This window comes from Bufo bufo, chromosome 10 (assembly GCF_905171765.1).
Source record: "Bufo bufo chromosome 10, aBufBuf1.1, whole genome shotgun sequence".
NCBI classification, from domain to species: Eukaryota; Metazoa; Chordata; class Amphibia; order Anura; family Bufonidae; genus Bufo; species Bufo bufo.
Window position 1 is genome coordinate 59,480,127 of NC_053398.1, and position 144,179 is coordinate 59,624,305.

A 144,179-nucleotide genomic window follows, 5' to 3' on the forward strand; every position below is an offset into this window, starting at 1 on the left:
TCTCCAAGATTATAGATTTTGGTTATTGGTCACGAAAAGGCATCTATATGGTGTCTCACCTTTTTCATTTGGGTCGCTTTAAGACACTTCAGGAATTTGGTTTTAATGATAGTTCTTCACTAGAGGTATTTTTGTATGCACGTTTGAAACATGTATTTGAGGCCGCTAAGAATAGGGGTCGTATTTTTCCACGAGAGAATATATTTTTTGACTATTGTGACGCCCAGAAGTATGAGAAAGTGAAAATATCTGGATTATATGCTAAATTCCGAATGGCACTGGTATCGGTAACACCCTTTTAAAAGCCCAGGTAAATGGGAGCAAGAGCTGAATTGCTCCCCTTTACAGTGGCCCACTATTTATAGGAACGTGAGAAGGGCGTCGGTTTCCAGCGCGCATAGATTAATTCAATTTAAGATTCTTCATAGACTGTATTACACGCCTATGGTCCAAGGGAAATTTCCACACAATAGGGACCGGGACTGTTGCTGCCCTAAATGTGGATATGTTAATGCGAACTATGTCCACATGTTATGGAGCTGTACTAAATTAAGAAAATATTGGGATGAGGTTTTTTCCGCCCTACAAAAGGAATCCACAATGAACTATAACCCGGGGATCTTGATAGTGATTTTTGGAGACTATGGTTTAGAAACGGAAGTCTCTCCCCGGGTTAGACAGATTTGGATGAAAGGTTTGATGGTAGCGAAAGCTATACTGGTCAAGTACTGGGGCTCTGTCTCCCGGCCATCTTTAAGGGAGTGGGATCTATATTTTCAACAAATAAAAATTTATGAGGATATCGGAAAGAATCGGAGAGTTGCATGCAGAGCCACGTAGATATATTTTGACATTACTCATTGTTTGTTGTATTCGAATTAATTGAGGGGAACGACAGCCAATGGGTGGGTGGGGGGGGGGGGGCGGTATAAGGATGTCTTGGATTGTTACACTATATAGCTATGTATTTATATTGAAGTGGCTTATATTGGTTTATGTATTAATATTATTATTGTTACATTATATTCATTGTTGTATTGGTAATAATTTTATGACTTTCTATAATTAAAATAAAGTTTAATTTAAAAAAAATAAATAAAAAAAATGACCTGCTGAGATCATTTCAGTAATCGTCTTGTTAACTCAGGTGAGAATGTTGACGAGCACAAGGCTGGAGATCATTATATCAGGCTGATTGGGTTAAAATGGCAGACTTGACATGTTAAAAGGAGGGTGATGCTTGAAATCATTGTTCTTCCATTGTTAACCATGGTGACCTGCAAATAAACGCATTGCGTTGCATAAAAATGGCTTCACAGGCAAGGATATTGTGGCTACTAAGATTGCACCTCAATCAACAATTTATAGGATCATCAAGAACTTCAAGGAAAGAGGTTCAATTCTTGTTAAGAAGGCTTCAGGGCATCCAAGAAAGTCCAGCAAGCGCCAGGATCGTCTCCTAAAGAGGATTCAGCTGCGGGATCGGAGTGCCATCAGTGCAGAGCTTGCTCAGGAATGGCAGCAGGCAGGTGTGAGCGCATCTGGACGCACAGTGAGGCGAAGACTTTTAGAAGATGGCCTGGTGTCAAGAAGGCCAGCAAAGAAGCCACTTCTCTCCAAAAAAAACATCAGGGACAGATTGATCTTCTGCAGAAAGTATGGTGAATGGACTGCTGAGGACTGGGGCAAAGTCATATTCTCCGATGAAGCCTCTTTCCGATTGTTTGGGGCATCTGGAAAAAGGCTTGTCCGGAGAAGAAAAGGTGAGCGCTACCATCAGTCCTGTGTCATGCCAACAGTAAAGCATCCTGAGACCATTCATGTGTGGGGTTGCTTCTCATCCAAGGGAGTGGGTTCACTCACAATTTTGCCCAAAAACACAGCCATGAATAAAGAATGGTACCAAAACACCCTCCAACAGCAACTTCTTCCAACAATCCAACAACAGTGTGGTGAAGAACAATGCATTTTCCAGCACGATGGAGCACCGTGCCATAAGGCAAAAGTGATAACTAAGTGGCTCGGGGACCAGAATGTTGACATTTTGGGTCCATGGCCTGGAAACTCCCCAGATCTTAATCCCATTGAGAACTTGTGGTCAATCCTCAAGAGGCGGGTGGACAAACAAAAACCCACTAATTCTGACAAACTCCAAGAAGTGATTATGAAAGAATGGGTTGCTATCAGTCAGGAATTGGCCCAGAAGTTGATTGAGAGCATGCCCAGTCGAATTGCAGAGGTCCTAAAAAAGAAGGGCCAACACTGCAAATACTGACTCTTTGCATAAATGTCATGTAATTGTCAATAAAAGCCTTTGAAACGTATGAAGTGCGTGTAATTATATTTCACTACATCACAGAAACAACTGAAAGAAAGATCTAAAAGCAGTTTAGCAGCAAACTTTGTGAAAACTAATATTTGTGTCATTCTCAAAACTTTTGGCCACGACTGTATATACAGTACAGACCAAAAGTTTGGACACACCTTCTCATTCAAAGAGTTTTCTTTATTTTCATGACTATGAAGGCATCAAAACTATGAATTAACACATGTGGAATTATATACATAAGAAACAAGTGTGAAACAACTGAAAATATGTCATTTTCTAGGTTCTTCAAAGTAGCCACCTTTTGCTTTGATTACTGCTTTGCCCATCTTGGCATTCTCTTGATGAGCTTCAAGAGGTAGTCCCCTGAAATGGTCTTCCAACAGTCTTGAAGGAGTTCCCAGAGATGCTTAGCACCTGTTGGCCCTTTTGCCTTCACTCTGCGGTCCAGCTCACCCCAAACCATCTCGATTGGGTTCAGGTCCGGTGACTGTGGAGGCCAGGTCATCTGGCGCAGCACCCCATCACTCTCCTTCATGGTCAAATAGCCCTTACTTTCAAAGTTTTCCCAATTTTTCGGCTGACTGACTGACCTTCATTTCTTAAAGTAATGATGGCCACTCGTTTTTCTTTACTTAGCTGCTTTTTTTTTTTGCCATAATACAAATTCTAACAGTCTATTCAGTAGGACTATCAGCTGTGTATCCACCTGACTTCTCCTCAACGCAACTGATGGTCCCAACCCCATTTATAAGGCAAGAAATCCCACTTATTAAACCTGACAGGGCACACCTGTGAAGTGAAAACCATTTCAGGGGACTACCTCTTGAAGCTCATCAAGAGAATGCCAAGAGTGTGCAAAGCAGTAATCAAAGCAAAAGATGGCTACTTTGAAGAACCTAGAATATGACATATTTTCAGTTGTTTCACACTTTTTTGTTATGTATATAATTCCACATGTGTTAATTCATAGTTTTGATGCCTTCAGTGTGAATCTACAATTTTCATAGTCATGAAAATAAAGAAAACTCTTTGAATGAGAAGGTGTGTCCAAACTTTTGGTCTGTACTGTATATAAACTGCAAAAAAAGGATATGTCACCCATATTGTCAACCGGGTGTGTGATGCCTGGAAGAGGGGGTGAATCCTCTCGCCTGTTTCATCGGAGCTCTTGGGCGATGGAGGCCTTCTTCGTCCCTTCTTCTCATTTGCGGAGTCGAGATCTGGCCCCACTTGGTGACGTTGGGAAGATCCGGTGGTGGGGAAGCAGATTCCTCGGGCAGCCATTCCGGGATGGAAATGTGGGCTAAGTCCAATTTATTGGAAAGCTAGATCCTCTGGTGAACGCACCGTTAGCTGTTTACCGTTGTGATTTATTGATAGTCCAAAAGGGTACAGCCACCTATACTTGATATTTTTCTCTCTTAGAGATCTTGTCTGGGGGATAAGTTGCCTCCGTTTCTCAAGAGTAAGCCTGCAGAGGTCTTGAAAAATTTAAATTGTTCCCCCCTCGTATTCAATTTTTTGGGCAAATCTTGCCTTTTTAAGGATATCTTCTTTTATAGAAAAACGTAAAATGTAGCAGAGAATGTCTCTTGGGGAGTCTGCAGAGACCGATTTCGGCCGATATACCCTATGCGACCTCTCCAGGCCCAGGTCAAATTTATCCTCCTTTCCTAAAAGTTCCAAAAAAATTGAAGTAAGGGCTTTTGGGACATCCTTATCTTCCACCGATTCGGGCATGCCCTTAATACGCAAATTATTTAGCCTAGATCGATTCTCCAGGTTGTCCATATGATTTGAAGATTTGAAGATTGTATATTTCTGTTTGCTGGGCGACTATTTTTTCCTCCATATAAGCGGCATGCGTAACAATCTGTGTGTTATTATCCTAAATGGAGTCGATTCTGTCATTCAAGTGTTTGAGATCTGACTTGATCTCAGATAGATCAATTTTTAATGGTGTGAACCAGTCCTTGAATAGACCTTTAATGTTATCTATAGTGGGTAAACTTAACTTAAAATGTTGTCTGAGGTCATCTTGTTCCTGTAAGGATTCTTCCTCTGAATCTGAAGCATATCTTGCTTCATTTTGATATTTGTCAGGTACCTTAGATGTCCTTTCCTGGACAAATTCCTGGGCGTCAGGGCTGAGCTTTTGGGTCCTAGAGGCACTTGGAGTTCTTTTAGGAGTCCTGGAGGTTTTCCCACCATCTAATAGATTCCTTGGTTTACCCATTATTTTGGAAGCAATATTACTCAGTATGCAGAGGAATTAATAGAAGTTATGTCAGTAGAGATGGATCTTCAGGGTATTAGTATTGCACTTAGTATACTGCCAAATCAGATCTTATAAGAATATGCTTAATGTTGTGGCGTCGCTGATCTAGTAGGTTTCTTAAAGCAGACAGGTTTACATGGTAATCAAATGAGCTTGTTGTATTCTGGGCATCACCATGGGAACGCCTCTATGTTAGAATATACCATCGGATTTGAGTTACATCGTGAAACTCAGATCCGACAGTATATTCTAACACAGAGGCGTTCCCATAGTGATGGGGACGCTTCTAGTTAGAATATACTACGAACTGTGTACATGACTGCCCCCTGCTGCCTGGCAGCACCCGATCTTTTACAGGGGGCTGTGATCAGCACAATTAACCCTTCAGTCAATGGGGGACGGATCCGTTTGCAATTGCACCATATTGTGTCAACGTCAAACGGATCCGTCCACATTGACTTGCATTGTAAGTCAGGACGGATCCATTTGCCTCCGCACAGCCAGGTGGACACCAAAACGACTTTTTTTTCATGTCCGTGGATCCTCCAAAAATCAAGGAAGACCCACGGACGAAAAAACGGTCACCTGAAGGGGTTAATTGTGCGTATCATAGCCCCCTGTAAGAGATCAGGAGCTGCCAGGCAGCAGGGGGCAGACCCCCCTCCCTCCCCAGTTTGAATATCATTGGTGGCCAGTGTGTGCCCCCCCCCCGGCCCCCCCTCCCTCTATTGTAATATCATTGGTGGCCAGTGTGGTGCGGCCTCCCCCGGCCCCCCCTCCCTCCCTCTATTGTAATATCATTGGTGGCCAGTGTGCGGCCTCCGTCGGCCCTCCCTCTATTGTAATATCATTGGTGGCCAGTGTGCGGCCTCCATCGCCCCCCCCTCCCTCCCTCTATTGTAATATCATTGGTGGCCAGTGTGCGGCCTCCGTCGGCCCCCCTCCCTCCCTTTATTGTAATATCATTGGTGGCTAGTGTGCGGCCTCCCCCGGCCCCCCACTCCCTCTATTGTAATATCATTGGTGGCCAGTGTGCGGCCTCCCCCCATCCTGCCCGATCATTGGTGGCAGTGGAGAGTTCCGATCGGAATCCCAGTTTAATCGCTGGGGCTCCGATCGGTAACCATGGCAACCAGGACGCTACTGCAGGCCTGGTTGCCATGGTTACTTAGCAATATTACAATATTAGAAGCATCATACTTACCTGCTGTGCTGTCTGTGACCGGCCGGGAGCTCCTCCTACTGGTAAGTGACAGGTCTGTGCGGCACATTGCTTAATGATCTGTCACTTACCAGTAGGAGGAGCTCCCGGCCGGTCACAGACAGCGCAGAAGGTAAGTATGATGCTTCTAATATTGTAATATTGCTAAGTAGCCATGGCAACCAGGCCTGCAGTAGCGTCCTGGTCCCCATGGTTACCGATCGGAGCCCCAGCGATTAAACTGGGACTCCGATCGGAACTCTCCGCTGCCACCAATGATCGGGGGGGGGGGAGGCCGCACACTGGCCACCAATGATATTAATACAATAGAGGGGGGGCCGCACACTGTCCACCAATGATAATACAATAGAGGGAGGGGGCCGGGGGGGGCTCACACTGGCCACCAATCATATTACAATAGAGGGGGGGCCGACGGAGGCCGCACACTGGCCACCAATGATATTACAATAGAGGGAGGGGGGGGCCAGGGGAGGCCGCACACTGGCCACCAATGATATTCAAACTGGGTAGGGAGGGGGGTCTGCCCCCTGCTGCCTGGCAGCCCCTGATCTCTTATAGGGGGCTATGATATGCACAATTAACCCCTCAGGTGCAGCACCTGAGGGGTTAATTGTGCGGATCACAGCCCCCTGTAAGAGATCGGGTGCTGCCAGGCAGCAGGGGGCAGTCATGTACACAGTTCATAGTATATTCTAACTAGAAGCGTCCCCATCACTATGGGAACGCCTCTGTGTTAGAATATACTGTCGGATATGAGTTTTCACGAAGTGAAAACTCATCTCTGAAAAGCTTTTATGCAGACAGATATTCGGATCCGTCTGTATGAAAGTAATTTACGCCACGGATCACGGACGCGGATGCCAATCTTGTGTGCATCCGTGTTCTTTCACGGACCCATTGACTTGAATGGGTCCGTGAACCGTTGTCCGTCAAAAAAATAGGACAGGTCTTATTTTTTTGACAGGCAGGAAACACGGATCACGGATGCGGCTGCAAAACGGTGCATTTTCCGATTTTTCCACGGACCCATTGAAAGTCAATGGGTCAGCGAAAAAAAACGGAAAACGGCACAACTGCCACGGATGCACACAACGGTCGTGTGCATGAGGCCTAAGGAGGAGGAAAGCTTGTAAGCTTGATTTTGCAAAAAAGGATACATCTCCTTTAATTGTGCGCAAGTTATGTTGGTGCAGAGCGCTTCACTGATTAACCCTTCAGCCGTTTGCTTTAACTCCGGACCGCGGTCTGGGTACCGGGCTAGGCCTCCGCACCCACCGCGATCTTCAGAGCCGATTTTTATGGCACTTGAATAGTATTGAGTGTCCTGTCAGTGTAGCGCAGCGGCTCCTTTACTCTTCCGGCCGGCGGCTTTAATTTTAACAGGGCTTCACAGCAGTAGTAGGCAATGTTAAATAAACGCCTGTGTGTCAGCGCTATGTTATCTCTTCTGCTGCGCTTTACAGGTTCCAATCGCCAGCTGAAGTAGCGCTTTGGGGACTTTCGCTACAGAAACTTTCGTAACAGTAAATTTTCGATCAGAGCGCCTTTCTCTGGGCCGGCGGATTGATCTATTCGAAAGTTTGGCAATCGGATCCCGCCTTCACAATGATAATGGTGTTCGGTGGAGCAAATAATAGTCTGACTAAGATCTATTATTTAGCTGCCGTTTTTATAAGTGTCGGCCCATGGCACTTACCGCTCCCTTGTTATCCAGGGAATTGGTTCCAGGAGTTATATAATAGTCGCGCTCTCCTCAAATCAGCCGCAACTCACGGCCGGAACTTCTTTCGCCGGTCTCTGTTGAAGTCAAACTCCGGGGATATAAGCGCTGATATACCGCAGCTTTCTTTTTCTAGTAGCGTCCTTGCTCAGTGTAGGCAAAGTAGGCAAAGTAGATCGCTGATGCTCTCGGCGGCGAAAATTACAGATAGCCGAGAGGCACGGCACCTGATATCGGGTTGAGCGATTAAATAAAGTCCGGCGCTTACCAGGGTGTTGTAGGCCGCAACTTCCCGTAGTCTCAACTTTTCAAAGGAGTAGTATCCTGATGTTCCAGGCAGTGTCCTGATTCTATATATAAGGTTTTCCGGACAAACACATCCAATCTCGCTGAGTTATAACAGCTTAAAGTCGTTTCTTCTCCAGAGCTCTTTCAAGCTGCGTCTGTCCAGCTCTGCAGCTAGCTCCGCCCCCTCCACCACAATGGATTTGAAATGAAACTAACAAGATGTGCTTTAACTGCAGACTGTCAGCTTTAATTTGAGGGTATTTACATCTAAATCAGGTGAACGCTGTAGGAATTACAACAGTTTGCATATGTGCCTCCCACTTGTTAAGGGACCAAAAGTAATGGGACATAATAATAATAATCATAAATCAAACTTTCACTTTTTAATACTTGCAAATCCTTTGCAGTCAATTACAGCCTGAAGTCTGAAAAGCATAGACATCACCAGATGCTGGGTTTCATCTCTGGTGATGCTCTGCCAGGCCTCTACTGCATTTGTCTTCAGTTCCTGCATGTTCTTGGGGCATTTTCCCTTCAGTTTTGTCTTCAGCAAGTGAAATGCATGCTCAATCGGATTCAGGTCCGGTGATTGACTTGGCCATTGCATAACATTCCAATTCTTTCCCTTAAAAAACTCTTTGGTTGCTTTTGCAGTATGCTTTGGGTCATTGTCTATCTTCACTGTGAAGCGCCGTCCAATGAGTTCTGAAGCATTTGGCTGAATATGAGCAGATAATATTGCCCGAAACTCTTCAGAATTCATCCAGCTGCTTTTGTCAGCAGTCACATCATCAATAAATACAAGAGAACCAGTTCCATTGGCAGCCATACATGCCCACGCCATAACACTACCACCACCATGCTTGACTGATGAGGTGGTATGCTTAGGATCATGAGCAGTTCCTTTCCTTCTCCATACTCTTCTCTTCCCATCACTCTGGTACAAGTTGATCTTGGTCTCATCTGTCCATAGGATGTTGTTCCAGAACTGTGAAGGCTTTTTTAGATGTCGTTTGGCAAACTCTAATCTGGCCTTCCTGTTTTTGAGGCTCACTAATGGTTTACATCTTGTGGTGAACCCTCTGTATTCACTCTGGTGAAGTCTTCTCTTGATTGTTGATTTTGACACACATACACCTACCTCCTGGAAAGTGTTCTTGATCTAGCCAACTGTTGTGAAGGGTGTTTTCTTCACCAGGGAAAGAATTCTTCGGTCATCCACCATAGTTGTTTTCCGTGGTCTTCCAGGTCTTTTGGTGTTTCTGAGCTCACCGGTGCGTTCCTTCTTTTTAAGAATGTTCCAAACAATTGTTTTGGCCACGCCTAATGTTTTTGCTATCTCTCTGATGGGTTTGTTTTGTTTTTTTCAGCCTAATGATGGCTTGCTTCACTGATAGTGACAGCTCTTTGGATCTCATCTTGAGAGTTGACAGCAACAGATTCCAAATGCAAATAGCACACTTGAAATGAGCTCTGGACCTTTTATCTGCTCATTGTAATTGGAATAATGAGGGAATAACACACACCTGGCCATGGAACAGCTGAGAAGCCAATTGTCCCATTACTTTTGGTCCCGTAACAAGTGGGAGGCACATATGAAAACTGTTGTAATTCCTACACCGTTCGCCTGATTTGGATGCAAATACCCTCAAATTAAAGCTGACAGTCTGCAGTTAAAGCACATCTTGTTCGTTTCATTTCAAATCCATTATGGTGGTGTATAGAGCCAAAAATGTTAGAATTGTGTCGATGTCCCAATATTTATGTACCTGACTGTATGAGCCAATTGCTTGAGTTACAATTTCAAGTATATTATACATTTTTTTTTGTTTACATACAGAGTTGATGAAGTTGGAAAAAAAACATGGGTCCATCATGTGTAACCTAAAGTCCTACAGTGTTGAAGGCAAAAAGTTATATGAGACGGATGCCAGTTTGTATGGCAGTCAGAATAAATCCCTGAATCAGCATCCCATCTTCAGAAATCTAGTATCCATCCATGAAATTCATTTCATCTCCAATTCACCAAAATTTTCCAAAAATTTGATTGGGGTACAAATTAATTCTACCAAAATCAAATATGCTCCAATTGCCCTGAAAATTGGTATCTAAGGCTACTTTCACACTAGCGTTCAGGTGTCCGCTCGTGCGCACCGTTTGAAGGGGCTCACGAGCGGCCCCGAACGCATCCGTCTGGCCCCAATGCATTCTCAGTGGAGGCGGATCCACTGAGAATGCATCCGCCTGCCAGCGTTCAGCCTCCGCTCCGCTCAGTGAGCGGACACCTGAACGCTGCTTGCAGCGTTCGGGTGTCTGCCTGGCCGTGCGGAGGCGAGCGGATCCGTCCAGACTTATAATGGAAGTCAATGGGGACGGATCCGCTTGAAGATGACACAATATGGCTCAATCTTCAAGCGGATCCGTTCCCTATTGACTTTCAATGTAAAGTCTGAACGGATCCGCTCAGACAACTTTCACACTTAGAAAATTTTCTAAGTTTTAATGCAGACGCATCCGTTCTGAACGGATGCGAACGTCTGCATTATCGGAGCGGATCCGTCTGATGAAACATCAGACGGATCCGCTCCGAACGCTAGTGTGAAAGTAGCCTAACACTGTAAGATCTTTTAGGACCCAGGGTTTTTAAAAAAAAAAACAGGGGAAAAATAGAAGACAAGAGAGAGGACTATTAGATATAAAAGGCATTATTTAAGAATTCTTTTGGTCAGACATATTGTATTTCAATCTTATTTCTACTTCAAAGTTCTGCATTGAGTTAGGCCTCATGCACACGACCATTGTGTGTTTTGCAGTCTGTAAATCGCGGATCCGCAAAACACGGATGGCGCCCGTGCGCGTTCCGCAATTTGCGGAACGGCACGGACAGCCTTCAATATAAATGACTATTCTTGTCCGCATAGCGCAGAGAAGAATAGGACATGTTATATTTTTTTAGCGGGGCCACGGAACAGAGCAACGGATGCTGTCCGTATCCGTTGCTCTGTTCCGTGCTGTCCGCATCTTTTGCGGCCCCATTGAAGTGAATGGGTCCGCATCCGAGCCACCAAAACGGCGGCTCGGATGCGGACCCAAACAACGGCCGTGTGCATAAAGCCTTAATGTGAAGAAATAGCTTGGTCATTAGTGACTAATTCAGATGTGCTGTGTTCTTGGGGTGAAGTGTAATGTGAAGTCATTATAAGATGTCTTCAAATGGGATTAGATATGTGGTGTTAGTAGACATAAAGGGTTGTAAAACTCTTGGTGGAGTCTTAAACCTGTATTAGGCCTCTTTCACACGACCGTATGGCTTTTTCAGCATTTTGCGGTCCGTTTTAAATGGATCGTTCAGTTTTTTGTTTCTGTTGTGTTTTGGTTCCGTTTTTCCGTTCTGTTTTTCCGTATGGGATATACAGTATATAGTAATTACATAGAAAAAATTGGGCTGGGCATACATTTTTTAATAAATGGTTCTGCAAAAACAGAACGGATACGGAAGACATACGAATGCATTTCGACCGTTCACACGACCGTTGTGTGCACCCGTGGCCGTTGTGCCGTTTTCCGTTTTTTTTCGCGGACCCCATGACTTTCAATGGGTCCGTGGAAAAAACGGAAAATGCACCGTTTTGCAGCCGCATCCGAGATCCGTGTTTCCTGGCCGTGAAAAAAATATGACCTATCCTATTTTTTTGACGGCCAACGGTTCACGGACCCATTCAAGTCAATGGGTCCGTGAAAGAACACGGATGCACACAAGATTGGCATCCGTGTCCGTGATCCATGGCCGTAGGTTACTTTTTATACAGACGGATCCGAAGACGGAACACCCATGGGTGTTAGAAGTCATAACATCAGGGTACAAGATCGACTTTATTTCCCTACCTCAGGAGAGGTTTATCCTGACGAGGGTTTTGACTCCCACCAGGCAGTTAATCCTGGAGGAATCAGTACAGCAGTACGTAAATAAAGGCGGCACTGGAGGAAGTTCCTCCACGCGAGCAAGGTCGGGGAGTCTATTCTCCCATATTTCTGGTCCCAAAGCCATCAGAGGATTGGCGTATGATCATCGACCTACGCTATTTAAACAATTTTATCAGAAAGAAGCGTTTCCGGATGGAAACCATTCGCTCAGTTCTAAACATCCTGACCCCAGGAGACATGATGGTGACGATAGATCTGAAGGATGCTTACCTTCATTTTCCCATCTATCCAGCGCGCAAAAAATACCTCAGAGTTGCGGTGACCATAGGCAGTGCAGTGAAGCACTACCAATTTGCGGTGTCGCCCTTCGGCATCTCCTCTGCCCCGCACACCTTTACAAAGGTGGCGGCTCCTGTTGTCGCGCATTTAAGGCTTCTAGGGTTAGAAGTCATCCCCTATTTAGACGACTGGCTGCTAAAAGCCGCCTCCGCAGACATCTTGCAGACTCACCTCCAGCAAGCTCTCCCCACTCTGCAGATTCTAGGTTGGCTTATAAACTGGGACAAGTCACAATTGATCCCATCCACCAAGAGAACATTCCTAGGGTTTGTGATCGACTCACAGCAGATGATCCTCTCCCTGTCGCCACAGAGGAAAGACAGAGTAACAAAAGCAGCAGAGTTTCTACTTCCACCCAGACGGGTGTCTATCAGGGTTCTCATGAGGATGTTAGGCCACATGTCAGCATCTGCAGAGGCAGTTCCATGGGCCCTATGGCATCTACGCCCACTTCAGGAAGAAGTGTTAACCGTATGGAGTCGCGAGCCAAAGGACTTGGATCGAATGCACTCCCTGTCTGCAAAAGCCTGTTCTTCACTCAGGTGGTGGAGGAACCTAACAGATGGGAGGTCCTTAATCCAACCGCGTTGGATTACGTTGACCACAGACGCCTCCCTTCAAGGTTGGGGAGACCATCTGGAGGACTATTCAGTACAAGGTACCTGGAGTCCTCAGGAGAGACTTCTCTCTTCCAATTTAAGGGAGTTGAGAGCGGTCAGACTAGCCCTCAATCATTTTGCTCCTCTCATTCGCAGTCAGGCGGTGAGAGTCCGAACAGCAACACAACAGTAGTGGCTTATCTAAACAGACAGGGAGGAACGAGATCCCAGACTCTCCTGAGGGAGGTGGGACAAATTCTCGCTTGGGCAGAGACCAACCTATCCCATAGTGTATCAGGACACAGGTCCCTGTCTAGATCTGAGGAGGCTCAGTCTGACAGCCTGGAGATTGACAGGTCCCTTCTAGACGCTAGAGCAGGGCTGGCCAACCTGTGGCTCTCCAGCTGTTGTAAAACTACAATTCCCACCATGCCCTGCTGTAGGCTGATAGTTGTAGGCTCTATGGGCATGCTGGGAGTTGTAGTTTTGCAACAGCTGGAGAGCCGCAGGTTGGCCTGCCCTGCGCTAGAGGGTTATCTGAGGAGGTCTTGAGAACAATCTCGCACTCCCGGGCGGAGTCCACAAACAAGAAATACTCCAGGATATACAAAATTTTCATTCTATGGTGTACTGAGAGAGAGGTAGTTCCCTCAGATCCTCCTCTCTCGGCGATCCTACAGTTTCTTCAAGATGGTCTAGACAAGGGTCTAAGCCCATCTACGCTCAGAGCTCACGTCTCTGCTTTGTCGGCATGTATTGGTAATAATAATACAATCTACACAACACCTAACCCAAACCCGGACTTCTGTGAAGAAGTCCGGGTTCGGGTACCAAACATGGCGATTTTTCTGACGTGCGTGCAAAACGCATTAAAACGCTTTGCACTTGCGGGGAAAAATCGCGCATTTTCCCGCGACGCACCCGCATCTTATCCGGGCCAAAAACATGACGCCCGTGTGAAAGGAGCCTAAGACTATCTGATGCTAGCAGAAGTAAGATATGTTAATTTGCATATATTTTCCCCAGAAATGCAGAGCAACGTTGGCTGGACTACAATATTTTTCATTCATACTAGGTGGTCCCCCTAATGAGAAAGAGCACCCCCAAGACCACTCAGCTGTTTTCCCTTGAGACACTCAGTTTTCTAATCGAGGACCTGGCTTGCAGGTCTCATTCAGAGAAGTATAAATTCAGTACTATTTTAGGCCTCATGCACACAAACGTATTTTCTTTCTGTGTCTGTTCCATTTTTTTTGCAGACCGTATACGGAACCATTAATTTCAATAGGTCCGCAAAAAAAAAGGTTCTCTATGTGCATTCTGTGTCCGTATTTCCATTCCACAAAAAAAATTGAACATTTCCTATTATTGTCCGCATTACGGACAAGGATAGAACTGTTCTATTAGGTGCCAGCTGTCCCCTTTCCGCAAAATACGGAATGCACACAGACATCATCAAAATACATACGGTCGTGTGCATGAGGCTTTAGAAGGAGAACTGACTTGCACATCTCTTTTCTAGGGGAGTATTACATGTGGGTCTACTCATGGCCGGTGCAAGGATTTTTGCCAACACAAGTGAAGCTACATTTTGGCGCCCCCCCTCACAGCTCACCTGGCCCTGGTCCCGTCTGCAGCAGCTGGCTTCTCCTCTGTGTGGTCCTGGTATCTTCTCTCTGCTTCAGACAACCGCTGGTTTGAGGACCGTATTTTTCGCCCTCTAAGACGCATCTAGGTTTTAGAGGAGGATAATAAGAAAAATATATTTTCCATTACACCTCAGGTCAGACCAGTAATCAGACCCCCAATGTTAATCAGACCTCAACTCACAGCCCCAATCAGACCCCCAATGTTAATCAGACCTCAGATCAGACCCCCATGTCAGACATGAGCCCCCATCCATCAGCCCCCCATGTCTGTCATCAGCCCCCATGTCACATTTCTGCCCCTCCATGTCAAATCACCCCCCTATGTCAGATCAGCCCTCCATGTCACATTTCTCCCCCTCCATGTCACATTTTTCCGCCCTCCCCCAGGGTGCGCCCTAAGGCAGCCGCTTGGTCTGCCTTATGTTGGCACCGGCCTTGGGTCTACTCCCTCCCTCTCTCTCTCTCTGTCTGAAATTCACCTGACATGAATCATAAGAATCTCAGGTTTGCTAGAATGTGAATTTCAAACTTGTGACATTATTGCTTTTAAAAAAAGGCTTTTCTTGACCTTGATATAAAAAGGTTATATAGCACGCTGTCTGTATTGTCCTTTCATATATTTGCAGATAAGCCTGACAAAATGCAGGACTTTACTTATCGTCTGAAATAACAGCTCTTTGACGGAAATGGCTCAAACAGATGCCAAATGTGCATACATAGGCGTGCGCAGCCTATTGCATTAGGGTGTGCACCCTAAAGCACAAACACACACGCCGCGCGCGCGCGCGCGTGTGTGTGTATATATATATATTATATCCACAGATCCTCCATAACAGTGTGTCAATTTTTATTGTACTAACCTAATACTTAAAAGACACGCTTTCAAGAGTTTTCCTTTCTTCCTCGGTACGCTTGAGTATTAAGGGTGGGTTCACATCTGCGTTATGTCATTCCGTTATAGGTTCAGTTTCAAACGGAATATAACGGAATGGCCAGATGGAATGCAAAACGGAAACCTTTTTTCCTTTTTGCTCTGTCCTAATAGAAGTTTATGAGAAAGCAGAACCGATCCGTCTGGGTCCTGTCGACAGGATTTTCTTTTCCGTCTTGCATAACAGGAACCAGATGGATCCGTTTTGATTCCTATAGACTTCTATGAAGACGGAGAGCAAACAGAAAGCCTCCTGCAGAGTCTGCACTGTACGAGAGAGATAGCAGTGGCTGTGAAGGGGAAAGTTCCAGAGCCTTTCTGCTGCCTGACCAACCGTATCCTTCCACAGCGCCAGCCTGCAGGACATGAGAGAGGCCTGGGGTCCACATTACAGCACCACTACATTTACATGTATTTATTATCAAAAAGCATCATACATAACAAAAATAAAAAATTTAACTGAATTACATTTATAATAAAAAATTTACTTACAAAAGAAGCTATTTGGTCGTCTGCTCTGCCGTCCTCTGCTTGCTTCCACAGATTCTTTGCCCTCCTTTCTGTTTCTCCTCAGTGCGCAGGCATACTGTTATGGTGGATCTGTGGATGACACACTGTTATGGGGGACCTGTGGATGACACACTGTTATGGTGGATCTGTGGATGACACACTGTTATGGTGGATCTGTGGATAACACTGTTATGGGGGACCTGTGGATGACACACTGTTATGGTGGATCTGTGGATAACACTGTTATGGGGGACCTGTGGATGACACACTGTTATGGTGGATCTGTGGATAACACTGTTATGGGGGACCTGTGGATGACACACTGTTATGGGCATCTGTGGATGACACACTGTTATGGGCATCTGTGGATGACACACTGTTATGGGGGACCTGTGGATGACACACTGTTATGGGGGACCTCTGGATGACACACTGTTATGGGCATCTGTGGATGACACACTGTTATGGGGGATCTGTGGATGACACTGTTATGGGCATCTGTGGATGACACACTATTATGGGGGATCTGTGGATGACACTGTTATGGGCATCTGTGGATGACACTGTTATGGGAATCAGTGGATGACACTGTTATGGGGGCATCTGTGGATGACGCACTGTTATTAACAGTGCGTCATCCACAGATTCCCCCCATAACAGTATCATCCACAGATTCCCCCCATAACAGTGTCATCCACAGATTCCCCCCATAACAGTGTCATCCACATATCCCCCATAAAAGGTGACATATTTCACACAGATGCCCCATAACAGTATCATCCACAGATCCCCCCCCCCATAACAGTGTGTCATCCACAGATCCCCCATAACAGTGTCATATTCCACAGATGCCCCCATAACAGTGTCATCCACAGATCTCCCCTTAACAGTCTATTAATGTGTGGAATCTGACACAGATGCGGGAGGATCTGTGGATGACACTGTTATGGGGGGCCAGGGGGGGATCTGTGGATGACTGCAGTCTTGTGCTATATATGTGTGATCATCCACAGATCCCCCGCCCCCCATAACAGTGTCCCTGACAGTGACTGACCCCCAACAGGGGGTGGAGGCCGGCAACTATTGTAAGACCCCACCGCGTTCCTTATGTAAAGTAAACTAACTTACTGGGACAGGACTCCAGCTAGGATTCACAGTGCACAATCACCATTCACTGGGCTCCCTGGGCATGGGCACTGGGCGGGCAGGCAAGCTCTTCAAACATTCAAACTAGCCGGCCGGCCGGGGGCAGCGTAATGTGACGTCACTCACCCCGTCACGCCGCACGCGCCTGCTCCTCCCACTTTATTAATGAAGCAGGCGGAGCAGGCGCGTGACGTCGGAGTGAGTGACATTACGCGGCCGACCGCCGGGAGCCGGAGCACAGGAGCAGTGAGCAGTCCTATACAGTATTGAGTCATCAGTCGAGCAGTTTGAGCAGATGTATGTCATTGAAGCTGTGCGGGGCTGGCAGCCGGGGCTCAAGCGGCAGGCGGCAGTGCAGGAGGCGGAGCACAGGGGTGTGATTAGGGTGTGCCCAGGCACACCCGGCACACCCCGTGCGCATGCCTATGTGTGCATAACTGATGCACATAAAACCTTTTTTTTTTTTTTTACAAGATCTGTTTTCTTTCTTTATTTTTCTGTTCTTCTGATGGATCAGAAAAATGGAAAAATAATGGTGATGTGAACTCTCCCTTAGACTGCCACAGCTTCTAACAGTAGATCTGAGATCTGGCTGGTGGTAGTTGAAGGATGGAATAGTGCGTCCATCTCAGGGATGTCACTGAAGTGGACAAAAAAAATCGGCACAGGAACAAACAGCAGGGGGTGCTATATAGACAGTTTTTAATAACTCAGTGGATATACAATTTTTTAATTACATGCAGTTAAAAAAATATTGAGATCCAGGTGCTGGTTTAAAAAATGTAGACTATTTTTTGCAAGACAATCCCTTTAAGATTCTGTAACTTAAGTTCCTGTTTAACTGTATGTGTCTTACTCCGAGAATCAGTAATTCCATATATAAAAGAGAAGTTCTGGTTAGAGAGGAAACTGAAGGAGGAAGAAGAGGAGGGCATTGTAGAAACACAGTATATTACTACATAAAGACACAATGAGGTGACAGAGTGGGAAGACAGTGTAGACGGTATAGGGCTCCTAAGTATATATAAGAATAGACAGACGTGGAGGATGGCTGCAGGTAATGCTGCATGTTGTACAAAGACTAGGTAAAAAGGGTAAACTTAAACACAAAGAATAGACAGTAATTTATGGTAAGTAGAGAGTAAAGTTGGGGGCATGGTGCAGGAACAGAGAACATAAGACAATACAACACCTGGGGTAAAAAAAATCCATTACTTTGGCAAGAATAAAATAGGGCGAGCGTGCAGGAGTAATGGCTACCAGCAGGAGGAGGAGAGAGCAATAAAGTGAACTTAAGAGGAAACACTGTAAATCTAGAGTGACAGGAAGGAGGACATCTCACAAAAGGGAGGGGACAACGTGCAAGGGGTAGCGGTAAAGTAGTGAGTACATGAACTCTGTACTACAGCACCCTGCGAAACAAAAGGAGCAAGAAAATCTCCGAGAAATATAACCAGAAGACAAGCGATAAGGTAAGTCAACTTCCATTGTATTGAGAAGGTGAAAAGGTGGCTGTGAAGTGTCTACAGATACCAGAAATTCACATCAAACCTCCTATCAAAGCAGATCAGATAACTATCTCCATTTTTACTTAATACTTTAAGTAGAACTAGTAGAGATCTCCACCCATATGGTTTGAAATGTATTTGCCTAAATCAATGTTTTTTCACTTGAATGATCATCCAAGGTTACATTTGTATAGTTACTGTAGAGTGTAGACATCTACCCCACTTTGCCTTTGCATCAGTTTTGTTCTCCCACAAGGTCACTCCTGAATCCCTACTTTCATAGGGCTCGTTCACACAAACGTTTTTTGCGTTCCGTATACGGGTCGTATACGAACCATTAATTTTAATGGTTCCACAAAAAAACTGAATGTACTCCGTATGCATTCCGTTTCCGTTTTTTTCCGTTCCGTTCAAAGATAGGCTACTTTCACACTGACGTTTTGGCTTTCCGTTTGTGAGATCTGTTCAGGGCTCTCACAAGCGGTCCAAAATGGATCAGTTTTGCCCTAATGCATTCTGAATGAAAAAGGATCCGCTCAGAAAGCATCAGTTTGCATCAGTTCAGTCTCCATTCCGCTTTGGAGGCAGACACCAAAATCTCCTTGCAGCGTTTTGCTGTCCGTCTGACGAAACTGAGCCAAACAGATCCGTCCTGGCACACAATGTAAGTCAATAGGGACGGATCCGTTTTCTATGGCACAATAAAAAACTGATCCGTCCTCCATTGACTTTCAATGGTGTCAAGACGAATCCGTCTTGGCTATGTTAAACATAATACAAACTGATCCGTTCTGAACGGATGCAGACAGTTGTATTTTCTGAAAGGATCCGTCTGTGCAGATCCATGACGGATCCGCACCAAACGCAAGTGTGAAAGTAGCCTTAGAACAGGGGTGGCCAACCTTACAGACACACCTAGGTTTTAACAAAGAAAAATAATAGAAAAAAAGTATTTTTCATCTATCTGAGGTCTGATAAAAAGATTTTTTTCTTATTTTTGATAAGCAGAGAAAAAAAGAAAAAATATATTTTTCATCAGACCTCAGATCAGACTCCTAAATCAGATCCCCAATCCTCATCTGACCTAAAATAAGATCCCCAAACCTCATCAGACCTCCAAATCAGACCCCCAAAATAAGACCCCCAATGCTTGGATCAGACAACACAAATCAGACTCCCAGTGTCAGACCCTCAATGCTCAGATCCCCCCCCCCCATGCTCAGATCACCCACCCCCCCAAGACCCCCATGCGCAGATCTGACTCCTATTGCTCAGATCAGGACCCCCCCATGCTCAGATCAGAACCTCCCATGCTTAGATCAAACCCCCATGCTCAGTTCTATCATTTAAAAAAATCTCTTCCCTCTCCTGATCAGGCACAGGGCTCCTGCTCGGGCACCTGCTACTCTGCAGGTCTGACACGCTCTCCACTGTGACCTGATGAGCACAACGTCAGGTCATAGTGCATGTCTCCACGTACTACGTTCTCACACCGTGCGCATCAGAACGTAGTGGAGAGTGAGCTGGAGCTGCAAAGTAGCAACAGGTCCGGATCAGGAAAAGAGCTCTGAGCATGTGGTGGAGCTGGAGCCGGCCTGACTGCTTCCCGGCTCCACAGCTAGAGCCGCACTTGAAGAAGCAAAGAGCAACATGAAGCTCAAGAGCCACGGGTTGGCCACCTCTGGCATAGAACATGTCCTATTATTGCCCACAAATCATGTTCCGTGGCTCCATTCAAGTCAATGGGTCCGCAAAAAAACGGAACACATACGGAATGTACTCTGTATGTCTTCCTTATCCGTTCCGTTTTTGTGGAACCATCTATTGAAAATTTTATGCCTAGCCCAATTTTTTACTGTATACTGTATATGCCATATGGAAAAACGGAATGGAACCAGAAACACTACTGAAACAAAAAACGGATCCGTTAAAAACGGCCCACAAAACAGTCATTTTACAAAATACAAAAATATATGATCACCTATTAATCCAGTTTCCAGTGTTGAGATGTGGTGGCTACCCTTAGGCCTCTTGCACATCGTATTTTCATTCAGTTTTTTTTGCAGACCGCAAAATACATACGGTTGTGTGCAAGAGGCCTTAGGCTGAGTTCACACTTCAGTTATTTGGTCAGTTATTTCCATCAGTTAGGTCTCTTGCACACAAACGTTTCGTTTTTCCGTTTCCGTTCCTTTTTTTTATATTCCGTTTGGGGTCCGTATGCGCAACCATTCACTTCAATGGGTATGCGAAAACAACAGAAGGTACTCCGTATGCATTCTGTTTCCGTATTTCCGTTCCGTTAAAATATAGAACATGTCCTATTATTGCCCGCAAATCACGTTCTGTGGCTCTATTCAAGTCAATGGTTCCTCAAAAAAAATAGAATGCATACAGAATGCATCCGTATGTCTTCCGTATCCGTTCTGTTTTTGCGGATGCATCTATTGAAAATGTTATGCCCAGCCCAATTTTTTATGTACTTACTGTTTAGACATTATTGTATGCTTCCGTTTCCATTTGCAATCGATCCGCAAAAAACGGATCACAAACGGAAACTAAACAGCAAAACGGAACGGAAGCAGAAACACTACTGAAACCAAAAAACGGAAAAACTGATCCGTTTAAAATGGACCGCAAAATACAGAAAAAGCCATACGGTCGTGTGCAATAGGCCTAATTGTGAGCCTAAACCAGGTGCAGGTCAAAAACAGAACAGGTGTAAATCTTTCAATTACACCTTTTCTCTGTGTAGCCTTCACTCCTGGTATTGGTGCAAAATAACTGATGGAAATAACTGACCAAATAACTGAAGTGTGAACTCAGCCAGAGACATAAGAGAGAAGAGCTGGCTGGGTGTAGAGGAGAAAATGGAAAAATGGAGACTGCATCTAACGGTTGAAGTGATGAGGTTGTTTAATCATTAATAGTGATTCTATAAACCCAAATACATGCGACGTTTCTGCTGACACTCAGCCTTCTTCAAGCAGGGTGTAGAGATTCAGCTGTGTCATCTAGTGTTATAGGTGGCTCCTCTTACCAATGCCTTGCAAGCACAATTCTTGCAAATTTTTATATTAATGTTTTATGATTTTTTTTTTTCAAAACTGCTTCTATGGAACAAACAAAATCATTTTTAAATGTGGTTTTCAATGCTGCTGAACTAATGGGGGAAATGCATAAAATAACGCACCAAAAATAGGAATATTCTGAGGTTTATAAAGACTACAGGAAACTAATAAAGTTGTGTATTTTCAAAATGCTCTATGTTGATGAGATTTTAGTAAATCCCATTCACACCAATGGAACATCTGGATGCTGCAGTTTTCAAACTGAACTAAACTCCATGGAACATACACACTGTCCTATTACAGCTCCATACATATTTTTAGGTTATTTGTCGCCGTAGTGCAGCACATATAGAAATCTATGTGCCCATACTCTACCTTCGTATGTATCTAGTTTTATATGGAACCGCTCAGACTGCATGTACTGTCATATTTCATGTTCTTGGCCCTACGAATGAGGCCAAAGGGTGAACCGATTAAAGTACCAAGCCAATTATTTATTTATATATTACTAGCTGATGACCCAGCGTTGCTCAGGTATTTATTTATTGCAATTTTATATTAAATAACAGTGACTTTCACAATGGCCGCCCTTTTAATGGTGACCGCCCCTTTAACAGTGACTTTCACAGTGGCCGCCCCTTTAACGATGACCACCCCTATAACAGTGACTTTCATAGTGGCCGCCCCTTTAACGGTGAATGCCCCTTTAACAGTGACTTTCACAGTGCCACGCCTTTAATGGTGACTTCCCCTTTAACAGTGACTTTCACAATGGCTGCCATTTCAACAGTGACTTTCACAGTGGCCGCCCCTTTAACGGTGACCACCCCTTTAACAGTGACTTTGGTGACCGTCCCTTTAACAGTGACTTTCACAATGGCCGCCCCTTTAACGGTGACCGCCCCTTTAACAGTGACTTTCACAGTGGCTCCCCTTTAACGGTGACCCCCTGTTTAACAGTGACTTTCATAGTGGCCGCCTCTTTAACGGTGCCCGCCCCTTTAGCAGTGACTTTGGTGACCACCCCTTTAACAGTGACTTTGGTGACCGCCCCTTTAACAGTGACTTTGGTGACCGCCCCTTTAACAGTGACTTTCACAGTGGCAGCCCCTTTAACGGTGACTGCCCCTTTAACAGTGACTTTTAACGGTGGCTGCCCCTTTAACGGTGACTGCCCCTTTAACAGTGACTTTAACGGTGACTGCCCGTTTAACAGTGACTTTCACAGTGGCCGCCCCTTTAACGGTGAATGCCCCTTTAACAGTGACTTTCACGGTGGCTGCCCTTTTAACAGTGACTTTCACAGTGGCCGCCCTTTTAACGGTGAATGCCCCTTTAACAGTGACTTTCACAGTGACCGCCCCTTTAACAGTGACCTCCACAGTGCCCGCCCCTTTAACAGTGAACTCCACAGTGCCTGTCCGTTTAATAGCGGCCCATGCCCCCCATGTAGCAGTATAGTTGTGCCGTCATATGACTGAATATTTTAGGACCTGCGAACTGCTAAAACCTGTGATCAGTTGTTATGGCAACCTGGAGTAGGACCTGCGAGCTTCTATTGGCTGATAAGGGACATGTGACCGTGTGTATGGCAGTTAGGATTTAAGTGAAAGGCTGGCAAGCTTGTATTGGCTAATGCAGGTCATTTTTTGGGAATATCTCGGGAACGGTATGTCCTAGAGAGCTGAGACCCCCGCAACATTTCTTTCCAGGTAGCAAGGAATGTGTATACCAAGTTTTGTGGAAATGGATAATTGCATTTTTGAGTTTTCGCGGAACATAAACACATAGATACATGCATACATATATACGTCCTTTTTTATATACCGTATATAGATTTAGGTATTTTAAAAGCTGCATTTAAAATGACCATTTTATTAGATTTTACAGTAATGGAATATATAAATTCCCACCTCCCCTTCACATAATGTGTATATATAAGGCGCCACACAGTGCCGGATCCGTGGGACCTCAATGGACACCACTGGCTTCCAACGTCACATCAGTAATTGGATGCAGTGCTATTTCTCCCATCAAACCTGTCAAAATTTGCAAAGGATGTAACCTTTAGTATTTCTTCTTAGTGGATCCACTGCATTGCAAGTCGGATTAGCGCCCTCCTTCTGTTCATTGTACACTGCAGGTACAGTACTGGAGGCTTCAGTCTACCGCACGGATTACCAAGAGACCACTTGTTTTACCCTAATATGCCGAGGCTAATTTTGGCACAGTTGTCTGCAATGTACGGTATATCATGCTCATGTCAGCAAATACAGAATTTCCTGTGAAAGGTGTGGCCATGTGCATGCTTATCACTAGAGATGAGCAAATTTCATATTTTGACATTTGTTCACGCTTTGTTTGGTGGTAAAAGCAGAATTGCGTTATGGATTCCGTTACCACGGACCATAATGCAATTCTATGACGGAATGCATAACGGGATGTCTTTAGAGGCATTCCGTTATTCATTCCATCATAATAGAAGTCTATGGGCTGCCAAACGGATCCGTCCCAATTCTGTTATGCTGAGGAGTCCTCTCCTGCATAACGTAAACCGGACGGATCCGTTTTGCAGCCCACAGACTTCTATTATGACGGAATGAATAACGGAATGCCTCTAAAGACATCCCGTTATGCATTCCGTCATAGAATTGCATTATGGTCCGTGGTAACGGAATCCATAACGCAATTCTGCTTTTACCACCAAACAAAGCGTGAACAGATTTCTAAACATGAAATTCGCTCATCTCTACTTATAACAATATAGTGAAAATTAAAAGAAGTTACCATGTGAGGCTAATGGGCCACTTGTGAAGAATTGTCTGAGGATTGCCAGAAATATAGAGAATACTAAATAGATCATGTTTGAAAAAAACAAACAAAAAACTTTCATTTCTTGTGATCAAAGACACTTCCTGTTCCTGCTCACCGAGGTGCAAGAATTCGGGTCACACCGTCAGCTTTCTGCATGCAGTACTGAAAGCCAAGACCAGGAGTGCATTGAAAACAGAAGAGAAGTTGTATCGGTGCCGTATACGTCCTTTTCTTTTATCAGCCACTTCTGATTTTGGCTTCCAAAACTGCATGTGGAAACCTGACGGCGTGGCCGTACCCTCATGACATTACACTGGTCATAGAGTGCCAAGGTGACTCCTAATACTCTGCATGTATCATTTACATTACCCGGGGGCCCTTCTCCTTATAACACACAGCAGCTGCTGCAGAACCTCTCATTTCTGCACAAGCTGGGCTGCATAATAGCAATGACTCCCATATGACTGCACAGTGACCCTTTTCACATTTTAAGGCCTCATGCACACGGCCGTTGTTGGAGTCCGCATCCGAGCCACCGTTTTTTGGCGGCTCGGATGCGGACCCATTCACTTGGGCCGCAAAAGATGAGGACAGCACTCCGTGTGCTGTCCGCATCCGTGGCTCCGTTCCGCTGCCCCGCTAAATAAATATAACATGTCCTATTCTTGTCCGCACTTTGCGGACAAGAATAGGCATTTATATTGACGGCAGCCCATTCCGTTCCGCAAATTGCGGAAGGCACATGGGCGGCTTCCGTTTTTTGCGGATCCGCGGTTTGCGGACCGCAAAAAAACGGCACGGTCGTGTGCATGAGACCTAACTCTCATATTTCCCATACCATGGACAGCGGACCGTTCTCTATTTTTGTCTTATGTCCTAAAATAATTTGGGGTGTTTAGGTTGGGGGTAGGGCTATGGATGAGTTTAACAGGACCCTGCATAGTTCTCTGGATAACGGATAAATGTGCACTGTATTAGGACATAGCTGATCTTGGTCTGATAACAGCTGGGGTGCTAACTGTGATCCCCCTAAGTACCATTTAAAGAAGTTCTCTAGGACTAGAAAAAGATGGCCGCTTTCTTCCATAAACAACTCCACATCTGTCCACAGGTTGGGTGTGGTATTACAGCTCAACCCTAATCACTTCAATGGAGCCGAGCTGCAATACCAGACACAACTATGGCCAGGGGAGGTGCTGTTTTTGAAAAAAAGCAGCCATGTTTTTCTAATCCTGGAGAACCCAAAGTTGCTTATCATTGTGTGACGGTATCGTCCGTGTCACTGTCTAGTATTCCTTTCTCGCCTTGAAATAGCACAGCCAAATAATCCACAGAGCAATAAATCGCTATTATCGCTAGTATCGCTGGTATCGCCAAATAAGTCTATACATGAGCCAAAGCTAAATGCTAGAAATACTTTACTGGGAGGCAACACAGGCATTCAAACATACAATTTCTTATATCCCCTGCTCCCATGCAAGGGAGACACCCACACAAATATACATTAACCAATAACACAAAGGTTACAACCCACATAACATCCTCCCCTCTGCCTGTGGTATAATTATGACACAATGTCCTCTGTCCTGGAGACAACCGAGGTGTAATTCCATTATCTCTCAGGACAAAGGGAAATCGCCAATACACACGGGGAGACAATAAGACAGACATCACTTACTCAAAATATACAATGTCCCACCCTTTACAATACACATACACATTTAACACATCCCAAAATGGCACGAATTAGACCAGGAATTCAAAAGTTAGTACAAGTCTCTTTGGCCTGGCTGTACTCATGGCTTTTCTGTCCAAAACCGGTTCTACACAGTCTTTTGTCCTGGAGACAATTGAGAAGTGATCCACTTATCTCCCAAGGATAGAGGCAAGACTCCATTAGCCACATGGTAGCTAAAGACAGCAAAATACATGAACCCACATAACTATGCAGCTATTGCACAAAACTGGTGCATTCAACATGGGACCGTAATCACATGGTAAGAGGCTGGCAAGTAGTCCTCTCCAAGCACTCGTGGCAACCTCAAAAGAGGGGAGTTTGTCACATATCTTCCCTTTGGGGTTAAGACTAAACAGGTATCTGACCTCCTGTCGGTCAGTACCTGGATTAGTCGAAGAGCCCACCCACAAAGAAACATTAGCAGAGTTGCCCACCCACAGTAAATAGTTAACAGGGTGGCTCACCCACAAGGGACAGTACTGGTCTGTAGGTCCCAGGTTGTGGTGAAACAGTTCAGCATCCTCAGTCTCCCTGGTGCAGCTAGGCAAACCGCTGGGGCTACTCGGGGAACAGCGGCCAGCGGCGTTCTGCACTGGTGCCAGCACTTCTGCTGGGGCGAGGGGGGTGCAAGCCAGTCCTGTAACAAGCGGGTCGGTGGAGCAGAGGCTAGCGGCGCTCTGCCCTGATGCCAGCTCTTCTGCTGGGGTGAGGGGGGTGCAAGCCAGTCCTGTAACAAAGGGGTCGGTGGAGCAGAGGCTAGCGGTGCTCTGCCCTGATGCCAGCTCTTCTGCTGGGGTGAGGGGGGTGCAAGCCAGTCCTGTAACAAGGGGGTCGGTGGAGCAGAGGCTAGCGTCGCTCTGCCCTGATGCCAGCTCTTCTGCTGGGGTGAGGGGGGTGCAAGCCAGCCCTGTAACAAGGGGGTCGGTGGAGCAGTGGCTAGCGGCGCTCTGCCCGGATGCCAGCTCTTCCGCTGGGAAGGCATCAGTGGGTATCGCAGGCTCATCCCCTGCCCCCAGAACTCGGTTGGAGGGATCAGTGGGTATCGCAGACTCATCCCCTGCCCCCAGAACTCAGTTAGGAAGTAGCTGGGAAGGGGAGGGCTCGCTTACCTCCTCCTCCTGGTATCCCTGCGAAGATGGCTGGGGATCTGGACCGACCGTCCAGCATCCCTGTAGGACTGGCACAGAGCCCACGGTCTCATCTGCGCCCGTGTTGAAGGGTTTGTGTTCCCCTTTTCCCGGTATCTCCGGCTGCTGTTGGAAGGTGAGGCCAGTTCCCTCTCCTCCCCAGGACTCTGGTTGCTGTAGGGCAGAGGGACCCAGCATCTCCTCCCCCTGGAACTCAGGTTGCCGCTGGGGAGAGAGACCAGTTGTCTCCTCTCCCTGTGATATGCACTGCCGCTGGAGATCTGGGCAGGCGGCCCAGCATCCCTGTAGGGCCAGTAGAGAGACCTCGGTCCCATCTCCACCTGCCATCTGTGGGTCCTCCCAGGACAAGTCTATGAGGTTGCTCACCTCTGAGGTCGGTTGGGCAAAAGAGGGTATAATTTCCAGGCAATCCTCTGGGCTGAGGGATGGTGGTTGAGCTAGGTTGAACAGTTGACGGTAGCTCTGCTCCAGCTCCCACTCCATGGTGACTAGATGAATCAGGTCTGGCCCAAGGTCGTCCGCTCGGGGAAGGTCCAGCTCGGTTTCCCTGATGTCGTGGATGTCCCAGAACCGACATTCTGTGGGGCATCCAAAGTCATCGCCCTCATCAAAGGCTTCCCACAGTAAGCCTGGACCATTATAATCCTCTCCCTCCGGCAGATAGTGGTTAGTCATCCATGGGTTGCGCTGGGTGGCATACCACTTTAGTGCCCGGTACGCTTTGTCCAGCCACAACTCCCTCCAAATCAGGGTCCACAGTTCCGTCCGCCAAGGGTTGTTTTCCTAGGAAGGGTGACCGCAGGGCCACGAGTACCTGGAACCTCTGTTCCTCACCGGGAAGGCTCTCTCTCCGCTGCCGCTGTACCTCCTCTAAGGCGTCATACCACAGCCCCTTTCGAGTGGCATCTCTGTAGTCCAGTATGCCCTCCTCTGATACAGGCCCATCCTGTTGGGCCAAGTACTGCTGCAACCTCCAGCGAAACTCCTCTTCCATGTTGCTGTGGATAGGAACGCTGCGCGGTAGCTAGCTCTGTCCCTTGAGCTCCTTCAAAGCCAGGGTCGCTGCACGAGTGCCAGCGTTGCCCTCCATGCACCATACACTAGTGCCTTCCTTGAATCCTCTGTGCAGGGGAAAAGATTCAACATGGGACCGTAATCACATGGTAACGTGGCAACCTCAAAAGAGGGGAGTTTGTCACACATTGCTATACAGAGAAGACTGTCATCTTTATACTCCTGCCAAACTACGTTCAACCCTATGCATTCCATACTAAGTGTAAGTGCCGTGTCCAAACCACTAGGTCATACTTATATAGAAGTGGCTACCTGAAATAAAATTGCTTTAATGCTTCTCGACCCCCCCCCCCCCCCCAGAAATGGACTTATTCTTGTCCATTGACTCGTATTGCGGCTCAGCACTGAGCCCTTAAAGGGAATCCATCACCATTTTATGGTGTCCTAAATAAGGGCAATATTAACTAGTGACAGATCCCCTTAGCAAAATGCTTGGTCACTTTCTTTAATTGACCTGGCCGTTTTCTAAAATATTGCTTTAAACAGCTCGAGCGCATGCAGAATGAGTCCTCATATTCATGAGCTCCTGGCTCTCCCCGCTCACCTGCTGCTGATGCATATGGGGGAAAAAACTGTGAGTCAGAGGCAGGTGGGCGGGGAGAGCCATGAGCTCATGAATATGGGGACTCCTTGGCATGCGCTGGAGATGTTAGAACCTAGCAGCCAGGGGCGTAACTACCATAGTGGCAGACCATGCGACTGTTATAGGGCCCAGGGCAAGAGGGGGCCCATTTGGGATCATCCCCTCTTCTACTGGGAATGAAAACTTGGTCAGGAGCAGCTTTTAGCAAATCAGGCAGTGGAAAAAATGGCCCAAGGGTCATTGAAAGGGGTTTAGGTGGAAACCCTTCTGTCCTGTGTGGGGGCCTGGTTTGATCCTTGCTATGAGGCCCTTACTTCTCTATGTGCGCCACTGCTAGCAGCATAAAACTGCTGGCAGATTTCTGCGCACGCCTTGTCATAAATTAGGCGCGCCCTCCTGCGGTCTATATGCCTAACCAGAAATCTATGACCGCTCAGAGCTGCCGTAGATTTCTAGCTTCATTTACGTCAGAAAACTGGAGTAAATGATGAAAAATGTGTTGCTGTGGCTGGCATCTGCGACTTTTTAACGCCACTTTTCAGGCATAAAGGTAATGATAAATCTCCCCCAATAAGCCTTCCATAGAGTTCAATGAGGTCTCTCCTGTACCTCAGTATGGCTCATAATGGCAAGAAAATGCAGAGCTCCATTAGATGCTGCATGCATGGAGGTATTCTCTCCTAGCAGCACTGTTTCTAGTGGAGAATTTATATATATAGTATATACTGCACCCACAGAGGCTGTACGGCTCTGTACTAAGGAGCTGACCTAGATGACAGCGGGAACATGCGTTTTTTATGCGATCCATTTTTTGCGGTTCCATGTTTTACGGACTGCAAAATATATACAGTCTTGTGCATGAGCCCTAACTAAGGAGCTTACAGGCTCAGTGTACTGCCCTAGATGCTCCGTGCATATGGTGGTTGGGGAGGCAGAGCCATGGATTTCCTTCATCAAAGGAATCATCGATCACTAGTCATTTTAGGACAGACAAAATGGAAATAGTGTACAGTGCAGTTTAATGAAAGATCAGTTTCTATCATCATGTACGGTGGCTTGCAGAGATACATGCACAGCCAACTGCAGAACCAACCCCATTCAGATATATAAAATGGTCTTTTATTAGTAGCAGAATTTCTGGGGTGAATCTGCCACTCTAATCAGTCCAAAATTTGTTCCCAACTCCAATGGGTCCGTGATCCACAAGATGCAGCCTAAGATAGGAAATGTCCTAGGTTTGTGGCACTGTGGCATGGACCAGGAAGCACACGGAACCCTTCCATGTTCTTCCGGGTCCGTGTCTTGTGCCGCAAAAGATAGGACATATCCTATCTTTGGCCACATCTTGTGGATCGTGGACCTATGGGAAGTCCATGAGTCCACACTGCGATGCCGGGTGCACATAGCCAGTGCCCGTGTTTTGCAGATCTGCGGTTTGCAGTCTATGAAATGGACACGACCATCACGTGGTCGTGTGAATTCGGGCTTAATATATTTTTACAAACTTATTAGATATCTCTTCAGTCGTCTTTTTTCTAAAGTGAATAACCCTAATGTTGATAATCTTTCAGGGTACTGTAGTCCCCCCATTCCAGTTATTACTTTAGTTGCCCTCCGAACCCTCTCCAACTCTGCTATGTCTGTCTTGCTCACAGGAGCCCAAAACTGTACGCAGTACTCCATGTGTGGTCTGAAGACTGAGACTGGATATGCACATTGCAATGATGATGAGCCTGAAACAGTTAAAAGCATTTTCACTGCTAATGGCTGCACAGTTATCAGCAAAATGGGCATTTACACTGAAACAGCTTTTAGCTGCAGCTCACACAAACCGCGTTTCAGCTGCATCATGGGCGCACCTCTCCTACGGTGTGTTCACAATGCATGAAACCGGCCTGTAAATGCAGCCTTTATAGGTTGGAGACTTTATAGCAATAGACTGATATTTCATCAGTTGCTAGTTACATTATTTCACATTCCCTACATCACTGATGTTCAATAAAAACGTCATAAGAAAACTTGTGAAACTTGGTCTCACTTCTGTACCTGTGTTAAAGTTCAATAGGTCAAAACTTATGTTCCCTAATAGGAAAATTGCCCATTAGGCATCATGCACACGACTGTGGTGTGTTTTGCGTATCCGCAAAACACGGATGGCGTCCGTGCGCGTTCCGCAATTTGCGGAACGGCACGGACAGCCTTCAATATAAATGCCTATTCTTGTCTGCAAAGCGGACAAGAATAGGACATATTATATTATTTTAGCGGAGCCACGGAATGGAGCAACGGATGCTGACAGCACACGGAGGGCTGTACACATCTTTTGCGGCCCCATTGAAGTGAATGGGTCCGCATCCGAGCCGCCAAAACGGCGGCTCGGATGCGGACCCAAACAACGGCCGTGTGCATGAGGCCTTAGTAGAATAAAGAGAAAATGTCTTGTCTTTTCTCCTGAGGACTATGCTCCCGGGTACTGGGATTATTCCTTTACAACTTTGGGTCTTTAGGGTTTTCAAGCTACATGTTTTGGTGATTGTTGCCAAAAAGTGGAATATCAGTGGCATTTTTCCTACAGTATTTTACATTTCTTCTATAAAATTAATCTTTTTTAAAACGATGAGTAACTTTGTAAATTCATCACATTACTAGTTGCAGGTTACAATATGTATTAGAGCGGCATTCATAATGATATAGGTGGCACACATATTATGGAATCCTAGGCATTCTGTCCACTACTGTTTCATCCCTCCGTACGGCAATGTATTCTCCACTGGAAGTAATGCTTCAAGAACATGCCACAACTATTGTTCCTTTGAATCAATGAAAAAATCCTCTTGCACATATGCGGCCACCTATCCATCCATAGATTCTCTGCCTTAATGTGTTGACTTATCTGTCCCACCAGGTAGATCAGGTGGCCCCCCAGCTCTCTATAAGGGTTCACCTCCTTGAGGTGGCATCAGCATCTATCAGTCATTTAATACATATCCGGTGGATAATCCATAAATGTCCATGGTGGGAGTACTTCTTTAATTTGAGAGGATATCCTGACCTAAGGCACATCCTCATAGGATTTAAGTGAACATAAGAGGCTGTGTAGAGAATAATAATACCTTAAAACCAATTATTTATACGTATTTTTTTACTTGCAGGGCAGGTGGACTGAAAATGGCTGGAATTCAGACGGCCAGTGGAGAATATATAGATTCCTCCTGGGAGCTGAAAGTCTATGTGGAGGACCTAGGAGAAGAAGCAGAGCCCATAACACTCCGAGTGACTGGGGACCAACACATTGGGGGAGTCATGCTACAACTTGTGGAGAAAATTGGTAAATTAACATCTGACAATTCTCTATACCACTGTCATTTAAACATCTTGCAGGTCCACGTTTGTGGTATCTGCTGAGTGTTCCTCTACTGTAATCTTCTTATTCCAGGCTTCTCTGTGGTTCTTACTTCCTCCCATCCCTGTCAAGGCCTAACACTGTAGAAACAAAAATAACTACATGAGGGGAAAGAGGAAGATGGGTTTTGCAAGTAGACACTGAAGGATTGGTAGCTAAAACTCCATGACTGGACAGAATGACTCAATAGAGAGAATGAGAAGCTATTCTAAAAAAAAGGATTCATCGGACTTGTGACCAGCTCTCAGGGAGATCAAATACACCTCTGTAGGAACTCCTACCTTACAAAACCATGTATTCAGAATTCTAAGCTTTTAGGGGTAACACCTTTCCCTGTGGTATCATCTGTGTGTTCTGGCCTTGTGGGTCTTACTGTCAGTCCTGCCCTTGTCTATAATTATTAAAGATGATCTATCACTCTTCTGACTTGTCTACTTTAGTATAGACTTGTACCCCCCATAAAATAACAGTTCTCGAGCATCTTTTCTTACAACTCTGTGTTGTGTTGTTCCTCTGTTATTCACCCGGAAAATGTAAGAATACATTGACAACTAGGTATTACCTTTCCTGCAATGAGTGCTCGCAGTGTCAGACTGTGTAAATGCACATCCCATTAGCACGAGAATGGGAAGGCACAATCATCAGTTTATTCAAAGAAGGATTAAAAAAGGACAGATATAATGCACAGAAATATTCCTCACAATTGTTGATTTATGAAGAGCGGGAGTATATACTAATACAGGAGAACTGACTCGTCCTCTTAAATTACTAATATTATAAGTTTTTTTTTTTCTTGTTCCTTTCTTGAATGTAGATATTGCCAAAGACTGGTCTGATCATGGCTTATGGTGGAAGCAGAAGCGTCAGTGGTTGGTTAGAACTAACTGGGCTTTGGACAAATATGGTATCCTGGCAGATGCCCTTCTTTATTTTATGCCCCAGCACAAGCCAGTCATCTTATCTTTGCCCAACCAGCGTTCACTTAGGATCCGTGTTTCCTTCTCCAGCACCACATTTAATGCATGTGCTGAAGTCTGTAAGATACTCGGTAAGTGTCTGTCATATTCAGTGTGTCACACGTTGCATAAAGGGGTTTGCATCTCATACATTGATGGTATATCACTGGGATATTGCCGTCAATGTCACATAGGTGCAGGCCCCACCTTACTTCTATCTCCTCGCTCTAGCGATCGGCGAGCCTCTTGGCACTCAGATCCCCCTAATGAACAAAACCTTTTTTTTAATTAAAAGTTTCATGAAAACTCAACGAGCCTTTAATTTCCCTCTACCAGGTATCAGACATCCAGAAGAACTTTCTTTTTTGAAAGCACCCGAAGAACGAGAAAAGAAGAAAAAAAAAGCCAAGGATCCAGTGACACAAGAGATCTTTGACATTACCTCCTTCCAGCCCACAGCTGGTAATGAACCTCATATATGGGCTAATCTGTAGACTTGTGATTTCCAACCTTACTGTAGAGGAACCCCTGAAAAATGTTAGTGCTCCAGGGGGTCACATTCTTAAGTCGGCAAATGATTAAACAGCATGGGGACAAGCAATGGCCTAATGATTGCTCCTCCCTATACTATAGAGGAGATTGCTGCATGTAATAGCTGCGGTCTCCTCCGCTAGTGAGCAGGTAATTGCCAGGAAGGAATGTTTTCCTCTCGACAATCGCCTGCAGAATGACATTACTTGTCACATTGTTGTGTCCCAAGGAGTTTTAGGTTGTGCCAATAATTTCTTGAAATATATTCCATTCACCAATCTGATACAACTGAAAATGCACTGATACAACAGCTCAATCATTTTATAGTATTCCATAGGACACGCCAGCTGTTGTGAAACTACAACTCCTAGCATGCAGACCTGCTGAGCTGTTGCTCCTGTTTTCTCTTTCTTTTCATTGTTCCTGTAGTCCTCCTAATTTTACATCTTAATTTTCATGCTTGCAGCTAGAGAAGGACAGGTACAGTTTGGGGGAATTCCACCCCACTTTATTGGTAGTCCCGAGGGACAGGAGTGTTACAGAGCGTTATCTGTTTGCCAAACTGGATTGACTCCTGAAGATATACAAAAAAGATACAAGGCTACATCAGTGACTGATAAAACAGCAGTGCATGCCAGGTACGTACTGCAACTATATATTTAAGTATCAAAACAAGCTAATCAGTGCAAAACTATACTGGACCTACTGCACCTTCTCTAGAAGCCTCATAATCATGTAGAAAGGAGACTATATGTGGTAAAAAGGATGTGATCCACAGAAGAGGTCTAAGGCCACTTTCACACCATCAGGTTCCAGGGTTTCAATCCATGATTGTGAGCCACAAGCGGGTCCAGGTCAAAAACACAGAATGTCTACAAATGTTTCTTTTATACCTTATCTCTTTGGAGTATCCATTCCTGATTTGGCTCACAATTACTGATGGAAATCACTGACAAAACACTGAACAAATCACTGACGTGTGAAAGAGGCTTAATTAAGAGGTCTCATCATTCCCTTTCTTAAATTTCCTTAGTGGAGCGCCAGTTTGCTTGGCTGTTTCTGTAAGCCCGTCCACCTAGGGCTAGCACTTAATTCCATTTTGCCGAGGAAACGGCGAGTTGGGACAAAACCTTTCAAGAATCTTTTCAGCTTTATAGAAACTATGGTTCATTCCTGATAATTGTCCCGGTCAGTTGGTTTTTGTAAAGGGGCCTTATAAATGCTCTGTGAGCTAAACAGCTTGAACTTCTGAGTGATACATTGTAGTAAACTAGCAATTAGATCTGTGCAACAACTGTGATGTACTTAGATCACAGAGCATTGCCTAGACCAGGGATGCCTAGCCTGCCGCCTTCCGGCAACTCCCACACTGCCCTGCTGTAGACCGATAGCTGTAGGCTCTCTGGGCATGTAGTTTTGCAATAGCTGGAGGGCCTCAGGTTGGGCATCGCTGGCCTAGACTGATGACTGATCTCTCCTTTCCACAGTTAGAAGAAGGGCCAGTTTATATTTTAAAAAAAAGCCCAGAGAACCCCTTTAGAAACCTGTTAGTCATGGTCTTGTTATCCTTCTACACTAACCTATATATACTATAGATGTATTCACATTATTGTCTTCTAGGTGGCTTGATTCCTCCAAGTCTCTCATGCAGCAAGGAGTCCAGGAAGGGGACAGACTATGGCTTCAATTTAAATATTACACTTTCCATGACTTAGATCCAAAGGTGAGAGACACTATACCATATCCTGAAAGAATGTTTTCTAGAAGAATAGAGATCTACGTAGAAAGGGAACAATACAGTGACTAATTCAGTAACATGCCTCCCTCAGATGGATGCTGTACGGATTAACTTGCTGTTTGAGCAAGCGCGCTGGGCAGTTCTTTTAGAGGAAACAGAGTGCACAGAAGAAGAGATGATGACATTTGCTGCTCTACAGGTATCAGATATTTCATCAGTTTTTCAATATATGTGATCAGATGACACAGAAAAACAAGATCCACATCAATTATTTAGGGCACACTAGACTAGAAATATTATCTCCTTGAGACAATTGGAGTTTGCTCAACTGATGTCAAGCTGGCAAAACGGAGGGCTCCTAGCATATTTCTAAAGCGCTTTATGTGGTGATAGAGGGATCCAGATATAACAATTATTGTTAGGTGTAGGCAACCCCTCCCTTTACCTTCCTGTAGTGGGTCTTCACCTCTTCCATGTCTGCCTAGGCCGGAGATTGTAGCAATAAAAATCAGTAAGATGGAAAAACTTCACAGAAACCAGAGCCCTATCATAAAATGTGAAGATGTCACACACCAGCGTTATACAGACCAGAACCGTTAAAGGGGTCAAGAAAAGGCTAATGTCCTTTCCACTGAGGTCACACATGAAACCCCTATCTTGCCATACACATCAAAGGAATAGGTGGACAAATCCATATTTGAGCCACGTGCTACTAAAAGAAGACCGGTGCGGGGCCCAAAGATTCAGAGGCGACACAGACAGCGGTTCTTTTACAACACTTGCGTTTACTAAACAGCTATAGCGAACGAGTAACTGAGTATACATAAACAGAATAGTAACAGAGCATAAACACACAGTAAGGATAATACTGCCTAACACTAACCCAGTACATAATTTCCCCCAATGTCCATAAAGCAGCCTGGCTAAATGTTCCTGAGCAAGCTTTAACGTTGGGGTGCACTCTAAGTATTGCGCAATACTATTTGTAATCCACAGAAGGTTAAGTCTGTATCCTGCAGCTTTCATATATATCCAAAAGTGTCACTAGAACAATGCGATGTGATGGGACGCGGCAAAGTCACACTTACAGTTCCTTGGATACTTAAGCGGACTCTTGGCGTTCTTTCCCTGGTCCACTGTTCCACTCCCAAACTGGACCGCACAGTGGTGTGATTACCGGAGTTAACGCTGCAAATATGCCCTTGAGGCTGATGCCAGACTCCACTGTAAGCCGTAAATCCTTTTCCAGGCTCCACAGAGGTTCTCTCCTGACGTCCTCAGCATTCACCAGGCAGCCTCCGTCTGGTCAATTCCTGCTCTAATCTGGAACTCCTCCCCTACCCAGGGAGACTGTGATGCAGCAAGTGATATCCTAATGTCAACCTGAAACCTGCATTTACAGTACGCTATCACCCTCCTGAGGGTCCTAGCCTACCCCTAAATTAGCATAATTTGAATGGTAAAACATATATAAACTTCTCTATATTGAACAACTGTATTGAAAACTATGTATGTACAGTACAGACCAAAAGTTTGGACACGCCTTCTCATTCAAAGAGTTTTCTTTGTTTTCATGACTATGAAAATTGTAGATTCACACTGAAGGCATCAAAACTATGAATTAACACATGTGGAATTATATACATAACAAACAAGTGTGAAACAACTGAAAATATGTCATATTCTAGGTTCTTCAAAGTAGCCACCTTTTGCTTTGATTACTGCTTTGCACACTCTTGGCATTCTCTTGATGAGCTTCAAGAGGTAGTCCCCTGAAATGGTTTTCACTTCACAGGTGTGCCCTGTCAGGTTTAATAAGTGGGATTTCTTGCCTTATAAATGGGGTTGGGACCATCAGTGGCGTTGAGGAGAAGTCAGGTGGATACACAGCTGATAGTCCTACTGAATAGACTGTTAGAATTTGTATTATGTCAAGAAAAAAGCAGCTAAGTAAAGAAAAACGAGTGGCCATCATTACTTTAAGAAATGAAGGTCAGTCAGTCAGCCGAAAAATTGGGAAAACTTTGAAAGTAAGGGCTATTTGACCATGAAGGCGAGTGATGGGGTGCTGCGCCAGATGACCTGGCCTCCACAGTCACCGGACCTGAACCCAATCGAGATGGTTTGGGGTGAGCTGGACCGCAGAGTGAAGGCAAAAGGGTCAACAAGTGCTAAGCATCTCTGGGAACTCCTTCAAGACTGTTGGAAGACCATTTCAGGGGACTACCTCTTGAAGCTCATCAAGAGAATGCCAAGAGTGTGCAAAGCAGTAATCAAAGCAAAAGATGGCTACTTTGAAGAACTTAGAATATGACATATTTTCAGTTGTTTCACACTTGTTTGTTATGTATATAATTACACATGTGTTAATTCATAGTTGTGATGCCTTCATAGTCATGAAAATAAAGAAAACTCTTTGAATGAGAAGGTGTGTCCAAACTTTTGGTCTGTACTGTACTTTTTTGCCATCTACTGGTAGAACAGAGACATTGCAGGCATAATACACTTTATATTAAATAACATTGGTGAGCCATGCTTACACCCTTACACTTCCTCCTGACAACTCAGGCCAAGTATGTGCGTCTATGGTATCAAAGTCAAATTGATCCCAGCTCTGTAACAGGGAGCAATTATATAACTCCAGCCATCCTGCCATTACCTCCGCCATGTTTGGTACGCACGTGGGGGACATTCGGACAGAGTGGATGGAGGTAATATGAAATTGCTTAGGTGAATACCCGAAAAGATATTTCAATGCAAAGATTTTGAGGCAGACTTGGTTTCCAGCAAGTAGTTGTAAAACCTGTCATAAAAAGTCATTACCATACTCCCTGACCTCTGACATCACAGGTGGGGGGGTGATGGGGGATGATACTGACCCTTTTTAACACATGCAGGGAGAAAAGCAAACTGTCTATATACAAAGATAAAGATAAGTATCAGTCACCGAACAGTTATCATGCAAACAAATGAGCAAACTCCCATTGACCAGCACCCAACATGGCACTCGACCAACGCCCATATGACACAAAGAGAGGTGAGGTAGCATAGCATCTTACCCTGATAATGTCTTCAATGGAGGTACATAGTTACATAGTTAATACGGTTGAAAAAAGACATAAGTCCATCAAGTTCAACCAAGGGATAGGTGGGGACGTGAATTCCAGAAGGAAATGAGACTGGGAACCGAAGCCGAGTTCGGTTCCAAGTTTTAAAGTGGTTTTCCACTTTAAAAATGAACTACTGAAGTTATTCAACGAAGTCAAGTGCAACTTCGTGAATAACTAACTTAGGCTCATCAGAGCCCATACATTCTAATACTGTACGGATACGAATCTCCGTACAGTGTTATTCTGAAGTTTTGAATGAAGCGACTTTGGGTGAAGCATATTTTTTGTATGACCCATTTATATATTTGTATAGGTTAATCATGTCCTCCCTTAGACGTCTCTTCTCAAGACTAAATGAATTTAGTTATTTTAATCTTTCTTCATAACTAAGACCCTGCATGCCCCTTATCAGTTGCACTCTCTGTTACAAAGCTAAGTGTTTTCTAATCTCCTGCCCCCTCCTAGCCCCACCTCCTAGGTCAGTACGCATGTACAGTTACTTCATACTGTAGGAAAGCAACCAATTACATTAAAAGGAATTAAAGAGGACGGACTAATTAAAACCCTTGCTTGACAGTCCACCCCTGGTTCTTCCACTTTAATTTATTTCAACCAGTCACAAAATAAAAAAAAACGAATCAATATATGTATTTATGCAACGGCTATTAGACCGTGGTATGTTTTAGTTGCAAAGCAAATTCCATAAAGGTGTCTACAGATTAAGTGACCTATTCTACATAAATCTATCAACGCTATTAGGCCTCATGCACACGACCGTTGTGTGCATCCGTGGCCGTTGTGCCGTTTTCCGTTTTTTTTCGCGGACCCATTGACTTTCAATGGGTCCGTGGAAAAAACTGAGAATGCACCGTTTGGCAGCCGCATCCGTGAGCCGTGTTTCCTGGCCGTGAAAAAAATATGACCTGTCCTATTTTTTTCACGGCCAACGGTTCACGGACCCATTCAAGTCAATGGGTCCGTGAAAGAACACGGATGCACACAAGATTGGCATCCGTGTCCGTGATCCGTGGCCGTAGGTTAGTTTTTATACAGACGGATCCGAAGATCCGTCTGCATAAAGCTTTTTCAAAGCTGAGTTTTCACTTCGTGAAAACTCAGAACCGACAGTATATTCTAACACAGAAGCGTTCCCATGGTGATGGGGACGCTTCTAGTTAGAATACACTACAAACTGTGTACAAGACTGCCCCCTGCTGCCTGGCAGCACCCGATCTCTTACAGGGGGCCGTGATCAGCACAATTAACCCCTTCAGGTGCGGCACCTGAAGGGGTTAATTGTGCTGATCACGGCCCCCTGTAAGAGATCAGGGCTGCCAGGCAGCAGGGGGCAGACCCTCCCCCCCTCCCCAGTTTGAATATCATTGGTGGCCAGTGCGGCCCCCCCCCCTCCCTCTATTGTAATTATTTATTGGTGGCCAGTGCGGCCCCCCCCCCCTCCCTCTATTGTAATAATTCGTTGGTGGCACAGTGTGCGCCCCCCATCGGCCCCCCCTCCCTCTATAGCATTAACAACATTGGTGGCCAGTGTGCGGCCTCCCATCTCCCCCCCCCCCCCATCATTGGTGGCAGCGGAGTTCCGATCGGAGTCCCAGTTTAATCGCTGGGGCTCCGATCGGTAACCATGGCAACCGGGACGCTACTACAGTCCTGGTTGCCATGGTTACTTAGCAATAGTACAATAGTAGAAGATTCATACTTACCTGCTGCTGGCTGCTGCTGCGATGTTCGTGTCCGGCCGGGAGCTCCACCTACTGGTAAGTGACAGGGTCTGTGCGGCGCATTGCTAAATGAACTGTCACTTACTAGTAGGAGGAGCTCCCGGCCGGACACGAACATCGCAGCAGCAGCAGCCAGCAGCAGGTAAGTATAAATCTTTTACTATTGTACTATTGCTAGTAACCCGCTGCCACCAATGATCGGGGGGGAAGGGGGGGGGGGGGGAGATGGGAGGCCGCACACTGGCCACCAATGTTGTTAATGCTATAGAGGGAGGGGGGGCCAATGGGGGGCGCACACTGTGCCACCAACGATTTATTACAATAGAGGGAGGAAGGGGGGGGGGGCGCACACTGTGCCACCAACGAATTATTACAATAGAGGGAGGAGGGGGGGGGGCACACTGTGCCACCAACCAATTATTACAATAGAGGGAGGAAGGGAGGGGGGGGGCCGCACTGGCCACCAATGATATTCAAACTGGGGAGGGGGGGGGGGGGGTCTGCCCCCTGCTGCCTGGCAGCCCTGATCTCTTACAGGGGGATATGATAGTACAATTAACCCCTTCAGGTGCGGCACCTGAGGGGTTAATTGTGCTGATCACGGCCCCCTGTAAGAGATCGGGTGCTGCCAGGCAGCAGGGGGCAGTCATGTACACAGTTTGTAGTATATTCTAACTAGAAGCGTCCCCATCACCATGGGAACGCCTCTGTGTTAGAATATACTGTCGGAAATGAGGTTTCACGATCTAACTCATATCCGACAGTATATTCTAACATAGAGGCGTTCCCATGGTGATGGGGACGCTTCAAGTTAAAATATACCATCGGATTGGAGAAAACTCCGATCTGATGGTATAAAAGGGACTCCAGACTTTACATTGAAAGTCAATGGGGACGGATCCGTTTGAAATTGCACCATATTGTGTCAACGTCAAACGGATCCGTCCCCATTGACTTGCATTGTAATTCAGGACGGATCCGTTTGGCTCCGCACGGCCAGGCGGACACCAAAACGACTTTTTTTTCATGTCCGTGGATCCTCCAAAAATCAAGGAAGACCCACGGACGAAAAAACGGTCACGGATCACGGGAAAACGGAACCCCGTTTTGCGGACCGCAAAAAAATACGGTCGTGTGCATGAGGCCTTAGTTAAAGTATACTGCTCCTAATAGTTTAACAAGAAACCACCTTCGCACCACTGGGCTTATAAAAAAAAAAAAAAAAAAAAATGTATGTTAGACTAAAAGAGTTTCTTTAGTTAATATTTTCTTTGCTTCTGAGCTTTTTAAATGCTCAGTATCTGGTGCTGTTTCTTAATCTTGACTTTAGAATCCTCCTCTGGTTGATGTTGTCTTTCTAATAAAAGCATTGGCGTCAGCCCATCCTAATTAAAGGGTTCTCCCTACACTTCCAAGTATCAAATGCAATTCTGTTTCTTTGTGCTGTGTACACCAGACCAGGATATACACTCACCTAAAGAATTATTAGGAACACCTGTTCTATTTCTCATTAATGCAATTATCTAGTCAACCAATCACATGGCAGTTGCTTCAATGCATTTAGGGGGGTGGTCCTGGTCAAGACAATCTCCTGAACTCCAAACTGAATGTCAGAATGGGAAAGAAAGGTGATTTAAGCAATTTTGAGTGTGGCATGGTTGTTGGTGCCAGACTGGCCGGTCTGAGTATTTCACAATCTGCTCAGTTACTGGGATTTTCACGCACAACCATTTCTAGGGTTTACAAAGAATGGTGTGAAAAGGGAAAAACATCCAGTATGCGGCAGTCCTGTGGACAAAAATGCCTTGTGGATGCTAGAGGTAAGAGGAGAATGGGACGACTGATTAACGCTGATAGAAGAGCAACGTTGACTGAAATAACCACTCGTTACAACCGAGGTATGCAGCAAAGCATTTGTGAAGCCACAACACGCACAACCTTGAGGCGGATGGGCTACAACAGCAGAAGACCCCACCGGATACCACTCATCTCCACTACAAATAGGAAAAAGAGGCTACAATTTGCACAAGCTCACCAAAATTGGACTGTTGAAGACTGGAAAAATGTTGCCTGGTCTGATGAGTCTCGATTTCTGTTGAGACATTCAAATGGTAGAGTCCGAATTTGGCGTAAACAGAATGAGAACATGTATCCTTCATGCCTTGTTACCACTGTGCAGGCTGGTGGTGGTGGTGTAATGGTGTGGGGGATGTTTTCTGGGCACACTTTAGGCCCCTTAGTGCCAATTGGGCATCGTTTAAATGCCACGGCCTACCTGAGCATTGTTTCTGACCATGTCCATCCCTGCATGACCACCATGTACCCATCCTCTGATGGCTACTTCCAGCAGGATTATGCACCATGTCACAAAGCTCAAATCATTTCAAATTGGTTTCTTGAACATGACAATGAGTTCACTGTACTAAAATGGCCCCCACAGTCACCAGATCTCAAGCCAATATAGCATCTTTGGGATGTGGTGGAACGGGAGCTTCGTGCCCTGGATGTGCATCCCTCAAATCTCCATCAACTGCAAGATGCTATCCTACAATTTGGGCCAACATTTCTAAAGAATGCTATCAGCAACTTGTTGAATCAATGCCACGTAAAATTAAGGCAGTTCTGAAGGCAAAAGGGGGTCCAACACCGTATTAGTATGGTGTTCCTAATAATTCTTTAGGTGAGTGTAGATGTGAACTTTCCTGGCTTTCAGACCCTCTTACTAAAAGTCCAGTCTTTGTGACATTGTCTAGCTCAGTTCCTTACCCCTCCGTCCTCCATGTTGATGTATGAGAGGATTGCAGGTGTAATCACAATCCTAAGTGCATGTTTCAGTGGTTGTTGGTCAGTCCATAACCTTGTCTGTGGGAAGAGCTGTGACACAGGGAGCTCCTCCCATTACTGCTCCGCCGGTTGTTATAAGGTCATCAGCCCTGCTGGTTGGTTGGTGCACTGCAGGAGGTTTTTGGCACATGACTACTTTTACGGTCCACCCCTGGACAACAGTAAGCAGCAAGGCTTTCAGCATAGCAGACCGGTGGTTAAAATATTTTCTTGTTGGGTGCCAGGCGGGCCACCAAAAGCTGTGTCTTACCACACCTGGTGTTGTTAACTTGGGCAGCACCTGGGCACTGCTGAGGTTGCCAGTCCTGGCTCTGCTAAACAGCTGATACAGCCTGCACTTAGGGAAGATTGAATTAAAGACAAACTTGAACAGTTCCACATATTCTAGCAGAAATAAATCTGTTTCAAAATAAATTTAAACTCAGTCTATGGCAATTTGAGCCATCAATGGCATGAAGTATATTTGAAAAAACTCCCCCCCATATATATATATATATATATATATATATATATATATATTCAAAATACACTTGACACACATATAAAACTAAATCTTCTTTCTTCATGGGGGTGGCTTTTAGTTAAGGGAGGAGCAGAAGGCAGTCTTTTGGTCCTGTGTTGTTTACCTTTTCCCCTCTCTCTCCTCTATGTCATCTAAGTCCACTCCTCCTGGTTGGGCTGTGCGATCCTCCCTCAATCAGCCATTGTCTCATTAGCACTGTGTGAGTTTATATCAATGATACACATAGATTAAGTAACAAACATAACGCTCAACATATAATTGTCATGGATGTACCGAGACATACGGACGTTCCTGCGACAGGTGGCAGGAGATCTGTGAGACTGGCAACACGTGGTTTGATCTGACATGTTTTCCTTTTGGATCAAATGACGTCTGTGTTGTTTCTGGTGCTTGCCACACCTTCTTTCCCCAGGTGTGGCTATTGTGGTCATTTAACCTTCTCTATTTATTGTCGTTTCTCCCACTATGCTATGCGGTTTATTTCTTCTGTTGGACTTGTGGTTATCTTGTGTTTGGTTCTGGGCTGTGTTCCTGGTACTACCAAAGCTTCATTGAAGATAAGTGTTTCCTTTCCCTTTTGTATTTTGTTTATATACAGTACAGACCAAAAGTTTGGACACACCTTCTCATTCAAAGAGTTTTCTTTATTTTCATGACTATGAAAATTGTAGATTCACACTGAAGGCATCAAAACTATGAATTAACACATGTGGGATTATATACATAACAAACAAGTGTGAAACAACTGAAAATGTGTCATATTCTAGGTTCTTCAAAGTAGCCACCTTTTGCTTTGATTACTGCTTTGCACACTCTTGGCATTCTCTTGATGAGCTTCAAGAGGTAGTCCCCTGAAATGGTTTTCACTTCACAGGTGTGCCCTGTCAGGTTTAATAAGTGGGATTTCTTGCCTTATAAATGGGGTTGGGACCATCAGTGGCGTTGAGAAGAAGTCAGGTGGATACACAGCTGATAGTCCTACTGAATAGACTGTTAGAATTTGTATTATGGCAAGAAAAAAGCAGCTAAGTAAAGAAAAACGAGTGGCCATCATTACTTCAAGAAATGAAGGTCAGTCAGTCAGCCGAAAAATTGGGAAAACTTTGAAAGTAAGGGCTATTTGACCATGAAGGAGAGTGATGGGGTGCTGCGCCAGATGACCTGGCCTCCACAGTCACCGGACCTGAACCCAATCGAGATGGTTTGGGGTGAGCTGGACCACAGAGTAAAGGCAAAAGGGCCAACAAGTGCTAAGCATCTCTGGGAACTCCTTCAAGACTGTTGAAAGACCATTTCAGGGGACTACCTCTTGAAGCTCATCAAGAGAATGCCAAGAGTGTGCAAAGCAGTAATCAAAGCAAAAGGTGGCTACTTTGTAGAACCTAGAATATGACATATTTTCAGTTGTTTCACACTTGTTTGTTATGTATATAATTCCACATGTGTTAATTCATAGTTTTGATGCCTTCATAGTCATGAAAATAAGGAAAACTCTTTGAATGAGAAGGTGTGTCCAAACTTTTGGTCTGTACTGTATATGTGTGTATTGCCTTTCCCTGTTTGTCATTAGGCCTGAGGGAGACTCCTGTTCGTCCTTCCCTTTGGAGGAACAACTAGACTCAGTCCTGACATTAGTTCCAGGGTCCTATAGGGGGAGATAGGATTCTAGGTATCTGGTGTATGAACTTGCCTACCTTTTGGGGCCTGTTCATACTGGTAGTCTGTCAGAACTGGAGTTGGGGTTTTCTATAGGAGGTGTCCATCTTCCTTCCCTAGTTTCCTTCCCTAGTTTCCAGTCCTTATTCCGGTATCCCCTTTACCTCCTATGCTCGGTGTGGTGTTTTCCTCCCGCACATGAGCGTGACAATAATTGAACAGATGTAGAATCAGACAAACGTAAAGGACCCATGTCACACACACACATCTGAGTTCTGAGTCCAATAAAACACAATACTCATGCACATTCCATAACACACATAAAACATTATAAAAATGTAAGTGGTTCCTCTCAATTTATACATTAAATTTATACATTAACTTTTTCCTGGCTGTTAATATGCCTTGTTATTGTTAGTGTGCACACACACCTTACTTGCTATCTTGCATTCCTTTGTCACGACATCATGCTCAGCTAAGTTGCCCCTGGTGTGTGCCTTCATACAAGTACCCAGCTTTTCTGTAACTCAACAACCCATTCACACACAGCTATTCATAGCCACACCCATAATCGCACTAAGGCCTCTTGCACACGAACGTGTGCTGCCCGTGCTGCGGACTGGAAATTGCAGTCCAAAATGCACGGGCACTGACCGTGGGCCACCCGCATGCGGATCGCGGACCCATTCACTCTAATGGGGTCCGCGATCCGTCCGTTCCGCAAAAAGATAGGACTCCATAATGCTTCCGTTCCGTGATTCCGTTCCGTACCTGAAATATGTGTGTATTTGTACTCATACCATGCGCATAATCTGGGAGCGGCTTACCTATGTGAACAAAGCCCCAGTTAAATGGACCCACAGTTGAAGGGATCTATACACTTTTCCCTTAACCCTTATTTTTCCCTAACTCTTTAACTCCATAAATATTTCCATTTTTCCCAGCCACTAGTGCAAGTCATGGATCTACTGCACCGGGGCACTAAAAGCTTACACAGTTGCTTTTTTTAATGATTTTCCCTAAACATCCTTATTAGCTGTTGGATGAACTCCAATATCTACAACGGGCAGACTTTCAATGCCTAGTCCTGCAGACTATCAGGCTGCGTCAATGATATATTTAACCACTTGTAGAGATCCCATGTGACAGCTTATACTGTAACCCTTCCCTTGTCCACCCATAGACAACCAGACCAAACCAACGTTGTATCATCTTATAAACAATAAGAGTATTTTTATTGTCAAATCCCTAGCCTCACCTAAAGGTTAGTACGCACGTACAGTTACCTCATACTGAAGAAATGCAGCCAGGTATCAGACATCATTAACCAGATACATTAAAAGGAATTAAAGAGGAAGGACAAATTAAAAACTGAGCTTTACAGCTTGACAGCTATCAGTAGCAATGGAAGAATTTCTGTATACAGTGTGCAATGGTGGTTGCCAACAGTAACTCCATAGACAGTTACTATCTTTGTAACTTCAGTAACAGGAGGGTCTCACAGCTGGTGTGACAGCAGCCTTTTTACACAGGCCGTAGTGCAGGTCATTGTGCACATCAACAGGGCACCATGCACGGTCTTCGGTACCCTTACAGTGGGCGGTTGTAGGGCTTAGCACACTGGCTAGGTCACAATCTTTGGTCTCCAACGAAATCCAGGGTATCTGGCAGTGCATGGTTTCTGAATGCAGAGAGTGAATAAGGCACATTCCGACATCTCTGGTGGCGACTTATCTCTCCTAAGAGTATAATTATTGGGGATTATGTCGGGACACCTCCATACACTTTAGATAGTTCACAGTCCCTCTGAAATTGGTGGATACATCTGTAGTCAGCCAAACCAGAATCTTTCCCACAAAGACACCCCTGAGAGGCCATCGATATGGGTTTAGGGGTGTCAGCAGATTTCTTCTCCTTACTGCAGTTGTTCTTAAAAAAAATGCTAAATATATATTTTTTAAATAATATCTATAGAACCTGATGGCTGCAGATTTCTCTAGCATTAGCAGAAAGACTGAATACACTGATCATTTTATTCTTCCCTTGGTAATAATAGGATATTCATTAACTGGAAATGTTCCTGTTAAGACTTTATGTTCTACATAAATGCCATTCCTCCTTCTGGAGTTAAAGATGCAATTTGACACGGGTAATTAAGTCCTCTTTCATTAATGGTTCCAAATGATCCTTACATCATCCTTAAAAAAAAATAATCCAGAGACTAGAAAGTAAATTGAATTTAGGTAGAAAAAACATGTAGAATTGGAAGTTTATCTCATTAAAATGCATAGGAGATGGTGGCTCTTGTTAGAAAGGTAAAATCTCCCTGGTACACAGGACAAAATATCATCGATTGACAACAACATAAAACTTACTAAAACTTGGTGCAACTTTTTTTAAGGGTTTAGGTAAACACTAACATATGTAAAAATCATTGGGTAGAATATACTGACTGCCACTTCTTAGAACAGTCTTAATAACAAACCCTGCTGACGTACAATGAGCCAGATTTTATTTTATTTTTTTAAATCTGTGAATGTTGCCAGGGAAATTTGCAGCTGGGGACACATTTCCCATGAAAGTACATGCAATATAGCATGCCTTTCAAACTAATGCAAGACCATGTAAGGCCGCTTTCCCACAGTCAGTGTTTGGTCAGTGATTTCTATCAGTGATTGTGGGCAGGGAGCGGGAGTGTAGCCTACACAGAGATAGGGTATAGGGGAAGGATCTGCACCTTTTCTTTGTTTAGACCTGCATTTGGTTTGGGCTCCAAATCACTGACCAAACACTGTGATTGCATCAGTGATTGTGAGGCAACACCAGATGCAGGTCAAACCGGTGCAGATCTGTGGTTGTGCCTTGTGTCTGTGTAGGCCACAATCCTGGTTTTGGCTCATGGTCACTGATTGAAATCACTGATACTAATACATTGCCGGACCGTGTTGGCTTTTTTCTCAGGCCAATAGAGAAAAGTCCATGTATTTCTGCACTGTAATAATATTACAGGTTATAGTTATTAGATTTCAGGAGAAGGGGCGTTGATCCAGGGAGTTATTCTGATTGCCTGAGTGGACTTGGGAAGGAATTTTTCCCCCTAAAATGAGGAAAATTGGCTTCTACCTCACAGTTTTTTTTTTTTTGCCTTTCTCTGGATCAACTTGCAGGATGACAGGCCGAACTGGATGGACAAATGTCTTTTTTCAGCTTTACAAACTTGTAAACTTATAGGTAATAATTATAGGTAATAATTCTGGTGCATCTTCTGAAGTTCCCTGGACTGAAGTTGATTTCAGGTGTAATGTGTGCCAGTTTTGGGAGCACTTATTGGTAAATGTGTTGGGCCATGGGTAACCCATCCACAGCCTGCCACCCACGACCAAAAAGTCACAAATTGTTGTACAAAACGGCATTTGTACAAAAATGAACAACTTTTGTTCATTTAGTCCATAGCTTGGGCACATGAACAAAAGCTATGCCTGGACCTCAGGTTCTGTCACATATGACTACAGAACACTATGTAGTATCTGTTTATGGCCTAAATATTAATTATTATTTTGTAAAGCCAGATAGATGTGTATGTCTTGATGAAGTCACTGTGATAAGTCATTGTGCTGCCACACCTCCTTCATAAAGTTCTGCCGTTCCTATAATTAGGAATTAGGACTCTTTATGTCGGTTGCAATATACCTGAACCCTGAAGTGAACCAAACTATGATTGCCTATACTGTGAGGATCTTGTGGCTGTAATGTATCTGCATTTTCACATTTGTATGGCGGCTAGAATACCTGAATGAGGACTTAGCCTGGTTGCAGCTGGTACTCCTGCAATGAGCCGGACCGTGGTACGGTTACGCGGACGCCAAATTATGCATTGGGTCCAGATATGGGTATATAAGTCTATAGTTTTTGTTCGTGACGCCAATTGCAACGTGCACAGGGTACAGTCTCAGGGCCCTTTAAGGTGTTGCAACTCACGTACCAGGTTAGGAATGCCAGAGTGGTGTAATGTATCTGTGTGGTAGTAGGTATAGTGTCAACGGTGTCTCCTACCTGGGTACGGCTGGACTCCTGGATCCAGGCTCACTTGCAATAAATAAGTGTGTTGCTAGTAGGAGTAATTGAGGAACTTGGTAGTAATGAATGAGATCCAGACTTGAAATATAATTCAACTTGTCTTTACTGGTTGCAGCTTTAATCCACATGAGATACAGCAATAGTCTTGGGTCCCAGCAGGTATTGGCAATGTATGGCAGGGATTACTATCTTTTCTGCTTCTATCATTTGCCTGGAGAATATGGCAGGAATCTGTCTTCTGCTCTGGCTATCTTCTGCTGTGTATGGGACTGACTAGCTGAGGAGGAATTTGGCTTCTCCTGGTCTCTGGATGGTACTCACAGTTATGCTCACAGGGAATGGCTCTTCCTGGAGTTCTGGAGGTGGCTGCTTGCTTGTCAACCAGCTGAGGCTGAAGGCTCAGACTGGGGATGAAGATCTTTGGTCTCAGCCGAGACACGATCCTGGGTTGGGATCCCTAGAACTGGGAGCTCCTACCAGCACAGCCTTCCCCTAGCCGGGGTGGCTGGCACACTCACTCTAACTTCCTTCTCCACCCCATGAGGCAGGATGAGGGAACATTCCACACCTCCTCAAAGAGGGGGGAGCTAAACTGGAATGTACTATTCCAGTCTAGATATGCTAAACTGTTACTAAGGCCCTGGTAACACATTGCTGCCACCTGCTGGTGAACATGAAAATTACAGCAAATACATGTAACAGGCTTAGAAAATGCACATTTGTGAGAATGTGATGTTAAATTACACAGGATGACAATGCAGATACACTTAACAGGTTGTAGCGGGGTAAAAGAGTTTCGTAACATAACTGGGATGTTACACTTCCATAGCATGAACACTGCACCAAGCTCAAGACAAGGAGTGGAGCTCTGAAACCCGGGTCTGTGCTTACAGTAGCATCACCACTCTAGTCAGAAAGGTCAGAAAGAAGAGGCAACCGATAAGGAGTCCTTCTGTATGGTGAAGTCCTTTTCTCAAGAAGAAAGTGAATAAAACCACTGCCCTGCAAAAGAGTTAATTTGTCAATGACAAATAAGAGAAAAACAAAGAAAACTGCATTTTTATGGTAAAAGGAAATAATCCCAAAAGCACATTCATTCAGTACAAGTTACAGTTTTACAGGCCCTAAAAAGAATATCTGTCACAGGGACAGATACATGCAGAATGTAATGGCGATAACCAGTGTCAAGATGAGGTCCTATTATTCTGTCACCATGTATTTATAAAGTAGACATATTTTTATAGATATGGACATGTGTTCTGCTGCAGGTGATGATACCCGTGGATACATCTGTTGCTATGTGGTTTGTGTGGTTAGAATCGCTGATAGTAAAGGCTCTTCCTTTAAGGAAGTTTACATGTCTAACCAATGGACAGCTGCAAGCATCAGACAATTTAGAAATTCGTGTAGGTTGTAACTTCAGCCTTTTGTGATGAATAATCATGGACTTTTGTACATAAAACATAAAAATAGATAAACAAACAGCAAACACCAGAGACAGAAGCAATGCAAACTATTGAAGGAGAGTACACTTGAGCAGCAGCAAAGCCAGATCTTTTATATTAGTAAGCACAGTGGAAACTAAATCATTAAAGAAATCACAATTTCACAGCAACCAAGTATTGGTAAGCTAATAAAAGATATACAGTCTACAATTTCTGAAAGCTTTCAGATGTAATTCCTACATAAATTACCACAGCAATGACACTACAGACATACAGTAGCACTAGGAAGGTTAATATATTTTATTCCTGGTGGTCTAGGCCAGTGAAGCGATTAATTGTATTTTTCCAGGTGATCTAAGGGCAATGAAAGTGATAATATTAATTCAATTAATTTACGTACCTGGGAGGTCTAGAGTAGTAAAGGGTTAATACTGACTTTTTTCCCCCCTGGTGATTAATCACAATGAAGTGGTTAATATTAATCTCCCCTAATACGGCTTGTGAAGGGTAAAAAGTGATTTCCCAGGTATCCTAGGACAGCAAAGGGGTTATTAGTGATTTCTGCAGATTTCAGGGGCAGTAAGGAAGTTAATACTAATTTTCCTAATAGCCTAGGTTTCTCTGGTAGTCAAAGGCAGCGAAGTGATTACTTTGAATTCCCTGATGATTGATTTAGGGTAGTGAATAATTAAGGCCTCATGCACACAACTGTATTTTTGGGTCGTGTCCAATCTGCAAAAAATGCGGATCGGATACGGACCCAAAATACGGTTGTGTGCACACAGACTATTCATTTCTATGAACTGTCATAGTCTTGTCCATTTTGCAGACATAAGTAGGCTTTTTTTACGGTGCACACAGACTGCCTCCATATTTTGGGGATCCGCGGTTTGAGGACCACAAAACAGATACAGTCATGTGCAGGAGGCCTAATAGCAAGTTTTCCTAGTGGTCTAGGTTAGTGGAGGGGTTAATAGTGATCTCTCTGGTGATTAAGGTCAGTGACAGGAATAATATTAATGCCCTGATGATTAAGGATAGTGAAAGGATAATAGTAATATTTCTGGTGGTCTAGGATAGTGGAGGGGTAGATAAAAATTTACCTGGTTGGTTAGTGCATTTAGAATTATGCTATCCAGGAATCACATCTCTTTACACAAAACTTAGGCTCCGATTTATCAAGACGGGCGTGTGTTACGCTACGCTGGTCTTGATAGGTCAGGCTCCACTGGAGGATGCGAGTCGCAGGCCTCGTCATAAAATAAATGCCTCCTCCGGCAGTCCGTGCACCTGACTGAAATTTACTCCAGCTTGTAGCTGGCATAGATTTCAGTCCTTATTTATGCCAGTTTCTGGCATAAATGATAATACATTTGCAAAGGCCAAGAGCCCCTCCATCTCTTGCCATGCTCCTTTTTAGAAACCGGCGAGAGTGACATAAAAATGCCAGTTGTAAATACATTTTGCAACATTTTAAATGCAAAACCAAGGCGAAAGGAAATGATAAGTCGCTCTCATAGTACGACATAACACTTTTACATTAATCATTCAAAGCTGACTGGCATAACTGGCAGAGATAGAGCCTCTCATAGATACAGGGTTATAAAGCTGGACATATACCTTTAATAGATGCTGGCTGATAGCAAAGCCTCCCAACTCCCATAGCGCGCAGGTGTTCTCAAAGAAGTATGGGAATAAGCTGCTGTAGACACTTCTAATGGTATCTTATCCCCTTTGAGAATGGAGAATTTGGCATGTTGAAATCCACTAACTTATTCCTCCAACATTATGCCATCAAGGGACAGTCCTGAGATCTCCATACTCATTAGATGGACCACCAGTTCTGCAGAAATCAGAAGGTATGGTTCACTCTACTATGTCTATCTTAATACACAATTAGCAAAATTGGTAGGTCCGGCCAACATTTTAGTCTAATGTGTGCTGTATAGTTATTTTAGGCTGGGTTCACACCTGAGCGTATTCGATAAGCGCTTTTTACAGGCGTTTTTGAGGCGTATTTTGGGGCGTTTTTTGTATTCTGGAAACGTGCGTAGTACGCGCGTTTGTGTGATTAACCACAGAAGCATCCAATAAAAAACTGCCACAATACGCGCGACAATATGCCCCAAAGAAGCTCCTGTACTTCTTGGGGCGTAGGGCGTTTTACAGCGCGTTTGTACACGCTGTAAAACGCTCAGGTGAGAACCATGCCCATAGGGAAACATTGGTTTTTGCCTGTTGAGCGTTTTACAGCGCGTAGGAACGCGCTGTAAAATGCTCAGATGTGAACCTAGCCTTACTATTACTGGCCGCTATATGGCTATATTTAGTAACATAGGAGGTCATTTATTAAACAGAAATACACCTAAAGTAGGCTATTTCTGGCGCAAAGGTCCTTTGCGCTGCAATATGCGTCTTTTCCCCGCTCACGTCAGGTCTAAAAAAGTGGGTGAGGTGTGGGCGGGGAAGGGGACAGAACAGCAGGTCCGTCTCATTTACCATTTTCTACACCTGTTTTAGGTCTAAATGTAAGACAGCTCGGAAGTTACAGTATGTAGAGGCCAGCGCCTCTTCATTTCTCCAGCGGATCCACTGCCAGGGCAAGGTTTTCTTAAGACCGGCGTCCAAAACGCCCATCTTAATAAATGTGCCCCATTGTTCGTAAGGCAGAAAAAGACATACGTCCATCCAGTTCAGCTTGTTATCCTACAGAGTAGATCCAGAGATCTCAGGTGACTAAATTTCCCATTTCCCCAAGATATTGTAATAATATTATTACATAGATTTTACGTTATTCTGTCATCTTCTTGCTACTTACTTTATATATGGAGAAGGAAAAAAATAAAGATATAGGTAGAAAATGTATTACTTTATGGAAACATTATTTTAGTAATATTTCAAATGTATTTTCTTCTCTAGTATCATGTGAACAAACTATCAGCAACCTCGGATCCCATGCATTTGCCCCAAGACTCTGCTCTTCATGACCTGGATGAGGCGCTGTCACATCTGGAAGTTAAACTAGAGGCATCTAGTCCCAGCGAGGCTCTGGTAAGTCAGGAACGGTGTTATATTAGTGCACAATACAGCAGAGAATACACATGCTGACCATAACCAATATCATTAAAGATTAATCGAATAACTGCTCAGTATCTGGGTGTTAGTGATGTCCATAATTTACCGCTATGTACATATACACAATATATTGTGGCTGAGATATATGTTTTATGTACCTTTTTTTGCCAGGCAGGAATTGAACTTGAACCAGAGCTGCAGGAGTATCTGAAAGTTTTCAGGTGATTCCTCCTATCTCTATAGTCTATATATATATATATATATATATACTTGCTGCATGTACAGTACTAACCATTTAATGTTTCCTTAGGCCACGGAAAATGACTCTTAAAGGCTACAAACAGAATTGGGTGATGCTGAAAGGAACGAATGTGTCGTGTTATAAAAGCAAAGAAGAGGCCAAAGGGGAACCATTGATCTTACTAGCACTAAAAGGTGAGTCGTATGAATAGTGTTGGGTACCTGCACACTTTTTTAGATTATGCACGTATTTCCGTGCCAAAAAAAGCGCAGTGTAATCCAGTACCAGCAAAGTGAATGAGATTTCACAAACCTCATATACACTTAGTTTTTTATTTCTGTGCGGATTTTTAAATCTACAGCATGTCAATTGTTTGTGCAATGCAAAAATATGCTCTATTTGGCTCCGGATTTGGCACAGAAACACAGAGAAATATGCACAAAAATCTGATATTCTGCTTCTTAACCTGCAAAAGTGTGAAGATACCCTTAGACCTCTAGTACCCAAAGGCTAGTGCTCATTGCAGGAACACAGTTGTGCTTTTTTCACCGGGGATAAATATTTAGTTTGATGCCTTTCTCAAATGTAGATGTTTACAATGCAGAGTAACCTATACAACATGGTTCTGTAGCTTAATGAACCAGCCCAAAACTACTGCTGCCGGGTGGCTATCCCTTTCTCCACTTGCAATGGCCAGGATACGGATTGTTAATGTTCTGTATTTGTCGTGACACCAATTTCAGCGTGCGCTGGCTACTACCCCAGGGCCCTTCCAAGGTGTTATAACGCACATCCCAGATTAGGAATGCCAGAGTGGTGTAATGGCCGATAATGTATCTTGTAGGACAGTGGTAGTTGTGTCACGGTTTCTCCTACCTGGGTACGCCTGGACTCCTGGCTCACTTGCAATAAATTTGAGTGTAGTGATAGTAGGAGTAATAGAGGAATTTCTGACCTAATAGTAGTAAGAAGAGTGCAGCCCAATGTGTTCCCAGGTTGTTTAAAAGCCACCCAAAAGGGTATATACACATGTAGCTGTTGAAGTGTGGTTAAACCCGCATCAAAACTGTTCCTGGTACTGTACATCTCAATTTTTAACCGGTCAAGCACATCTATTTAAGATGTTTCACCTGTAAAAATAGCAATTGCATGAAGACACAAGCTGGACGCTTTTCACGTGCCTGAAAAAGAGCAGCACAAACATTGTTAGAAATCACAAGCCCTCACACTTCTTTCCAGGATGTGAAGTTATTCCAGAGGTCAATGTCGCTTCTCAGAAGTTCTGTATTAAGCTTTTGGTCCCGTCCCCAGAAGGAATGAATGAAGTTTACCTGCGATGTGAAAATGTAAGTATAAATCAGGTCCTGGAAATCTTCATGTTGCAGGAACCAGAAACGAAACCAACACAATCCATTAATTGTTCTTAGGAGCAGCAATATGCCCGCTGGATGGCTGGTTGCCGCTTGGCAGCGAAAGGACGCACCATGGATGACTCATCTTATGACGGAGAAGTCCAAAATATATTATCCTTCTTAACTCTTCAGAAATCCAATGCACAAACGTCAGCCTCCGCAGCAGAGTCCATCAACATGCTTTCCCTGGTATCACCAAGATACCAGAAAAAGCTTAAACTTAAGCAGGTGGGGAGTTACAGCCCATAGGGTGGTCTGGTATTACTTTCTAGAGCTACTTATCTACAGTTTCCATGAAAAGGTTTTGCTGAATTTATTTTTATGTGATTTTCTCAGTTATCACCTCGTATACTGGAGGCCTACCAGAATATTGCTCAGATTACGCTTATGGAAGCTAAACTGCGTTTCATACAGGACTGGCAATCTCTGCCTGATTTTGGAGTCTCATACTTCCTTGTAAGGTTAGTGATTTTCCTCAGCCTGTCTAGTATGATAACATCATTAGTTTAAGGCCTCTTGCACATTGCTGTGGCAATGCACGAACACCAACCGCGGGGCAGACGCAGCGGATCGCGGAACCCATTCACTTTAATGGGTCCGCAATCCACCCGTTCCGCAAAAAGATAGGACATGTTCTATCTTTTTGCAGAACAAAAGTAGTGATTCCGTAGGGTTCCGTTCCGTGCTTCCGTTCCACACCATTCCGCATCTCCGGATTTGCGGACCCATTCAAGTGAATGTGTCTGCATCCGTGATGCGGAATGCCCACGGAATGGCTGTCTGCAATAGGGCCACGGAGCGCACACATTCATGTGAAAGAGGCCTAAGGCTAGTTTCAGACAAGCATATACATTCCAGGAAACACGTTCCGTGTCAGATGAATTTCCCGGCCTAAACGCTGCTCCTATGAAGAGAACTTGCAAGATTATAATGATTTATGATGTTGTGAATTCCAATCTCAAAGTTTTAGACATGCGTGTTAAATCTGAGAAACTCTCAGAAACACTCTATGTGTAAGAGGGATTTCCCAGCCTGAACGCTGCCTCTGTGAAGTGAACTCGCAACATTATAATGATTTATAATGTTGTAAATTTCAGTCTCACTGGCAACCTACTGAACTGTAGTCATAGCTTTAGTTGAGTTCAGTTGGCAGTGAGACTGGAATTCACATCATCATTCACTGGAATTCACATCATTCACAGGGGCAGCGTTCAGGCTGGGAAATCCCGCTCACACACAGAGTGTGTTTCCTACAATGAATACACTAGTATGAAGCTAGTCTAACAGCCGCATTGTTCCCTGTACTGTCAGACAGACCGCCCAGTGTAAATGATTGCTCTGCCTGACTATGGAAAGGTTTTCTGCTCATATCTCAGGCTGATTCTGGAGGTCCTGTCATTGGGGACCCCTAGAATATGGGGCCATGAGCAAATTCCCACTTTGCAATTGGCCTCCTTCAGAAGAGCATTTCCAGTGCAGAAAACATGCTCTGTGTGGGAGCGTGATTTCCCGTTATGGACGCTGCTCATTTCACAGGATCGCATGGCATTATAAGGATTATACTGACATAATGCTGTCAATATAATTCTGTAGAAGTAAGGTCATGTAGAGACACACAGCATTATAAATCATTATAAAGCCATGCAATCCTGTGGAATGAGCAGCTCCCACACGGAACGTGTTTTCCACACTGGATACGCTTGTCTGAAAGAGGACATTACCAGACTATTCTTTGCAGTAGCATACGCTGGGTATTTAGTCTTTAGTCACTCTAGGTCCTTTTTTAGTCCGATAACCTGTGTGGTCTCCGCTATCCCATAGTTTGTGTAGATATACTCTCATCCCTTCTACTCATATTCTGTATGACTTGTTTGTCTATATGTCTGATCAGTTAGATAATTCTCTTTTATCTATTTATGTCTTCCAAACCAAAACCTCCAGATTCAAAGGTGCTCGTCGGGATGAAATACTAGGCATTGCCAGCAACCGTTTAATTAGAATAGACCTGAATGTTGGAGATGTGGTGAAAACCTGGATGTACAGTAACATGAAGCAGTGGAATGTCAATTGGGATATCAGACAGGTAACAGTGACGTACTGGAAGAGGAACAGATGTGAAATACACTGTTTGTGATGAAATCTATATTTTCCTACATCTGACATGGAGATATATTGTTGGCTTTAGAAGCAAGATAGACTAAAGCTGGCCATACACATAAGATATATTGTCTGGGATAATTTCTGCAGACGATCCCACCAGCAACATGATAAACAAACCAGACAGATCAGGAAACCAGGTTAAAAAAATGTAATAGAATAGTCTTGCGTTAAGTGGCTAATGGATTGGCCACATTCAGCTGAAGATGCCAAACAAAGGTAGTTTCAGCCGATCAGAACTAAATGTTTCTAACCTGGCAAGCCACATTTTCATCAGACGGAAGTCTCCAGTCGGCCATCGTGAACATTAGTCTGCTTAAAACTTTCAAATTAGGTTTGGCTGACTTTTATGTGTATGAGCAGCTTAAAGGGGTTTTCCAAGAGTTTTTTTTTTACTGATGACCCATCTTCTGCATGGGTCATCAGTATCTGATCAGTTGAGGTCTAACACCCAGGACCTCCACCAATCAGCTGTTTGAGAAGGTAGTGGCACTCAGAGTAGCGCCGCGGCCTTCTCTTTGCTCACCAAGCATAGCGCTGTACATTGTATAGCAACTGTGCTTCGTATTTCAAGTCAGCACCATTCACTTTTATGGGGCTCAGCTGCACCTAGCCATGTGACAGATGAACGTGACGTGATATAGCCTAAGGAAAGCTGCGACGCTACTGTGAGTGCCGGTGCCTTCTGAAGCATCTTCCAACTGTCAGACCCCCACCGATCCAATGCTGATGACTTACCCAGTAAAAACTCTCTGAAAAACCCTTTAACTCAGCAGTTGGGGTAAATTTTGGTATTGTAGTTTATCTGCACATTTGCCTGTCATGTATGGAAAATATTAATTATTCCTTTTACTTGTTTGCATTGCAGGTATCCATTGAATTCACTGAGAATATTAATGTTGCCTTCACTTGCGTTTCTGCTTCTTGCAAAGTTGTCCATGAATACATAGGTGGCTACATCTTCATGTCCACACGGGCAAGGGATGGTGGCAGCAAAGGCCTCAATGAAGAGCTGTTCCATAAACTTACTGGTGGACATGAAGCCCTCTAGAAAACTTCTGAAATCTCTGACCAGTCCTTATTTTCCACATAACATAAAAAGACTTTGCACTTCATGAAGTTGCTCTAAATCGCAATCACATGCAGTATTTCCAAGTTTTTGGCTTGTTGTCCACATACATGTGATAAAGGCAAGTGTAAAGTTGTGATGTTTGGCATTCATCATAACTTTACATTAATTAGGATACTCCTCACCGAAAATGTGTCAGCCTTGTAAGAGCAGATCTAGGTACATTTCATATGGAACTTGCAGTGTTTTGTAAATGTCACATAAAGGGTGCAGCCATTTTCACAAAGTTTGAGCTGATCTATAGGGGACTAATACAGTGGGTGGCCAAGATGGCACCATCGTTTTTTCTAGCATATCTTTTCATACAAGCCACTTAATATCTGGAGTTTAAGCATTAGCAAGAGTGACTATGCCAGGTGTAAAGGCAATCCAAGATTATACATACCTACATTATTTCTATAGACAGAAATGTATTAAATCATTGAAAAATAAACTAGCTATTAATGGATGGTATAGCAGTCCTCAGTAATGATCATTACATACACTTTCCTTCTGTACAATATCTTTATTCCATATCTTGTTATTCTGCTCTCCTGCCTAAGTGTCTGCCAGAAGCACGTGTGATTAGAAGTTGGGTTTAATAAATAAATAAAAAAAATGTAATAAAAAAAAAGAAGATCCATGTTAGTCTTCACCTAAAGGTGCCCACAGACATTAATGGGGTCATTTATGAAGACCAGTGTTTTAGACACCAGTCTTAATAACCCTGCGCTGGCGCTTGATGTGCCTAAGAGGCAGCGGCCCCTCATAACTTAGGGACATCCACCACCGGTCTACATCTACGCCAGCTCCCTTGCTGGCGTAGATTTAGATGACTTTCTACGCCTAAGGCCTCATTCACACATACGTGGATTTTCACGGACCACGGTCCGTGAAAACGCGTCCTGCTGAGTGCACGAGCGCACAGAGTTATTGGTTTCTATGACGCTGTGCGCTTTGTGCCGACGCCGCTGTACAGTAATGCACTCGTATGATCTATTTAAATCTATGCCAGCAAGGGAGCTGGCGTAGATGTAGGCCGGTGGTAGATGCCCCTAAGTTTTGTAGAGGCTGCTGCCTCTTAGGCACATCAAGCGCCAGAGCAGGGTTATTAAGACTGGTGTCTAAAACACTGGTCTTAATAAATGACCCCATTAATGTCTGTGGGCACCTTAAGGTGAAGACGAACATCGATATTTTTTTTTTTCTGTGGTCCGTGAAAATTCACGTATGTGTGAATGAGGCCTAAAACAGGTGTAGAAAATATGGGCCAGCTGGCCCCCTTCCCCGCCACACCTTTTTTTTTTTTTAACTGGTGTACATGGCGTGTATAGGGAAGAAGTCGCAGATTCGGCTGCAAATCCCCTTTGCGACCGAATCTGTGACACATATACGCAAAATATTGGCGTATGTCTATTCATAAGTGACTCCCTAAGTGTACGTCGGCTGAACCTGCAGATCTTGGTGGAACTGGCCAACTACCTAATGTGTATGGAGATCACCTGATTGTCTGTGTGTATGGGGGACAGAAGGACTGGCTTGTGGAATTTTAACAGACTTGATCTACTCATTTATTACAATTAACCCACCACAAGAAGACTCTATATTTATAAATTAAAGGAGCTGTCCAGGATTTACATATTGATAACCGATTCTGAGAATAAGTCATGAATATGAGATCAGCGGGCATGCTGGGAGTCAGATCCTGCCGATCTCATATTGGGGACTTATCCTTAGGAAAGGTCATGAATAGGTAAATCACAGAGGACCCCTTTAAACTTTATACCAAAATTAGGCCAGATTTCTGTCTGCAAAACAAAGATGAACGTGGACGTCCATATAACATCTGCGTACATCCATTTGTTTGTTTTCTGACCTATTCACAGAAGTGGACAGTATACTGCTACTGATGGACGGAGGTTTGGGAAGAGAAGTGGCAAATGAGGTTTAACACTGATAAATACTGTATATGGAGGGGGTTTAGAGGAGGGAAACCAAAGTAATAACTGCAATGGGTGGACTACAGTACCCTGAAAGATTATCAAAATTAGGGTTATTTTGTTTAGAAAAGAGATGACTGAGGGGAGATCTAATAACTATGTATAAATATATCAGGGGTCAGTACAGAGATCTCTGCCATCATCTATTTATCCCCAGGACTGTGACTGTGACGAGGGGACATCCTCTGCGTCTGGAGGAAAGAAGGTTTGTACACAAACATAGAAGAGGATTCTTTACGGTAAGAGCAGTGAGACTATGGAACTCTCTGCCTGAGGGGGTGGTGATGGTGAGTTCACTAAAAGAGTTCAAGAGGGGCCTGGATGTATTTCTGGAGTGTAATAATATTACAGGCTATAGCTACTAGAGAGGGGTCGTTGATCCAGGGAGTTATTCTGATTGACAAATTTTGAATCAAAACAAAAATTTTCCACTAAGATGAGGAAAATTGACTTCTGCCTCAGGATTTTTTTGCCTTCATCTGGAACTTTGCAAGATCACAGGCTGAACTGGATGTATGGCTTTTTTCAGTCTTACCGACTATGTTACTTGAATGAATGTGTCAGATGGAAAACAGACAAAAATGGTGCATGCTGCAAGTTTTGATGCACAGGCCAATTGTCAAGAGGACTGTACATCTTGCTTGAATGGGTCTGTGTGATATACGGGTGTAGTACATATAGCGAATGGACTGTACAAAAATAAAGATAACATAATACATGTTTGCTTGTGGTAGTCTGACTGCTCGGACCCCGCCATTATAGTCTATGGGTCATCACTGACGTCTCTAGAGTAAAGCAGAGCTAAAGGGGCACAGTGCCATGCTGCCGGCTCTAATGCTGAAGAGTCCGAATTTCTTTCAAGGTGTTAAAAATAATTTATTTGAGAAGTTTTTAGACAGTCATTCAAGTTCAAGCAGTCTTCCTGGAAAGAGAAATAAAAAGTATAGGCTAAACTAAAGGCACCCAAAATTATAAATGCTTATATCATGATTAGCACACATGTTCTGCCAATAATGTAATTTATAGGAGCGCCATCAGGCTGTGCTGGAGGTTTAGGATTTGTGTTCTTTTGGGATTTTTTTTTTCATTTTTTAAATTTTTTTATTCTGGATTAGCAAAACCAGAAGTTTCTTGCAACAGCTCATTAAGGGCTCATGCACACAAACATATTCTTGATCTGCATCCGATCCGCATTTTTTGCAGACCCATTCACTTCAATGTGCTGTCCGCATCCATATGTCTGTTCCATAGCATCCGCTACAATATTCCTATTCTTGTTTGCCTTATGGACAAAGATAGGACTGTTCTATTATGGGCCGAACGTTCTGTTTCCCCAAAATGCGGAACGCACTCAGCCGGTATCCATGTTTTGCGAATCTGCTATTTGTGGACCGCAAAACAGGAAACGGTCATGTGCATGAGCCCTAATGTTGATATCTGTCTGGTAGTTGTCTCTATATGTCTGTGTCTAGCTTTGTACTGTGTTCTCAGGCTAAGTCACAAGGATACATATGGTTTGCAAGAGAAGTGAAGTCTTGTAAATAGGAGTGCGAGACTTGGATTGTGGAATCGTTGGCAGATTGGAGAACATGGATAGGGCGGTAGAGATGAGGGAGTGCAGCACTGGAGAGATTTGTGGGTGAGAATGAGAAGTTCAGGTTGGATTCTACACTGTGTAGATAACCAGTGCAGTAACTGGCACAAGGAGGAGGCATCCGTGTGGTGTTCGGACAGATAGAGGAGCCTGCCTGCTGTATTCAGGGTAAATTGAAGTGGGGAGAGTATAGTAAGGGGAAGACCTGTATTATGTGGTTAGTTTTTGCATGTATTATATATCATCTTATACACTTGTCACATTTTATTTTAGTAATTATGATGTCTGCCCTTCCTAGCAAATACATTTCAAAAGATTACGGATATTAAAACAAAGGCATAAGTGTAATACACAAGAAAGCCACCGTGTGTCTCTGTTGCTGCAGGTATTGGGCCCGATCACAGAGATAAACTATGTATAGTTACTTTCCTGCTTGCTCCCAAAGACTTACTGTGAGGCCTAAGCTGAAGAACCTTTAGAAAATATTTAGGTAGGAGGACTCCGTCAGCATTCCCAGGTGTGAGGAGGACTCGGTTAACAGACCAGAAGAATGGGATTTGGTCTGGAAGACAAAAAAGGATGAGATGCGTATCTCCAACAACTGACCCATACAACAGAATCACGTGCACTACTTTTAATTCATTGTGCAGTGTAACCTTTAAAAATCTTAACCTAATAATCTGGGTGCAGCAATGAAGTTTTAGCCTTTCAATTTCCAGGTCATTTATTATAGGAGTAATGTTGTGTGAGAAACAGGTCTGATTAGGAGTGAAATATTGCATCGTTTGTATAAGATACAGAACAGACTCACCCGCCGTAGCTTTTGGAAGGTCTATAAATATTGCGAGTTCACAGTCCCTACGCATGCCTGCAGAGAGACATATTGACCATTAAGTCAATTTACAACACGGACATGCTAATGGACAGTTAATGAGCCAGTGACCACTTAATAGTGAGATTTGCCAGACACTATGCCAGACTTATATTGTGGCACAGCTCCGTACCACTCATGAGGTTCCTTCCCCGTGACTAAGAACACATTGGCGGCCCCATGAGACCAGTCTCGCTGAAATCGCACCCACTGCTGGGACGCCAGTTTACAGTTTGAATGAGATATTTCAAAACTGGCGCAAAGGAAAACTGGCTTAGTTGCCCATAGCGATCAGTGGAATCCCAACCTTTCATTTTTCAAAGAAGCTGTGAAAAATATAAGGTGGAATCTGATTGGTTGCTATGGGTAACTAAGCCAGTTCTCCTTTGCACTAGTTTTGATAAATCTCCCCCATTCTGTATAGTGGGGATTTTTTCCCCTCCTATCCTCTGGTCTATGATGAGCTTCCCAGTGCCCAGGACAACCATTCCTGCCCTCTGCTGGTCAGTAGGACATAGCGTGGCGCCGTGACCTCTATCATGTAGTAATGCTGAGGTATTGGCAGCAGAGATTCTTGGGGGGAATGTGGTGTTATACTGCGGCACATGGAGTGCATACAGGTTTATAATCTAGAAAAGTAAGGAACCAGTATGTCGCATCTCCTTGCACACGGCTTGGGTGTGTGCATGAGGCTTAAATGGGATTTTATGCAGATTTAGGGGTTTCATATGTAGGCCACCTGCACACATGGCATATTTTACCTCACTCAAAAGCAGCAGCCGACTTCTCAGACTGCAAGGCAACGGGTAGCCTCTGGGCCTAGTCAGTGTCAAAATCCTCATGTAACATATGCCGATTTCATTGCATATTTTGGGGTGTATTTTAAGGCTAGTTCCACAGGGTATATTTTATGCTGCTATCTGTCAACACAAGAGTACATCTTGATGACACAAAGTAAATCATGTGTTGTCTATGTATCACATCTGGAACCAATATAAAGGAGAGTAAACTGAGAAGCATCTCCAGTGGTGTAATGTTACTACATGGAAATAGAAGGAGCTGGATTAAGGCTATTGACTTGATCATTGTACACTGACACGGCACAGCTCTACCGGAGAACAGGAGGATCCCTTGTCAAAACTGTGCGACATGGGGTTAATAACCGTAATAATCACTGACCACTGATCACACCCTCCCCTTCTCCTGGAAGCTGCGTCGAAAAGTGGATGTGTGCCCTGTTCATACGAGAGAGGCCAGAGCGGAGAATTGAAGGCCAGTGACGAAGATACGTCCCATGTATGGCTTGTGGAGGAAGTTCTGCTCCTAATGGAGTGAAGTTAACATCCACCTAAAAAAAGAAGCAAGGGTATTAACAGATCGTAATGTTTTCACTACGCACACCCAGGTAATACAAGGAAAATTAATAGGATTTCACTTAGGTGAACATAATCACCAAAAAAGGGGATTTAATAAACTGCTGTAAAATGCTCATTGTCAACTGCTAGCAAAACTAAGATGGAGTCATAAGATGGACACGATTAGTTAGAAATCTGTGGGGGACCTGTATTGAATGTCCTTGGTTAGCGCAAATTTCCAGTGTTCCCTCGGGTTCAGAGGTTCTCATAGTAAATCGCTGCTTATCATTACACCTGACTACACGTTCAATGTCATTCTGGGAAAAGGAGCGAAACTGTTGTAGGCGAAGCAGGGAAGAAACTGGAACAAAGCCGTCTAAAAAGGAAAAAGGGAACAAGAAGACAAGGGGTTAAACTATAATTTAATGTTTCACTCTAATGGGCACCAATAAAGGTTTAAGTTCCAAAGAAAGGTCCAATTCTTTAAAGCGGTGATACACATTGGGGGTCTTTGTTTCCCCCTTAAACTGCCTTAGAAAGCACCTAATTTAGGGTACTTTCACACTAGTGTCATTCTTTTCCGGCATAGAGTTCCGTCAAAAGGGCTCTATGCCGGAAAAGAACTGATAAGGCATATCCCCATGCATTCTGAATGGATAGAAATGCGTTCAGTTTGCATCAGTATGCCTTCCGTTCAGTCACTGTCAGGCGTTTCGGCCGGACATAATACCGCAGCATGCTGCGGTATTATTTCCGTCCAAAATGCCTGATCAGTCGCCGGAATGCTGGATCCGGCATTAATTCCCATTGACTTGCATTAGTGCCGGATCCGAGATTGCAAAATAACTGAAGGACGGATCCGTCCTTCTATGCGCAGACCGGGAAAACTGTGAAAAAGACTGCAAGACGGATCCATCCATCGGCATGACAAGCGGAGAGACGGATCCGTTCTTGCAATGCATTTGTAGACTGATCCGCACCCGGATCCGTCTACAAATGCTGTCAGTTGTCACACTGATCGGCGGCTCAGACGACGGAACTGCCTGCCGGATCACACTAACGCTAGTGTAAAAGTTCCCTTACACGAGACTCAGGTCCTTTAACACTTCTGATTATTATATATGATCTTTTTTATGCTGCAGTAGAAAAGGTCTCGGAGATGAGCTCTTTATACCCTCATTAGCCAAAGCCAAGTCTGCCCCTTGGGAGCCCTTTCGCATTCAACAGTTCTGTAAAAACATCACCTAAAAAACAAAAAGAGTGAAATATACAGCACTCTGTGCTAGAGGTAGTTAGAACGTAATATGACACATAAAGCACTAGACGTCATGACATTATAGAATATTCTACATAGTAAGATCCATATTCACCCCTTCCTCAAAATACATTTCTTTATGCATAGAGTATAGGATGGTGTTCCTGATAAACAGCACCTACCTGACCCCATGGGCAAACCCAGCTCACTGGCTCCATGGCGCAAAGCATACGATAAAAGCTTTGATAACTGCACATCAGGGTCCTGGTGAAGATATAAATGCCAATATTAAATTACAATGCAACAAACCGAAATTCAATCTTCATGGTCGCCCTACTGAAAGGCTACGTGCGGCTCCCAGCGCATAGCTCTGGAGGGTTTTCCATATATTCGGGTAATGCTCCCTTAATAAAAGCACTTTACATCATTGAATCCATGATCTACAATACAACCTGCCTCAATAAACCCTGAATACCACATGACATTTTTGATGCAATATTTTATTTTTTAGATAAAGCCAGGAGACAATTTAAAAGGCAGAGAATCCTCTCCGAGCTTTAGCTCAAAAACTGCATGGAGGGGGGAGGAAGACGGACTTCTCTGCCCATAGCAACCAGCCAGAATATGGCTGAAATATGAGAGGTGGAAACCACTTGCTTGCTATAAGCCAGTTTTCCTTTACGTTCCCTCTACCCCACGGTGTCCGCTTTATTCTGGTGATTTTACGGGTGCACTCACACGCTGCAGAATGGGCTGCAGAATTTGAATAGGGCAGCAAGCCGATGGATTTCTGGAAGCCCCATTCAGGTGAAGGGAACGGATTTTCAGTAGCTGAAAATTCTGCAGCAAAATCCACAGCGTGTGAAGACACCCCAAAGAGGTTGTCCTATAGGAAAAACTCCTTTTTATATGCATCTCATAAAGGGGGTTCCTTGCTCGGGACCCCCTATATTAGTCAGAATGGAAAACTGGTCAACATGTAACGCTGCAGAGAGACTTAGGCTGGGTTCACACTTGAGCGTTTTACAGCGAGTTCAAACGCGCTGTAAAACGCTCAACACATGAAAACCAATGCTTCCCTATGGCCCTGGTTCTCACTTGAGCGTTTTACAGCGCTGAAAAACGCGCTGTAAAACGCCCTACGCTCAAACAAGTACTTGAGCTTCTTTGGGGCGTTTTGACGCGCGTTTGTGGCCATAGGACATTGCAGTCAATCACACAAACGCGCGTCAAACGCACGTTTACTATTGCAAAAAACGCGCGTCAAAAACGCGCGTCAAAAACGCGCGTTAAACGCGCATATCAAAGACGCTCAGGTCTGAACCCAGCCTAAGTGACCAGACATATCTGCCTCCATAAATAGCAGCTAATTGCCAGGGGTTAGACAAGCGATACCCATGGCTGGTCGGCTTCTATATAGAAAGGTGGTATCTTTGTAAGACAATCCATTTGAATAATCTACTATACAGGCAGAGCGCCATACACATGAGTGTGGCTGTACCTGGTACTGCAGCTCATTTCCTTTACTTGGTCTATAAGGATCTGATAATCAGCAATATTCCCTCATCTGGGGGTTATTCTCCTCTTCTACTGAACAGTACGTTATTCACGTCATGCAGGACGAGCTTCATGTTTCACCCCTTAAGGACTGGGACATTTTTTGTGTCTTTATTTTTTTACTCCACGACTACTAAGAGCCATAACGTTTTAAATCCTCCATTCACATGTTGTTTTTTGCAGGACAAGTTGTATTGTTTTAATGGCACAATTTTGATTTATCATAGCTTGTATTGGAAAACAGGAAGAAAATTCTTTTTGGTGTTAAATTGATAAAAATAAAATAAATCCAGGGTTTAGCGTGTGCCAAAAATGTCATGACCACCTTATTCTGTGTGTCAGTATAATTACAGCAATACCAAATTTAGTTACAATTTTCTATTATGTTTTACTTTTTTTCCCCATCTACAGAGCTGTGTGGGGGCTAATTTTTTGCAGGGCAAGCTGACATTTTATTACATTTCTTGGGGGGATCAATGTGACCAAAAAACAACGTTCACCACACGATAAATATTTTAATATGTTACAGTTTGGACATTTTCAGATGTATATTTTTTTATTATTTATATATATTTTTTATTTTTATTTTATTATTTATATTTATGTGCAAAATTTGGAAAGGGGATGAAATTGAATATTTGTGTTTTTAACTTACTGTCTTGTACTGTACTTTTTTGTCCCCCTTAGGCCTCATGCACACGACTGTTGTGTGCATCCGTGGCCGTTGTGCCGTTTTCCGTTTTTTTTTCGCGGACCCATTGACTTTCAATGGGTCCGTGGAAAAAAAAAAATCGGAAAATGCACCGTTTTGCAGCCGAGACCGTGATCCGTGTATCCTGTCCGTCAAAAAAATATGACCTGTCCTATTTTTTTGACGGACAACGGTTCACGGACCCATTCAAGTCAATGGGTCCGTGAAAGAACACGGATGCACACAAGATTGGCATCCGTGTCCGTGATCCGTGGCCGTAGGTTAGTTTTTATACAGACGGATCCGAAGATCCGTCTGCATAAAAGCTTTTTCATAGCTGAGTTTTCACTTCGTGAAAACTCAGAACCGACAGTATATTCTAACACAGAGGCGTTCCCATGGTGATGGGGACGCTTCAGGTTAGAATATACTAAAAGAACTGTGTACATGACTGCCCCCTGCTGCCTGGCAGGTGCTGCCAGGCAGCAGGGTACAGTTCCCCCCCCCCCTGCAGTTAACACATTGGTGGCCAGTGCGGCCGGCCCCCCCCCCTCCCTCCCCTGTAGTTAACTCATTGGTGGCCAGTTGGCCCCCCTCCCTCCCCTGTAGTTAACTCATTGGTGGCCAGTGCGGCCGGCCCCCCTCCCTCCCCTGTAGTTAACTCGTTGGTGGCCAGTGGGCCCCCCCTCCCTCCCCTGTAGTTAACTCGTTGGTGGCCAGTGGGCCTTCTCCCCTCCCTCCTCCTCCTAATTCAAATCTCCCCCCTATCATTGGTGGCAGCGGAGTGTACCGATCGGAGTCCCAGTTTAATCGCTGGGGCTCCGATCGGTAACCATGGCAACCAGGACGCTACTGCAGTCCCGGTTGCCATGGTTACTTAGCAATTTGTAGAACCATTATACTTACCTGTGAGCTGCGATGTCTGCGTCCGGTCGGGAGCTCCTCCTACTGGTAAGTGACAGGTCATGTCACTTACCAGTAGGAGGAGCTCCCGGCCGGATGCAGACATCGCAGCTCGCAGGTAAGTATAATGGTTCTACAAATTGCTAAGTAACCATGGCAACCGGGACTGCAGTAGCGTCCTGGTTGCCATGGTTACCGATCGGAGCCCCAGCGATTAAACTGGGACTCCGATCGGTACACTCAAATCCGACGGTATATTCTAACATAGAGGCGTTCCCATGGTGATGGGGACGCTTCAAGTTAAAATATACCATCGGATTGGAGAAAACTCCGATCCTATGGTATATTAACTCCTGACTTTACATTGAAAGTCAATGGGGGACGGATCCGTTTGAAATTGCACCATATTGTGTCAACGTCAAACGGATCCGTCCCCATTGACTTGCATTGTAATTCAGGACGGATCCGTTTGGCTCCGCACGGCCAGGCGGACATCAAAACGACTTTTTTTTCATGTCCGTGGATCCTCCAAAAATCAAGGAAGACCCACGGACGAAAAAACGGTCACGGATCACGGCAAAACGGAACCCGTTTTTGCGGACCGCAAAAAAATACGGTCGTGTGCATGAGGCCTTAGAGGACTTGTACATGCAATCTTCTGATCGCTTGTGCCATGGACTGCAATAGAATACCATTGCAGTCTATGGGATCTTCACAGGTTCCCTGGTAGGTCATGCCTCAGGCTCAGATTTACAGGCAGCTCTCAGAGCCCCGTGATTTCGCAGGAGGACATAGGGGTTCCTTTTCTCTGTCCAACACCATTGACAGTGGCATCTGAGGGGTTAACTGACTGTAATCATAGTCTTCTCTGTTCCTAATCACTGTCTGCGGGTGTCAGCTGTATTATACAGCCGAGAATGCCTTGTTCAGGGCGAGCTTCGCGAGTAAGCCTGCTCCATACTGCTCCTCAACACTAATCATTTATGCGTTAATGGGTTCTAGCTCATTCAAAAATATGGCAGAAGCCACCGAGATTCCAGCTTTCATTATTCTAGGCAAAGGAGCCAAAACCAATAGTGGAGCCTCCACAGACATAAGGTCTAAGGGAAAGATCTGCACTAGGGATGAGCGAACTTCTGTTTTTATGTTTGGCATACAATGTTCGGGTTATCTAAAAATTCCATTATGGATTCTGCTACCACGGGCCATAAGTTATGGTCCGTGGTAATGGAATCCATAACGGAATTCTTATATAACCCGAACGTCGAACTTGAAAACAGAAGTTCGTTCAACACTGATCTGCTCCTGTTCTTGGTTTTGGCTCACAATCACTGATGGAAATCACTGACGTGTGAATAAGGCATTAGGAAAAAAGGATTTGGATTGTGTTGGTGCCAATGAACAAAATGACTATTTCCTGGTGTCCCTGGAAGCCCCCCTGTATCTTACCGCTCATTCATTTACCTGGTTTCTCCCTCCTCTCCTCCTGTGACTGGCGTGTGATCCTTCCATAGCTGTCAGCGTCTAACACACAGAACAAAACCAACATAACTGTTATAGAAATAATCACAAAATCCGCAGATAATCTATATATTCACTTCCAAAGCCTAATGGCATTCACCAGCAGGGGGTTTTAATGACTGACTCAAGATAGGACACGCTGCTTCTTTTTCCCAAGTTTCTTAAAAAATAAATTTAAAAAAGGAACTTCTGCTTCCATTGAATTATTGGGAGGCTGTTCTGAGGTGTTTTTGGAGCTAATTTTGAGGCAGAAATACTCCTAAATCTGAGCCAAAATACTCTGTGTGAACTGGCTCTAGAGACACATTTACCACCATGCCTCACGCTGCATAATAAATGTGGGGCCCCCTTGTCTAATGAGGCGCAGCGTTCAAAACACATAATAAATATGGTGCCAATTAAAGCTACATTGGGGTGCATTTCGCTTAGTAAATGTGTCTTTCTCTGACATCACATCTTACACATTTTCCCACATAAATTATACATCACACAAGTCATGTTACAGTAAAATCTCATGTAAATGATTAAAACGACAAGAGGCCATTTGTGTAATTAGAATATACATGAAATTACTTTACATATTACCCCCTTCCACTTCCTCCTTCCTGAGCACGTCTGTGTTTCAAGCCTCGCTTAGTTACAGCAAACACGACTTGCATTACTGAGCATGCACAGTGACCTCTAGGGGTCCCTGCACATGTGCAAAGCCACCTTATGATCACAAGGCGCCATGTTGAGTAAGGGCATTCTAACTAGGTGTAATACATATCTGCCCAGCACCCAGTAATTGTATAAAAAGAGCTGATCAGCAACAACCACTGTCAAATAAGGAAACATTACCGAAGATGAAGAGATCCACTGGGATATAACACACATTCACACAGAGCAGAGCCAGTCCCCAAGGACTATAGGGTTATATATATTGTTAAGCAAACTTGTGTTTTCAAATTCAGCGTACAAGGTTCGGGTTATCTAAGAATTCTGTTATGGATTCCGCTACCACGGGTAGCGGAATCCATAATGGAATTCTTAGATAACCTGAACCTTGTACACCGAACTTGAAAACACAAGTTCGGTCATCCCTAATTATATACTGCAAGTTGCCAGGATAGTCAGTGCAGTCAGTCTTGCCACTTACACTAAAGCCATCTGCACACTTTACGTTTTTTCTGCCTGGATTGTTGTGCGGAATACCGCAGCGTATTACATTACCAGCAAAGTGTATGAGATTACACAAATCTCATGTATCCTTTGCAGATTGTTTCTGTGCGAAAATTTACCTGCTATGCAGATTTTAAATTAAATAGCATGTCAATTATGTTTGCAGTTTTAACTTTGGATTTCACAATTTTCCAATGAAGGGTGAGATCTGTGGCAAAAACGCATAAAAAAAAAATCGCTTCAAATCTGCACCAAAAACCACAGTTAGAAATTTGTGCGGATTTCCAGAGAATGGGTGATGCACGTGAGAAATCTTGGCGAGGAACAGACAAGAAGAAGAAAAAGAAGGAGGTTCTATGAGGATGAGAAATTATTTGTGGAAAAAGCAGTATATTTAGTATAGCTGTATAGCTGATCCGGGACGGCTCTTACTGGGATTAGTCAAAGTGCTGGGTGGGTGACTACTCCCCACATTCCAGGCCGGGTTTTGACTGGCCTATAAAAAACCCAGCCGGCAGTGTCAGCTGGGTGTGATTACCAATCTCTCTGACAGAGGAGCTCTGGCAATCGCCGGATTAGGATCTGAGCCGTGTTCTAGGCTTGAGGCCTGAGTTTGGGAGGTCTTCTCTGTCCTGAGCAATGCCGATCGGGTGTGAACTAACACCTAGGATTACAGGTGACCGTGTAGCTGTATGAACTGTCTAGTTGTGAACGAACACCAAAACTGCAAATGGACTGTCGTACTGTTTTGTTGCCATAAGTGTGAATAAACCACTGAAGTTTTTTTGAGTTACAAATTGGTCCTTGCCTCTTTACTGTGTCCTCTTGTCCTGTCTACTAGAGCGTCTCCCCACAATTGGTGGAGGATGCGAGCATCGCAGTGAGGCTGGCGTGAAGTCCGAAATATGTTTGTTTTACCGGGCACGGTTGTATGTCCTACATCAAACCAGCGAGATTACAACCCGTGTCCCTCGACAATTTGGAAGCTGTGGTTAAAGCCCCTTAAAGCAGGAGGCTAACCTGCAACAGCGGGAGGCCAATAAGCAGCAGCAGGAAACAAACCAGCTGCTGTTACAAAATGTGATGGCTTTACAAGCAGCAGGAGCATCCCAGAGCATCCATGATGCCCGGAAAGTGGTTAGTGCGCCGGTCCCCAAGATGACCCCTGCAGACGACATCGAGACCTATTTGGTGATCTTCGAGAAGGTAGCCATGAGAGAGAAGATACCCCGGGAGCAATGGGCTGAGGTCGTCGCTCCGTTCCTGGCATCTGGACCCCAGCAGGTGTGTTTTGACTTACTGGACGATCAAGCGGCTGATTACCAGACAGTAAAGGGTGAGATCCTGGCGAGACTGGGGGTGAATGTATTAGTCTGGGGCCAGCAGGTGCCTCAGTGGGAGTTTAACCTGGCTGAGCCCACGAGGCCCCAGTATTATACCCTATTGCACCTGTTGCAAAAATGACGTGCTGAGTCCCACTGCTATGCTAGACTGTGTGTTGGCTAATGTGTTCTGGAGGGCTTTGCCGTACTCCCTCCAGCACTGGATCGGCCAGGTGTATCCTGGTAATGCCCTTGAGATGGTGGACCTGGTGGAACGCTATGAGGCTACCAGGAATTTGAAAGGGGGTTCGTTTGGGAGGGGGGCAGCCAAACCCCATCAATCTCCATCACAGACCCAGGGACTTGTGCCAACCAAGCCTGCCCGGGGTGTACCCCCCATAGACCCGGCTCCGATAGTATGCTGGCGGTGTCAGAAGCCTGGCCACGTAAGGGTCGACTGTTCCCATCGGGGCGAACCCATGGAGACTAACTATGGATACCGCAACTCGTTGTACGCCAGGAAGCTGTGTGCATCAGGTATCCCAGAGACTATAGACAATAGCCACCTGTGCCTGGCAGAAGTGGGAGACACTCTGGCAGTGGCTTTGTTGGACTTAGGGAGTCTGGTGTCCCTGGTAAGAGCTACCCTGGTGCGGCGCGACGAGTATACTGGCCTAAAAATCGGGGTTGTGTGCATACATGGAGATTTAAAGGAATATTCCACCACCCTGGTGTCTCTATCCACAAGAGGCGGCAGATGGACCCATGAGGTGGACGTTGCCACCACTTTACCTTATGAACTAATAATAAGGAGAGACTTTCCGGACTTCCTGGCCCTGTGGCCGACCGTGAGAGTTGTTGATGCCCCTGAGTTAGGGGTAACTCCAGCAGAGTGGCCTGGCTCGGGCGGGAGGCCAGAACCCTGGGAACCGGAGGCCGAAGGGCCTGTGGTAGGGGTGATCGCCACTTCGGTGGAAGAGGGGGAGACAACCCCACTGAGTGTGTTGGTAGGAGACATTGAGGACTTGCCGTCGGGTCCTGAATTGGCAGACCTCAATGTCTCAGGTGAAAATTTCGGAAGCGCACAACATTGGGACCCAACCTTATTCCGGGCCTGGGAGAATGTGGTAATAATTGATGATGAACCACAAAAACCTGGGGTCGAGTCGATGTTTCCCCGTTTTGTCGTTCACCAGGAAATGCTGTATCGGGTAAACCAACTACGGGGTGAGCATGTTGAACAGCTGGTGGTGCCCAAGATGTATCGCAAACTCATATTGGAGCTTGCCCACCAACATGTTCTTGGGGGTCACTTGGGATGGCAGAAAACGCAGGACCAGATACTACAGCGGTTTTTCTGGCCCAGTGTGTTCAGAGAGGTAGAAGAGTTTTGTAAATCTTGCCCAACCAGCTAGATAAATAGCCCTCAGCCACATTTCCGGAGTCCCCTGGTACCTCTTCCGATTATCGAGGTCCCGTTCGAGCTACTCGCTATGGATCTCATAGGCCCAGTACCGAAGTCTGCTAGAGGGCACCAACACATCTTGGTGGTCCTCGACTATGCCACTTGGTACCCGGAGCGGGTGCCACTGCGACATACACCAGCCAAACTGATAGCAAAGGAGTTAATGGAGATGTTTTCCCGAGTGGGACTACATAAAGAGGTTCTGACTGACCAAGGGACTCCTTTTATGTTCAAGGTCATAAATGAAATCGGTAAGTTGCTCCACATAAAACAGCTACGTACGTTCGTGTATCATCCGCAAATGGATGGCCTGGTAGAAAGATTTAATCAAACATTAAAAAACATGTTAAAAAGAGTGGTGTCTAAGGATGGGAGGGACTGGGACCTTCTTCTGCCCTATCTCATGCTCGCAGTGCGAGAGGTGCCCCAGGCCTCTAATGGGTTCTCGCCCTTCGAACTGCTATATGGTAGACACCCTCGCGGTCTGTTGGACATAGCCAAAGAAGCATGGGAACAACAACCCACATCGCACAAAAGTGGTATTGAGTACGTCACCCAGATGCAAGGACGGATGCAGACAGTGTTGCCTCTGGTCAGGGAGCATATGGAGGCAGCGCAGCAAGCCCAGAGTAGGGTCTATAATCGGCAGGCTCAGGTCCAGAACTTTAACCCGGGTGATCGGATTTTGGTTCTGGTACCAACCATAGACAGTAAGTTTCTAGCTAGGTGGCAGAGGCCCTACGAGGTACTCGAGAAAATTGGAGAGTGTTAAATTACAAGGTACACCAGCCAGGGCGGCGAAAGCCGGAGCAGATGTACCATGTGAATTTACTAAAACTATGGACAAATAGGGAGTCCTCTACGGAAGACAGCCTGCGGCCGGGTTTTCTAGGAGAAGTGGTTCAGGCCCCTCGGTCTGATGCAAGAGAAGCAGGTGCCAACAGTGAAAATTGCCGACAGCCTCTCCTCTAAACAGGCTCAGGAAGCCAGGGAGTTCATTAGTCGGAACACGGATGTGTTCTCCGACCTCCTTGGACGCACTTTCACTTGAATTCCTTTATTGTACTCACCATCACCACCTCCTCAGGCAGAGAGTTCCATAGTCTCACTGCTCTTACCGTAAAGAATCCTTTTCTATGTTTGTGTACAAACCTTCTTTCCTCCAGACGCAGAGGATGTCCCCTCGTCACAGTCACAGTCCTGGGGATAAATAGATGATGGGATAGATCTCTGTACTGACCCCTGATATATTTATACATATTAATTAGATCTCCCCTCAGTCGTCTTTTTTCTAAAGTGAATAACCCTAATTTTGATAATCTTTCAGGGTACTGTAGTTGCCCCATTCCAGTTATTACTTTAGTTGCCCTCCTCTGGACCTTCTCCAGCTCTGCTATGTCTATGTCTGCCTTGTTTACAGGAGCCCAGAACAGTACTCCATGTGTGGTCTGACTACTGATTTGTAAAGTGATAGGACTATGTTCTTATCACGGGCATCTATGCCCCTTCTGATGCAACCCATTATCTTATTGGCCTTGGCAGCAGCTGCCTGACACTGGTATTTGCAGCTTAGTGTGCTGTTTATTCAAATTCTTAGATCCTTTTCCATGTCAGTGTTACCGATTGTTTTATCATTTAGTATGTACGGGTGACTTGCATTGTTCCTTCCCATGTGCATAACTTTACATTTGTCAGTTTTAAACCTTATCTGCCACTTATCTGCCCAAGCCTCCAATCTATCCAGATCCCTCTGTAGTAGTATACTGTCCTCTTCAGTGTAAATTACTCATTAATAAATATATTGAAGAGAATAGAGCCCAATACTGACCCCTGAGGAACTCCACTAGTGACAGTGATCCAATCTGAGTATGTACCGTTAGTAACCACCCTTTGTTTTCTATCATTGAGCCAGTTACTTACCCACATACAGACGTTTTCTCCCAGTCCGAGCATTCTCATTTTATATACTAACCTTTTATGTGGTACAGTGTCAAATGCTTTGGAGAAGTCCAGATATATGACATCCATTGATTTGCCGCTGTCAAGTCTAGAACTTACCTCCTCATAGAAACTGATTAAATTAGTTTAGCATGACCGATCCCTCACGAAGCCATGCTGATATGGCGTTATTTGCTTATTTCCATTGAGATGCTCTAAGATAGCATCTCTCAGAAAACCTTCAAACAGTCTACCCACAACAGATGTTAAACTTACCGGCCTATAGTTTCCAGGCTCTGTTTTTGGACCCTTTTTGAATATTGGCACCACATTTGCCATGTGCCAATCCTGTGGGACATTCCCTGTTAGTATAGAGTCCGCAAATATCAGAAATAGGACTAGAGGGGTTAAAAAATAATAATAATAATTTAACTCACCTTAATCCACTTGTTCGCGCAGCCGGCATCTCTTCTGTCTTCTTTTGTGAGGAATAGGACCTTTGATGACGTCACTACGTTCATCACATGGTCCGTCACATGATCCGTCACCATGGTAAAAGATCATGTGACGGACCATGTGATGAGCGTAGTGACGTCATCAAAGGTCCTATTCCTCACAAAAGAAAACAGAAGAGATGCCGGCTGCGCGAACAAGTGGATTAAGGTGAGTTAAATTATTATTTTTTTTTTAACCCCTCCAGCCCTATTGTACTATGCATTCTGTATTCAGAATGCTATCATTTTCCCTTATAACCATGTTATAAGGGGAAATAATACAATCTACACTACAACTACCCCAAACCTGAACTTCTGTGAAGAAGTTCGGGTCTGGGTACCACAGTCGGTTTTTTATCACGCGCATGCAAAACACATTGCACCCGCACAATAAAAACTGAACATCGGAACGCAATCGCAGTCAAAACTGACTGCAATTGCGTACCTACTCGTGCGGGTTTGCCGCAATGAACCGGGACACATTCGGAACTAATCCGGACACGCTCGTCTGCAAGGGGTCTAAGGGATTGCCCTGAGGGAAGAAAGGGTGCGCCCTCCACTGTGATCTGTGAGTACTACTACCTTCATCATAGCCACCACTCCTCCCATCCTAAATTCCCCTCCGGGTCTCTGCACGTCCAGTGGCTGAGGCGTGGTCTGGTGTGTCTTGAATCATGCAGCCATGCAAGCCGTGGCAGTATTCAACTACCTCATTAACAAGTGATTGTTTGTTCAATGTTCATTATTGATGGTTGTGCGATAAACCACAAAACCACATAGCCAAAAACAATGAACAAGAGTACACCTCTAAATAATTGTGGTGCATATGACGCAAGTGGACAACAGCGGCCTTAGGCCTCATGCACACGACCGTGCCATTTTTTGCAGTCCGCAAACCGCGGATCCGCAAAAAACTGAAGCCGCCCGTGTTGCCTTCCGCAATTTGCGGAATGGAACGGGCGCCGGCAATATAAATGCCTATTCTTGTCCACAAAGCGCGGACAAGAATAGGACATGTTATATTTTTTTAGCGGGCCCGCGGAACGGAGCCACGGATGCGGACAGCACACGGAGTGCTGTCCGCATGTTTTGTGGCCCCATTGAAGTGAATGGGTCCGCATCGGAGCCGCCGAAACGGCGGCTCGGATGAGGACCCAAACAACGGTCGTGTGCATGAGGCCTTAATAGATCTCCTCCAGTTTTTTTTCTGCTGGAGACAGCAGAAATGAAAATAAAACGTGGGCACTGCGGACTGTCCCTAAATTTACAGAGTTTGGCAAGCCTGGTCCTGTATTGTGGCTGGAAGAAATTCTTCAACCATTTTACGTTTCTTAAAGGGGTTCCAGGACTTAGAGATCAATGACATATCCTGAGATCTGTGGGAGTCCGACACTCTGCACCCCCGCCGATCAACCATTTCAAGCAGTCATTGACAACAGACACTATACAATATATGGTACTGGAAATAGACCACTCTGTATACTGTTTAGTGGCCAGAATGGGAGCTGAGTATACCGCCACTGAAATGTACACAGTGTTTGGAGTTTTCTGCTTTTGCTCCATACGTTGTATAGTTTCTGGCGCCACAGATGCCCAAAACAGGGGGGTGGGGTGTCGGACCCACACTGATCTGATATTTATGACCTATCCTGAAAATAGCTCATCAATATCTGTAGCCTGGACAACCCTGTACATTTTATATTGAAGCAACACTTCCATGACTCTCAATACTGTAGATCCCATTACCAGTTTTATCCCTGTCACTATGTAACTCTCGCTGTCTCTTTCACATTTGGCCTGTTCCTCTATAAACAACACAATTGGCGCCTCACCTAAAATGAAAGTAAAGAACACAGCTCTAAAACCAGTTCTCTAAACTACTGGTCATTGCTCCCTGCTTATTGACCTCTACCTTCAACAAGCACTCCACTGAAATTCCCACAGGATGCCTCCTCCACCAGCCTGATGGAAGCCGCTGTCCCCTGCAGCCCCTTCATATCTCATACACACACAGTACTACCTACTGCATAAAAGAGAACCGAACACTTTAGAAGCTGACAATCTTTAGAAACCTTTAGAAGGTTGATTAATCTTAAAAAAATTACACTTTATCTCCAAGTGTTTATTTAAAATATTAGAAAAATGGTAATTTCATTTTCCAAGCTTCATGTCTTTTCACAGGTCTGTCCAGTTTGTGCCCGAGACTGGGCGTAGTCAGCAGTCATCTCATCATCATTATAGGGCAGTATGAAACTCACACTCTGTAAACAATAAAAGAGTTCCCCTATTGGCTAACAGTGAGGACCCTCCTACAGAAATCCCTCTATATAACACAGGGGAGTAGCTAAAGGCTCATCGGTCCTGGTGCAAGGGTTCAGCTTGAGCCCACCTTCCCTCAGGGCTTTGTGGCCAGCGGCAGGGGAGCACATCTTTTGCCTTTGTGCTGCCTGAGGCAAACATTGAACCGGTACCCCCCTCCCCCATGCCAAATTCTTGACCTCCAGCCAGGGGTGTAACTTGACCATCAAGCACTTTCTATAATACAGGTGTCTTTTTATGCGGCACAAGGGTCTTTGGGCCCCCTCAGGCTCCTGGGCCCGATAGCGATGGCTACCTCTGCACCCCCTATAGTTGTGCTCCTGATATAACCGATTCAGAGCAACCTCTAGGTGGTGGCAGAGTGACTCACACATGTTCTATCTGCAAATTTCAGTCAGATCGTACTCCCAAGTGTGGCACCCTGAATGCTTTGCATCTGCTACTCTTAGGCTAAATTCATACTGGGCTTGCAGTGTCCATTTACTGTGGGGCAGAAAAGCTCCTGATCCATCAGTCAGATGTACATATCTATATGTCCCTACTTACCTGACAGAGGCCAAAAAAGACTGGTGTTTAACGCTGTGTCTTTTCTTTGGGTTGTATGAAATAGCAAAGTCTGGTGAGACAGTCGGGAGGTGGTGTACAGTCTCTGGGCCCATACAACACCCTACAATTTTCTGCACAGTAAAAATACAGTCAAAATCAAAGGCGTACAAAACTCAACTGAGAATTTCTGCCCCTTTGCTCCAGTCTTAGACAGAGGTCCCAGCATCCATGTCCCACTGAGGAAGGGGCGTTAGACCCTGAAACGCGTCTGGCATTACAGAGTGAGCGTGGGAATATCACAAACAAAAAAAAAGGAAGCCTGGAACCAAAGGAAATAAGAAATAAAGCAAGAAAACCTGCTTGAATCCAAAAGCTGGAAGAGCAGTCTCCAAACAGTGACGTCATCAAAGCGTCTACCCGGTCCCCCGGACAACCAGGTCACGTGGGACGCCACGTACGGCCAGCACATCACATGGGACGCTGTGAGTGCACGGCCGCCTGGATACAACGCTGCGGAGAGCAGTGAAGAGGGGTAAGACCGCGCTCATTCGTGAGCATTACAGAACCTGTGAAGCAATTATAAGTTAATCAATTGCACTGTGAAGTGAATACTTCGGATTCAGCTGACATTCGGTACCAGTTGTGTTTCTTGCACGCTACGGAATCCAGTGCAGCACTAACATTGTGCATTGTGGTTTTGGCCATACTATCAGCCTCCACGTGTATTTATAGGACATTGCGGGCACGCTGTTGTATATATAGAACTTTGGGACTTCAATACACCCACAGGAATTCCTCCCTATTATAGTTTCACACTATCTGTTACTATTTGCATAGGTATATGTGTGTCTACATGTATGTTTTTATATAAATTTTTAGGGGTATGTTTTTAGACTAAAATAGTCCATTATTCGTCACCACCACTGTGTTTCCCTTCTGAGTGTGCCCCTTCATATTGCTTACACTTTTCCAGGATAGGTGCTATTTTTAAATTAAATTCAGCCCCACAGGATACGATGAATACAGCACTAATCAGATGGAGTCGCAAGCAAAATTCACAAAATTTACTTCCAGTGGGTTGCAGGTGACGTCTTCTGTGAAGATAAATGTTATCGTTCTTCATCTTCTCCATTAGGGCCAGACTGCCATGGCATTACTTCGAGCTACAAATTCAACTTTGCAGATGCTGCGTTCATTCAGAAATATATGTCTGGCTGGCTCGGTGCAATGCCTTGGAAACAGCTTAGGCAGGGTGCTGAATGGAGAGTACTTCCAGTAAGTCTCTATACAGGACTGGTCTCTTTAAGGAGATTCATCCCCCTGCCTAAGCTGCTTCCAAGACATCGCACTGAAGCAGCCAGAATCCTACTCCGCACCCCGAAACAGCTGTCTATGGATAGATATCTGGCCTAGCTATACTCTCTTGTCAAATCCCAAGGTTTATTAGAAAGTCAGATCTCATGGGGAGCTACTTCCAATAGGTGGCGCTGGTGAGATGGTTCTCTTTCTTGGGAGTAATTGCAAAAAGAATCATGTCAGATAGTCATTCTAATTATTTTCTGCCATCTCATCCACAGCTCATGCTGACAGCACAGTTCTTCAGGATACAACCACTATTATCTGGATCCATTAGTGAAAGGACTTAACTACTTATTAACCATGTGAACTCGGGAAGCCATCTCTTAACAGCTGTATTGACAAGTCATTTGTTTTGCACATTCACTAATATCCACTGACAGCATGTGGCTTTAGATAAGGACCTAAGTTATTTGGCCACTAGTTATCAATCCTGAGCCCCTATTAACAGACAGGCGAGAAGAGCAGCTGACAGTGAAGACATTAAGTGATCAGATGAAAAAACTCAACTCATGTATTAAGGTGCCCAATACATCGTCAATAGCTGTCAGCCAAACACTTGTTTGGACAACAGCTATCTCTCCTGGTTTCCCCACACACATACAGGTGAAACTCGAAAAATTAGAATATCGTCCAAAAGTCCATTTATTTCAGTAATGCAAATTAAAAGGAATTGCATTAATGCAGTTTAAAATTAGAATTTTGTGAAAAGGTTCAATATTCTAGGCTCAAAGTGTCACACTCTAGTCGGCTAATTAATCCATACCCCCTGAGCAAAGGGTTCCTGAGATTGTGACTTTGGGGTTTCATAAACTGTAATCCCTAATCATCCAAATTATAACAAATAAAGGCTGGAAATATCTCGCTTTGCATGTAATGAGCCTATCTTATATATTAGTTTCACCTTTTAAGTTGCATTACTGAAATAAATGAACTTTGCATGATATTCTAATTTTTTGAGTTTCACTTGTAGACCTGTGTACTTCTTTTACAGTATGGTCAGGATGGTCTTTCCTGACCATTGTCTGCCTGTTTGCCTCTTTTAAATGCAGCAATAATAACTACTGCATAGGGATAACAGAACATTAGTACGTTGCTTATTTGTCCGGTGATCAGTGGATCAAACGGCCCTTGACTGTGTACACATCTGAGTTAGAAGCCTCCATTGCAGATCTCGTCATAAATGTCTGACCAAATATCACAGCATGCTGTACCATTTTGTCTGGTAAGATGAAGGACACTGTGAAGAAACTTAATGGACGCCAATATAGTCAGTGTTGGTGTCTGTCAAGCAGTGAATCCAGTACTGCCGTTATTTTTATTATTTTGGTCAATTGATGGAATAACAACTGGCCATTCGAAAACAATAGGACCTGCCCCCAAAAGACCAATGTGCACGAGCAGCTTTGAACTCCTCCATGTTATTTTCACACTGAAGTGTAGACTCTGTCTCCTTTAACTTAAAAATAGGAGACATGGATTCAGTACTCTGTTATTAGTGAGAACTGGGTGTACCATGATGCGGTTGGCAAGAATAACAATACTTTCACCAAAATAAGCTGCAAAGCCCTCAACTTTCATTAAACAAATAGAGAAGTCCTCTAAGCCTTTAGGAGGGCTGTGCATTTCACAATACAATGTTTGCTCATGTCTGTTTGTGTTTGGTGTGTGTCAGTACTGTGTAACATTCAGCCTAATGCCGTGTATGAAAAGTTTCTCTTTTTGTGTCCTGAATGTTGTTAGACACTTTTATAATGTAGATGATTAGAATCAGTAAAATGTGCACAGGACAACGGTGCAGTAGAGGAAAGCTCTGAGACCCCTTTTACATGGCCAATTGAGCAGTCAATTATCAGGAATGAATCACTCATTCCCAATATTTGCTGGCTCATCAAAGTAGGTGAGAGCTGCATTTATAAATGGTTATGACCTACACGGAAACACCAAGATCTTCTCTGACAGATCTCCCAATATTAATAATGTAACCTTATAAAACCATCATAAAAGCAACTGCTTCTCCATAAGTAAATGTCCATAAGCAAATATAACTGTATCAGACACTGGGCAATTTCACCCTTCTGATTATACATGTCAGCCCCAGGAATTCACATGCAGCTTTCTCGCCTTAGGACTTGTGGCTTCAGCGCCTGCTCTGATGCTCAGCATCTTGTGACCCCCAATTCATCTGCTTTGGCATCCAGAAGATAAAAAACAAAGTTAGTAGGCACATTCTAATGCACTGGTGCATGTTGGCATGGCCAAAAATACAACAGCACTGTGCAAACACAGAACATATGAACTAATGCTATACTCACTATGTGCATAAACCTAAGGTACATAGCAAATATATTTTCATCAAAATCATTTGCGCCCATCCACCACAGCAAGGTGTCCTCTTGCCATGGTGAATGGGCACAAATGATTTTGTCTAAAATATATTTGCTAAGTACCTCAGGTTTATGCGTATAGTGAGTATAGCATTAGTTCATATATTCTGTATTTGCACAGTGCTGTTGCATTGTGCTTGGTGTCCAGAAGATTCAACGCTCATTTCCTTGCTCTCTTCACTACGGATGTTGCACAAGATAAATCCTCTGGCTGGTTCAATTGTGAATTGTGAAGTAGTATGAGGAGAGAGGGAGGACAAGATAAAAAGTGAAGACTGGGTAGATTCCGATGTAAAAAAGTGGCTCCCCTGCTCCCTTTATTTTATATCTTACATGATGCTTCTCTTGGACAATAAAACCATAAAAAAAAATGTTGGTACCCAACCGGTTTCGCCACAATACAGCTTCATCAATGGTATACCATCATATGCTACACTCTCCATTATATTCCTCCACCCCAACAGTTAACTTCTTAGTTCACCACACAAATAAAAAAGAAAGTATAAAAATGCAGTGTCTGAACAATCTCCTAACTCCCAATGCAGCTTTTTATTTAGAATTTTTTCCTATCACCCAAACAAACCTCTACTAGAACTAAATATTGTTAAAAAAGGAAATAGTTGTCCAAGTCCGTCATTATAGATCCATTGTATATATTCTAAGATGTCCGAATAAAATGACTTCCAGTTCAATATTCAGCCTTTTAGGGGCCAACTTCAACATCATCTCTGTTACTTTCTGCAGTAGTTGATTTTGTAGCAAAACGATCATAGAGAGGCAAAGAGCATTATCAATTATGTTACTGCTCCGTGTCTCTGCTGTCCGGAGCGGGGCTTGGCTCTCTTTCACACAGCGGATTAGCCACACGGGATCCGCTCGTGTTAAAGAGGCCTAAGCCCAATGCATGGCTACACTCACCCAGTCCTAATAAAATCTGGTCCTACCTCATCCAGGGTGTCACTGGCGTCGGCGTGATGTCCACTGGATCCAGAACAAGGTCCCTGTGGTAATAGAGAAAAAACGAATAATCACATAAGGAAGGGTTGGTGACTGCCCCTATGAAACTACCAGCAGGGGGCGCTGTGCTGGCTGGTAGACTGAGCTATGTCAATGTATAGCAGGGTAATTTAGGACATTTCCCCTAAGTGCTACCACACAGTACTAATGTCCACATTGTGGCCACTCACAGTACTAATGCCCACCTTGTGGCCTTTCACAGTAATTAAGACCACCTTGTGGTCCCTTCACAAAAGTTATGTCCTTCTTGTGGCCCCTCATAGCAGTTACAGTCAGGTCCATAAATATTGGGACATTGACACAATTTTAACATTTTTGGCCCTATACACCACCACAATGGATTTGAAATGAAACAAACAAGATGTGCTTTACCTGCAGACTGTCAGCTTTAATTTGAGGGTATTTACATCCAAATCAGGTGAACGGTGTAGGAATTACAACAGTTTGCATATGTGCCTCCCAACCGCCTCCGGACCGCCTAACGCAGGGTCGCATTCCGGAGGCGGCAGCAGCTCCAGGCAGAGTCACGCATATACGCGTCATCTCGCGAGACGCGAGATTTCGCTCAAAGCCGGCCCGCACATGCGCATCGCGGGCCGGCAAAAGTTAGAGGAGTATTTCGTCAGCAACCTGCCAGCCAATGATCGTCGCTGGCAGGTTGCTGATTTTTAAAAAATCGAATCAGAAGCCATCTATATTACATTTATAAATATGATGTGTTAAATGGCTTCTCTGCTCCTCTGCTGGTCCTTTTGGTCGGTTGGTTCCAGCAGAGGAGCACACATCACAGCGAGTACACCCAACACCACACTTAGCCCCCAGATCACCCCCCATCACCCCAATTAACCCCTTGATCACCCCTTGATCACCCCCTGTCAATCACTAGTGAAAGGGAAAAAGTGATCAGTGTAAACTGTCACTTTTTTTTCCCACTAGTATTGACTGTTAGGTTTAGGATAGTTTAGGTCCCTTGGTTAGGTAGTTAGCATCAGTTAGCACCCAGCCCACCGCACCGCAGTCACTGATTCGCTGATTAGCGTATCGCTAATCAGCCTTTGTACTTTTATAGTATCTGTAAGTGATCAAAACTGATCACAGTCAGATCTATAATTGTATTAGTGTCACCTTAGTTCGCCCTCCACCCAAAACGCAGTGTTTGCCCGATCAGGCCTGATCGGTCGCCCACACGTGCGTTCACCCACGCCCGCCCCGCCGCAGTGACAAAAAATTTATTTATTTTTGATCACTGCACAATCACTTTACAAGCGCTGCGGCGATAAAAAAATATGTTTTGATATTTTTTATCAATCGCAGCGGCCTCCGGTACTTCGCTAGCCTCCCATTTGTAAGACAGGCTTGCTTTTTTTCTTGGGTAGTCTCAGGGAATACCCCTAAATTTAGTAGTCCAAAATGTCAAACAGGGGGTATTCTTCTGAAGAGGCCTACAGGCTTCTGACCCAGTCGGATGAGGAATGGGAACCCTCATCTGACGAATCTAGCGGGTCAGAATATGAACCTGTAGAAAGCAGTGGCAGTCTGACCCAAAGTTCGGACTAGGAGGTTGAGGTCCCTGATAGCACCAGGCGTACCCGGCCCCTTGTTGCTAGACCACAGGTTGCGCAGGATCCGCTTCAAGAGCAGCAGAGTGGGGCTGTCGCTGCCGGATCACGTGGTGAGACATACAGCCCTCCCTAGACCTAGTACCAGCACTGGACCTAGTACCAGCGCAGCCCTCCCTGGACCTAGTACCAGCACAGCCGTACAACATGGTGAAGTGGCAGTTGAAGCTGGTACGGTGGCACGTGCAATAGTTACCCCATCGCAGCCACCGCACAGACAGGCCCGTAGAGCCCCTAGAGTCCCTGAGGTGCTGGCAAACCCTGATTGGCAGTCCCCAACTTCAGCCGCACCTGTAGTTCCCCCTTTCACCGCCCAGTCTGGAGTTCGGGTTAAGACAGCTCAGATCGGTTCGGCACTGGGATTTTTTGAGCTGTTCTTGACTGCGGAGCTCTTGGACTTAGTCGTGGCAGAAACAAATCGGTATGCCACTCAATTTATATCCGCCAACCCGGGAAGCTTTTATGCCCAGCCTTTCCGGTGGAAACCAGTCCAAGTTTCCGAATTAAAAAAATTTCTGGGCCTTCTCCTCAACATGGGTCTAACCAAAAAGCATGAATTGCGGTCATATTGGTCCACGAACCCAATTCATCACATGCCCATGTTCTCTGCTGCTATGTCCAGGGCACGATTTGAGGCCATCCTGCGTTTCCTGCACTTTAGCGACAACACCACCTCCCGTCCCAGATGCCACCCAGCTTTTGACCGGCTCCACAAAATTCGGCCCCTCATAGACCACTTCAACAACAAATTTGCAGATTTGTATACCCCTGAGCAAAACATCTGCGTAGACGAGTCCCTTATACATTTTACCGGGCGCCTTGGCTTCAAACAATACATCCCAAGCAAGTGCGCCCGGTATGGGGTCAAATTGTATAAGCTCTGTGAAAGGGCCACAGGCTATACCCACAAATTTCGGATCTATGAGGGAAAAGATCAGACCCTGGAGCCGGTCGGTTGCCCTGACTACCTGGGGAGCAGTGGGAAGACAGTCTGGGACTTGGTGTCACCCTTATTTGGCAAGGGGTACCATCTTTATGTGGACAATTTTTACACAACTGTGCCCCTCTTCAGGCATTTGTTCCTAGAACAGATTGGCTGCTGTGGCACCGTGCGACCTAGTCGCCGGGGCTTCCCCCAACGGCTCGTTACCACCCGTCTTGCAAGGGGGGAGAGGGCTGCCTTGTGTAATGAAGAACTGCTCGTGGTGAAATGGAGAGACAAGTGTGACGTTTACATGCTCTCCTCCATTCACGCAGACACGACAATACAAATTGAACGGGCAACCAGTGTCATTGAAAAGCCCCTCTCAGTCCACGACTATAATGCGCTCATGGGAGGGGTGGACTTCAATGACCAGATGTTGGCTCCCTATTTAGTTTCCCGACGCACCAGACGTTGGTATAAGAAGGTGTCTGTATATTTGATTCAATTGGCAATGTACAATAGTTTTGTTCTCTACAGTAAGGCTGGGAAAACAGGATCCTTCCTCAAATTTCAGGAAGAGATCATCGCGAACCTCCTGTATCCAGGAGGTTCCGTGGCCCCAACCACCAGTGTAGTGAGCCGTCTACACGAGCGACATTTCCCCAATGTCGTTGCTGGTACCTCAACCCAACCGTCACCCCGAAAAAGATGTCGTGTCTGTAGAAGGAGTGGAATAAGGCGTGACACCCGCTATTTCTGTCCTGACTGCCCTGACCACCCTGCCCTATGCTTAGGGGAGTGTTTCTGGAAGTACCACACACAGGTACACTTAGCATAGGGATTGCATCTCACAGGACAGGCACACAGGGCTATTAGGGCCCTTTCACTCACAGCTGCTGCAAACCTCTCCTTTCACCTGGGATAAAGTGCATAATGTACTTCGCCACATCTTTGGGCTATTTGCGCTTTGCACATTGTCCCATGGGGAAGGAGAGGTTTGTCCTATAAAGGTAAAAAAAAACAACAACAAAAAAAACACCGGTAAGCAAAAAAGTTAACGTTCAGTTCAAAAAGTTAAATAAAGTTTATATGTTCCGTTCAAATGTTATTATAAAGTTAATAAATTTATTGTGTTGCGGCCTGGTTTTTTCTTTTTTGTTTTTTTTACCTTCCAGGTGGACCAACCGATCGACTAGCTGCAGCACTGATGTGCACTCTGACAGAAGCATTGCGCTGCTGTCAGATTACACAAAAGTCGGTGTATGCGGCGCTGCAAGACGAGATTTCTCCTCTGCAGTAAAAGATACGTTTGCCGAGGCATATGAGCTGAGGAGGCGGCGGTGTTCATATACTTTGGCAAACACTTTGTATATAAAAAAATAAATAAAAAATCCCGGCAATGATTTATTCATCCACATCGGTTGATGTGAATGGAGAAATCGGGTTTGCCAGGGCATACGAGCTAAGTGGGTATGGATGTTGGGCGGAGATCTTATGTCCTGGCAGATGCTTTTCCCCTTCTTTTTTTTTTTGGCAGAGATTTTTTCATCCACATTGATCGATGCGAATGAAGAAATCTGTGCCGTTCATTTTTTCTTTCAGCCCAGAGGCTGAACGGAAAAAAAAAATGTCATTACCCATATGCTCAATATAAGGAGAATAGCAGAAACTCCTAATGCTGGCCCTCAAATACCAGGGCAGTACAAACACCCCACAAATGACCCATTTTGGAAAGAAAACACCCCAAGGTATTCACTGAGGGGCATATTGAATCCATGAAAGATTGAAATTTTTGTCCCGAATTAGCGGAAAGGGAGACTTTGTGAGAAAAAAAAAATATAAATCAATTTCCGCTAACTTGTGGCAAAAAAAAAAAAATTCTATGAACTCGCCATGCCCCTCATTGAATACCTTGGGGTGTCTTCTTTACAAAATGGGGTCGCATGTGGGGTATTTATACTGCCCTGGCATTTTAGGGGCCCTAAAGCATGAGAAGAAGTCTGGGATCCAAATGTCTAAAAATGCCCTCCTAAAAGGAATGTGGGCCCCTTTGCGCATCTAGGCTGCAAAAAAGTGTCACACATCTGGTATCGCCGTACTCAGGAGAAGTTGGGGAATGTGTTTTGGGGTGTCATTTTACATATACTCATGCTGGGTGAGATAAATATCTTGGTCAAATGCGAACTTTGTATAAAAAAATGAGAAAAGTTGACTCCTCTCTCTGCGTTGCCTCTCTCTGCGTTATTATAAGGTGTGTTAAGTAGTACTATTCCTATCAGTTTAATCCCTGTTACGTCCACTAGTATTATTATTATAAGGTGTGTTAAGTTGATAAGGCTGATTAGTCAGCCTGCATTTGTGGGAGGGGCGGAGGCTCTTCATATACGAGCCACAGCCTCACTTCCAGGCGTGGGTTCTCAGGCGCACAGCTGCCGCTGGGTGTCATTAGCAAACTAGCTTCTCTGGTGGTAGGAGTCTTTCTTTGCAGCATGGAGCTTGTTATTTTGCTTTCTGCTACCGTAGCATGCACGCGCCATACTATGTAAGTAGGTTGGGCCGGGGCCGTCTCTCCTGGCCGGTCGGAACCGACTTTGCTAGCGAACGGGAGGCTTTGTTCGGTGGGGCTAAATACTTCTATTTCTTTTAAACTTTGTTTGTTGGTAATAGGAGTTAGTTCCCATAAATCTTACAAGTTTTACTTCGCTTTGTTCGTCTCGTATGAAAAGTTACTTCAGCCGGTTTGCTGTAAAGGAAGAGTTACCCGGGCTGCACGTGACGTCATGTTTGGAGGTCGGACGCAGCTGTTATTGTTTAGGCCTCTTGCTGTAGCTGTTCGTTGCCACGTGTCTCCCCCCTCCCCCCGCTACCACCATCTTTAGACTTCACGTATTTCACTGCTCCATGTACTTAAAAACCCTGCCGCACTTTCATGCTCTGCTGTTATCCTGAGCGGCATTTACACTTTTGGCTTTTATTTCATGTCTTATGTTGCATCCGCACGTCTTTACTGTCCACCACTTTCCGACTCTTGGTTCATATTCACTCAGATTGGTCTCACATTCAAGCTGCAGTCACCTGTTGGCTGTTACATCTAATTCCGTACCCAGCCGACAGCCGGATCCGTATTACACGCCTGTTATTACATGTTGTGTACTCGGCTTAAAGCTGCTACTGTTACTCCATTTTTATTCTCGGGACGCACCACCCTGGTGTTCACACCTTGCTCCACTCACAACCAGAGCTGCGTTCATGCGTCGACTGATATACCATGTCTGCTCTGCTCACTGTGAGAGCTGTGTTTACACGTCCGCTGTCACAACATGTTCATACTAGGCTTGTTTCAGAGCTGCATTCACTTTCACTGTTACATCATGTTTATGCTCCACTGACATTTAGAGCTTCTGTTCTACCAATTTCATTCTCGGCCACACCTAGAGGTGCATTCACACTACGCTGTCAAATCATTTTTTGCACTCCACCCTCGACCAGAGTTGCATTCATCCGTCTATCGATATATCAGGTTTACTCTACTCGCACCCAGAGCTGCGTTCACACGTCCTATGCTACTACAGGTTCTTTCCATGTCTGCTGTCACATCAAGTTAATATTCCGTTCACATCCAAATCTGTGTCCGCATGTCTGCTTTTACATCTTGTCCTATACTCCATTCCCATACTCAGAGCTGCGCCCATACCATGTTTTTAGGTACCACTCACATCCAAAGCCCCATTTGTTGTTACATCATGTGTTGTACTCTGCTCCCACTCAAAGCTGCATTCTCCTGTTCATTGCTACGTCATGGTTTTACTCAATAATCTCACCGGAGCAGTCTGCACCCACCGCTCTGGTACCTCTCTCCCGACAAACATATCTGCGTTCTTTTCAGGCTTACGTTCCTTTCCTCGGTGTTCTGTTACATTCCATAGGCCTACTTTTCTGTTCACCTCAGGGAGAATTTTTTTTTTTTTGGTCTTCTTTAATCCTGGTTCATATTCACTCAGACTAGTCTCCTTTAAAAAAAACTTAAAAAAAAAAATCGCTTTCACTACTGCAGTCCGAGTCGTCCACCGCTTGTACACCGCCTGTATGCGTCTCCAGGACGGGTAAGCTCCGTCCCTCAGTCCATCCCCTCCACAGGGCTCCTCTGATCAGCGCTCATGTGTTTCCCTGCTTTCGGTCGCGGGGTCGGCGTGCGTTCCAGCGTGGAACGCATGTTGAGAACCACTGCCGGACTTGTGTGTTTTGAATTACAGGTGGTGTCCTGGTTAGTACTGTGTCATTGCTGCCCAAACTTACTGGTGCTCGCTCCTCCCGGTTCCTCTATGCTTCCTACAGCGGCATTTTGCAGATCAGGTTCACACACACTGACATCGCTCTTGATAGTGGCTTGCAGCTAAACCAGCTCCTCTATTCCTTGTTGTGGTTGCTAGGAGCTGGTCATACAGTGCAAAATCCTCACGTTGGAGCGCATGGTGGGCTGTGTTTTACATGAATATGACTCACCTGGGTTGGAAATACACAGCTTCAGCCTAGACACTATGCACAGTCACTGCACGCTGACCATTTGCCTGCCGTCATCGGTACTGATATGTAGTGGTAGCAGGGCCGTTCTGTATGTGTATGTTCATTTATTCATATGCTATGTTTTTTCCTGTTTCCCACTGGATCACCCAGGCTCATACCTACCTCTGTCTCCTGGTTCACCCAGGCTCATACCTACCTCTGTCTCCTGGTTCGCCCAGGCTCATACCTACCTCTGTCTCCTGGTTCGCCCAGGCTCATACCTACCTCTGTCTCCTGGTTCGCCCAGGCTCATACCTACCTCTGTCTCCTGGTTCGCCCAGGCTCATACCTACCTCTGTCTCCTGGTTCGCCCAGGCTCATACCTACCTCTGTCTCCTGGTTCGCCCAGGCTCATACCTACCTCTGTCTCCTGGTTCGCCCAGGCTCATACCTACCTCTGTCTCCTGGATCGCCCAGGCTCATACCTACCTCTGTCTACTGGATCGCCCAGGCTGTCATCTCCTCAGTTATTCCGACTTCTGACTCGACTAGATTTTGTTCTCCTGGGAACGGGTACGTTCGGTTTATTTTTTATGTATCATTACCCCGGGTCCATCCAGGCCCTGTTCTTCCTTCTCTGCCTGGTACGTTCAGGTCTAGTCTCCCTGCATGTCTACTATTCCGGGGTTTTTCCAGGGTCTCCCGCTGTCGGCGGATCCGTCCAGGCTTAGCCTCCTATCCATTACGATACTTCCTCATGATCCGCACAGCCATGCCTGTCCCTTCCTGGTTTACTTTTTCCTGGCACTGCCAGGTCGGTCCTTCACCAGGCTACATGGTGCAGTATTTCTGGGTCACCCCCTTTTTTTTTGCAGGTGATGCCAGAAGCAGATCCCGCGGGGTCCCCTCTCCCAGCCTTTAATTCCCGGGTGATGGATTAGAGTCCCTCCTTTCTCACGCCAGGAACCTGGTACAACATTCCCTCTTCTCCAACACGGCCAGGAATTATCAAGCCAGCTATAAAATATATAAAGAATTCTCGTCCCCATGGCTTCGGGGGCCCGACGACGGCTTCGGCCCCATAGCTTCAGGGGCCTGACCCCGCGGGATCCTCTGTCTCCTGGATCGCCCAGGCTCATACCTACCTCTGTCTCCTGGATCGCCCAGGCTCATACCTACCTCTGTCTCCTGGATCACCCAGGCTCATACCTACCTCTGTCTCCTGGATCGCCCAGGCTCATACCTACCTCTGTCTCCTGGATCGCCCAGGCTCATACCTACCTCTGTCTCCTGGATCGCCCAGGCTCATACCTACCTCTGTCTACTGGATCGCCCATGCTGTCATCTCCTCAGTTATTCTGACTTCTGACTCGACTAGATTTTGTTCTCCTGGGAACGGGTACGTTCGGATTATTTTTTATGTATCATTACCCCGGGTCCATCCAGGCCCTGTTCTTCCTTCTCTGCCTGGTACGTTCAGATAGCATGTCTACTATTCCAGGGTTTTTCCAGGGTCTCCCGCTGTCGACGGATCCGTCCAGGCTTAGCCTCCTATCCATTACGATACTTCCTCATGATCCGCACAGCCATGCCTGTCCCTTCCTGGTTTACTTTTTCCTGGCACTGCCAGGTCGGTCCTTCACCAGGCTACATGGTGCAGTATTTCTGGGTCACCCCCTTTTTTTTTGCAGGTGATGCCAGAAGCAGATCCCGCGGGGTCCCCTCTCCCAGCCTTCAATTCCCGGGTGATGGATTAGAGTCCCTCCTTTCTCACGCCAGGAACCTGGTACAACATTCCCTCTTCTCCAACACGGCCAGGAATTATCAAGCCAGCTATAAAATATATAAAGAATTCTCGGCCCCATGGCTTCGGGGGCCCGACGACGGCTTCGGCCCCATGGCTTCGGGGGCCTGACGACGGCTTCGGCCCCATGGCTTCGGGGGCCTGATGACGGCTTCGGCCCCATGACGACGGCTTCGGCCCGACGACGGCGGCTTCGGCCCCATGGCTTCGGGGGCCCGACGACGGCGGCTTCGGCCCCATGGCTTCGGGGGCCCGACGACGACGGCTTCGGCCCCATGGCTTCGGGGGCCCGACGACGACGGCTTCGGCCCCATGGCTTCGGGGGCCCGACGACGACGGCTTCGGCCCCATGGCTTTGGGGGCCTGACGACGGCTTCGGCCCCCATGACGACGGCTTCGGCCCCGATGGCTTTGGGGGCCAGATGACGGCTTTGGCCCCCATGGCTTTGGGGGCCCGACGACTGCTTTGGCCCAAGGCTTCGGGCCCGACGACGGCTTCGGCCCCATGGCTTCGGGGGCCTGACGACGGCTTCGGCCCGATGGCTTTGGGGGCCCGACGACGGCTTTGGCCCCATGGCTTTGGGGGCCCGAATGACTGCTTTGGCCCCATGCTTCGGGGCCCGACGACGGCTTCGGCCCCATGGCTTCGGGGGCCCGACGACGGCTTCGGCCCCATGGCTTCGGGGGCCCGACGACGGCTTCGGCCCCATGGCTTCGGGGGCCCGACGACGGCTTCGGCCCCATGGCTTCGGGGGCCCACGACATGTTTTCAGTCCTGCTGGGCTGATTGCCTGGTTGGTTGTCCATCTGTGCATCTGGGCTGATTTGGCCCGTATGTATCACATACATACCTGCTTCCCTAATTTCCTAATAATCCATGTTGATCGCTCACTTTATGTTTTGACCGCAAACTGGTCCGGTTCGCCCTACAGCATCATTGTCATGTCTTATGCAGATATTTTGTCTTGCTTTAATTTTTCATGCTTTCGTTCAGGTCCTGCCAGAGGAGGAACAAGTAGGGTAATTCCCTCTAGCATTTCGACTACGATCAGAAACTGATCATATCTTGTCAACCAGGTCCCCGCGCAAAGTCTTTGCCTTTTTACCACGACCAGGAATTCATTTTCGCCAGTAGCTTCATTGCAATTGCATTCCCTCACTCATGGGAGGGCATAGACAGAATATTGTATATTATGGCTTCGTAGCTTCTTTCCGCACTAACCTCAGACTCCTTACAACCACGTTGAATCGGGTTTTGGACAAAGTTCAGCATTTTCTCAGGGTAGAAGATTCAGATAGTAGGTCGGTCTTCTCGTCTCAAGCGTTAAAACAATTCTCAGGGGCACACAGTAGAACAACGCGCGGACCACGGCTAGCAGATAGCTGTTGTCTGGGGAACTATTCAAGGATTCTCTTCCTATCTACATAGTTCTTTTTGGCCCTCATTCCTGCATAGTCTAGGCAGTTAGGTTTCGGTCCCACGATCTCCGTAGAACCAAAACTTTACAAGGTTCATTTGGTTTTCATGATCCATTTCACAATGTATTCCCGTTCCTCCATTCTGCTTTGGGGCAGTATCCGCAATATTGAGCATCATGTCTCTGGCCTTGTCATCCACAAGATGGGTTGCAGGTCTCCTTCTGGCCTTGCCTCATACACCCCAAATTTTTCACTCTAGATCCCTGACGCCTTGCAGTTGGCTTGGGGATTAGTTTGCACATGCCATTCGAGTTTCTTTTCTACCCTACTTGGCTTGGTTTTTGCCCACTTATAGGCCTACCCACGATCATGGCTTAGCCATTTAGTCAGGTTAGCTAAGACACGCCTAGCTGGGTTAGGTTGTTCCCGTTGTTTCTCTCCCTAGGGTTCTTCGGATATCTCTTGGCCGTAGCCATGACCACAAATAAAGTTTTGTGGGAAAAGATTCAGTAAAACTTGTATTTTATACAGTTATATCTCTGCCTTTTCCACCTCCTGTGAACATCTATTGGTACAGGAGGGAGGTGTTACCAGTGACTGATAGCACTGTGTGTATAAGTATCCATACAGAGATAGCTGTCAGTCACTGATAACACCTCCCTCCTGTACTGATAGCTGTACACAGGAGGGGAAAAAAAGCAAAGATATAAAATGTATAAATTACAGGTTTTACTGAATCTTTTTCCAAATAATCTGCTCAGCTCCTCCTGCTCTATAACATTGTGCTTTCAGGTTGCATTGCATTTTGTGGTGACAGGTCCTCTTTAATGATTATTTAGATGACCCCCATCAGCAATACTTACACCCAATGAACAAATATTTGCTAGTTCTTTGGGTGGTTAGTGGCCCCTTTACATAGGGCAGTTATTGTGAACGAGTGCTCCTAGGAACGCACCTTCTTGATAATTGCCCCAGCTGTAGGCCTGTTTAAAGGATCCTTAAACTTCTGTTGGACACATCTGGCAGTGACTTATTCCCCTAAGATCAAATCCAACTTCCTGATCATTATTAGTGACATTTGTCATTGGGAGGCAGTCAGCTGGACCTGCCGATTGACAGGTATGGCCAACATGTATCTAACATGTATGGGCAGACTAAAGGGATGTTCCTTACTTATTGATGAGTTAACCAGATTCATTCACATGAATGGGAGCAGCACTGCAGTAACCAGGCATGACCACAGCACAGTGGGGCGGAGCTGTGCAGTTCCAGTGCTTGGTTCCTTGCTCAGGAGTCTGTGAAAGCAGTTGATCGGCAGGGGTGCCAGGAGTTGGACCCCTGGCATTTTGATATTTATTATCTATCCCAGGGGTAGGCAGCCTCCGGCACTTCTGCTGTTGTAAAACTAAAACTCCCAACATGCATACTGGCTCTGCTTTTCTAAGAACTCTCATAGAAATGAATGGAGCATGCTGGGAATTGTAGTTTCACAACAGCTGGAGTGCAGAAGGTTGCTGACCTTAGATCTATCCTAATGATAGGTCATCAATAAGTAATTCCTGCAAAGTCATGAAAAGTATTACTATGCAATGAATATGGCATTTCAAATGAAATATTATTGCAATATAAATGCAATAAATATATTTTTGGGATTTTTATATACATTTTCCTCTCAACGCCCCCTACTGTTCATCCTTCTGGTCCACCTTCTGCTGCGTTCAGTGTTGTCATCAAAATTACTTCATTAAACAATACATGGAATTAATTAGAAAGGTTTATAAACAACAGTGCAGGTAAGATGGTTACATCACTGGAGGGGACCACATGGGCGATCTCATATATCAGTAAGTTATCAAAATACCAGAAAAAAGTGCAAGTGCAAATACTGGCTAAAGTAACATTGAAAAACTGTGACGTTACCTATAGTGAATCTCCGTGGCATGGCAATCAGACGCCTTGCAAAGGCATCCAGTGTTACCATCTATCAGTGTAAAACTGATAGTCTTATACTTTGCCATGCAAAAGCAAAGTATAGTACAGCCATCAACCCCACTGGATCTTCAAGATCCAAGTGGGACTTGATAAAAAGTGTAAAAAAAAAAAAAATTTAACTTAAAAATAAAATAAATTGCCTTTTCCTATATCCACTAATTTATAAGAGATTAAAAAATGAAAAAAATAAAATAAAAAATACATATATTAGGTATCACTGCGTCCGTAACGACTGGTTCTATAAATATATCACATGATCCACCCCGTCCGATAAAAACCATGAAAAAAATTTGTGTAAAAAAAAATAATATTCCATTTTTGTCACCTTACATCACAAAAAGTGCAACACTAAGCAATCAAAAAGGTGTGTGTGTGTGTCCCACAAAATGGCACTAAAACATCATTGCTTCAAATATGCTATTATTGTGTTAAAAAGTATACATATTAGGTATCTCCGCGTCCGTAACAACCAGCTCTATAAATATATCACATGATCCACCCCGCCCGATAAACACCATAAAAAAAATGTGCCAAAAAAAGCCATTTTTTGTCTCCTTACATAACAAAAATTGCAACACCAAGTGATCAAAAAGGCATATGTCCCCAAAATAGTACTAATCAAACTGTCACCTCATCCCGCAAAAAACGAGACCCTGCCTAAGACAATCAGTGAAAAAAAATAAAAATCTAGGGCTCTCAGACTATGGAGACACTAAAACATATATTTTTTTTTGTCTCAAAAATATTATTGTGTAAAACTTAAATAAATAAGAAAAAGTATACATATTAGGTATTGCCACATCCGTAACAATCTGCTCTATAAAAATGTCACATGACATAACCCCTAAGGTGAACGCTGTAAAAATAAATAAATACTGTTCCAAAACAACCAATTTTTTGGTCACCTTGCCCCAAAAAGTGTAATAATGAATGATCAAAAAATCATATGTACCCAAAAATGGTACCAATAAAAACATCAACTCTTTCTGCAAAAAACGAGCACCTGCACAAGATGATTGGCAGAAAAATTAAAAAAATAAGGCGTTCAGAAAATAGAGACGCAAAAACTTAAGAAAAAAAAATAAAATGCTTTATATGTAAAACTGAAACAAACAAAGGAAGTAGACATATTTGATAACAACCTGCTCTATAAAAATAGCACATGATCTACCCTGTCAGATGAATGTTGTAAAAAATAGAAATGGTGCCAAAACAGATATTTTTGGGTGACCTTGCCTCACAAAAAACGCAATATAGAGTAATTAAAAATCAGTACCAATAAAACTGGTACCTTATCCCCTAGTTTCCAAAATGGGGTCACTTTTTGGGACATGGCATCTAAAAACCAGTCCAGCAAAATCTGACTTCCAAAAACCATATGGCGCTCCTTTTCTTCTGCGCCCTGCCGTGTGCCATTACATTAGTTTACGACCACATGTAGGGTATTTATGTCAACTGCAGAATCAGGGTAACAAATATTGAGTTTTATTTGGCTGTTAACGCTCGATGTGTTAAAGAAAAAAATGGATTAAAATGGAAAATCTGCCAAAAAATATTTGAAATTTCATCTCCATTTTCCTTTAATTCTTGTGGAACACCTAAAGAGTTAACAAAGTTTGTAAAATCAGTTTTGAGTAACTTGAGGGGTGTAGTTTCTGCAATGGGGTCATGTATGGGTGACTTCCACTATGTAAGCCCCACAAAGTGACTTCAGACCTGAACTGGTCTTTAAAAAGTGGGGTTTGGAAATTGCTTCTAACCTTCTAAGCCTTCTAAAGTCCTGAAAAAATTTAAATGACATTTACAAAATGATGGCAACATAAAGTAGACATATGGGGAATGTTAAGTAATAAATATTTTATTAGGTATCACTTTCTGTTTTCAAAGCAGAGAAATAGAAATTTTGTAAACAGTGAATTTTTCAAAAGTTTTGGTAAATTTGAGATTTTTTCATAAATAAAGGTGAAATATATTGACTCAAATTTATGACTATCATGAAGTACAATGTGTCACGAGAAAACAATCTCAGAATGGTTTGGATAAGTAGAATCATTCAAAAGTTAATAGCACATAAAGTGACACATCCGATTTGCAGAAATTAGACGTGGTCACGAAGGTCAAACATGGCTTGGTCTTGAAAGGGTTAATATATACAACTGTTGGTGGCTTTCTTTGGTTTTGCCTTCAAAAACTTTGTGATCAATAACTTCCTGATTAATAACTTCCCTGCTCCCTCCCCCTCCTCTCTGTGCCAGTGTAGTAATCTCACAAAAAAGCAGTTGAAGTGGGCCAGACATCTTCTATAATGGTAGGGTGCAGTGATCCCTATCTCCACCTGCACACTCTCCCTACCTATTTTCATGATCTGCCGCAGCCAAAAGTCCACAACTGAACGACTGTCCCTCTCTGCTGGGGCCTACTAGGAAAAGACTGGGGAAAAAATAACAAACTTAGTGACAGACCGGCAAAAGAAGAAATGTCGACATCACTAGCAGCAGTAAAACAAAGTCAGACGGACCAGGTCAAAACTGTGAGAGGAAAACAGAGCCAAATCAGGAACCAAAGGGAAATACGATATCAAGCCAGGGTCCAAACACGAAATGACACGTCAAAGTTCCAAATGTCAAACAGAAGAAATTGAAAGTCCAAGCCTAAGGCAAACCAGAAGTAATAGCACAAGCAAAATAGTAGTCGGGGCAAATCTATGGTCCAAATCAAGAAGGCTCAGTCCACAACAGACAGGCTAGTGAGGTACAGAAGACCAATATTCACAGGCAACGGTGGCCAGCAGTTGCCTGTTCAAATAGTCCGTGATCACCGGTCACATGGGGCGTCCCCGTTCATGTGACCTGCATATCGTCATGACGCTAGACATGCTGATGTTACCTCTAATTAGCTGAGGTGTCCCAGTTTAATTACAAAGGAAATAGGACTCAAACTGTGGTACTTGCTGATGATCGCAGCTGCCAGCATCCTAGACCTGACATCTTCATTCATCCATCCATACTTATAAATTCATAGCAGTATATAGCTACAGCTCTCTATAGACTGTGGAGAAGGACATACAATAAGTTTCTCCTGGACTATTTTCTATGCAGAGGAGGAAGGGGTTAACAAGGGCTTATTGCTTTGCTTCCTGTGAAATGTGGGTTCTTGATGAGCTGCTGCCCATTCACAGAAAGAGAGAAAACCCTCTAGGTAAGCAGATAAGTGAATAGAAAGACAGTTTTAAGTTGAGGAATGAGCCCTTTAAAGTCTCATACACAGTTTGTAATGAAATACAGTACAGGGCTCAATAGGGCATGTAATATAAACAATTTATCTGCATTTTATGGCAGTGTTTTTTCATCCTCTATGTTGTTCTTGTTTTTGCTATTTTTATGCCTACTTTCATCTGTGCTTTCCCAATATTAAATATATAAATGTTCTGTAAAGGGGTTGTCCGACATGGAAAACGAATGGCTAGCTGGAAAGTGACTGAAAAAAAAAACCAAAGCTTGCAAAAGTCCAGATGTTCCATGTACTTACATGAGGTAAGTGAATGAGATCTCATGGGCAGGGCCGATTCTAGGTGAAATGGGGCCCTGGGACGAAAAACAATAAGGCCCCCCCCTCCCCCCTATGACACTTGCTGACTTTAAAGGGACACTGACAGGCCCTATAAACATATTTAGTTATTCCTATGCAGTCATAGATCTATAAAAGTGTATTCCAATGAGATATAAGAGTACCCCCTGTCCGCATTGTAAACCATGTAAAAACAACTTTATATTGATCTGTCAATCACATTTCTTTATGCCCAAGGGGTGTTTTTTCACATTTCTTTATGCCCAAAGGGTGTTTTTCCTCCTACCTTCGTGCCCAGCCGCGCCTCAACTGTTGATTCCTAGCGCCGCCCAGCTCATTATTATTCACTGCGCTGGGCGGCTCTTACATTCCCCAATCCTGTCAGTTGCCGCGCATGCCCGATAGATACTTATGTTATGGGCATCGGCCTCAATCGGACCATCTGCGCATGCGCCGGCACCCTCCCAAGCCTGTAATTGAATCCAGCACTCTTCTCTCAGGCGCTGGATTCAATTACAGGCTTGGGAGGGTACCGGCGTATGCGCAGATGGTCCGATTGAGGCCGATGCCCATAAGTTTCTATCCGGCATGCGCGGCAACTGACAGGATCGGGGAATGTAGGAGCCGCCCAGCGCAGTGAATAATAATGAGCTGGGCGGCGCTAGGAATCGACAGTTGAGGCGCGGCTGGGCACGAAGGTAGGAGAAAAAACGCCCCTTGGGCATAAAGAAATGTGAAAAAACGCCCGTTGGGCATAAAGAAATGTGATTGACAGATCAATATAAAGTTATTTTTACATGGTTTACAATGCGGACAGGGGGTACTCTTATATCATTGGAATACACTTTAATAGATCTATGACGGCATAGGAATAACTAAATATGTTTATAGGGCCTGTCAGTGTCCCTTTAACGTCCTATATTGACTCTGGAGATTTAATTTGTGGACGTTCATACAGAAGAAACTGTATATTGTGTGGCACAGTGTATGCTATATGTGTATAACATAAATATATTTTCACATGAAAACTTACAGTTACTTGGCTTGGCCCTTGGAGATCTCGGACACCACTTCAACACTTGGCTGGGGGGCTCGGTGGAGCTGATGTTGTGTTTTATCCTAATGAGAAAGATTTCATAATAAGGATTTGGAGAAGGGGCAGTGGGATAGCAGAGCAGGGAGAGGCTGGTGCTGCTACTAGGGGGCTCATACCATGGGGGAGTAATAAAGCCCACCATAATGCCCCCCCAGTAGAAATAATTTTCCTTATAATGTGACAGTGCAAAAAATACCCCCTTGTAATGCCCCCAGTTGAGCTAATGTCCCCATAGTGCCCCCATAATGTGCCAGTATAAAAATACCCCTATATAGTGCCCCCAGTAAATACCCCCATAGTGCTCCTCTCCCCTCCCCCCTAGTGCCCCCCATAATGTACCAGTACAAAATGCCCCATATATAGTGCCTCAGTAGATGCCCCCAGTGTCCCCCATAATTTGTAAGTATAAAATACCCCTTCTTAGTGCCCCCCGTAGATGACCCCATAGTACTCCTCTCCCCCCTTCCCCATAGTACCCACCATAATGTGTCACAGTATAAAATGCTACTGTACAGAGCCCCCATATAAAATACCCATTCTTTGTGGCCTCAGTAGATGCCCCTATAGTGCCCACCAATAATGTGCCAGTAGGAAGTGCCCACATAGTGCCACCCAATAATGTGCCAGTAAGAAGTGCCCCCATAGTGCCACCCAATAATGTGCCAGTAATAAGAGCCCCCCACCATCTTGTGCCAGTAACAAGAGCCCCCCATATCATGTGCCAGTAGCCAGAGCCCATGTGCCAGTAGCCAGAGGCCCCCCCATCATGTGCCAGTAGCCAGAGCCCCCCATATCATGTGCCAGTAGCCAGAGCCCCCCCATAACATGTGCCAGTAGCCAGAGCCACATGTGCCAGTAGCCAGAGACCCCCCCATATCATGTGCCAGTAGCCATAGCCCCCCCCATATCATGTGCCAGTAGCCATAGCCCCCCCATATCATGTGCCAGTAGCCAGAGCTCCCCCTATCATGTGCCAGTAGCCAGAGCCCCATGTGCCAGTAGCCAGAGCCCCCCCATCATGTGCCAGTATCCAGAGCCTCTCCATATCATGTGCCATAGCCAGAGTCCCCCCATCATGTGCCAGTAGCCAGAGGGCCCCCTCCATCATGTGCCAGTAGCCAGAGCCCCCCTCATATCAGTAGCAGCCAGTATTGTACACATATAAAAACGTCATTGCGCCGTCTGCACCGGCCTCTGATAGGGCGGCCGGCCTAGTGGCCGGCGGCCTATCAGAGGAACAGGGAAGGGACACACCTCTCCCCTGCTCCTCCGCACAGCCATCTGTATCGCTGTCCGGAGGACATCGATACAGATGACCATGGAGATGAGCGCTTCCACAATGGAAGCGCTCATCTCCCTGTGTGACTGTCCACCGCTGCCCCCACTTGCTGCCACGGGGCCCACGAAAATATATTTAGTTGCGGGCCGGTGGGGGCCCCTAAGGACTTGGGGCCCGGGGGCAATTGCCCCCCTTGCCTTAATGGAAGTGCCGCCCTGCTCACGGGGTGCGATCATCAGCAAGTGCTGTGGCCACCAATGGCTTTAGAGGTGCACAAATGGCATGTAACCACAGAGGCTCAGCAGTTTTCTGCAGAGTTCATGTGAGTAGTGTGGGGATGTGCTCGTGGTAGGCTACGGTAGCAGCGGCAGTATTGAGGCAATCACAGACAGTCTTTGTGATACACTGTGACTTTATTCACACCAAAGGCATAACAAGCAATGTGCAGACCACACAGGTGCATATACCACATAGTGCATAGAACAAAAGTCCTTCCATATGCAAATAAACAGCAGATTTGAGTCACCTTGTTTCTGGACAGACCACACCTGTCCTGCAGGCTTCTAGGCTACCTGCCTTTGTCTCCCTCTGGCCAGAGCCCCTTCGGCTAGTAGCACCACAGGTCCCAGGACTATCCTTCAGTTTGTCCTGTGCCCAGTCTCTACTTGACCAGCACTGACTCTGTCTGTCAAAATCTCCAGCACAGCAAGACACACACCACACCCCATCTTCAGCAGGCTGGGTTCTTCAAAGGCCCAGCTCCACTAAAAACCTGGGCTGGCTGTGGGGAACAGGCACCCCCCCTGCTCTTTACCCCGTTCCAGTAAGAACCGACCCGGACACATTGCGCCAGCAGCATTCGCCGCTGTAACTGCAATGATCCGGTTTCTTACTCCACTGAGGCCAGGACCCCTGGTGGCACGTATTATCGTCCATTATTATCCCGGGGACTCTCCTACATATCCCCCCCCCTTTGTTCACCCCTGAGGGCTTGAACATACTGTTTAAGCCTGAGGGGGTGAACACATGCACAGCAGTGTAACCAGGACAGGGCATCTGCGTTCCTCTGTAAGCGGCCGGCCCTGTGCTCAACAGTGAACTTAAAGTTCTGGAGAGACAAGAACCACCTGGTGACCCGAGTGCTTCACTCCTTAACCTGACTCATCCACTGGAGAGGTGAGTGGTCGTCACCAGTTGGAACCTTCTCCCTAAGAGTTAATATCTGAGAGACTCGAGTGCCCACTAGATGGCGAGGCACTCTCTCTCCACTCTGCTATACCAGGTTTTATGCTGGGGTAAGCTTGCGGCTTAGGAAACCGCGGGGTGCTCTTCCCCATTGAGCTCCTGGGAAAGCACAGCCCCTAGTCCTACTCCCGAGGCAATCTGTTTTGAACTACAAACTCCCGCTTAAAGTCGGGCGTCAGCCAGAACCAGGGGGACCCACATAAGGGGCCGACTTTAAACGGGAGAACGCCTCCTCCTCCTGCTCCCCCCAGCGAACCCATCACCGACTTTCTACCCTTCAAGAGTCCGGTTAACGGGGCTGCCAAGGTGGCAAAATGGGGAATAAACCTCATATAATACCCAATCAGGGTTCGAATGCCCTAGGGCAGTTGGCTGCCACATTCCCCAGTCCTGACAATGCCAACATCTGATCCCCGCAGCCTCCCTCCTCCCCAGGGGTATTCCTCCCACAGACTGGAATCCCACTCCCCCCCCTTATTGAGGTTGGATCCCTTTTTCAGGATCCCGGGGTCGGCAACGGGGGCTGACGTGACTTCGGTAGTACCGCTGAGTCCCGCACCAAATCCTGAGTGGCCATTTACCTCTCCACCAGGCTAACCAGTTGTTCAGGTTGCTTGATCGCCTTGTCCCACCCAGCGCTGTATGACTCTCAGAGGGTACGCACGAACCTGTCGACCACGACCCTTTGAACCATCTGAAAGGGCTCAACTTTAAGGCTGAACCCATTTTTTTTACTAGGTGAAGTAAGTCATAGGCTTGTGACCGGGCGGATCGGGACTCGGAAAACACCCACGATAAACACCCTGTCGCTCGCACATAGGTGTTTACCCCCCAACCAGGCCAACACCTCACCTTTTAGCCTCTCATAGTTCGTGGCTGGCTGAGGTCAAAATAGGCCTTTTGTGCGTCCCTCACCAGAAAAGGTGCCACCACCTCAGCCCACTGCTCCAATGGCAGCCTCTCTTGCTCGTCGGTTCTTTCGAACACCGTCGTTATGCCTCTATAAACCGTCTTCCGGACCCATTTTTCCTCAGGGCGGACCGGACTTTATATCCCTGGCGGTAGACACAGTCGGGGTTGTCACGGTTGAAACTCCTTGCAGGGATGTTCGCACTGACTCTTGCATGGCTACCAGCTGCTGCATAGGAGATTGTTCGTCTGCTGCTGTCACACATACATCCTCATTGTCTTTTTGCTGTAGCTTTTTTGCTGTAGCGCTAATTATGAATGTACTGTGAGTGTAATACTGAGCTGCGCAAGGGAAAATTAATGTTTATCTGAAAGCCTGAAGCAATGCACAGTGTGCTGTAAGAGAATTGCCAGAGTTATTTAAACAACCGTTGGAGAGTAATGTGTCTAGGATTAGAGGAAATGTATGGGGCTGTAACATGGGGAAGTCTGAGGACTGTGGTTCAGATAGTGGAACCGACTCAGGGATGGAGATGGACAATGTGTCTGAACCCTGGAGTTGGAAGTATAACACAAGGCCAGAAGATTCCTCAGATGTTCAGATTCCTCAGGGAGGAAGGGGTGTAGACGCCCCGAAACGCGTCTGGTTGAAAGAAGGAAAAGCACCCACCCAACCAACTGGACCTCCACTAAAAGTTGCATGGCCATGCGATAAAGACTTTCAGCTAAATCACACCGATACAGCATATAGCAACGGACGCCGCTGACAAGGGCATTAATCCCGCGATACTGGTGATGTCATCAACCCGAGGCGTGCGACGCGAGACGCTGAGGGAGCCGGCACCGCTCGCCCCTCATGGAAGAACCGCAATACACACCGCAGTAGAACGCTATAACAGGAGCAGGTAGGAACCTGAATTATCATTCTAATACTGAGTGATTTAAAATCTATTTGCCTTGCGGCAACGCTAAACAGCTGGAAAAGTAAAGATAACTTTGGATAGACATTCCGCGCTGCAGTTTTGTATTGACTATCACCTGACTATATGTAGCTAAAGACAAGTCACTTTCACAAGTCACTTTCTAAGTGACCCACGGTAATAGACCCACAGGATGTTTTTTTTTTTTTGGTTTGCGGTTTGCGGTACTCAATGTACTAACAGGAACTATCCATTACAAGTCGCCTAAAGAGACTTTCTGAACGCATTGAACGTGCTAAATAATCCCTGCTGCTCACGTTATTGAATGCTGTGGGAGTAGGGACACCATCCAGATACCAGTAATTCTTTATTTTTCATTTTGGTACCAATTGTATTTTATTGTTGTACAGTTTTAATATTGTGTGTTATATGAATTTGTGAGATTTTTATCGTACATAGAAGTCTATTATCCAAGTAATTCTCTCATAAATAAATATATTCCTTATATCCTTTATGGTCCAAGTGTTGAGAGTGCACAACTCCCTTTTTTCCATTGTTTACATTATTTTATCTTGGGGTCGAGCACCCAATTGTGAGTTAGTAGCACCCATCATAGCCACCAGGTGAAGCCAACCACTTGTCTACAATTTCAATACAGATAGTAGTGTGGGATCTAGTCATGCTAGGATGTTTTTTTTTTATTTAAATTTTTATTCAAATATCACAAAGCAATAGTAACAACATCTCATCTTATGTTTAGTTTTCCCTCTTATTTTTAACCCACCATCCCTCCCTCCCCCTTTTTTCTTCCCGCGGAGCTGCCGTATCTACACCATATGTCATTCTTTCAATTGCCCCATATCCGCAACCAGCCGCCTTTTCCCCTCTGTTTGAGCTAGCATATATTCATACTGCATAAACCCTGTTCATCCACTCCTTCCACTCCTGAAGATTAGGATATTCATAGTGCCCCAATGTTTAACGATTATTATTTTGGCCAGGGCAATGCCCCGCAACCAGAGTATCTGCTCAGTTTTATTTTTATCTGTCTCTGGGAGAGTGCCCAGGATAACATAATCAATGCATGCTTCATACTTCATAGGGGAACAATCCTGCAGTTTCCGGAAAATTTTAATCCAGTAATCATTATACCTGGGCATTCCCACAGCAAATGTTTATAATCTCCTCTGTCTTTATTACATTTATAACAGTTCTGTTTTCTATCATTATAAATAATATGCAGTAATACTGGTGTATAGTAGAGACGGTGTATGATTTTCAAAAAGAATCCATGCATGGGCAGGTGAGACCTTCGATCTTTTAATATTTCTGTACACGGTGTTCCATGGAATGGGTTTCCCCACTTTGTAGATCTTTTTCCCATTTAACCTCACCTTTAAATGTGATTTTTTAGTATATTCATCTTTTAGGTTTGCGTAAATATGTGGATATAGAGGTGTTAACTGTCATATCTTGACAAGCGTCTAAAAAAGTGTTCCGTACTATAGTTACATAATTCTTATTCTCCGTGTAGTGTATAGCGTGTCGTAGTTGTTCATATCGAAATTTATCAATAAATCCTAATGTGATATCTGGTAAAATTTCATTTAAGGCTTAATCTGTCCCTTTATAAAAAACCTGTGCAATTAAATATATCCCGTGTTTTTCCAGTATTCAACATCACTCAGTTGCATAACTTGTGGTAAGTGTGCATTCCCCCACAATGGCGTGTACTGAAACTGCTTCTGATACTCCAACCATGTATCTAACTTGTTGCCAAATATACCAAAGCATTTTACTGAATGGGTTTATTATTGTTTTTCCTCTTGCAAATACCAGTTTCGAGTATATGAAAAATATCCGCCCAAGGGTCTACAGTGCTCCCCAAAAAGAGGCCAAATGCATTTATTCCTTCGATTCCTCACACACCACCTCAATTGGGCAGCTATATAATATCCTTTTAGAAAGGGACAGACAGTCCACCATCTTCTTTATACAAATACTGTATCTTAATTCTAACTCGTTTGCGGCCCCAAATCAGTTCATTGAAGAGGGTCTCTAACTGATTAAAAAACTTATCTTCTATCGTAATTGGCTAGAGCGTTGAGTACGTATAATAACATTGGTAGTAATGTCATTTTATAAGTGCTATGCGGTTGATTGTGACAGGGGGAGTTTTAGCCATGTTCTAATTTTTTCCTTAACTCTATCTATTATTGGAAGTATATTCAATTTTTGTATAGTGTTCCAGCCTGGTCCCTATCTGGATACCTAGATTAGTAAGGAGTCTGCTGGAGTCAATATGCTAACCCGAAAATTGTGACCCAGCGGGACCGGACATCTTAATGGGAGAAATTTGGATTTTTCCTAATTTATCTTGTTCCAGATAGGCGCCCGAACTCGTCCAGACTTTCCATAACCCTGGGCAAATTCATATATCCCCTCCCCAGAAAAAGCAGCATATCGTCTGCATATAAACTTATTTTATCAGCTTCTCCCTCGCACCCAAAGCCCGATATTTCCCCGTCTGTTCTGATTTTACATGCAATTGCTCCAGGAACAACGAGAAGAGCAAGGGAGAAAGGGGACAGCCCTGGCGTGTTCCTCGGGTCAGGGGAAGGGGACAGAGTATTCACCATTATTCGGACCCTGGATACCGGGTTTTGATACAAAATGCGAACCCATCTGGAGAAGTATTCGCCTATTTTCACCCGGGACATTATTCTCCAGAGGAAGGGCCACTCCACCCTGTCAAAGGCCTTAGCGGCGTCCAGGACAGGATGGAGCAGTCCCCCCCATCCCCCATCTGAATATTCAGGAAGGCCCTCCTTACGTTGTCCTGTATATTCCTTTTAGGAATGAACCCAGGTTTGGTCCGCATGGATGACTTTGTGGATGACTGTTTTTAATCTATTGGCTAACAAGTTTGGCAAGGATTTTATAATCTGTGTTCAACAGAGAGATGGGGCGTTAAGATGTGACTGACAGCGGATCTTTCCCTCTTTTGGGGATTAACGTGATAGTTGCTTCCATCCATGAGGGGGTAGGGAACCTATTGTCCAGGATTGGTTTAATACCTCCTACATTTGAGGGAGGATAATTCCCTCATGTTATCGTATAAATTCGAATGAAAACCCATCCACCCCTGGGGATGTGTTACCCTTAATAGATTGCAGCGTAATTTGTAGCTCGGTCAATTGAATAGGGTCTATTCAACCAGTCAATATCTTGTTGGGTCAAATTCGGGGATCTTTAATATTGTCTAGATACTGATCTATTTTTCCTCCCTGATTTTTAGACCCGCTTGATATAACGTAGAAAATATCTGGTAAATTCCCTTAGAATATCATCGGGGTCTCGTAGGGTATTTCCTTCTTTCTGTTCCTATCCCGGTGATATTATTACTCCCCCTTTGATTTTTTTATTATCATGGATAGCAATCTACTTGGTTGCCGGAATCACTAAAGGTATCTCAACCCAGAAAAAAACATTTTGTTCTGTGCTTTTTTATATAGATATTGTTTATATCACCCTGTACTTTTTTTAATTGAAGTTGTTTTTCTGGGGTATTTACTGGGTGATCTCATTCATTATCTGGTCGAGCCTCCCTTCTATTTCTTTTTGAGTTTGAACAAAGGCATTTTTTTGTTTCTAATTTGGTGAGCGTATATACCCCGAAGGTATTCCTTAAGCGAGTCCCAAAACATATGAATGTGTGTTGAATGACGTTTTCGCTCCAAAAGAGCTTTATTTCTTCGTTAATCTTATCCAGATCCCTTATTAATGTCATCCAATGGGGGTTAAGTTTAAAAATTCTATTTTTTATTTGGTTTATTAGGACTATCCAATATTACCATAAACCGGACTGTGGTCAGAAATACCGTGACATTCATAATTCATTTTTTTAATCCTATTAATAAGCCTGGGGCTGGCGAGGGCCAGATCAACTCGGGACATGGACCTATATGTGTTACTGAAACATGAAAATACTTGCTTATTTCCATAAAGAGCTCGCCATATGTCAACCAATGCCATTTCTTTACACATTCTAGATAGTACAGTACTTGCACCAGATTTGATTCATAATTAGTTATAGTGGAGATTCCTATCTTTTTTAATGTCCATGACCGAGTTGAAGTCGCCCATCACCAACCCCGGGCACTCCTCTCGCACTGAAATGTAATCCATCAGTTTACATAGTATGGTTGTTGTGAAGGGGGGTGGGATGTATATAAAAGCAATAATTCTCCTTTGCCCCTGCCAATAACAGTGCAAAAAAATATACCGGCCCTCTTGATCAATTTGCTGTTCTATTGGAACATAATCTACCTGTCTGTGAAACATAACACTAATTCCACGGGAGTAATGTGGAATTAACAGGAGTGATACTCCGTGGGAAGCCCATCTCCAGTCCGCCGATCGCTGCCACTTTTTCACCTGTAAGTGTGTGTTCTAGCAGGGCCACTATTGCTGGTAGATGTCTAGGACCAAATCAAACACTGCGCACCTCTTGATTTTATCCGCAAAACCACGGATATTCATGTCAATATTCTGGACATTTTTATTTTTTATTTTTTATTGGTCCCCCCTGACTCTAGGGCAGCACTGGGCAGAAGAACAGGGGCACCCCCACGGTGTGCCCTCAATACCCCGGCAGTTCCCCGTTGAAAAAAGCCCTCTCCCCCACCCTCCCAAACCCCAATCCATTCTGACCTGCGAGTCGCAAACTGTGGCTCATAGGTCTCTAATATAGACTATCCCCCCCCGCCGTCGACCCCCCCAGCTCCCCCCCCACTGCGGCCACGAGCAAGTTATTTAATGCCCTTAGAGTATATCCAATCAGCTGCATCGCTTGGGTTGGAGAAAGAATTGAACTGTTTTTTTGTAGATAACCCGTAGTTTCGGCAGGGTACATCATGGAATATTTTAGTTGGCTTGTATCAATCTCTTTTTTAACATCCTTATATTCTCTTCTTTTATCTTGCGTAACTTTAGAAAAATCCGGGTATATCTCTATATTAACATCGTTATATTCACCGTTTGTATCTCTCTTTTCCACCTAAGGATATAGGTCCCGATCTCTTGAGGAGGTCATTTAATTAACAAAGGCCTGGTGCTAGCCCTGGTGAGGTTTTCTTATTGGGATACGATGTGCTCTCTCCACTGTGAGTGTTACGCCGCTCCTGTTACATTATTTGACAACCATTTTTGGATAAAACCTATGGGGTCGTCTTTTTCTGCTCCTTCCGGAAAACCCATTAATTTAAGATTATCTCTCCGGGATCTATCCTCCAAATCCGCCTTTTTTTCCTTCAGTGCTTTATTATCACTTTCTACTGTTGCCATCCTTTTTTAATCTGACTGGATTCTTTTTGCAGTTCTGTAGTCAGAATTTCGTACTCTTTAACACGTTGCCTCATTTTATTAAAATCGTCCCGGATTACCGAGATGTCAGTCTGCACTGCTGCCACCGTTGTCGTCAAAGTTGGTCGTTTTTACTGCCTCCAGTATACCCGCTAATTTGCGATCAATATTGCTCATCTGATAATCCGCTTCTGCTGCCCGGTTTTCTCCCACCCTATTTAAGGGATTTTCGCTCTCTTCATAATCCTCCATCTGTGGTGTTTGTTTCCGGTTACCCCTTGTCTTAGTTGGTGGAGGTGCGGATTTAAGATATTTATCTAGTTGCGTCCTTACAGCGCCCACCTTGGGTGGAGAGGTTCGATAGATTTTCTGCTATGTAGTTTTGGGGCATTTTTTTTTTTTTCCTTCTTTTGTTCCCTTCCCCCTTCCTCCCCCTTTCCCCCCTCCTCCTTTCCTCCTCTTACACAGCCCCCTTGGGGTTGATATTGCACAGGTCACAATTCTACCAAATAAATAGTCATAGATATCTTGCAGACCCCAAACAGAAAAAGAAAAAATAGATTCAAAAATAGAAAAATAGATCAAAAATAGATCAAAAAGGGCTTACATATGGGTCCCTGGTATCCCAGGTCACGATGACGCCAGAGTGTGACTCTCCCAATCCTGGGGCTCATTGGATCAGGGGTCTGGAGCTCCGAGGGGTGACGGAGCGGTGTTAACCATATAACAATGCGGTGTCCAGCAGCGGAGCAGGGGCAGTTTTAGTATACACTCGTATAGCCGGTATAGCGCCCAGAGGTAGCGGCTGTTTGATCCTAACAACTGTCAAAGCGGCTCCACAGGTAAGGCAGATGAGAAACACTGGCAGACATTGGCAAGTGATGTAGCATATGTGGCATATAATGGAGCAGCCGACTAATACAGTGATAGCAGTGGTAAGGGAGAGAGGCAACCTTTCCCAGCCGGACAGCCCCCGTCTCTTCCAATCCGCCCAGCAAACAGGGTACACAGGGTAGGTGAGGCAAAGGGACGGCACACAAGCGACTGCTCCTAGCAATGCGGAATGGAGACACAGTAAGGCCGTTTACTCACAGCGCGACTCCCAGACCCCGAACGGCGCGTGGGAACCTCCAGCCTCGAGCGGGCCCGGAACAGGCCACAGAAAGAACAGCCTGAGGCATGCAAGGACCCCTGGCAAGGACCCCGGATATTCGACCTCCGACCTCCAAAGCTAACTCAGCGGGGCAGAGCCACAGCGCACAGTCACAGAAAAGGGTTGAACGGCAGGCCCAGCAAACGCATCAACAGGTTCGGCCTCTCAGCAGGGGGTTAGGTAACTTAGCAGCGGCATTGCCCGTGCTGCATCGAGGGCCGGAGCTGGAGCCGGCGTTATGGGAGAGGGAGGACCACTGCACACCCGTCTGCTCACGTCATGCCGCAGCGCCTCCTGAAGCTAATTAATGCTAGGATGGTTAATGTTGTGCGCCAAGTCAAATCATCCATGTGGAATACGGGCACATTGCACGATATTGTAATGTTGCTAATGGCAACAGACACAGTATGTTAAGTACCCCAGAACCACACCTAGAAGTAAAGTGGTTTATTCAGCAAGGTGGGGTAATGGTCTAGACATGCTTCTTTGCAAAGGCAGAGAACCCAGGGACAGCCAAGGTCTTTGATCAATGAAGCAGATTTTAAATCCCAATATGAACGGTTAAAATGTGAAAATTTGAAATTAAGGTCTTTATCTAAGACCTAATTTTAAATAGATTTTTTCCCTTCCCCTAGGAAAAAACGGTTTTGGGACTTGTAATGTTAAATCCTGCTTCTCTGGTAAAATGAAATCTGAAGCTGGTTTGGGCTAGGCAAATAACATTTCAATGACGAGGTGGGTAGAAATTATCCTGTACGGTTTCAGGTGAACCCTCAAGACATTGATTTGTTAATTCAGTCTATACAGTTGTATGTGTTCCAAAGGGTTTTTGTTTTTGTATTTGAGTCTCAGTTTTTAAGTTAACATTTACGTTTTACTGAATCTCAATGTATATAGCAAGACTTTCTGTAACTGAAGTTTTCTATGTTGTTTTTCTCTACTTTTACAGGTCTTCTTTTACTAATCCAGTTTTATTTTTAGGTTTTATTGTTTGTAATCAATTTTTTTTTCTTTTTCATATTTTGGCATCTTTTTCGGTTTATTTTCAGTTATTTTTGTCCTATTTTTGTTCGGGTATTTCTTTGATTAATTTACATTTACATTTTTCTTCTTTTACTAATCCATTTTTATTTTCAGGTTTTTTATTGATGTAATCAAGTTTTTTTCAGTTTTTCCTTATTTACCAACCCATTTTAATTTTATGTCTATTATTAATTTTTCCTTTTTCATATTTTCGTGCTTTTCCTCTTTCTTTTTCTCTTTCTCTTTCTTTCCCTCTCTCTTCTCTGTAAATTTGGTTAGGAGTACTGGGGGTCTCATGATATTGTGTGGGAAACTACAGTCCTGAATTCAAGGGTTGCTGCTGAGCGAGAGGTTTTTGATCAGTCACTGCAAAAAGGGCTTTGTGTGCTGTTCAGCTTGACTATATAGAATAATATAGGCAAAGGAAAGTGAGTTGATGAGCTTTTCTTTAAGGAGACAAGGTGATATATATCACCCGGGCATACCAATAGCTGTGTGAGTAAACCCCATTACCCACAGGAGTACTGTGTGTTTGTTTCCTGTGGACCCTTCGTCCCCACAGAAGGTACTGTGCGTTCTCTGTGCACCCCTTTTTCCACTCCAGGTCAACTGGAAGCCCTATCCTGTGGTCAGGTCACTATTCAGAGCCAAAACCGAGACTGGTATATCTCATTAGGAGACTCTGAGGGCCGCCGTGTGTCGGCGAGAGCCCTTTTCCTCACACTGATTACTCCTTTTCCTGAGGTCTAACTAGGGTGAACGGAGTCCGTGTGTCGATGCCAGAAACCCTAGGGCAACTCAGAGGCATACAAAGGGGAGTAGCAGCCGTCCAAGCGTGTGTTGCGGGACAGTCCAGGCGTAGGTCGCGGGACACTGTAGGATGGACGCACCTACTTTTAGAAGGCTCGAGCATGGGTTTAGGGAATCTGGGGAACCACTTCTCAGGGTACCACTTCTGACTATAGGACAGGCCAAGCAGTACATGAAATCCATCTATGGAGGAGGAGTTGTTAAGCCCCTCAAAGATTGGCACCAAGGGACTGTTAGGTTCAGAGTGGACCATCCCCAAAGAAGGGACCTTTGAGGTCTGGATTGGGAAAAAGTTTGTAAGTAAATCCCCACTAGACTCCAAAACCATGGTTCCCTCCAGAAAGCAGAACTGTGGCTGCACAAATCCATCGATCTCCAGCAACAGGGCATTCAAAAGTCCCAGACAGTGCGAACTAACACTGTCATGTGCTCCCGTCCCGCTAGGACTGCAGATTCCAAGAGAAGCGCTTTTCTCTTTCTCTATCTCTCCCTCTCTGTCTCATCCCTCCATCATCTCTCCATCTAACCCTGAGACGATGCACCATGTTTAATCCAGCTTCTCTTCGTCCTGGTTTTAAGGTCGATGAAAAGGGGGGAAAGTGGTGCCGTAAACAACGATCTTCAAACTTTCTAACCTCTCAAATGTCAATCAATTTCTAACCTAGTAGGAATTACGTTGAGAACCATCACCTTTTCTTTGATGGTACTTGGGTCAGATTTTTTCAAAGAAGGTAAAAATCACGGCCGATCCATGGCCTGAATGTTCTGCTGTAACCCTTTTATTCCATTAGGTATGCCCCCAGGCAGCCCCATGGGTTATCACACGATGTCCACCACCGGGTTTGGGAGTTTCTCCCGGACCCAGACTCAATAACCAGTGTTTATTCTAGTCAACCAGGTGATTGGGTCGTGCTAAAGAAACATCCGAGGACGGGACTAGAGATAAGATATCTTGGGCCATTCCACGTGCTGCTGATGACGCCAATCTCTCTGAAGTTCGAGGGACGAGACAACTGGATCCACACCAGTCACTGCAAGAAGCTGCTCAACTAAGTCAAAGAATGCAGAGTATCACTTTTGTTTATTTGTTACAAGGAGGCATTTGTTGATAGCACATAACGATACATTCCTAGAGGGTAATATCAGCTATAGGTTTAATATTAGCTCTGGCTCCTGCTCCTCGCTTGTTAATCCTGTATGGGTGTCCGGGCAGCTAGGCGGCCCGTAGATGTGGTAAAGGGCATAAGTTTGTGGGATCCTCCAGTTGTGAGGAAGGTATACAGTTATGCCTGGCTAACAGACACCATTGACAAGGGTCAGGCCCATACTGACAGGAGCAGGGCAGAGGCAGAGCTATGACCAGTGAGGGTTTTCCATTGGATCCGGGCGAAAGGAAATAGGACATGTACTTCTGTTTTTTGTTTCCATTCCTTCTATACGCCGGAGTGAGATGTTCCTGATGTCTAATCGACTGAGTTACCGAAGCCCGAACAGACAAGACGCCCTGAAGACCAAATCATGGACCAGATGCATAGGATCCCAAACCAGCCGGCGACCAACGCGAAATGCCACCTCCTAAGTCACCTTCCGAAGAAAAGAAGCCTACGTGTAGAGATTGACTTTCTGTTTTTCCATCATCTGTTTTGTTTTATGGATTCAGGACTTTTCGTAGACAAAGAAGAAGATCGAGATTCGTCGAGGGACACTGGGGAGCATATGACAAAGAGGAGGGACTGTTGTGGAAATTTTATTAGGATGTGTATTTAATATATTGTGTATTGTCATCATGTCTCTCAGTGTCAGGGTAAACCATTGGAGTGGATATCTTCCCGTGTATGTCCTGTCACAGCTACTGGGCACAGAGGTCTCCGTCGGCGAATGGTCCATGTGCTAAGCACTGGGCTGTGGGCCGGGGGGACACTGATGTGTTCAGCAGAGCAGTGTTTTTGTTGGCTGATGTATGGACGCCGGCTAGGGCCCCTGCGCAAGACGCGGATTTATTGGCTTTGCGTGGATGCATTTGTTAAGAGAACAATAAATGAAAGGAATGTGCGTTTGTTGTCTCTAGTGCGCCTAATCAGCCGCTGCAGATAATGACGTTGTCCTGTAAATAAACATGTATGAGGATCATAGTAACTTTATCTAGCATTGATCACTGAGCAAGGCTAGATAAGGTTCGCTCCAGTGGTTATAGGATACATGTGTTTGTGAGCTGGCTATGTTCTCATCTTCCTATGTCATCACTTCCTGTATGTCATCACTTCCTGTATCCTTGTTTTGGGCCAGCCCCTTTTACACCTTTTGTTAGTAAATAAAAGAAACAGACTAGGCAGGAGGAGGAGTAGTGCTCAGCAAGAATTCAGCATGGTAACACCTGTGTCTGACTCTGACGGCGATTGAGATTTTTACCTTTCCTTACACAAAGACATTGGAGAGCAGATTTCTAATATTAATATTTCTACATCAACATTAAGTGCAGTCTTTACAGTTGGCATATGCAATTTTCCAAGGCAGTGTATGGGAGGCATTGGCACAGTAAAAGTTCCTTCTAAGTCTCTTTCTAAGGCCTCATGCACACAACTGTTGCTTGTTTAATCCGTTCCGCACATTTAAAGGTTCAGATGCGGAACCATTCATTTCTATGGAGCCGTTGAAAATACGGATAGTCCACCGTTTGTTATCCACGTCCGTGGTTCCAGTCTATCAAAAAATATAACCTGTCCTATTCTTTTCTGTGAAAAACGGTTAGCGGACCCATTCAAGTCAATGGGACCGCTAAAAATGCAGATGCACAACCGTATGTCATCCGCTTCCGCGTCCGTTTTTCTACAATCAGTTGCATGGCAACCTGTCTGCCAGACTTTGTGCCAATAAAATAAAAATATTACAGGAAGTTGAAGGTCACAGGTTATGCAGATTGCTGACTGCTAGTCACCTGAGGTAAAAGTTTGGAGTGTGGTGTGGCAGTCAGTGGATTGGGCTTTTCATCAATATGCCTCGCTGGAATGTAGAAAAATTCATCACTTTGATCCAGGAGAGGCCGAACTATGGGACACCCGGACAAATGCCTACCAGGACAGAGTTTGAAGGAGGCGGCATGGGAGCAAGTTGCCCGTAGCATGAGACGACCCAAATGGGCAAAAGCAGATAGCGGAGGGCGGGCAGATTTAGGTAAGTGTCAGCAATGTCGTTGTACTGTCCTGGCCCTGTGTTGTCACTAATGATGTAGCTATTAATTCCATGAGGTCATAAAACTGTATATTTTGTGGGCCAGCTTCAGTTTGTATTGGCCTGTACATGGTTTTTTGAATAGTCGTGCACTTTATACCATACCCCATCATGTTTTACTTAAAATGGCTGTCCCTACCTTTGCTACAGCAAACAGTAGTCATGTATAACCTGTATGTGCACTTTTTATTTGGTGACACATGTGTCCCTGCTGTAATTGAGCATTCAATAGTTGTCATTATCCCATATTATAAAGTATTATAGTACAAATGGCTTGCACGACTAATCTCCTCCTTCCTGAACTCATTGTACATTAGTATACCCACACCTGCACTACTGTACCATGTGATGTATAATCTTGCATTTTCTGACATTTTTATTAGTTGGTGACTTGATTTAGCTAACATTTTAGCTTTGGTATTTGTCGTGTTATTATTTAATAGTTGTTTTTCCTATTTTTATAGTAATTTTTATGTTTGATTACTTTACAGTGAAACAGACCAAGACCGGTGGAACAGTTGCCGAGATAAATTCCGCCGTGATTTAAATGCCAAAGGCCGTAGTGGGGGAAGGCGGCTCCAAGAAAAGGCTCTACTTGTACACGGCCCAATTGCAGTTTTTGCGGCCTGTTATGGATTTGAAGCCGTAAGTATGTTTGTAGAAAAAAAAATTATTTGCAGGTTATCAATAGTTCATAATCTTGGTTAACAGTAGTCGGAAATAATTAAAGGGGTTGTGTGGCGTTTAACTATTGATGACCTATCCTCTGTGTAGGTGATCAATATCATTTTTGTGGGGGACTAACACCTGGCACCACCGCTGATCAGCTGTATGATGAGTCGACACGTGCAGAGCGCACATGCCGTCTCCCGTCTCTCTTTTCCTGTGTGGCACTATTTTCTAGATCGAATAACAGATATCTGCAATCAGAGCAGGAATAGAGAAGGGAGATCGCACGTGCGCACTGCAAGTATTGTCTCCTCATACAGCTGATCATCGTGGTTGCCGGCTGTTGGTCCCCCGCCAATTTGATCTTGTGTACCTATCCTGTGGATAGGTCATAAATATGAAAAGGCCAGACAAACCGTTTTGCATTTTTTAGGCCCTGAATAGTATGGTCATTTGTGTATGGTTAGTTGTGTTCATATTTTTTTTTTAACATACATGCTAAAATGGTATTTATTTTTAGGTTGTTTTTTTTTTTTGTAACCCTTCTGTACTGTAATTGTCATTTACATAGTTTTAATGTTGGCTTACAAACCACAACATGGATTCAAAAAAGTTCTAATAAAATGACAATTACATACTCTTATTATAATAGAATATTGATGCTCCAACTGTGTCCCTCCAGCTGATTTTTAACTACTACTACCACCATGGCCTTGTGATGCCTGGTCCATGTTGTTTGTCTGAGAATTATGTTATTTTTTGTTTTCCTTACATAAGGAGGTTTTGATGGTAGAAACAGGCCAGATACAGACGGACAGAATAGCAGTACTTGTTTAGGTCCTTCAATGTGTATACCTGGTTTTGAGCTGGACAGCTCCAAACTCCAAGCAATGTTCTAAAAATAGTTTCCCATTTGGCGTTAGTCTCAAAAAATAAACATAAGTAATGTTTTTTTGTTTTTTATTTTAGCAAATAACATTGAAGGTGACAATACAACATTAGAAAACAATATGTGATATATGCAGGCTCACCGTATATAGTACACACACAGCTCTTTTTATTTTAAAAACATTACGTTATTCAGAAATGTAGTAGTCAAATGATGTAATATATGTTTTCATGTCATTTTTCTATACAGTACTGTGGACAGTCTGGATGACCCAGAGGACTCAGATGTTGGAGGAAGTGACACTCCGGCGGTTTTTTCCCCAGCCAGTAGTCCTGCCCCAACACCGGCTGAAGAGCCTGACCAACCATCACTGGCCCGGCCCACCATTTCACAGGGGAGCCCTGAAATAGCCCAGCAGCCTCAGCCCAGGCGTCGCAGGAACGTCCCACACTCTTCCTCTGGGCAACAGACTCGGGAGATGATAGATGCCCGAGTCATTGAGTTCCTTGCCCAGAGGAGGAGTGATGGACAAGGAGAGTCTATGTTGAGGGGCCTTGCTCCATTACTGAGGCAGGTCCCTTTAGAAAAACATCATGAGTGTGTAGCTTCTATGGCCCTTGTCACAAAAATGTATGCCTCCCCTTACCATGGAGACATACACACGCAAATTAATGATATGCGTCGCCACATATTGAGCCTCCCACCTCCCCAGCATGGACGCAGCTACCCCCAGCCTCCACACCCACCTCAAGGGCCATCTTCCCCCCCCCAACCATACCTCCGGTCACAAGACCAAACACCTCCCCCCTTGGCCAGGCAAGTTATCAGCCCAGTTTTGCAACAGGGGCCCCAGATCCTGGCCATGTACGCCCAGGCTCATCATATGGGCCAGGCTCCTTTACACAAAACATTTTTTTACCTTTAATTTGATAGGGTCAAATGTTATATATATATTGTGACGGTATGCGAGGCGAGGTGGTGGATGATAGGTATGTTTCACCTCGCATGCGCTCTGTTGTGAGGGACTGAACCGGAATCCGGCCCGGGTTTTTCCAGCCTCTAAGGCAGGCTTGGTTCCGGTCCAGAGATTGTGGTCCACTGGAGTTCACCTCCAGGTGGACTTTAAATAAACAGGAAGAGAGCACAACAGCTCTCTCATGTGCTGAGTCTCAGGATTGTAACCTGTGTGGCTGAAGGGAGAGCTATGTTTGGATGCAAGAGAAACTAAAGGTTTGCTTTACCATTTGTGTTGGCGGTGTCGGGGAGCAGCCCCACACCGCATAGTCAGGACATAACTGTATAGCTTAGCGCCGGACGGCAAGGATTTACTTTCTGTTTTGTTTGTTTTCTGCTGTGCAAACCTTTTGGGCTAAATAAACCTGGCAACCAGCCAGACTTTCAAAGAAACTGCCTGCATACGGACTGTCTGTTTTCAGAAAAGGTGATCCCCACCAGCTAATCTCTCACACGTGGTGGACTCAGCGGGCATTTTCTGAAAATGGAGGAAATGTTAAAGGCCCTGCTACAGGCCAATGCAGCTCAGCGGGAATCCAACCGCCAAGTCGCAGAGGCCGCTGCAGCACAACAGGCGGCCCAACAGGAGATGAACCGGCAGTTCGCAGAGGCTCTTGTGGAGCTGAAAAAAGGGTTCGCACCTCCTGCGCCAGGGGAACCAAAATTGGTACGTGCCTCGTATCACCTACAGAAGATGACACCTACTGATGATGTTGAGGCCTACCTTGCGACTTTTGAGAGAGTTGCTGTCCGCGAGGAGTGGCCAAAAGAACAGTGGGCGGGTCTAGTGGCCCCGTTTTTGACCGGGGAACCTCAAAAGGCGTACTTTGATCTCGAACCGGAAAAGGCCCAGGTCTATGAGACACTGAAGACGGAGATACTTGCACGCTTGGGTGTCACCATGGCAGTCCGAGCCCAGCGTGTGCATCAGTGGAGTTACTCCAGCGGCAAGCCACCCCGTTCTCAAATGTTTGACCTGATCCATCTCACCCGGAAGTGGTTGCAGCCAGAGACCTTGACTGGCCCTCAGATCGTGGAGCGTGTAGTAATGGACGGATACCTGCGTGCGCTCCCTGCGACATTGAAGAAGTGGGTCGGACAGGGGGACCCCAACACTGCAACCCAGTTGGTGGACCTAGTGGAGAGGTACCTTGCTTCTGAGGACTTGCTGAATCCGTCTATGCCCCACCGTGGAGCGTCTTGGGACGCAAGATCACCCCCAGGATCTGGTAAGACTGTTCCAGGGTTCAAAAGCAGGGGTAATGTTAAGACTGATTTTGCAGCTAATGAGACTGTGGGTCCTAGACCTGGAGACTGGCCAAAGAAGCCAGGAAGGTCTTTGGGACCCTTAAAAGGACTGGGGGTAGAGCACATACAGTGTTATCGGTGCCATGCATTTGGGCATATTGCTGCAAACTGTCCGTTAAGCGATGAGCCTATGCAGTGTGACTATGCTTACAGGAAAAGACACATTTCTCTTTTTGCACAGTTAGCGTGTACTGCAGCATGTTCGAGTCACAACGAGAGACAAATGTGTGCTATCTCTGTGGATGGAAAACCACTCACAGCCCTGCTAGACTCGGGTAGTGTGGTGACACTAATCAGGAAGGATTGTGTAAACCCCTCCAAACTACACCCCAGTACTATCGGGGTCATTTGTATTCATGGGGACACACGGGACTACCAGACAGCAGTGGTTGAGGTTGATACCCCTTGGGGCAGTGTGACACATTCAGTCGGGGTGGTGCCGTCACTGCTTCATGAAGCGTTAGTGGGGAGAGATTTTCCCCATTTTTGGAGCTTATGGGAAGGCAAGGGGAGACTGGTAGATAGAGCTCCCCCTGCTGGGGAGGCACGGGAGCTCTCGCCAGATCCTTTTTTCCAAAGGGAAGGGGACGTTGTTGAGGAAGCGGGAGATCCTCTTCCTTTCCCTGTCTTGGCTGGGGAGCCAGAGGACCGGGAAGCTAGCCCTCAGTTCGAGGGTAATGAACAGGAGAATGTCTCTGACCCTGACAGTGAGAGTAGTCCAAATGTTATGCCAGATTTAGAAGTCAGGAGAGAGGATTTCTGTACCGAACAACTGCGAGATGTCACCCTCATTAGAGCTAGGGAAAATGTTAAGATGGTGGATGGGGAACCGGTGGTCCCTAACTGGGGGGTGTCCTTCCCCTACATGGCCCTCAACAACAATTTACTGTATCAGGTGATAAAACGTGGAGAAGACGAGGTCGAACAGCTACTGGTTCCCAAACCCTTCCGCAGGGTCGTACTAGACCTGGCACATAGTCACGTGATGGGGGGACATCTCGGTGTTGAAAAGACCAGGGAGAGAATCGCCCAGAGATTTTTCTGGCCTGGGTTGCATGCAGATGTCAGGCAGTACTGTGAGTCGTGCCACGAGTGCCAATTGTCAGCACCGGCGCCCCACTTTCGCAGTCCCCTGGTCGCTCTACCAATAATTGAGGTCCCTTTTGAACGGATTGGCATGGACCTGGTGGGGCCAGTGGTGAAGTCTGCCCGGGGTCACCAGCATATTCTGGTAATCCTGGACTACGCAACACGCTACCCTGAGGCCATCCCCTTGCGTAACACCTCCGCTAAGACTATCGCCAAGGAGTTGGTCCAGGTGTTTAGTCGAGTGGGGATCCCAAAGGAGATCTTAACCGATCAAGGCACCCCATTTATGTCCAGGGTCACCAAGGAACTGTGTAAAGTATATAAAATTTCCCATCTCCGCACCTCGGTCTACCACCCCCAAACGGATGGACTTGTGGAGCGATTTAATAAAACGCTGAAAAGTATGCTGAAAAAGGTGGTTGACAGAGATGGGAAAAATTGGGATTTTTTGCTACCATATCTCATGTTTGCCATACGCGAGGTTCCGCAGGGGTCCACAGGGTATTCTCCCTTTGAGCTCTTGTATGGTAGACATCCCAGGGGGCTGCTAGATGTCGCCAAAGAAACGTGGGAAGGAGAGGCCACCCCGTATCGAAGCGTCATAGAGCATGTCTCCTTGATGCAGGATCGAATCGCAGCTGTCTTGCCCCTGGTTCGTGAACATATGGAGCGAGCCCAGGAAGCCCAGAGGAGGGTCTATAATCGGGGTGCCAAGGTCCGTACTTTCAGCCCCGGGGACCGAGTGTTGGTACTGGTTCCCACGGTTGAAAGCAAGTTCCTGGCTAAGTGGCAGGGTCCCTTTGAGGTGGTTGAAAAAGTAGGAGAGGTCAACTACAAAGTCTACCAACCTGGGAAACGGAAGCCACAACAGATTTATCATGTAAATCTCTTAAAACCCTGGAAGGACAGAGAGACTTTATTGGCCACATCTCCGGCTGCAACAGTCCGGCGACCGGTGATCCCTGACGTCCCCATAACGGAATCCCTATCCCTGGTGCAACAAAGTGACGTTAGGGCGTTTTTGTACAAAAATAGAGACTTTTTCTCCCCCTTACCCGGACGAACCAACGTGATTCGGCATGACATAGTGACAGAACCTGGGGTTCGCGTAAATGTAAAGGCATATAGAATACCGGAGGCCAGGCGAGAGGCAGTCGCAAAGGAAATAAAAATGATGCTAGAATTGGACGTGATAGAAGAGTCCCACAGTGACTGGTCGAGCCCCATAGTGCTGGTCCCAAAACCCGATGGCACTGTTAGGTTTTGTAACGACTTTAGGAAACTCAACAGTGTCTCCAAGTTCGATGCCTAGCCGATGCCTCGGGTCGACGAACTCGTGGACAGGTTGGGACAAGCCCGCTACATAACGACCCTAGACCTGACGAAAGGCTACTGGCAGATACCCCTAACTGAATCGGCCAAGGAGAAAACTGCCTTTTCCACTCCTGAAGGCTCGTTTCAGTATAAGCGGATGCCTTTTGGTCTGCATGGAGCTCCTGCATCATTCCAGCGAATGATGGATAAAACTTTGAGCCCACATCGCCCATATGCAGCTGCTTACTTGGACGATGTGGTCATCCACAGCCCAGATTGGGAATCGCACCTGCTTCGGGTACAAGCAGTGGTAGATTCACTTAAGGAAGCAGGTCTCACGGCCAACCCAAAAAAGTGTGCCATAGGCCTGGAGGAAGCCAAATACCTTGGCTACGTTATTGGCCGGGGACTGGTCAAGCCCCAGACCAATAAGGTTGAGGCCATTCAAAAATGGCCCCAACTGATAAACAAAAAACAAGTTCGGGCCTTTATTGGCATTACGGGGTATTACCGGCGGTTTATACCCGACTTTGCCACCATTGCCGGCCCTCAGACCGACCTGACAAAGGGCAGGGGGTCGGCCATGGTTAAATGGAATCCTGAAGCCGAGGAGGCCTTCCAGAAGTTAAAGCGGGCCCTTTGTGTACTACCGGTGTTGGTAACCCCGGACTTCTCAAAGGAGTTTGTGGTACAGACGGACGCCTCTGAGGTGGGCCTAGGGGCTGTCCTATCCCAAACCAGAGACGGTGAGGAGCACCCAGTGGTATACCAGACCCGAAAGCTGAACAAGCATGAAAAGAACTATGCCATTGTCGAGAAGGAATGTCTCGCTATTAAATGGGCCCTAGACTCGCTGAAATATTACTTACTGGGAAGGTCGTTTAAGCTCGTCACCGACCATGCACCCCTAAAGTGGATGTGTGACAACAGGGAAAAAAATAGCCGCGTGACAAGGTGGTTTCTGGCCTTACAGCCCTTTAAGTTTTCAGTAGAGCATAGGCCGGGCAAGCTCCAAAACAATGCGGATGCCCTCTCCCGCATGCATTGTATGCTGGGGACAGTTACTCAGCCGCGGGGGCTAGAGCAGAGGGGGGGGGATATGTGACGTATGCGAGGCGAGGTGGTGGATGATAGGTATGTTTCACCTCGCATGCGCTCTGTTGTGAGGGACTGAACCGGAATCCGGCCCGGGTTTTTCCAGCCTCTAAGGCAGGCTTGGTTCCGGTCCAGAGATTGTGGTCCACTGGAGTTCACCTCCAGGTGGACTTTAAATAAACAGGAAGAGAGCACACCAGCTCTCTCATGTGCTGAGTCTCAGGATTGTAACCTGTGTGGCTGAAGGGAGAGCTATGTTTGGATGCAAGAGAAACTAAAGGTTTGCTTTACCATTTGTGTTGGCGGTGTCGGGGAGCAGCCCCACACCGTATAGTCAGGACATAACTGTATAGCTTAGCGCCGGACGGCAAGGATTTACTTTCTGTTTTGTTTGTTTTCTGCTGTGCAAACCTTTTGGGCTAAATAAACCTGGCAACCAGCCAGACTTTCAAAGAAACTGCCTGCATACGGACTGTCTGTTTTCAGAAAAGGTGATCCCCACCAGCTAATCTCCCACAATATATATATATTTTTTTTATACATTATGGGATTGTCTGGGATTTTGATTTGTGTTGACCATGTTTTCAGAAAAGTTTATGTCAAAACTTTCAATTGGCTTGTGTTCATTTTTTCAATACACATAACATTTACAGTTCTACACATTTCCACTAAACATAGACACGCACAATAGTTCTAAAAATATCACTTCATTTATAGGAACATAATCGGTATTTGGGTAATGTGAACATGAGGTATTAGAAGTTTTTTTGGGCCATATAGGCAAAATACTAAAGATGTTAATCACCTTTAAATTTTGGTGAAAACATCATTAGTATTAAATATTTACTTTAAACTATGTTATGGCCAAAAAACCACAGCCCGCAAGCCCACATCAAGGGTCCTCATTCTCTTGCGAGTCCCTACACTACCACAATAAATTTCCATAATCTATCTGAAAAATAATAAAAAGCTAACGAGCCCAGAAGATATCAAACACTGCCACGAATAGCGTCCCTCTGCCATGGCAAGAATCCCTCTGGGCTGAAAAAGTAGTCTGCATGGAGTTCCTGAACTGCAATGCCTGCAGTCTCAGGTCGTCTATGCAGGGTCCTTTCCAAACCCAAACCTGCTGACGTAGGAAAATATTCTATGTCAACAGAAGAGGAAGCCTCCTGAATCCTGGTGAAGTTGTGTAGAACAACACAAGCTTGAATTATCAGGGTAGCATTCTCCGGATCCATCTGTGTGGATGACAAAAACACCCTCACCTTGCTAGAGAGTATTCCGAAAGCGCACTCAACATACCGACGGGCACGAGTCAACCAGCAGTTGAAAATACGCCTCCTGACATCCAAACCACGCTTTGGGAAGGGCGACATAACATGGTCAGTCAATGCAAACCCCTCATCCACCACGATGACAAATGGAGCCAGCAGACCTGCATATCTCGGCAGTCTTCTGGACTCAGGCAGGGCAAGCTGGTTGGCACGAAGCCGCTCACCCATTCTAGAAGCACTAAAGATGCAAGCATCTGCTGTGCTTCCATAGGCCCCGATATCAACCATTATAAACCGGTAGTTACTGTCAGCCACAGCCATAAGCACTATGGAAAATATAGGATTACACTCTAATCACTTTTCCATGAGCCCATGACAGCACCCTTGAGAGACTGCCTCTATCCAGGACAGGAAACAGAAACTTCCGTGAAGAGCTTCTTAAGGAGGGACCCGGCCTCTATCCACCAGTTATTTGCGAGAACCTGTCCCAAAACATATAAACCATCCAACAACTTAATTTTTTATTTTTATATACACTCACCTAAAGAATTATTAGGAACACCTGTTCTATTTCTCATTAATGCAATTATCTAGTCAACCAATCACATGGCAGTTGCTTCAATGCATTTAGGGGTGTGGTCCTGGTCAAGACAATCTCCTGAACTCCAAACTGAATGTCAGAATGGGAAAGAAAGGTGATTTAAGCAATTTTGACCGTGGCATGGTTGTTGGTGCCAGACAGGCCGGTCTGAGTATTTCACAATCTGCTCAGTTACTGGGATTTTCACGCACAACCATTTCTAGGGTTTACAAAGAATGGTGTGAAAAGGGAAAAACATCCAGTATGCAGCAGTCCTGTTGGCAAAAATTGCCTTGTGGATGCTAGAGGTCAGAGGAGATGTCACTACCAGAGCTTTGAGACATTCTCACAGCTCTGTTTCTCCACCCCTGTGATGATGTCACTACTAGAGCTTGGAGGAGTTCTCACTGCTCTGTTTCTCCGCCCCTGTGATGAGGTTTTCACTTTCTGTTTCCTTCCTCCCAGCTGTTCCTCCTGCGTTTGATTTCCCTGCCTTTAAATCACCCCTCCTCCTTTGTAGGGTGTGGATTATATTTCTCATTTGAGTTGTAGCTCTTGCTTGAGTATCTTCACTTGTAAGCTATCATTTCACTGGACCTGTGTTCTGCTGCAGCAAGTACTCCGGGGATATTGCCAGCTGTCTTCAGATCCGTCTTCTCTGCTGCTGCAGCTCCTTCAGCTAAGTGTGCAGACATTGTAGTGTATCTGTTTATTTTCTGACTGGATCTGAGGCAACCACGGTTCCCTCCATATACTGAGCAGGGCACCGGTGGCCGTGCCCCTTCCACTATTGTAGGGGTTACAGTGGTCATCAGTCTTAGGTACGCGGGCATGCCTCGTTCCACCATTTGGATCCGGGCATGTGCTTTAGCAGCATAGGGAGAGCTTTGAGGGTCTGACAGGGGTCACCCTTTATCCTCCCTAGTTTGGGTCTGGTCAGTAGCTCTATTTACTGTGCATGCTCTTGTTGCTCACATACAGCCGTGACAGGAGAATGGGCCGACTGATTCAAGCTGATAGAAGAGCAACGTTGACTGAAATAACCACTCGTTACAACCGAGGTATGCAGCAAAGCATTTGTTAAGCCACAACACACACAACCTTGAGGCGGATGGGCTACAACAGCAGAAGACCCCACCGGGTACCACTCATGTCCACTACAAATAGGAAAAAGAGGCTAAAATTTGCACAAGCTCACCAAAATTGGACTGTTGAAGACTGGAAAAATGTTGCCTGGTCTGATGAGTCTCGATTTCTGTTGAGACATTCAAATGGTAGAGTCCGAATTTGGCGTAAACAGAATGAGAACATGTATCCATCCTCTGATGGCTACTTCCAGCAGGATAATGCACCATGTCACAAAGCTCGAATCATTTCAAATTGGTTTCTTGAACATGACAATGAGTTCACTGTACTAAAATGGCCCCCACAGTCACCAGATCTCAACCCAATAGAGCATCTTTGGGATGTGGTAGAACGGGAGCTTCGTGCCCTGGATGTGCATCCCTCAAATCTCCAGCAACTGCAAGATGGTATCCTATCAATATGGGCCAACATTTCTAAAGAATGCTATCAGCACCTTGTGGAATCAATGCCACGTAGAATTAAGGCAGTTCTGAAGGCAAAAGGGGTTCAACACCGTATTAGTATGGTGTTCCTAATAATTCTTTAGGTAAGTGTATATTATATATATCCTTTTTTTATTTATATTTTTTTAAATTTAGCCTTTTTTTTTTTTGGGAGGGAATAAGTAGCGGGTGCTGTCATGGGCTCATGGAAAAGTGATTACTGGTGAGTGTAATCTTATATTTCCCTTACGCCCATGACAGAACCCTTGAGAGAAGACTAGAATAGAAGTAGTCTAGGGAGGGATTACAGCCTGCAAAACGTTCCTACCAAAGGAAAGCTGATCTCTGGAGTCTAGATCTAGCTTGTAATGGCGGAAGAAGGTACAAGGGGATTTCCAAGTAGCGGCCCTACTGATCTGCTCTAGGGAAGCTTCAGCTCTTTCTGCCCAGGAGGTGGAAATTGACCTGGTTGAATGTGCCCCAAATCCCAAGGGACAAGGCTCCCCTGCCGAGGAATAGGCCAAGGAAATGGCTGCGACAATCCATCTAGATAGTGTTCTGGATGTGACTCTATCACCTTTGTTCCTCCCAGCAAACTGTACAAAAAGCCTAGAGGATCTCCTCCACGGTTCAGTCCTCTCAAGATATTTCAGGAGACATCTTCTGACATCCAGAGAGTGTAATTTCCTTTCTTTTTCATTATTCGGAGCTTGGCATAATGAAGGAAGGACAATGTCCTGAGATCTATGAAAAAAGAAAACTACTTTGGGGAGAAAAGAAGGGTCTGGCTTGATTATTACTCTGTCTTCCAGGATCTTAGTATAGGGAGCAGAGGTGGAAAAAGCTGAAATTTCACTTACACGTCTGGCCGAGGTGATAGCCACCAGGAAAGCAGTCTTAAAGGAAAGTAATTTAATTGGCAAATCTTGTATAGGTTCGAATGGAGGCTCCATCATCCTGGACAATACTAAGTTGAGGTCCCATGGAGGAGCAGATATTCTGGTAACTGGTCTGGTACGACTGACAGCTTTAAAAAATCTTCTCACCCAAGGATGGTTGGCTAGGGAGAAGTCAAAATACGCACTAAGAGCTGAAACCTGCACCTTAAGTGTACTAATCTTCAGTCTTTTGTCTAGGCCGCTCTGAAGAAAATCTAGGATTATCGGCATAGGAGGGGGACCTAAAGGGTCTATTGGAACCGCAGAAAAAGCTAAGAAGTTCTTCCAAATTCTTAGGTATATATAAGAAGTGACGTCTTTCCTACATGACAGGAGGGTATTAATCACATCACTGGAAAGGCCTTTCGTCTCTAGTATAGCCCTCTCAGATACCATGCTGCTAGGTGTAGATTGGTTACCTCTGGATGGTGAACCGGTCCTTGATACAGCAGGTCTTGTCTGTCTGGCAGAATCCATGGTTCTGATATTGATAGTTTGCGTAGCCAGGTGAACCATGACCTTCTGGGCCAAAACAAGGCGATCAGGATTAGTCTTGTCTTGTGTTGCCTCAGCTTCTGTAGAACCCTTGGAATTAGTCTTATGGGTGGAAAGGCGTAAAGAAGATCGTCCGGCCAAGGTAGAGAGAAGGCGTCTATGCCAGTTGGAGAATCTTCTGGATTTAGAGAGAAAAAGAGATGAAATTTCCGGTTTTGCCTGTTTGCAAACAAGTCTACTAGAGGACTGCCCCAGAGGTAGACTATCTGCTTGAACACTGTTTGATTTAAACACCATTCTCCCTGATCTAGACGATTTCTGCTTAAAAAATCTGCTTTTGTGTTTCTGAACCTTTCAAATGTACCACTTTTATGAAGGAGACTGAGGGAATGATTATGGAAAAGATTCTTTCTGCCAGAGACATAAGATCCTTCGATTTTGTTCCGCCTTGTCTGTTCAAATAAGACACTACCGTGGTGTTGTCTGAAAAGATCTTTACTATCTTTCCTTTTAATTTTGGAAGAAAAGCTATTAGAGCGAGGAGTACTGCCCTTAATTCTCTTACATTCTGTGAATTCCTTTTTTCTAAAGGGGACCATCTTCCCTGAACAACGTCTTCCTGACAGTATGCCCCCCAACCTGTCGGACTTGCATCGGTGGTGATTGAAATCTGCTCTTGCATATTCCAGGGGAGTCCCTGAGACAGGTTTACTGGGTCTAACCACCACTGCATGAACTGAATGACCTGGGATGGAAGATGAAGTGGGGCATCCAAAGGGGATAGAGACCCCTGCCATTCTCTCAGAATCTGCCATTGAAGCTTCCGAGAATGCAGCAACGCCCATTTGACTGCAGGAATTGTAGATGTTATCCTGCCCAATAAAGCCATCCCCTGTCTGATGGTTCTGTGTTTGATTAAATCAAAGATTGTACTTCTATCAGAATTTTGGAAATCTTGTTCTGAGGAAGAAAGCAGCATTGTTTCACGGAGTCTAGAATTAGGCCCAAAAATTAACAGCTCTTTGATGGGATTAGGTTTGATTTTTCCCAATTTATCCACCACCCCAACTCCCCCAATATCCTGATTATTTCTGAGAGGTGGGAGGACAGAGTGCTTGCTGATTCTGCCACTACCAGTATATCGTCCAGATAGGGTATCGTCAGAATATCCTTTTCTCTCATGTGAGCCATCACCTCCGCCATTAGCTTGGTGAAAAGCCTGGGAGCTTGGGATACTCCGACTGGAGTCCATGGATACTGCTACCCTTAGGAACCTCTGGGAGTCTGCATGGATTGGGATGTGATAATATGCGTCATTTATGTCTAGGGTTGACATAACGCATTCCGGAAACAAATGATTTATTGCTGATTGTATCGATTCCATTTTAAACTTTTTGTACTTTAGGAATTGGTTTAGGTATTTCAAGTTTATTATCATTCTGAAAGTCCCATCCGGTTTGGGGACCAGAAAAAGGGAAGAATAAAATCCTCTCCCTCTTTCTGACTGGAACATCTATTAATACTTTTTTCTTTAGTAGGATAAGTAACTCCTGTTTTAAGGCCTGTTTTTTTATAGACTTTTGATCCAGGTTTGTAACTATCATCCTCTCCGGTGGGAGCGAGGTGAACTCTAGACGAAAGCAGTCTCTTATGAAGCCCAGGATCCAAAGACTTGCAGAGATCTTCTCCCAAGCCTAAAGATAAAGAGACAACCTTCCTCCCACCGGAATGGAACCGTCATTGCTTACTGTTTTTAGAACGGCTACTGGACTGGGAGCTGAAAAGGAAAACTTTTTCTTTCCTAGCTTTGTTATTCCTCCAGAATTTCTGCCTTTTATATTGGTTATATTCCCTCTTGTTTTTACGAAAAAAACTGACGCTTTATTGTCGGTTTGGAGGATGGAAAGCCTTTTTTGTCATCTGCGGCTTTTTTTAATAAATCGTCCAAAACCGATCCGAATAAGAAATCCCCCTGGCAGGGAATAGCGCATAACTTATTTTTGGATCCTGTATCTCGTGACCACCCCTTCAACCATATAGCCCTTCTTGCAGAATTAGCTAAGGCCTCGGACCTAGCACTCAGCTTTAAGGCATCTGCAGAGGCGTCTGATATAAAGTCGACCACCCTCATGATGGTAGGGAAAACCTCTAGTAATTGTTCTCTTGGGGTTTTGTTATCTATGTGGGATTCCAGGTCCTGTAACCATAATTTAAGAGATCTTGCTGTGGAAGTAGCGGCAATGTTAGGTTTGAATGCCTGAGTAGAGGCTTCCCAGGCGTTCTTAAGGTATACTTCAGCTTTTCTGTCCATTGGATCTTTTAAAGCCCCTAGATCTTCAAACGGTAAGGCTGATTTCTTGGAGATCTTAGCAATAGGGGCTTCTATCTTAGGAGGCCTATCCCAGGAAGAACATTCCCCCTCGTCAAAAGGATATTTCCTTTTAACATTTTTTGGAACGAATAATTTTTTGTCTGGTCTTTTCCATTCCTTTTGAATTAGGGATCTTACGTTCTCATTTATAGGAAAAACCCTAGTCTTTTTTTATGAGGTCACTAAACAGAATCTGCTGGACTGTCTTTGGCTCCTTGGGTTCGTCCACCTTCATTGTGGCCCTAATGGCTTTAAGCAAGGAGTCCGTGTCCTCATGAGAAAATAGTGGCTCCCCTTCTGATGATGAATCCTAACTACCGCAGATTTCACCCTGTTCTGCTTCAGCCCCAGAAGAATCTGAATGTGAGAAGCGACTAGAATGAGCCTGCTTTCCCGGGGGTGAAGATGAAAAAATTTCTTAAATTCCTTCACAGAATCCGCGATCTCGGATTTCACCATGTTCTTAATATTTTGCATAAATGATGGGGACTCCTCTTCTAGCATCTTATTAATGCAGTGCTGGCAAAGCAATTTTGGCCAGAAGGGGGTTAACTTTTTCCTACAGGTTGCGCATTCTTTCCCACGTGTTTTAGCAGTCGCCTTCCTAGGGCTCTTTTTACGATTCTAAAAAATAAACTGAATTGGCCCCTTAAAATAGGGAATTTGTAAGGATAATATTGGGCATTAACCCCCTTACCCCACCAGGAATACCGATCGCGTATCGAGGTTGTCCTGTTCACCAGTGCGCTGACCACTCTCCTCTTCCATAGTATAGTGCAGAGATGGAGGGTCTTCCATAAACGAGGTCTGTAGACATCCTCTCAGGCTGGCTGGCACCCTTCCACATGCACACTGACGGGGTTAAAATACCCCAGGTAAGGTCCCCTGGAGAAATCCACCTGTGGCCTCTTGTTCTCTACTTCCAGAAACGCTGTGCATTCCAAATACCGAAAGTGGCCGTACGTCACTTCCGGTCCACACCAACAACGCGAGAACAAGAACCCTGCTCTGCCCCCTGCCTCTGTAATAGCACAAGGGAAGCAGCCTGCGGGAGGAAGAGACCCCGAACCCTCATGAACACTGCCAGGAGGTTCCGGCGCAACATCGGTACCTCCTGGTACCACCGGACTTCCTGCGGATGTCCCCTCGGCTTCAGCCAGGAGCCGGAAGGGTGGAATCCAGACTCTAGGTGGCTCCTAGTGGAGACTTACGCCATACCAGGTAACCCCTATGGATAAAAAACACCGGCGGGGCCCTGCAGCCTTGTAGCTCTCCACAGAAAGGAAACAGGAACTGGTGGATAGAGGCCCGGTCCCTCCTTAAGAAGCTCTCCATGGAAGTTCCTGTTTCCTGTCCTGGATAGAGGCGGTCTCTCAAGGGTGCTGTCATGGGCGTAAGGGAAAATATTGCTTATAATTGAATAATCGTGAGGAGGCTTCTTCACACGGATCTGCTTGCCATCCATTGCCCCGATGCAGTTGGGAAACTGCGCAGAAAGATTGAAGCCCTCAGCAATCCGAAACCAATCGTCCACCTTGGGCTGTGGCATAACCGTCTCTCGGAGTTGATGCCAGGTGACATGGCAAGTGTGGCGCACAATCCGAGAAATTGTTGAGGTTTCCAAAAGAAACTCAAAATGCAGGGATGCAAAAGAGTTCCCAGTTGCAAGGAATCTGTTGAAAAAAGAAATAAAAACCATATCAGTAAGCAGCAAAAAAAGGGAACATACGATACATGATTCCTCTAATGTTTGATATAAGACGTGTTTAAACAATCAATGTCCATTCACAAAAAATACAATTTCTAATGTGAATTTGGGTGTATGAACAAAACACTCACAGCAATTGGGGTGTGGGCACTACTCACACAACTATGTGTCACGGTAGGTAAGATAAGGGAAGGAAACCGAACATGACGAGGCAAACAAAACAACTGACTAGGCCCCAAATGCTAGGGAACAAAGGGGTCACCTCCTAGCTCCTAGCAATCCCTAAAACACTTTCCATGTTCATATCTCAATGGTAGATATGCACATACCCACGTACCTAAGACTGTAACACACTGAACCAAACCCTCAGCTGTAGGGAAGAGGGAAAGAGACACCCAGCTCCTTCAACAACCGAAGGAGCTAGCGTCACCCTAGAGGCCTAGTAAAAACAGACACAGAAGTAAAAAGAGAAAAGGACTTATCTAGAGATGTGTTGGAGCAACCATCCATCAAACTTCCAGAGCTCACACAAGGCAGAACTAAAACCCGCAAAGGCTATAGGGAGAGAAAGGAATAAATAGCCTCACCAATTACCTAAAGAACAACACCTGGGAGGAGGTGGGATTCAGTTCAAACCCACAACAAAACAAACTGTAAGATCGAGTCACGTGCAGCAACTCAGGGCGTGACACTATGTTACACCAACTGTGTTTACGCCATATCCATGCAGAATGTATGGGTGACTTAAGGATGATGTTAACACTCTGCATGATGATGACGTCACCTGAACACAAATTGTAAACCAGTTTAAAATACACGACTACCTTTAATTTTGCCATGTTATGTGTCAGGGATTTTACAAAAAAAAAATAGATTTTGCAATGGTCCAAACATATTATGGACAAAGAAAGGTAACTTCAGCAAACATTAGCACATGTCTAACACCAGCCATTTTCCCAAACATGTTCCTCATGACAGAAGCAGTGGACATCACTGTTTTAACAATAATTAAGATATTGCTTACCTCAACGTGACAATGAGCCTTTCCTCAGGAGAAATGCTGCGCCTCATATTGGTGTTCATGAAGGTAAGGACAGTACGTAGAGACGACAGCAAGCAATCAAATGTAGACACTGACATCCGACAGAACGAAAAAAACTTCTCTGGATGCTGCCAAAGATCTTGGTAGAGGGTATGAAAGTGTCCTTTCTGGTAGCTTTGGGAAACAATGGGATGGACCCAAAATCGCCGCCTTCTACTCGGTTTCTCATCCAACAAAAGGGAGCGCTGTCCCCATCGCCGAGAAACAAGCCAGTGCAGTATGACCTCTTCCTAAGAGTCATCCGCCATGGTGAAACCAAGATGCAAAAAGGGAAAATCCAAGAACAGCAAAGCTAAGCAACCAAACGAACCTCTGTACCCTATAAAGACTACAGAAAATGGCCACCAAACAAAACTCAGGTGACCAGCATATATACCAGTATCCTGCGTGGAGATATTAAAATGACACTTTTTTTCCCTTTCTTTTTTTTTTGGTGGTCCGCCCAAAAAAACGGATGACACACGGAAACATAACGGAAACAAAACGGCAATGGACAACAGAACAACGGATCCCCAATTTGCGGACCGCAAAAAAACCCTGCTGTGTGCATGAGGCCTAAGTCAGGGAAATCTGCAGCATCAATGTAGATCTGTTACCTTCACTGACAGGTGCTCTGCACTTTCCCTTATGTGGCTCTTTTCCTCCAGGGCTGGCATTTATGCTGTCACTTTGCCTCAGGGCTGAATCATTCCCTGGTTAGCTCTGCTCTTTGCTGCACAAATATTCACAGCTTACACATAACTCTCTAACTTACCACTAGAGGAAGCGGTGGTGCCAGCCAAGCACTGTCACTAAGGACCATCTCTCCCTCCCCAGACACAGCCTATGGAACATACAGGGCATAAAGTCCTTTTGATTCAAGAGCATGAGTCCATCACTGGGCACCAGAACTGGACCGGAGTAAGCAGACTCTGCACTTCAGGTTGCTGATGGGGGTTCTTCCAGAACATTTATTTTCCGACACAATTTCAGCCAGTTATGGTGTACTTCTTGGGGTTTTCTGCCCCCTTTGGTAATTTCATAGACATCTGTTCCAAGATGCAGGATACCTGTTACAGTGTATGGCTCTGATTCCCATTTGCTATCCATTTTGCTGCCACAGTGATCATTCTTTAGCCATAAATGGTCACCAGTTTTTAACGATTAAGCTTTAGCAGATTGGTCATGATCTCGCTACTGTTTCTGGTGGTCACCTGCTATGTGGATTTGGACAACTTCTGGTGCTCACTCACTTAGTCAGTCTGTGGCAAGGATTTTATGGCATTGGTGACTGACACGTCCAGAGTGAGGTCGGCTGGTATTCTGCCTTGGTGGTAGTATCAAATCCACAGGATTTACTTTATGCTGTTGAAGATAAAACAGGGCGCACCATAGGGTAATACCGTTTGTGAACAGGTAAAACAGATGGTTCCAGTGCAAGGCTCACCTTTAACAGTTGTGCTACCTGTAGGCACAACTCTAGTGAAAGCTTGTCAGGACATGTACTGGAGTCACGATTTGGTGGTGGATCTGCAGCCACGGAGGGAGGTCTTCTTATCGGAGATACCTGGGGTCCCCAAGAAGTGGTAAGATTCCAGATATAAATAAATAAAATTTCCCAGGGCGCAAGAAAGCCGACCACAATCCAGCCCAGATGGTAATGGTAAAGATGATACTTTATTGCAGAAGTACAACGCGTTTCGGGGAGTAAATCCCCTTCATCAGGTACAGAACACTGCATACAAACTAAACATACACACAGCATATATATACACATTCAAAAAAACGCCAAAACAAAGGGGGCAGGGCTAGAGGGGGAGTGGTCTGTGGAGATAGATCCCAGAATGTGTGGACAGATATGATGAATAAAATAAGGTTTAATTAGGGAGGTGGATCATTGGTGACGTGGTGAAGCCGGAGCGGTGTTACTGATGAATAAAGATGATGAATAAGTGGCCGTGCTCCTGAGTACGGAGCGCTCGCACTGAGGGGAAGGTCACGTGATCGGGTTCTGATCACGTGATTGTGGCTCGCCGACACAAGACAGCTGCCCGTTTGCTGCTCAACCAGGACGCTTGCAGCCGCGCGGCTGTGCTGCAGAGACTTGCGCAGCACAGCCGAGGCACCGGGAGCAGGATGGCTTCAAGGGGGAGGAGGTGGGGTGGTGGTAACTGCCGTCTAAGTGGCCTCAGGGTTTTGTGGTTCGAGACCAGAGGCAGTGGAGGGGAATGAATGTCAAGGTACATAATGTAATATAAGGAGGAGGACCTTGCTAGTGCTACTGGGTGGGAGGCTGTAGGGGATACAAAAATATATAAATATTCAAGAATATAAGTTTAAAGAACAAAAATACAATAATAATAATAATAATAAATATAATAATAGTAATTAGTAGGGAATAAATATATTATATAATATATAATGAATAATTAATAGATAATTAATAATTGATAATAAAAGGAAAATCCAAGTGACCGAAAACTCAAATTTATGGAACACCTTGCCCAAATATGTATACAAGACGAAATGACAATGATAAAACATGTTAAAATAAAGTTTGAAGTTTAAAATCTTGGAGCGACCCTGACTGTTCGGACTAGGACAGGGAATAGGAACGGAACGGCTTAAGGTTTAGCATAGCTCGGGGAATTTCAGAGGTTTATCTCAAAAGCCTCGTTAAGACCAAATGGGTTAAGACAGTTGAGTTTATATATCCAAAACATTTTGTGCGTTTTTATGGTCTGCATAACATTATGGCAATCAGAACCGTTTTGTTCAATGGGCATAATAGAAAAGCCAGCGACAAGGCCCTGATGGCGGATGGTTGCGTGGGTTTTGATTGTCCGCCCCACATATTGCAGTCCACAGGGGAATTCTAACAGATAGATAACATTCTTCGATCCACAATCCAAATGTTGTCTAATAGAAAAGTTTCCCCCATTGGATCTACTTTTAAAAGAAGTGGAGACCCGTATAACGGTATAGCAGAGACATTTGGGCTGGTTGCATCTGAAACTACCCGGTGGTTCAGAATTATGTGTTCCAGTGGGGGTGGGTGGGGGGATGGTTTATGATCAGGTCTATGGGCACGCAGTTTACTTGGGGCTAGTAATTTTTTTTTGTGTGTTTTAGCTCTCCTGAACATCAGAGGAGGGTGGGTGGGTAGTGATTTTGATAAAAATGGGTCACTTCTAAGGATATGCCAGTGTTTAGAGAGGAGGCTCCTAATGTCTTTTTGATTGTTACTGTTAGTGGTAATAAAATTAGTGCTCCACTTATTTTCGGATTTCTTTTTTTTTTTTGTATCATCTGTATTTTTGTTGATAGGTAGGCAGTTTTCCTGTGAAAGGTTTTTTGCTTTGTTAAAGGCCGCTTCTATAATTGGGAAAGGATAACCTTAAACCTCTTGCGGATGATTTTACTCTGGGTAATAAAGTCTTTGTCCAAGGAGCAGTTTCTTCTTATTTGCTTGAACTGGTCAAAGGGAATATCGGTTTTCCATTTTTTATGGTGTGAACTGGTGAAGTCCAGGTAGCTATTACAATCCACCTTTTTGAAAAAAGTGCGTTTTTCTAATTTATTATTGATGACGTTTAGTTCTAGGTCCAAGTACTCAATTTTTGCCTGGTTATGAGTTCCGGATAAAGTAATACCCCAATCAGTGGAATTGAGATGTGAAATGAAATTATTAATACATCAATGTACCATCGATAAAAAATTATGTTTTGCACCCAAAAGCTGGAACTATATATGAATCTGGATTCAAAGGCCCCCCACAAACAAATTAGCAAAACTCAGCGCAAATCATGTGCCCATAGTGGTCCCCCTAGTTTTCAGATAAAGCTGATCCTGGAAACGAAACACGTTATGCATGAGGATGAACCTGATAGATTCAAGAATAAAGGATTTCGGATCAGTGTGCATAAGGTGGTCATTATCCAAATATTGTTTGGTGCAGCTGATGCCTACCTCGTGTTCAATGTTGGAATATAGGGCCATGACGTCTAATGTCATCAACCTGTAAGTGCCTTCCCACATGATCTCTTAAAGTGATTGTATCAGGGAGGAAGAATCCCTGAGGTATGATGGTAAATTAATGACATACTTCTGTAGGAGAATGTTACAGGTAAGGGATGTAATCTTTTTCATTCTTGTCTAATATATGTGTGTTTTGAATGTCACCTTATGCTCTATGGAAGGGTCCTCATTAAGGGGGAGGTAATAATCTCTATTAGATAGGATATGGAGTGCCTCTTTCACATAATTCTCTTTATTTTGAATCACGATCATGACGCCTTCACCCTTGTCTGTGCCTCAGATTACAATCTCAGTATTGTCTTGTGGATGTTTAACTGCCAATTAACTGCCAATTTCTCACTGGGGTTTAGATTGCTGTTGAATATTGGTTTTTGGTGGATAGTCCGGAAATCTTCCAGAACTAAATTATGAAAGGTGTCAATGTTAAAGGGGCAGCCACTATGGAGGTCATTGTTAAAGGGGCAGGCACTATGGAGATCACTGTCAAAGGGGCGGGCACTGTGGAGGTCATTGTTAAAGGGGAGGGTACTGTAGAGATCACTGTTATGGGGGAAACTGTTGATATCTTTTTATGACACAATGAAACATAAAATTAAATAGATGAAATATACTCGTGCGAAGCCGGGTCCTTCTGCTAGTATATATATAAAAATGAGTTTCTGTCTGTCCCAACGTCTGTCTGTCTGTTCTTTATGCGCGACCAAACGACTGAACCGATCTTCACCAAATTTGGCATTCAGGTACATCAGGTGTCTGGGAAGGTTTTAGACTCAGCTCTCTAGGATGTACCGTTCCTGAGATATTCCCAAAAAATTACCTGCATTAGCCAATAGAAGCCTGCAAGTCTTTCTGTTCAAATCTCAACTGCCATACACAAAGTTTTACTCCAGGTTTCCATAACAACCCAGCCATTTTTCTTCACTGCTGTAGGTCAGCTTTAAACTAGGGCTACAGGACGACAATAAGTCGCATGACACATAGGGCACAACTACGCTGCTACATGCATCCATGCAGTGCGACACCATAGCCTATCATTATAAAAATTGTTGAGACACATGTCGTTGTGTAGCCCTTGCATTAAAGGGGCGGGCGCTGTGGAGGTGACTGTTAAATGGCCGGGCACTGTGGAGGCCACTGTTAAAGGGGCGGGCACTGTGGAGGTCACTGTTAAAGAGGTGGGCACTCTGGATGTTACTGTTAAAGGGGCAGGGCGCTGTAGAGGTCACTGTTAAAGGGGCAACTGCTGTGGAGGTCACTGTTAAGGCAGCAGGGTACTGTGAGGTCACTGTTAAGGCAGCGGGGTACTGTGGAGGTCACTGTTGAGGGGGCAGGCCCCTGAGGAGGCCACTGTCAAGGGGCGGGCTGCTGTGAAGGTCAAAGTTAAGGGGATGGGCTGCTGTGAAGGTGCCATTTTAAAGTGGCGTGGGCACTGTGGGAGCGTCAGTGTTATGGGGTGGGGAACTGTGGAGTTCACTGTTAAAGGGGTAGGGTGCTGTAGAGGTCACTGTTATGGGGGATACTGTCGATATATTATTTTTTTTGATCAAATCTTTATTTATCACAGCAGGCATGATAAAAATGACAATAACATAGTGCGGGCAACAGCCCAACAATCGAGGTAGGCATATAAGATACAAAGTTGTAATATGTAGGTACAGCAAAATATGCAGATATGTAAATATGTTAAGTTTGACTGATTTAGGCAGACATGGCATAAGTATTAAGGCCGATTAATTGGCCTGCATTTGTGGGAGGGGCGCCCTGCCCTATATCTGGCATGTACCTTTCTCCAGATGGGACGGACGGCAGCAGTGTTCCTGTTACAGCCGACGGCGTCAGCATCTCCTAGGCGACAGAGCGTCACTTCCGGTCGGCGCTTCCTCCTGCAGTCCGGCGTCCTGTTCCTCCTCGTGCGGCGCGTGAGTAGCTGCTGCCTCAGCGCAGTGTCGGCTCCTTAGTCCGGTCGGTGGGGTCGGTCCCTCTAAGGTATGAGAGGGACATCCCCACACCGGAACGGCAGTCTGGCAGCACGCCCCGCTCCCACGTGATTTGCAATCAGGTAGCAGGAGTCAGCGGGACTCCGTTCGTATATTTGCTGGGGCTACTCGCATTAGGCTCTATCTTTCTGCATTGGGGGAGGCTTGTAAGGGAGTAAGGACGGGGGGAGGGGGGGGAATGTCAATGAGAAGGCTAGTCTTTGAGGGCGGAGTTTCAATCTGCCTGATTAATCACAGCCAAGCTGTTTTTAACTTTTCTGTCAAGACGAATTTTGTATAATCACCATGACTGTTATATGGGGGGCAAAGTCTGGCACGGGCCGCCGTGCTGTCAGTTAGGTAGGGGGTTAATGCCATACAGCGTGATGGTGATGAGTTGTTGGGGGTAGTACCCCCAGTAACAGGCGCCCCTAGACGTAGGCCAGCAGGGGCACGCCAGACCCTTCACATTGCATGGCATTTTATTTCATTGTTCTGTTTCAGATGGGCAGGTTTCTCATTTGCCTGTCTTCATACACTTGTCGCAATTTGCTTGCTACATAGATAGCTGTGTTTTTATTTTTGGCATATGCACGTCAGCCGTTCAGCTAACTCCGTGAGAACCCCGGCAATCTGACAATCGTGTCTCGTCGCCCAGCTTCGGGCCACCTGAACGCAGGCGCAAGCATTGTTAAAAAAAATAAAACTTATTCTGCTTAATTCGTGCGAACAGGTCTATCTCCACGGTTGGTTCCTTGTGTTCTTCTCATGTCAGCATCGTGTCCTGTTTCCGGTAAGGTCCTCCTTCTTTGTCTCCAATTTATTTTCCACTGTCACACGTCTCCTCTTTCTCCGTACCTCAGCTGTCAGGTGGTCACCAGGGTCAGTTACCTTTGCATGACGGTTTCTGCAGTGGCTGTGGTGGTATCTAGGCACGGGTGGTAGTCAAATTGTTGCTAAACAGTGGTAGTGACGGTCCGTTTTTTGCTTGCTTTACAGTCACAGAGAGCATGTCAGCTAGGTTGCCGGAAGACAAGTTGGTTAGGGTCCGCGCAGTCATTCACAGTTTCGTCACTGGTAGGGTCACCACCAAGGTGGAACTGCAGTCGTTGTTAGGCATGTAAATTTTGCGATGTGCGTCATTCCTCAGGGTAGGTTTTCGTACCACTCCCACTGTCATAGCTATCATCCAGCCATGTCTCAGTTATTCCCACTGTCATAGCTATCATCCAGCCATGTCTCAGTTATTCCCACTGTCATATCTATCATCCAGCCATGTCTCAGTTATCCCCACGGTCATAGCCATCATCCAGCCGTGCCTCAGTTATTCCCACTGTCATAGCCATCATCCAGCCGTGTCTCAGTTATTCCCACTGTCATAGCTATCATCCAGCCGTGTCTCAGTTATTCCCACTGTCATAGCTATCATCCAGCCGTGTCTCAGTTATTCCCACTGCCATAGCTATCATCCAGCCGTGTCTCAGTTATTCCCACTGTCATAGCCATCATCCAGCCGTGTCTCAGTTATTCCCACTGTCATAGTTATCATCCAGCCGTGTCTCAGTTATACCCACTGTCATAGTTATCATCCAGCCGTGTCTCAGTTATTCCCACTGTCATAGCCGTCATCCAGCAGTGTCTCAGTTATTCCCACTGTCATAGTTATCACCCAGCCATGTCTCAGTTATTCCCACTGTCATAGCTATCACCCAGCCATGTCTGTTATTCCCACTGTCATAGCTATCATCCAGCCGTGTCTCAGTTATTCCCACTGTCATAGCTATCATCCAGCCGTGTCTCAGTTATTCCCACTGTCATAGCTATCATCCAGCCAGGTCTCAGTTATTCCCACCGTCATAGCTATCATCCAGCCAGGTCTCAGCTATTCCCACCGTCATAGCTATCATCCAGCCGTGTCTCAGTTATTCCCACTGTCATAGCTATCATCCAGCCGTGTCTCAGTTATTCCCACTGTCGTAGCGATCATCCAGCCGTGTCTCAGTTATTCCCACTGTCATAGCTATCATCCAGCCATGTCTCAGTTATTCCCACTGCCGTAGCTATCATCCAGCCGTGTCTCAGTTATTCCCACTGTCATAGTTATCATCCAGCCGTGTCTTAGTTATTCCCACTATCATAGTTATCATCCAGCCGTGTCTCAGTTATTCCCACTATGTCATAGCTATCACCCAGCCATGTCTCAGTTATCCCCACGGTCATAGCTATCATCCAGCCATGTCTCAGTTATTCCCACTGTCATAGCTGACATCCAGCCGTGTCTCAGTTATTCCCACTGTCATAGCTATCATCCAGCCGTGTCTCAGTTATTCCCCCTGTCATAGCTATCATCCAGCCATGTCTCAGTCATTCCCTGTCAGGATAGTCCAGTGTTCCTGGACAGTCAAGCGCAAGCGGATTTGAGCATGTGGGACCACTTCTTGAGTCATTGGAATGGCGTGTCCATGTTTGTCCCGACGGTCTCCCACAACTCCCCCGTCATATTCTCCAACAGCGGGGTCAGCACTGTTTTCGCTGCTATTTTTGGCCCCCATTGGCTGAATGGGGCGTGGCCGGAGGAGTTTGGCGGGGCCACGGGAATTTCCAGTCAACGGAGGCTAGGGACCTGTATCCTGTGGTGGCAGCAGCGCATGTTTAGGGTAACCATTGGACAGGCCGTACTGTGGTCTAAATGACCAAGACCTCCCAGTCAGGTCCCCCTACCCAGGTCAAATTCTTCCCCACGTCTCACAAATGGGGTCCGGTCCACGTCCTGCAGGGATTGTCAGGGGCACTGGCCGGTCGCGGCACTAACACCCCACTGTTACCCTTCGGGACAGCAGCGTTGTCCACCTCCCAATTCATAGCGCATGCGCGTATACTGGCGGTCAATCTAGGTTTTGACCCCCTCACGGTGTCAGGGCATTCGTTCAGGATTGGGGCAGCCTCGGCCGCTTCAGGAATCAGGTGCCAGCACACATTATCCGTAAGTTGGGCCGGTGGCGCTCGTCTTGTTACAGCCGATATGTTCCGAACCCCGTTAGTGAGATTTCTTGTGCCTTTCAGAATTTGGCGTTGTGATACGTCAATGAACACGCTTTGTATTTTCATGCTGGGTTTTTGGCCTCTTTCAGGTGTACTCTCGACGGAAGCGGTTATGGCACAACTCAAGCCGCTAGTTCTGTTGGGGCGTACGTTAGGGGGTAGGTTCTTTCACACATAGCCCCGACCACAAATGGTAAGTATGGCAGATAAGGTACTGGCTCCCGCGAGAGTAT

General features: G+C 45.2%; 2 protein-coding genes across 7 annotated transcripts; one reads left to right on the forward strand and one right to left on the reverse strand.

Annotated features, from left to right (window-relative positions):
- Positions 1–17,899: 17,899 nt before the first annotated feature.
- Positions 17,900–59,520, forward strand: FERMT3 (FERM domain containing kindlin 3). Of its 2 annotated transcripts, none has more exons than XM_040409749.1 (15): positions 17,900–18,407; positions 32,024–32,199; positions 33,089–33,322; positions 33,567–33,692; positions 34,228–34,399; positions 35,382–35,484; positions 35,591–35,698; positions 53,813–53,944; positions 54,140–54,189; positions 54,279–54,403; positions 55,449–55,555; positions 55,637–55,849; positions 55,958–56,082; positions 57,563–57,704; positions 58,647–59,520. In XM_040409749.1, exons 2-15 carry the CDS (start codon positions 32,040–32,042, stop codon positions 58,827–58,829), a joined length of 1,980 nt encoding a protein of 659 aa, XP_040265683.1. In that variant the 5' UTR covers positions 17,900–18,407; positions 32,024–32,039; the 3' UTR covers positions 58,830–59,520. The 2 variants fall into 2 exon arrangements, with proteins under 2 accessions (XP_040265683.1, XP_040265684.1); XM_040409750.1 differs by having other exon boundaries at positions 32,029–32,199.
- Positions 59,521–61,359: 1,839 nt separating this feature from the next.
- Positions 61,360–84,595, reverse strand: TRPT1 (tRNA phosphotransferase 1). 5 transcript variants are annotated; one of them, XM_040410455.1, is made up of 8 exons: positions 84,540–84,595; positions 70,577–70,636; positions 66,144–66,225; positions 64,913–65,082; positions 64,531–64,699; positions 63,292–63,348; positions 62,932–63,042; positions 61,360–61,808 (listed from the first exon to the last, which is right to left on the reverse strand). In XM_040410455.1, the coding sequence occupies exons 2-8, from the start codon at positions 70,622–70,624 to the stop codon at positions 61,786–61,788; spliced, it is 660 nt and encodes a 219-aa protein (XP_040266389.1). In that variant the 5' UTR covers positions 70,625–70,636; positions 84,540–84,595; the 3' UTR covers positions 61,360–61,785. The 5 variants fall into 5 exon arrangements, with proteins under 5 accessions (XP_040266389.1, XP_040266387.1, XP_040266390.1 ...); XM_040410453.1 differs by lacking the exon at positions 84,540–84,595 and adding an exon at positions 71,207–71,254; XM_040410456.1 differs by lacking the exon at positions 84,540–84,595 and adding an exon at positions 71,212–71,228.
- Positions 84,596–144,179: the final 59,584 nt, after the last annotated feature.

What these genes read in the sequence shown, in the direction of transcription:
- FERMT3 (XM_040409749.1), top strand. Translation starts at nt 32,040, where the DNA reads ATGGCTGGAATTCAGACGGCCAGTGGAGAATATATAGATTCCTCCTGG. An exon ending in TGACATTTGCTGCTCTACAG is followed by an intron (nt 35,699 to 53,812) that starts GTATCAGATATT and finishes TTTCTTCTCTAG; the next exon opens with TATCATGTGAACAAACTATC. An exon ending in CTAGTCCCAGCGAGGCTCTG is followed by an intron (nt 53,945 to 54,139) that starts GTAAGTCAGGAA and finishes TTTTTTTGCCAG; the next exon opens with GCAGGAATTGAACTTGAACC.
- TRPT1 (XM_040410455.1), bottom strand. Translation starts at nt 70,624, where the DNA reads ATGGAAGGATCACACGCCAGTCACAGGAGGAGAGGAGGGAGAAACCAG. An exon ending in GGGTTTGCCCATGGGGTCAG is followed by an intron (nt 65,083 to 66,143) that starts GTAGGTGCTGTT and finishes TTTCCTTTTTAG; the next exon opens with ACGGCTTTGTTCCAGTTTCT. An exon ending in ACCAAGGACATTCAATACAG is followed by an intron (nt 64,700 to 64,912) that starts GTCCCCCACAGA and finishes TTCTTTTTTTAG; the next exon opens with GTGGATGTTAACTTCACTCC.